General features: G+C 47.7%; 3 protein-coding genes across 8 annotated transcripts; 1 reads left to right on the forward strand and 2 right to left on the reverse strand.

Moving 5' to 3' along the window:
* Positions 1-7,161: 7,161 nt before the first annotated feature.
* Positions 7,162-14,260, reverse strand: LOC120836376 (serine/arginine-rich splicing factor 6). The gene is made up of 8 exons (XM_040205219.2): positions 13,950-14,260; positions 13,025-13,157; positions 12,788-12,858; positions 12,577-12,690; positions 11,931-12,003; positions 8,772-8,845; positions 8,395-8,514; positions 7,162-7,943 (listed from the first exon to the last, which is right to left on the reverse strand). Exons 2-8 carry the CDS (start codon positions 13,145-13,147, stop codon positions 7,712-7,714), a joined length of 807 nt encoding a protein of 268 aa, XP_040061153.1. The 5' UTR covers positions 13,148-13,157; positions 13,950-14,260; the 3' UTR covers positions 7,162-7,711.
* A 2,309-nt stretch (positions 14,261-16,569) lies between these two features.
* Positions 16,570-24,030, reverse strand: LOC8033228 (serine/arginine-rich splicing factor 5). Of its 5 annotated transcripts, none has more exons than XM_040205216.3 (8): positions 23,909-24,030; positions 23,245-23,368; positions 22,641-22,711; positions 20,295-20,381; positions 19,888-19,957; positions 17,516-17,589; positions 17,325-17,438; positions 16,570-17,250 (listed from the first exon to the last, which is right to left on the reverse strand). In XM_040205216.3, the coding sequence occupies exons 2-8, from the start codon at positions 23,365-23,367 to the stop codon at positions 16,695-16,697; spliced, it is 1,095 nt and encodes a 364-aa protein (XP_040061150.1). In that variant the 5' UTR covers position 23,368; positions 23,909-24,030; the 3' UTR covers positions 16,570-16,694. The 5 variants fall into 5 exon arrangements, 4 of the variants coding, with proteins under 4 accessions (XP_040061150.1, XP_040061149.1, XP_042149341.1 ...); XM_040205215.3 differs by having other exon boundaries at positions 19,888-19,960; positions 20,280-20,381; positions 23,909-24,010; XR_006078287.1 differs by lacking the exons at positions 16,570-17,250; positions 17,325-17,438 and adding an exon at positions 17,960-18,181 and having other exon boundaries at positions 19,888-19,960; positions 20,280-20,381; positions 23,909-24,011.
* Positions 24,031-24,508: 478 nt separating this feature from the next.
* Positions 24,509-112,936, forward strand: LOC8040803 (chromatin-remodeling ATPase INO80). Of its 2 annotated transcripts, none has more exons than XM_040205211.3 (38): positions 24,509-24,702; positions 26,967-27,135; positions 28,813-28,898; positions 33,815-33,882; positions 34,469-34,597; positions 35,429-35,555; positions 37,355-37,410; positions 38,439-38,630; positions 42,716-42,769; positions 44,193-44,396; positions 48,612-48,801; positions 51,146-51,213; positions 51,293-51,365; positions 53,517-53,617; positions 54,413-54,526; positions 55,894-55,989; positions 57,724-57,923; positions 58,960-59,044; positions 59,332-59,449; positions 60,597-60,682; positions 61,989-62,156; positions 65,638-65,737; positions 66,193-66,279; positions 66,792-66,888; positions 70,317-70,394; positions 71,311-71,641; positions 74,131-74,316; positions 76,603-76,828; positions 77,582-77,709; positions 80,113-80,207; positions 80,322-80,394; positions 81,956-82,114; positions 85,234-85,336; positions 85,901-85,992; positions 86,421-86,567; positions 86,729-86,840; positions 88,805-89,050; positions 111,047-112,936. In XM_040205211.3, the coding sequence occupies exons 2-38, from the start codon at positions 26,972-26,974 to the stop codon at positions 111,184-111,186; spliced, it is 4,779 nt and encodes a 1,592-aa protein (XP_040061145.1). In that variant the 5' UTR covers positions 24,509-24,702; positions 26,967-26,971; the 3' UTR covers positions 111,187-112,936. The 2 variants fall into 2 exon arrangements, with proteins under 2 accessions (XP_040061145.1, XP_029834593.2); XM_029978733.4 differs by having other exon boundaries at positions 24,543-24,702; positions 111,050-112,936.
* The last annotated feature ends 29,167 nt before the right edge of the window (positions 112,937-142,103 follow it).

Here is a 142,103-nt window from a genome sequence, read left to right on the forward strand (position 1 = left end):
AAGTAACCTCCGTTTTTTTTGTTTTTTTTGTGTGTGTGCATTTGCAAGGATGGAGGGCAAAGCGCATGGCGCATCGCGTTCCTCTCCGTCCCCGTTGCCCAGCAAGGGGAACGCTAGTGGCTAGAGGCGTGATAGCGGCACCGGCCACCGCGGGCGGGCCATTTCGGTTGTCTTCGTGCACCAAAAGCTTTTTGAAACAAGAAGTGGTGCGGCTCTACGGCAACGCCGGCTCGGTGACTCCATAGCTCCATGCCTTCTGTAGGGTCGCAAAATTTGGTCGCGAATGTAGGTCGAAATTCTTTGGTCACGGTTTCCAAAAAAAAAAAAAAAAAAGGTTGACTTGTATTTGAATAAACACGGTAATTTTGTATACAATGTCTTGGTCTCTTGAATTTCTTACTGTAAAACCCTTTATTTTCGCAGCCCTTATTTTTTGCGAATCGGTCACAGAGGACATAATTGCGGTCATTAAAGGAGCTGTGCATAAATAATTTAGGGAGTTGGTGTCTCAATCTTTCTGAAGTAAAGAACCAAAAAAACACTTGCCTGCATGTCCTAGTTTTTATTTTAAAAATGGACAAAGATTGAGGTTTTCGGCACCTCAACTCCTTCACTATCTTCCGAGTCACGTGCGCTGCGATGTCAATGGTGGTTGAGCAGGGATCCGGTGAAGCGCTCTAGAGCCATTAGTGAGAAGCGAGAACTCATCCGCTCACGACCGCGTGACCACATGCTGGCGGGTACAGCGCAAACAATATGGTGAAAGGAGGAAAGTCTCATCCGGGTCCGGCCATCCCTGTCCCCCTCCGGCTTCCGGCGGCTGTTCGCGGTAGCAGATAGAGCTGACGGTTTTGTGGACCTATGATAGATGGCGCCACTAAAACTCCGCATAATAAAAGTTTTGTCGATAATACCAGGTTTTTGACACATTTATGTTTATGTTGGAACGACAATACTTATGGAAAAGTTACCTTTTATCGAGCAGGTATTCGCACAACTTGCTATTTTTCTACAAGACCCCCATTGACGTCATGCCGCGTGGTTCTCATGGCCGCCGCTCGCGGCTGCAGGTCGGGGAATATTCTAATTTCTGCCTCACGATTACGCGGCGGAATTGGAACATTTCGAAGGAAGGAGGTGTGTTTTCTGTACTTTTGTGACAAGATAAACAATATCAAAAGTAGAAAATGCCAATTCTCTCAACGTTAAAATCGTTGCACAGCTCCTTTGAATTACACAAATTCTTCAATTTGTGAAATTCGCAAAAGATTGAGGGCTTGAGAACAATAAGGGTTTTACAGTATTTAGCTCCAAAGGTGTCATTTTTATACAAATTTGGGCAAATTCAGTGTACCACGTAGAGAGTCTGAGATTCACCAAAGGTAGGGTGACCACCCGTCCCGCGACTCGCGGGACTGTCCCGCATTGAGGGCTCGTGTCCCGCGTCCCGCAAAAAATTCCCAAATCTTCAAAATGTCCCGCATTTCATACTGTCGTAACATTCACTCTGCAACTCCTGGTACTCTCGAACAACGGGACACTGGGAAGCGCGGACGTCGCTGGTAGTCGGGTGAATCACAGTGGTACGCCATTTTCTATCCAAGCATTGCGGGAAGCGACCGTCGTTCTTGCAGGAGAACCAATGCGGATGCTCCGTTATGCCTCTCCACTTGGTGGCAAAATATTGTAAGAAGAACGGCTCGCAAAAGGTTTAAATATAAAATTGTGTAATTATATTCGAATCACTGTGTCATTAAATTCAAATCACTGTGTCAATGTAAAAACTAGGGTTTTTACATTGAGAGCCACAGAAGGCAACAAGCCTGCAACTCGCAACGGTTGAAAAAAAAAATCAATGTTAAAATGTATGTAGGATCTTGTTGATAAATGTAAGCGTTAACAGGAAACAATAACCAGAAAAAAAAAATTACTGTTTTTTTATTTCCCTTTGTTGCATTGAGCTCTGCTACAATCGATTTTTTATGGTTTCAACTTCGAAACATGTAATAACACATTTGGCATAAAAATTTATCACTGGGAGTGAAAATTATTTGAGCTTAATTGCTGCAATACAATTAGCAGGTGTAAAAACAGCACAGGATATTAAATGTGTTAACAGGGTCTCGGTTTATAGTGTGCGTGTTAATAAATTCACTCTACCCCCCCCCCCCCCCCCCACCGCGTGTCCCGCATTTCGGTAGGAGGAAGGTGGTCACATTAACCGAAGGAGATCGGAGAATGGCGAGCAAGACGTCACTTTGAATCCAATTGGAGACGGTCCTTTGGTAATTCATGATTCGAGAGATACGAAAGCGTGCTCACGTTGCACAAATTCACGAGTATCTATGAGTGAGCTTTCAAGCCAGAGGCTCGTGCCCATGCTCGTGGTCTCCACCGTGTTACGGGTAATTACCGTATCCTCCAGAACCAGTAATTTTTGGAAATAGAGTCAAGCTCGATAGCTGCACGCCAAGCATCACGCTTGGTGTATTGGAGACATTTTTACTCGAAGCGTCATTTAATTCGCAGCCATAGTAGAGGTGCGCGATTTGTTTTGTTTTTGGTGCTTTCATTTTGACTGAATGGTATGTATTTATGTGTGTTATTGAGTTCAGCATTCTGAATGTGTACTCGCACATCTATGTTAATTGATTTCACTTTGAGGAAGCTCGTGTCAAAATATATTGAATCTGCGTATCAACTAAGACTGTCAACACTGAGCCTTTTACAGCGACAGGTGTCATGGGTCCTCCCCACCACTGGAAATGATGCTCGTTGTTGACATTGTAGTAGGCGTTGTAGGGCATTCATTGTCGATGTTGCTAAATCCTCGAAAGAGATTGCCTGCTGCCCGTGGGAATTGAAACTAGATCTGCTCCGTGTGAAGCGGAAGCAACCGAGTTACGCCACGGCGTGAACAACTCGCTCTAGACTTTAGGTTTTTGTTGTACCCGATCATAGGCGTAAACTATACGGGGGGGGCATCGGGGCTTGTGTCCCCCCTGGTGAGATTCGAGGGGGGGCAGAGCCCCCCCCCCCCGGGCCACGATCCTTACCGAGACGCTGTTTAGGTGCCATGTAACGAGCTTCTAGAAGTGGCATGTAAACAAAATAATGCACACAGCGACGGACACATGGCGATATACATACGCTGTAAAATGTACTTTCTAAAATATACAGATAACCGCCGGTGTAAAAAAAGTCCGCAAAAAAGCACCCCGCCCCCGGGAGAACTTCTCAGCCTGCCCCACCCCCCCCCCCCCCCCCCCCCCCCGGGAAAATGGAAAATCTACGCCGCTGTATCCGATGCCCACTGCACATGCTGTCTGGAAGAAAAAAAAAGTATAACAAGATGCCGTTGTAGCACTGTCAATGCCAAGAGCTCGTGCCGGGAGAAGCACTTTCCCGTGCTCTGGAACAAAGAAAGAAAAAAAGGTGTTGGGAACAAAACTGATGTCTATAGCCGGACGCAACAGTGTGGGAGGGAAAAGGGTTGTTGCGACTACTTCTTTGCGTGATCGCGTAAAAGGACGCAGGACGACAGAATGACATTTTCCATAGTCTGCTGGCGCGGCCGTGGTCCGGCAACTCGACCAACCGCGTGGCTGGCCTGATGGCTAGCACAACGCAGCCGTTGTGCTAGAGTTCTCGTGGCCGGGCAGGAAGCCTAACTCACCGAGTTCCCTGTGGAGCTCTCGGCCTATCGCTCTCCTCGTCGGCACTCGGCCTCACCTCCATGAGTCTTGAGAAGGGACGCCCGTTTCTTCCAAGAGAGGGACTTTACCAAGTCAGAGAAGCGAGCCCCCTCTCCCGGGACACAGGAAACCCGTTCGCGGCCCCATCGCCTTCTGGTGGACCGCCAGCGAACTAATCATTTATTTTCATGTAACAGGGTGGAAACCAGGAATGCTGAAGTAGAGGGGCGACCTCCTTTCCACAATGGCTTTTCTTGTGTGTGCCCTTTTTCCCCTCGCACTGGTTGTACGCGACTATGGTTTGTTCTGAACGATTTTGTTCGCACACCCCACAGTGCATGAACACAACCAATGACTTTGCCGCGACCGTACTGAAAATGTACGCAGCACTGCTCAATTTGCTTTTTACCAGTTCAATCTCTCGTAATTCAAGGAAAGGTGGCAATCCTATATACACACAATACGCTTGCAATGCACACGAGATTTAGATACTGTATGCATACAATGCAGCCAACTTCTCATTGAAACTGTACACAATTTTTCTTCCAGAATCAATTGTAGGAGGCGGGTGGACGTCGTAATTTTGGATTTATTGAAAGCCTCCGACCGAGTTTCTCGTACTAAACTTTTTAAATTAACTAGAACCCTAAGCGACGGACAAGTTGTTAGCTCAATTAACAGTAGGCATTTGGCAAATAAAGCTGCATGATCCGGTGTCCACCAGGACACTATGCTTTCTCCCGATTGTTTTTCTCCCATATATTAATGACATAATAAGACATTAACGTAGAAATAAAACTCTTTGCCGCCGACTGCATACTTTATTAGGAAATAAGAAACCTTTTGGACCATGTAAGGCTCCAAACCGCTACAAACAAAATCTATTCTTAGCGTAAGGAGTGGCAAATATATACTATAGATAAAACAGTTGCCACGATGACAAGTAGAAAAAAAACAACTAATGTCTTATTCTGTATATGTGACAATGGTATAACAAAATCTATATTTTACTGTGGTAAACCATCCTGCATTTTTAACCACCCTATTAAAATCCTCCTATGATGATTAGTAGTATTCATAAAGAAATAATGCAGCAGCACTCTTGATGCTATGTATATATCAGTGTAGGAACCATATCTGGACATCCGAAAAAAACTTGGTCCCTCTATAGACCGTTCCACTAGAAAAAGTGGAGAGAGAATAAATGCCCTCCCCCACTCACCCCATGTGTTGTCTGCTTCACCGAATGGGCTGTACCTAACATTAGGCTGACGTTCAAACTGTTTAAAATTGCGTCATTTTGTGAAATATCAAGCACTGATGTGCGGACTTTAATATGCAAGTTACCATGTAATGCTATGCTCAATAAAAAGACTAACAGGGTCTAATTGCGCTGTTACCTCTGTGCAAATAACAAAAACAGAAATGGGAAAATTGCATCAGAGTGGTTGGTCCTCCGGCGAAAAGTAAATCCGGTTGCTGTAGCTTTTTTACTATACAAAGTTTGTACTGCTGTAGGCCTTTAGCGACAATGAGTGGAAGTCTGGAGTAATAAATAAAAACAGCAATAGACGCAGTGGTTGAGGTTAGTACTGCCGGCTGACTCCACTGCTAATGAAGTAACGGAAGAAAGATACGCTAATTGACCCTGAAATAAAACAAGAGAATGCTATAGGCTGATTTTGGAGAGGCTATAAGTAAACTAAGAACGCGAACCACTTCACAACGGCAGCCATGAGCGAGAGTTCAATTTTCGGTACAGCCCGCCGGTACAGCCCAAAGATGGAGAGCGGCAACATCCCGGTTTGTCGTCTGCAAGCGGAATCGGGCGCGTGCCCTTTCTCGTCATCCCACCGAACCTGCTGAACATCCCGGATGCGTGGAGAGTGCGCTAAATGGAATGGTTTATACTTGCAACTATATTACAGCAAAGCTGCTATGCGCTAGGATCTGGGAAAAAATGTGTCCACGGATGTTGACAGAAAACTTTCTATTGGTTGTGGCAAGTATGAATAAATAAAGAGGGAGCATTATTAGATAGTGAGGTCCTGATCCCTTGTTATCATCTCTAGGCATCGTCTTCGAGGTTGTCTTAGGCGTCGTCCTCAGGGTTGTCCAAGACGTCGTCCTCAAGGTCGTCCTAGAAGTCTTCCTCGAGGTCGTCCTCTAAGCATCATTCTAGACGTCGTAAAATAACAGCTTTGCTGGTCCTCCATCTCCACGTGAAGTAGAAGGGCTCTAATTTTTTCCGTAAGATTTTTCACATCTTGGATATAATTAGCTGATCCAAAAAGGCTCCAGGAAAAAAAGAGGCACAACAAAGACCAATGAAGTCTTCTACCGCACCTGTCAAATGGCTTGTTCACTCTTTGCCGGGACTGCACAAATTGGTTTCTCAATGTATAGTGCTAAGATTTTACCCGGAGGTGGCTGGATAAGGTGAATTTTGTGCATCCAAATAGACCTTTTTCCAGTAAGCGTCTGCGCACGCGCACACCCTTTTCCCTTGACCTTGACCGACTTTCGCCATTCTTGGGGGGCACTGTTTTCTTGCGACACTAATCTGTTCCTATGGGAGAAGGCGAGTATGGTTGCCCTCCATTTGTAGTAGGCGGCGAAACCGTCATGAGGCGCTCCTTACTGGAAAAAGGTCCATTCCAAACACTCACCAGGGTAGAAGAGCACAAAAATAGAAACCCGATTTTGTTTCTTTCCGCTGCGCTTTATGGCAGCAAAGTGCTACGACAACACCAATCATAGCAAAAACTGGCTGCTGAACGCATTTTTGAATTTTGTCAAAGCAGTAAGGCCACTGCTTAGGAGACATCCCATACCACCGCAGCATCAATAGGGAGTTTTCGTAGATCCCGTTTCCCTTTCGGCAACGAAAAAGCTGCAGCTGCGCCTGCGCACCGGTAGTATCGTAGCAGGTTGCGCAGAGCCGTTGCGGGACAGCGGAAACAATCTACGAAAACTCCCCAATGTAGCCCCAGCTGTTCATCCATACGTTGCCCGTCGTCTGCTACTCATTTTCTTCAGACTAGTACAGGTAGTTCCCAACATTCCTTTCGGTGCCACGGACAGCACAGCACAGCACAGCACATTGCGAACAGGTCTATTGCCACAAACCTTTATGCGCAGTTATTTGAAACGCTTGTGGCCCAAGAATTCTATTACTTGCCACAAAACTCCATAGAAAGTGCCACATTAGTGCAGCCGAGATCACTAGCACCTCAATAATTCCTAATTATGCCATGAACATTTCAAAATTTGAAATTACTTACCCAGTTTGCAGGTTCGAACCCCAGCATTTTGGATGTACGTCCAGAGATTCGTGCCAACGCCCATAGTCAGTTTGTCACGTACCATAAAACCGAAAACTTGCCACGTCGGGTCATTACAATGACAAGTTCACCAGCTGTCCATCCCTTTGAACATTTCCACAAAAAAAAAAAAAAGATGCCCGTGAAAGTCCTGAAAATTTTTATTTCACACAGTTCGCAAAGGTTACATACACACAATGAATTGCCTGTCACAAAACGGCACACTAATGGTTGCAGTTACATACAACCAGTTTATACGCTAAGGGAAACGTTGCAATCCCGTATGTTCTGAACAAAATTGTCATCCAAATTTAGATGGGCTATGATCGGCTCACCTAAACAAGTGGCAAAAAAAAAAAAAAAAAGGGGGGGCAACTAAAATAACGGAGTCTACGATATCCAATTCTCCAAACGCCCAAAATAAAACATGTTTATGCTGATTCAATGGTATTTGAGTAAGGTCCAATTGCACTAATCCAGGTTCGTTTTATTGGAGAAGACAAATGCAACACCAGGTTTCACAAACCAAACTTAAAAAAAAAAAGAAGAGCAACACTGCACTTCCGACGTGATCCTGCGAGTTCCGTCGTAATACGGCGCACATCCTACCGTCGGCGAAAGAAAAAAAAAACGAGATCCGACTCTGTCAGATCGGATACAAACACAGAGATCCGACAACTGCGTCTTGCGCACCTAGTCGTCGTCGGACTTGCTGCCCTTGGAAGTGGGCGACTTGTTCCGGTGGGCGGAGGGGCTCTTGCTCGTCGACTTGGAGCGCCTGTCCGGACTCTCCGAGCGGCTGTGGCGGCGCACGGGTGTCTTGGACACGGAGCGCGACCTCGAGCGGGATCGGGAGCGGCTCCGGGAGCGGTCCGTGGAGGAAGACCTCCGCGACCTTGACCTCGATCTTGACCTGGAATGGTCGCTGTGAAAAGTGGCAAAGCGCGATTAGAAACGTCGGCAACACGGGCAAGGTTCGGCGAACCAGTACAGCGCCACACCGTTTCACCTTCAAGTTCGACCGCAGCCAATCGGGAGGCGCCAAACTTGCCTCGTCGAGATGTTTGTCGCTTTCGTGCGTTTGCCAACACCGGTTGCGGTGAACATGCCACAATCCAGTTTTTCTTTTTCCACGTGCATTCGGTTTAGCTGACTGTGGCTAACCCACATATAACGTGCGCCACAGAATCGTAGTGTCGACTGCAGACACCCGTGCCTATGGTGTCCTAAACCGACTCTTGGACAACGCATCTAAACAACAAAAGCGACACATTTTCTCTAGATTGCCCCACGAGATCGCACTAGGAGACAGAAGCCTTGGAATGTTCCAGAACAGAATTCGCCACTGGCAAGCGGCGACTGCAACGAAGACGTACCTGCGCTTGGAGGACCGCTTCTTCTCCTCGTAGAGGCGAATGCGGCGTCCGCTCAGGTCAGTATTATCGAGCTTGCTGATGGCATTCTTCATGTCCGAGTAGTTGGCGAACTCCACCACTCTGCACGCACAACAGAACAGACACGAGCAAAGGAAGCTCTAGTGAAAAACGCAAAGACCTTGCTTTGAAGCTCGCACACAAAACACTAAGAAGCACATTAACACAAAAAAAAAAAAAAAAAAAGAAAGAAAGAAAAAAGCATCGCCTTGCAACGGCCCGACACGAAAGATTCCCCAATTATTGTCTCCCTACCGCCCGGCCAACAACCCCACCAAGGTGCACTGGTCAAATTGAAGCGGCGCCGAAATGTTACTCACCCTTCGTTAGGTCTGATCTTGTGGGCATCTGCATAGGTCACTTCCCCCGCCTGTCTCATGTAATCCTTCAGGTCCTACAAGGGCACACAAGAGGGGAGAGGGAGAAGGGAGGACGGCCGTGAGCAAAGCGGCCTCTTCTACCCAGAGATCTTTGGCACCCCCGCAAACGCCCCAGAAAGGCTCATTCTGTTCGGGAGAGCCCACGCGCCAACTGATAGGCAAACATCACAAAGAAATTAGGCAACTAGAGCTTCCATGTACATGAGCATATTCCAACTTATCGTTCAACCAGTACATTATTGTGATTATGCCGGCCGCCGAAGGTCCGCCGCAATAAGGCTGGCGCAACACCTTTCTTCTAGACCTGACATGTAACATGTCAAACTTTGGGGGCTTTATGTGCTGGACGGAGATATACCCTCAAAGCCATTAACTTCCTCATCAAATAGGAGCTGTCACTCACCCTTCAACATATTAAGACTCTGCAAGTTATCCATCCACATTCGGGCCGCAACATGCACAATAAAAATCCTAGACATAGCGGGCCGCATGGTTTGAAGAGTTTGGCTACTTGGGAGCGGCCAATGTTTGTGAGCAGCCGAGGGCTTGCAGTAAGGGAGCGTAACAATGAGTCCACTGAGATCGTGAAGGTACAGTCGAAGCCAGTCAAAAGAACTTGGAAAAGGTCTTATTGAGCACCAATGACACGTGAACAGTGTAGGGTGTGCTGTCAATGCCTAAAAGCACCTAGAAAAAAAAAAACTATTTTATTAAATCAGATTTATTAGATTTAATTTTAGATTTATTTAAATCACTATAGATATAAAATTGTGATCCTTTATCACCACCGGTATTTCTGAACATGGCAGATTGATTGAATAACACGTCCAATCAGTGATAACAATCTGAATTACTGTAAATTTAATGTACAGCTGGACTTTACCCAAACTTAGAATTGAAGCGCAAGTTACAAAGAAAGCTCGATGCTCTGATTTGCTCAGAAAACTTTCTGCTAGTCTTCAGCTTGATATAAATATTTCTTGCTTGACGAAACTACGATGTTAGCGCAAAACAAACAAACCGGACTGCAACAAATGATATATAAAAAGTAAATAAAAACAAGATTATTTTTGAAGGAAAGAATCCACTTGATTTCCATTCTCCTCCCTGCTAGAATCGATCACAGTGGAGAGGGGGTCAGTTACTAGGTGCCTCTAGAAGGCCATACACTGCGCCGTTCATGTTTCATTCATGCCCGATAGTGACTGCTGGTGCAAGCATGTCTCCGAGAAACTCGGGCTCAAAGATGCCAAGCGTCGTGCTGAAGCATGGACATCCACCCCAAGCTTCCAAGAAGCACTTTCTCAAGTTCTGCTGCAAAAAGCCAGCACGGGAGACATGGCCACTCACAAACAAAGGCACAAGCCCGCCCTCGCCTGGACGTCCTCGCCGATACCTCCCCGCGAGACGCGACAGAGAAGGACCATCAAGAGGAGCACTTAGCGCCGGTGCCAGCGTTGGGTGCATTTACCTGTGTCCGGGTTGTGGGGGGGTTTTTGCGACACCTTCCTCCAGAACCCAGCGAGAGAGAACCCACTCAGATTTTTGCATAGAGACCAGAGCAAGCGAGACCGCCCCACAGAGAGACCACCAGAGCGGGGCGCCGCAGACGTCGCCGAGTAGTACACCCTTTCCTCCTCCTCCTCCTCCGAGTAGTAGTAGTAGTAGTAGTAGTAGTAGGGCTACTCCTAGGGAGCGCTTTCCTTCCTTCCTTCTTTCCTTCCTGTGGGGGCGGCACACCGCTCTAGCGGTGGCCGCCGGGAGACCGACGGCGGGTGGCGCCTAGAGCCCTTTGGCCGGCCGCCAGGGGACACCCTCCTAGCTCTCGGGGGAGGGGGGAGAGACCAGCCAACTACGGAGACAACAGTCACAACAACAGAGCAACAGTGACACGTCAGAGATTGCGGGGGAACGCCGTCACCAGACTCCGGAGTGGAACCCCGTGCAATCTATCGGTCAAGCAGGGCACGGCACAGACGGGCAACCTCGTTGCAGCTTTCGATGGTTCCTTCACTGCCCTCACACGCTAGGCATCCCAACTCTTTGCCTCGAATGGCCACACCATTAATTCGCTACGCTGAGACCTTTGTTACGGAGAGGTTGTACCTTTCTGCCCTCTATTTCATTCCCCTACCTGCGAAGTTCGGAGACACCATGTGTTTAAAAGAAAAAGTGACAACAAATGTGCATGAAGACAACTTCATCACATATATACTGCACTGTCCAGGCCAGCGACATACAGCCGGGCCTCGCTATTAATGCAGCCATCTGTTGCGACGGCAAAACTCTCGTCTAAGGGAAGGGGGGGGGGGGGTAATTTTCATTTTCCGGAAGATTTTTCTGTCAATCGCATGAACTACAGAGTTAGGGAGTGTCCCGGGTAATACAGGAAACCTGGCAGACATGCATTCTTGACACTTGCACCTAGCGAGCGGACGCTTTCGAATGTACCCCAATAATAATCTCGGCACTCAATGTCTGATAAGCTGTTCTATGCGACGGAACTGCACGGCCAACGTTGCTGACGATCCCGTCTGTTCACCGACCTCCAAAAGCATCCGCTATCTGGGTTAGAAGGAAACATTGGCAACAGATGTTACGCGTAGAAACCAACGGGTAGAGAGAGGTACAGAGCTGTGCACATCCAAAGCTGCAACAAATGGCCATATTTTTTTAATAATTTTTTTGTGCTCTATTTTAGAAGCACAGTGGTATAAAGTTTAATCCAAGTGTAATCTCACAAACATGGGGCAGGGGTTCCACTCTTGAGCCTGCAAACTTGTACTTACAGGAAAAAGTATCAAGCTTTACTATACGTTACCACAATAGAGAGTTTCAGTAGATAGTGTTTTCAGGCCCCGCATCTGTGGCGGGAGCTCGCGCTGCCATTTCGGTGCATGCTTTGTAGCGCGCGCCCATACTGGTAGCGGGCCTTTGAATACAATCTACTAAAACTCCCCAATGTGGATGATACTATTGACAATCAGGCAATTCCCCCATCAATTTTTTTTTCTATTTCTTGAGAATGATTTTAGCATGATGGTTCCAACATGAAAGAAGAATGAGATAGTTTGAAAAACGTGGTCCAGCGTCGATTACCTGCCAGCTGACATGGCTGCTTAGGTTCTCGACGATCAGTTGGTATTCGGTCCTCTGAGGAGGTCCGAAACGACTGCAAGACAACAAAAGAATTCCAACACTGTTGATAAGAGTTGCCCTACGCTCGTTAAATGTTTCTATTATGTAATGTGTGTGCTTTTAAAGGGCCCTTTTCACACAGCACAACGATAAGCTGGCACTGACTTCAGTGATACATCAGAATTAGCACCCACACAACACCATATAGCAGAGATTTCTGTGTTGCCAACCCGTGTTTTGTACCGTAAACCTCGTAAAATTAAGTTTGCTGTGAAGGGCATTCCTCCCTTTTGTTTAACCTTACGACAGAGTGCAACGACGCTGCAGTTGATTGCAGGTTAAGAGACTGAGAACACGCTCCTTCCACACGAGGAGGTAACTGCCAATTATGGCGAACAGAGGGCTTTGCGAGCCCTCTGCTCGCCATGATCCCGAATTTCTCAAGCTGCAAGCGATTATAGGAGTCGTAGAAGTGAATCCAATGCTGTGGTAGCGATTCACCAGGTGCACAGGGATGGCTCGTAGCGTCTGCTGCGATGCTAACCGACCTCAAAAAGAGCCCCGGCCGTCTGCACCGGTGTGCCAATCGGATGCAGAGGGCACTCACGTGTCTCGTGGAGCGAATGGCCTTCGAGGCGGAGGCGATCTCCAGTCGGGACGCGGAGGCACGATTCTTCCCCCAGGTCCACGTCTGCTTCCGTAGGCCAACTCCACTGACACTCTGCACACATTTTGTCCGCACAGTTGTAGTCTCCTAGCTCTAACGACGAAGACATTCTCTCCAAAAAGCCGACCAAGGAAACGGTAGATTGGCTCACCGTTCTCCGAGCAGTTCTTTGCCGTTCAAGTCGGATATGGCATCGTCTGCGTCGCGATGATCGTCGAATTCCTGGACACAAGATGGCAATGCACTTCGCAATCCATCTTTTATGCTCTATGCTCTGTGCTACGTCGGTGAATACTCCCTAATATTCGTAACAAGCTCATTATTCTTAAGCATACCTCTAGCAGAAAGAATGTCTTTCTGTCCAATCATTGGCCGCACGGAAACTCACCACAAAACCAAACCCATTCTTCAGGTGAATGTCTCCGACCCGCCCATATCCTTTGAAGAATTTGTCCAGGTCCTTTTCCCGTACTTGACAGCTGAGGTGACCAATAAACACCCGAGTTGTCATGTTGCACCGTCTGCGACCAAAGAAAAACGCCACGTTTGAATTCTTTAGTTATTATTATTTTTTTTGTGTGTGTGTGCAGTTATCTTACTTTGCAAACACGATTTCATCACACTTTAATTACACTCCTGTAAAAGTAACAGCTGTGACATCTGAAAACGGTTGCGATGAAGGCGACAACCAAAATGTAAAGCGCCTTTCTTTTTTTTTTTTTTTTTTTTCTTCGAAATTATGCAGTTGCAGCGCCCAGACTGGTCTTGCGACAGCAAGCCTTTCTCCTTTTTTTTTTTTTTTCGTTCTTGCATTTTGAAGCTGATAAGCAATCGCGCATACCTGGGCACAAAATGGAAAAACAAATAAAAACCCAGAAAGGGCAGTCTTTCGGCGACTAGTTCGCCAGAAACCCGAGCCTCGTGCATTCGTCGAGAGCGTTAAAAATGGCTGCTCCGTAGCACACGACTCGAGGAAACAAAACAAACATTTCTTTCCCCGACAACGCTACATAATAAATACCTTTGTTAAGAACTGCTGTTGACAGGCCCGCCCCCTTAAACAAGCTGCCGTAAAAAAAACAAAAAAACTCGGAGAACTGCGGTTTAGAAACGTAATCCAGATATGAAAAACCGCAGCGAGCTGAATCGAACGACTAAAAATACAGATGGCCGCTTTTGATAGCGTTCGAGGAAGTCGGCAACCACGCTAAGCCTATTTTGGAATAGCACCACGGTCGTTTCCGGCATCACTGCGCGAAGCCAGCGTCCAGACTCCGTGTTCCTCTAGATGCAGGGTATGACCGTTCGCTTACCTGAATGTGTTTAGTTTGTGGATTCCAAAGTCTTCTCTCTACATAGGGGCACGTCTCACGTTCCAACTTCCCCAACCGCAGTACACAAACAGACTGATGATGCGGGATGGGGGTGGGGCGGAAAACTGCTAAGGATGCCGGTCGTTTCGATGACGTAACCAACGTGCGGACATCTGATTGGTCCGAACATCTAAACTGCAGCCATTTGTTTTTCTACTTGTTTTGGGCCGAACGTGTACGCTGTATGTACTACAGTGTAGCTGCACCACGAGCGTGGTGCAGCTACACTGTACTGCCAGTACTCCTGTACTGCCAGTACTCCTGTACTGCGTGTACAAGTTCTTTTTTCCTTGACAACCACAAAAATGCCAAACAATGAAAAAAAAAAAAAAAAAAAAAAATGGGCCCGAGGGGGGGAAGCGGGAGACCCCCACTGCTAACAATAAAATAAAACTATATATATATATATATATAATTTGTTTTTATGGTTGAATCAACGAGTTCCTCTACCTCGTTGGGTTGAATACAGATGCGTTTTGCATCGACAGGCTCAATGCAGCAGGGGAATAAAGGTGGGTGAGGAGGAGTGGCAAATCCCGTGCGCCGACACCCGGGGTCCCGAGTGAACAATCGCAAAAGAGAGCGACAGAACACGAGAGAAAGAAAGCAACGTTGCCATGGTAAACGCGAAGAGTGAAAACTCTCAGCAATATAAACAGTCATAATTTAACGTTGTAAACTAAATTCTGAGCTATTCTAACGCTTATGAAAAGCAATAAAGTCATTACGCTGCATTAACTTCCCTTCTGTCGAAATCTCGGAAATCTGGTGGTTGCGCAGTTTCGTATTCCTCAACCGCGCCCACCCGCGCCCCACCGGCGAAGCCGGGTATATGGTTTAGTTTAGAGCACTATATAGCTCCTAGTTTAGTTTAGCGTTAACGCGAGGCCGTACATCTGCGCGCTATGCAAAAAGAAAACTTCGAAAGGAACGCGAATATCTTTCCTCCGGTAAGTTCGTGGATTCTTGAAGTTCACGAAACTGCTCTGATGAGTGAGAAAATGTTTTATTTTCAGGTGGGGTACCTGTTGCCCTTGAAACTCGTCATTGGCTACAGGGGGAGGGGAAGGAGGGATTGGGTTTAAATGTAAATATCAAGTCCGGCGGACTTGATGAACTCTATCAGCGAGTCCAAAATTGCTTTTCTGTGCTCGGGGGTGCCGTCTGGAAGAACCCATTCCTTTAGGCAGGATGGTCTTTCTTGTGGCGGTAGAGCATTCAAAGCTAGTTTCCGCTTGATGTCACTTTTGGGACAATCCCAGATGATGTGTTTGATGTCTGCCAATATTTGACAGTGATCGCACATGTCAGTTTCGGAATCTTCCCCGTTGTTGCTTTTCCGGAATTTATACTTCAAAGCCGGTGTCATGGCGGTTCCTGTACGCAACCTTCGTAGGCATACACGCTCCCACCGACTGTAAGATGTCGATGGAAGGGGGTGTTCGTCTGGCCTGCGTAGATCGGCGAGTCTTTGTCTTCTTTCTAGCCGTTCTTGTGCTTTGATTTCCGACGGGTCGACGTCGTCTTCGATGTCTTCATCTACGACGGGGTGCACTGAGCCTTGGCCGGGTGGGACTGCCTGTAGCTGCTCCCGTGCGGCTGCATGTGCCTCGTCGTTTCCGTGGATGCCTTGATGTCCGGGGATCCATCGTATCTTGATGGTACGGCCTTCAGCTCGAAGCTGTCGGGCCGTAGCCTTAATGCTTTTAACCGTTTTGCTGCGGCTATCATGTTTGTTCAATTCTCGTACGGCTTCTTTAGAGTCCGTAAAGACATAAATGTTGCTTTTATGTTTTTCTTGTTCTGCACTTTCGACCGCCGTCTTGATGGCTTGAAGTTCAGCCTCCTTGACGCTGGTGGTAATGCCCAGGGAGGCGGCGACTCTCCTCTGGTCGTTTGCGCAATAATGAGCCATAGCTGTGCATTTGTCCTCCTTGGCTGCGTCCGTGTAAATAATGACGTTAGTGTCATCTTCAAGAAGTGATTGTACCTCTCTGCTCTGATGATGTAACCGTGTTTGGGACCCCGAGGGTCTGCCTGCATGCTCCGCCGCTTGCGGCAGCCAGAATGTATGGGAAAATGGCGGACCTTTTCCTCTAGAGTTAGTATGTATGATCACAAGATCTCTATGCAATGCAGGGCCTTACTAGATTACCTGGCGCTAGCAGCGCTAGTGTCTACGGACTTCCGGTTGCAAATTGAAGGAGACAGCATGCAGGCTACATTTCCAGACCCCCTGTGTATTCCTGAGAAAACGCGCTTGAATTTTCTCTGCGCTGAAAAATAACATGGAACTTTTGTCATTTCGGGTGTACCGGATAGTATGTACCTAACTGCACTCGTCTCCAATTTATTATATAGCAGCAAGACGGCGAACAATGACCCGTTTCATTGTCCCCCTTTCATTCGGCCTCAACATACACGCAAAATTTACGAATACAAATGGAACTGTTAATTTCAATTGAATTCCCTCATCACCCTTTAGAAACTCCTTCAAGGTAGCATGTAAACTGCCCCCTCTCTTATACATAAAAAAAATTGAGAAGGCACGGGACAGACATGGGCAAGCATACAGCAATATTTATTGAGGACGACAGACAATGGAAGGTTTATATACAACGATCACCGAGAGGCGAGGATGAGTGAGTGAATTGTGGGCAAGCAACAGTGCCAAGACGAACGGAACTAACTGTCGCTGGAATTGTCCTCGTTCTTCTTTGGAGGTGAGCCCGACCTAGACTTGGACCTTGAAGCCGACCGGTGCCGGTTGTTGGTCTCCGGCGACTTGCTTTGACTTCTCGACTTCGATCTGGATCTAGACCGGCTCGCAGACCGGCTGGAAGCCCTGCGCTTCGGCAGAGGGCTACGCGACCTTGACTTGCTGCGCCGCTTGGAAGGGGTGCGTGACCTGGAGGTACTCCTACGCTTCACGGGAGTTCGGGAACGAGACTTGGTCCGGCTCCTCTTCTTCGCTGGGGTGCGCGAGCGCGATCTTGAGCGTCGCTTCACCGGGGTACGAGACCTGGACCTCGAACGCCGCTTGACGGGCGTGCGAGACCGCGATCTCGAGCGTCGCTTTACGGGGGTGCGGGACCGTGATCTCGAGCGTCGCTTTACGGGGCTGCGGGAGCGAGACCTGGAGTGGGAACGACTGCGGCGACTGCGCCTCGCGGACCGTGACCTCGACCTTGAGCGGGACGACCTGGATCGAGACCTGGACCTAGATCTTGACCTCGAACGGCTGCAAGGCAGAGGAGTAACGAAATCAGTCTCAGGAGCCTGGAAGACAAACTCCCACAAGGCCGTTACGCTCACCTCCTTCGCAGTCTCTTCTCCTCAACTAGACGGATACGGCGGCCGCTCAAATCTGTGTTGTCCAACTTGTCCAGGGCATTCTTCATGTCGGAGTAGGTGGCAAACTCAACCACCCTAAAAACAAAAGCGAACAAAGTCAGAAAACCAGAAGGAAGCCCACAGTCACTGCTCGGAACAGAAAGGACACCCACCCTTCATTGCGCCTCAGCTTGTGGGCATCTGCATAAGTCACTTCTCCAGCCTGCCGCATGTAATCCTTCAGATCCTTCATGGGTACAAGACAAAGAACATAGGGAAGGGAAACGCCGTAAGACACACATGCACCTTCCAACAAAATGGCCCCAAGGCTAAACCGTCCAAGAGCAGCACCCCGTACCCCAGTTCCGGGCCCAGACTCCGCAAAAGGATACACGCCTGGATTCGGGGAAAGCTACAAAACCCCAGCCAAAGCCCACCCTCCCAGGGAATCCCCCTCGCAGACGAACACTGGCCTCCCCCCTTGGCCCAGCGGCCTCCGCCCAGACCGTGGGCCCGGCCGAGAGTCGGCGGACGGCGTCTATTTACCTGGCTCCGCCCCTGGGCCACCCCCTCAGACAACCGGGAAGAAGCCCGTAACCCAGGGCGGTCCAGCGCACCCCTACTACGGAATCCTGGTCACCAGGCCAATGCATCCATCCATCACCGGGAGGTGGTCATCGACAGGAGGGACCTCTCTAGGCAAGGCTAGACACCATCGCAAACCATCCGTGGGCTTGGGGCACAAAGCGACGCCGGGACGGCATGCCACTCGGCGGGAGGAGGAGGGCCACCCTCGGGGGGCAAGGAGGAGGGGGCTCTCGCGCCAGAGGCCCGCCCCTCTGGGCAGCAAAACAGAGACACACACACGCCCGGTTACTCCCCCGGCCACGTATCGCCCCTGCACACTCCACACGCTGCCCAAAACCCCTGCACCGCCGGCCACGAACGCCCCGCACATGGCACTCCCCTCGTAGCACCCTTTGGACGCCTAATGCGTTAAGTCCCCCCACCAACTACCAACTGACTAAAACCGGCAATCCGTTCGGGATGGAATTTGGTCTGCCTATGGCAAACCTCAGAACTGAAGATTTGTCAATCTGAACTGCGAGTAAACAAAACGATTAGGGACGCCTAATGGCGAATGCCACTGGTCGATAGAGCGTCCAGGATAAATTATTTTAGAGTGCGAACCGGAGCCGGAATGGAGAAAAGTCGCTCCACAGATTCCTGCGGATTCGACTGGAAGCCAGCCCTCAGGGCGCACACGACTTCCTTCCTCGCTCGGCATCTCGCCTTTGAAGAATTCGTAATGGCCGGTTGCAAAGTGCTGGCCATTTTACTGCTGCTTGATACATACATTGACATTGCTCAGATCGCTCCTATGGTGAGCAAGGCTACACACATAAACATGCATCTCTCAACTTCACTCGTTAATGGTCACACTCTACTCGGGATTCGGAGGTGGAGCGACTCCATTCGGATTAAGTGCTCGTCTCGGATCTGGTCTACTAATCCCGGCGTGCTCCAAAACGACCAGTGGAAATCGCCTTAAAGGCCGACCTACAAAACCATTTTCCGTGGGAGAAGAGGTTTCCTCCTTGCCACCCAGAAAGGAGGAAACCCCTTCTTTCCACGGAGACTAGCTTCCGGACCCGCCTTTTTCAGGGGAGGAGGAGGAAGGAGTGCGAGAGGGGAGGGAGCGAAGGTCGCTGGGGAGCACTTTCCTACCCTGCGGAAAATGGTTTCGTAAGTCGGCCTTTAAGGAAAGCTAACACGAAGCTTAAGACTTAAACGCCACAGCGGTGTCTTCACCGAAGCTCCTCTGCAGTTGGGCCAGCCAACAAGACCAGACGTGCTTTGCAGTCAAAGATTCAACCACCCAGAGCTGCCAATAAAGACTGCCCCCAAGGCAGAAGCCTCTAAAGAACCGCCAGTCGACGCAAGCATTACGCAGCAAGAGAACTTTAAAACGCCTTCTCAAGGAGGAACGAGTTCAAGAACCCTCCCCCCAGGCCGAAATACACTCGCCGGACCGCCAATAGACCTCCTGACAAATTACGCAAGCACCAAGGAGCTCGCCGCAAGCGTAGTCGCAGACGCCACGCATGCTGGTGTTTGCGACTGTAACCCAAGCAAAGACGTCGCACAAATAACACATTGCGTGCCATTTGTCAAAACCTCACTCTGAACATCTCCTTGAAACATTCATCGCAGTCAAGTCAAGCACGAGGAAATCGACACGCGCTGCACGATCAAAAAGCAAATAAGAACCGAAAAAGAAAAACTATGGGGTGGAAGGGACAGAGAGACTGCGTGCAGTCACACACACACACCCTCTGTAACCCTTTCGACTCCGCAGGTACGTCGGTTCCCAGTTGCCATCGCGTTGCGCAGCACGTATCAAAGGCCACAATGCACCATCAGCGTTTCATTAGGTTCCGAGAGCATGCCCGCTCTTGGCGTCGTCCTCGGTGCTCGGGTAGCTCGACAGAAGGCCCGTTCCGGCCCGTACCACAAACCCCCCGGCCCTGAACGGTCTCCTCACCTGCCAACTGACACGGCTGCTCAGGTTCTCCACTGTAAGCTGGTACTCCGTCCGGGTTGGGGGCCCATACCTACTGAGAAGAAGCCGAAGCCCCGGTCAGCAAACGCTGCCACCGCGTTTGCCCAGAGACAGGCACTACCTGCCCCCGGTACGGTGCCTGGGACATGTCTGCCAATATATCTGCAGAGTTTAAAAAAAACAACAAAAAACGGGCCCCTTCGAATGTTGCCCAACAACATCGTAGAAGTTTTACATCGCTGCCAGACGCAAATCTGGCAGACGCCGAAAGTCGCGCCGAAGGTGTGACCGCCTTCAACGAGTGGAATGGGACATGTTCCAGGCACTGCACCCCCGGCAACCAATAAGAGGCAGGCATAGCATGGGTTCAGTACGGGGCCGGAGCCGACCTGCGCCTCGGTGGAGACGGCGCAGTGCTGCGCGAGCGGTAGTAGTCGGCGCCCCGGCGGATGCCACGTGCCAGCTCCACGGACACCCTGCGAGGAAGCATCCAAAAGCCCAGTCAGGAACGCCACGGAAACGACACCGGAAAGTGGAAAGAATGGCATCTCCCAAGAGTCGGTCAGTACGTTGGCACAGGTGTCCGCAGCGAGATGTTGGACCCGAAAGATTGGTCATCACAGACTCTCGAGAGGTGCCATAGGCCTGCTAGACGCACAATATTTCCTCAGTGTCAAAGGGGCACTGCGACGGACCATTTATGGTCTTAAACAAAACGTTACTCCTGCCGTGTCTGATTCCTCTACTAAGAATTCTGAATTATCACAGACAGCAGAGGGAGTCAACAAACGAGAAGGGCCTCTCGTCCACCGATGCTGTCTGGCGAAAGTTGGAGGTAATTGACCCTCGATACATATTTTAATAAATTAATGTGTAATGTTTTTTTAGGATGTTTAGTGCAGAACCCTGCCCCAGCAATACATAATGCAGCACGAGGATCTAGGGAAAAATCGTTGTCCAAAGCAGTCTCAATTCCACGACACCTACATTTTTATTGCCTGCTTGCTACAAGAGAAACACCAGAGTCCTTCAATACGCCACTGGACACGAAACTTTACCTTACAGGGCTGAACTAAACAATTTGGTTTTCATAAGTGGCGCATTCTTTCTACGAGCCAGCGGTTGGTGTGTGCGAGCACACGCCACAAAATTGAAGTCGTAGTCTCCCATTTGTGCCTAAGATGACAGCGAGATGTACGGGCTTCGGGCCAAAGAAGAATGAAGACAAACTTCATCTCCAGAAGCAACAGCTACGTGCTTATTAAACCAATTAATCGCCTCCCTTTTACACCAGATGTGGAGATGAAAAGCTTGTCTTTATTCTCCTTTTCTTTCGAGCCCACACTTTACTGTCATCTTATGTGCCAATGAAGGACTAATAACATCTATTTATTTGTGTGCGCTACCGCACACCGGCACCTGCTGGCTTGTGGAAAGGTTGTGTGCCATTCATTGTAGACAACGAAATGTTTGGTTCAGCATCCCCTTAATGCTATGGGAGAGCTTGGTACAAGGTCATACACAACACCAGCATTGACAAGGGGGGTGGGGAGCCGACAATCTAACCTGCACCGCTGGGAGTCTGGCTAACCGAAAATGTGCGGAAACCCCAAACCCCTTTTGAATGGGTCACCTACAAATCGAGATAGCAGGTAGTGTTTGCAAGATTGTAACGTGCAGGCGTATTTAGCGCTCAAATATTCTGAAAACAACCTTACGACAGGTGTACCGCACAGATAAAAGAAACAAGGAAGGCTGAACACGAACACATACCTCGTAGAACAGATATTATGAAACGCACGCCAATACAAAAATAAATGCCGCGCATAAGTCATCGCTGTCGGAGTTCGACAATGATTCTTTGCTGTCCACAAAAGCAATCCAAGCTTTCGACTAAGGCATTTTAGGTGCCGTGTTTCTCGCGCTTGTATGAGTGAGCGACCGTTGCCTCTGGGAAGGTCGTCTTCCAAACAACTTTGCAAGCTTGTCGGGTCGCTGGGATTGCAAGACAACGCAGTGCTGCTCCGTTTTATTTTCCTGCTAGTTATGGCCTTTTGTTTAAATAATGCTAGCTAGTCGAGTTTCTTCTCTTTCCATTTTAAAACTGCTGACACGAGAGAGTATGTGTGATATGGATACCAAAAAGGCAAATGTAAACGACCGGTAACGATGGCGATGGGGCTAGCCACACTGTACAGAGTATTGAATTTGTCTTCGCGGTTCCATTTTGATTGTAACCCCATTTATTTAGGCATCGATTTTGGCGAAGCAAAGTGCGCGGTACAATCGTGAAAACACTGTGATCGGACGGAGAGCATTTCTTGTTAATGTGTCTGCAACTAGCACCAAAATTGTTTTTATTCCTAAAAGAAACCAAAACCAAGAAGCTATCAATACCTCCCTCACTGACAAAATTCAAAGCCGCAACTAGGACCATCTGGTAAAGGCACTCAACCAGTACGCAATTGCCTAGCTCTCTTTTGCCAGTGAAAGCAGACTTCTTCGAAACCAAATGGAAAGGCTAATTTGTCAGTCCTCACGTTAAAAATCAATGAAGAAAGACCAGTGCTTTCACACAACAATCAAATACAAGCGGAACAAAATTGTTCTTGACAACTGCTTTGGCACAGCCCACCAGGGGTTGGGCGGCCAAACTAAAATGACCCTCCAGGTCGTGACTAGTAAAGTATTGAAGGACTCTGGCAATACCTAGTGGCTGAAACGCACAGACATACCTGTCACCCATCAGGTCCTTTCCGTTCAACTCGTACACTGCATCATCTGCATCCCTGGGGTCGTCAAACTCCTGCAACAGTTAGAAACAAGAAAAGCGGTCAGGACCGGGCGGGCAGGATGCATGTAATTGCCGAGTCTGCAATCATTCAGTTGGATTGTTGTCCTGCAGCAAATGTTGGACCCGAAAGATAGAGCATCACTATGGTTCCCCACATCATCACCAGGGAGGAGTTCCAGCGTAAACTGCAGAAGCCATCAGAAAAATGAAACAAACTCTCTACAAGACTGATCAGAATGCTCATACTCATACTGCAATTAGGCTTTTGGGCTAGTTGGTGATACTTTTAGCGCTTTTAACCATGGTGGTTACACGTGCCTCAGTGATAGACAGTCGTCCCCCAATGCGCCTCCTAAAAGGATGACCCAACTTGGGCCTATTTGAAAGCAAGCAAACGACAGCAGGATTGATTGAGCATCTCTTCGCTAATATTGTCTACCGGCTAGACTGCGAGTGCAAGCTAGTTTCAACTGTTCCATTCCATGGCAGCAATTTTACGCTGGAACAGTTACCCCGGAAGCAACTGCAAATCCAGAATCACTCACCACGAATCCAAAGCCGTTCTTGATGGATATCTCGCGGATCCGGCCGAATCCTTTGAAGAACCTTTCCAAATCCCGTTCTCTGACGTCATAGTTCAGACGACCGACGTAGACACGTGAAGTCATCCTTGAAACGGACCAAAAGCAAAATGATCATCAAAACCGTGCGTTAAAAAAAAAAAAAAGGGGGGGGGGGGTTGTTCGAGAGAATGTTTCGTCAGTACGTTGGCACCAGTTTTCCGCATTCTTGCATTGGTCCCGAAAGATAAGTCATCAGAAAAAATTCTCTCCAGAAATTAAAAATTGCGAAATCGAACCAGGAAAAAGGTCAAACGTAGGGCATACGACCACGCCGTGCACACTGAAAATCAGAAAACTCAAATTTGCCAACTTCATAACAACGATACCTACATTTTCTAAGTAGTATGCAGAAAGTAAGAATGTATAAGAACGATCAAATTTAAAGCAATAAAATTTGAGCGTGAGCAAAAACAAATTGAACGCCAGACAGTCCTTTTGTGCTAACGCTAAGCCTACACCGGAACTTCACGTGCACCGTAGAAGTCAAATTTAACATGTTTTCGACGTAATTTGTAAAGTATAACAACCAGCACAGGTTCTGTAAGACATTGGGGGTTAATGCCCAAAATAGAAAAATCACTCTCACCCGACTTAATTCTTAGAAACCGCCAATACCGAGTCTCTACGGAATACGCAGCAACACCACATCAGGCTGACGACTCGAATGACCAAAAAGAAATGTGCTTCGTGCAAGCAAGCAAAGTGGAAAGTACGGGCAGTACGGGGTTCTCAAAGGCAGCGCAAGGGACGAAACTCGACACTACTTTCGCCTACTCTTTATGTTTGATTATTCGGCCAGCTGAGCCAAGTGAGAGTGAAAAGAGTACTAACTCTTCATATAAAGATGCTTCTAATCTTACTATAAAAATTACATTGAGCTTAAAATTTTAAGTAAACTATTATAAATTATTATTGAGTTTCCATAATTGCTTTAAATGTTTAATAAGTTTGGGAAATATTATTTGTTGGAGAGTTATGACCTCATGAAGCAAGTTTAGCGATTGGGGTAAGACAATCGAACGCGCCAAACCTGAAGCTTAGAAACTCTCAACCTCACTGACGTTTAATACAAACTTGCTTAAACTAAAATGAAATTATAATATTAATATTAGAATTAAGCTTTTTATTGCGATGAAATTCTAGGTTGGTTGTAAACTTCCGCCTAGAAAGTTTGGCGGCAGCGGCCGTTGGGGGTTCGAGGCTAGAATGGATATGGCGTGCCGCCGCGGCTCCTGCGAAATGAAGGCGAGGGGTGTCATGAGACCCTTTTTGCACCGCATCTGCGAATCAGTCCCGTTCCATCGCCATTTTGTTCTGTGTAGAAGGTCGGCGCTTCGCTTCCATGGCACACTTGCGTCGGCACTCGACGTCGCGGACCGAGTAAGTCGATTCCCATCTCCCAAAAAGCCCCCTCGACCAGGCGAATCGCCCCGTCGACTTCGGACCGCGGGCGACGCCGAAAGCACATAGCCGCTCTGGCGCTCGGCTCAGCTTGCGAGCCTGCGTTGCATTGCACGCCTAAGCCTTGCGTACGACTTGGGCGACCGAGCGTTGCGAGCTTTCTGAAGGCCCTCCGCGACCCGATCGGTGTTTATGTTCGAGGTGCCGGGTCAACCACCCCTTCCCCCCTTGGAAAACCGACCACTATTCACCACCCGAGTCTCGAAGGCTCCGAGGTACCGGCACGGTGAAAGTCCTTGCTCGATTCGAATGCAGCAAAAACTACCTGTGCGCTCTCAAACCCCACGTTCAAATTCCAGGTTCGTGCTTCGTGTAACTCGGTTCAGGTGTCGTGCGCGAGTATTTTGGTTTCGGTGGTTTGGGGAATGAATGGGGAACTGGATGTGCGGTTCTACATGTTCATGAAGTCGTGACCTCTCGGTTTGCTCGGCTCTTACTCTATCGATATTTTTTTGGGAGTTGACAGTAGTTTTCTTTGTTACTCTATCGAGACGGGTCAATAGGGGATCAATTGGTTTATGCTGGGTTTCCCTTGCCGGTAGCTCGCGGTTGGGGGGTCCGATGCTTATCGAAAAAAATGGGACGAGTTGTGCATGGTCGATTGCAAAAAAAAAAAAAAAAAAAAAAATCCGTTTCGATTACTCGATTAGCGCCGCAGGTAACCGAAGTGGGCATCGGTTCCGTCTCGTAGTATTGCTTACATTCGTTGTTGCCACTTTACTGCGTAACTAACAGTAATGTATACCTCGTTGAGAGTGTAGTGGCAGTTTTGCCAGCCTTGCTGGGGATGTGACGTGAATGAGCAACAAGCTCATTTGTATTCCACAAGGGGTCACCTGCAATCTAAAAGCCTGCCAATTTTTTATTTTTGTTTAAGTATAAGCATGAATTCTTTTTTTTTTTAGGAAGTTACATTCTGTCTGTTTGTGAGCCATCGGGGCTTGTGGTCGGTGCCAAGGTGGAGACTGTGTTTGTCTCAAAAAAGTGGACTCAAGCTGCGAAGTCTGGAAATTCCAGAACAACACACATTCTCTTGGCCAGTATGGTACTTATGCCAATAGTGTCACCATTTAGAGCTTGTTGCTGCTTGCTTAGTCCAAGTTTGCATTCCTGGTGCTGATGGGATTTGTTTAACCAGGGGTCGCTAGTTGGTTGATTTGAATTCCGTCTGAGGTGCCCACGTCCCAGGAGGTTTGTTTCTGCGTGGATTTAAAATCGAGATCCTCGTGGGTTCGATATGAATCCTCATCCACTTCTCATCACTGTCCCTCATTGAGTGACGTACGACGCTGAAATTCCATTTCAATTCCAAACTACTCGTTTAGGTCTTGACTGTCAGGAATGGTTCCATACACATCTCCGGCCAAAATTTCATTTGGTGCCACCTAGATCGTTGTCTAATACATCTCGTTTAGCAAACCACAGATATTTGTTTCCCTTGTATGGCACTTTGACCGTCCGCGAGCGTGGCTCAAAGAGTTTCCCCGCTTTCCCTTGCGCATGTGGTGGCTCCCGCGAGCAACCGTATGGCATCCAAAATACATGTCTCCGACTGGCACAATTACCGCGTCCACATTTGTGGTCCCTCAATTACCGGAAGAGGTGGCCACAGCAGACATCTGTTCTGCCATTGGCCGCCGTCCAGCACTACAAGCTACGGATCAAGCTTCGGCAGCCAGCAGCCGAGGCACTGTGACGACGGCGACACTTGTATTTGATCATCTCACAGATGCGAGACGACGCCACCAGTGGTGAAGCCAGAGGTGTGGAGTCACACACCCCCACCGACGACCAAACCCAGTCTCCCTCGGGGCCGGGGCCCTGGGGACGACCAAAACAGCTGTTGGCACCCAAGTTCGCTCTCCTTTTCGTCCAATGGCGTCACTTGGTTTTGGTCATCGTTGGGGGCGCATGACCCTCCACACTTCTGGCTTCCCCTCCGGTGGCATCATGTCGCCTCCAGAAGCTTCCTACCTCCATGAATCGTCTGTTCTGCCAGAACGCTTACGACCAACGGCCAGGGTTACGACGACCGATGGCCTGTCACTCCAGCTCCTGCAACGCATAATTTGTTGCCGCTGTGGGTCGACCTTCAATGCGGGGGCAGCGCGGGATGCCAGACACGCCAGTCGAAGAGTGGTTTGAGGCGCCGTGGTAAGTGTGCTCTCTTTCCCTTGCCACAGGAGCCATGGCCAGTAGGGGCGGAGCGGAGGGGGAGCCCTCGACCTCGATGGGGACGGAGGAGGGGAGGCCGGCTCTGGCCCAGCCCCTGCACCTGCAGCGGCTTGAGCGGGCCGTCAAGCTGGACAACTTCATCGGCTTCATCCACAACTACTTCTCCAACCCCGTCAAGTGAGCATAGATCCCTGCCACACCTCTTTCTTTTTCTCGGTCACACCGCGCTCCACTTCCAACTGTTCTGTGCAATGGTGGCGTGGTGGCTACTGTTCGGCGGCGCTGTGTCGTCGCTATTTTGACGGGAAAGGGGGCGACGCTGATAATGCTGACACGAGTCAAAGCGTAGGAAAGATGGCTCTTTGTCTTTCCTCTCTCTACATATATATTTTTTATTTTCACACTTTTCTCGAAGCTTTGCAGAATCTATGCTAGCCTAATGCCACCCAGAAACAATGGCTTGATGGATGCTAACAACTGTACCCTTTATAATGGGCGGTAGCTTGTGCCACCTAGCCTGGAAACTAAAAACCAAAAGTATGACTGCTCCCCTTGGCCTTTCTAAGCCAGTTTACTTCCCTTTGCAACTTGCAACCATCGCCAGGTGGTGTCGGATATCACCAGGATGAGTTTTGGGGGATTGGGCAAAAAACCTAAAAACCTCATCAACCCCCTGCCTCTTCCCCCCGGTGAGGGAGTCGCCAATTTTCTCATGGTCAAGCCTTGTCGGCAATACCACAACAGCGGGTCCACTGTGAGACTAAGCTAAGACTTTTGGCTGGAGCCAAATTATAACAAACTATAAAGCCACCAAATGTTGCGAGAGTGCCGCATTTCGTAGCATTCACTTGAACTGGAACATCGAGCCAGTCGAGCTGTCTGCTTGGCTGATGTCGGCCATTTAAACACGTTTAATATTTTTGTACACAGCAGCACTGGACAGCTGGCCTCTTATGACCGGCCAGAAGTGAAACACATGCTTATCTACGCAAGGGTTTTCTACATAAAGTGGCGCCTAACCTACTCTGCAAACAAAGAATGCTGGCCCACTTTGACTTGCAGCGCAAAATAGATTGGGGCTCCTGTTCCCTTATTCGAGCCAGAATGTATGGCTAAGGTCTGTACATTCTGTAACTATCTGCAAGTAAAAAAAAAATAAAGATGTATTTTATAAGCAACGTTTTGCATTATGTGCACACGAAAGTACCCACAGCCACTGTGGGGAAGTGTGCCAGTTTATAAACAATGAGTTGGTTTGTGTCCTCAATAGCTCTTGTACGGAGAATGTAGTTTCGTGCTTGCTTTGCATCCATGGGCCACTGACCGCCGCTTAGAGCACGCCGTTTTGTAGGTTAGTGCATGGACATAGCTAGGCGACAGATGACTATTTGCAATACTTTACCGTGCAGTCAAGCAGATAGGTTTGGGAGTACCTAAATCTGCTCAGTTTATTTTGTGGTGCACCAGTACAGCCATTGCAATGAGAGCTCACCGAGGGATTTTAGCTGCTAAGCAATTAAATGTTTCGGAAGTGCAAATTATCACATGGCTGGGTGTTTGTTTTGCTTCTATTTGGCCTTAGTGTGATGTTTCGGTCGTTGCCGAGAAGCTCTTCTAATGTAGTACAGTGATTTAATATAGACACCTCTTCTCCCTTTGAAAATCATCCCTAATGTCAGTTATTCATAATGATAAGAAAAAAAACACGTATTTACACAATTGGTCCTCTAAAATTGTGTTTGTATATAGGGCATCCATATTACAGGGTTCCTGTTATTGAGACACGATTCTACGTCTATTTGTACGCCGGAGTGAGAACCGTGCATGACATTGTTCTTACATTCGCTATTTCAGCGAGGGTGAGGACACGGAAGCGGAGAGCTTGTCGGACATCGACGAAGACGGAGAGACGCTCAACGGCGGCGGACAGTCCGAGCACGGTAAGTGAACATGTTGTCGTACCAGGGAAGGTAGGGAGAAGTGGGCAAGCAATGGGGAATTTTTCTCCCTTGGTTTCCTTCAAATCGGGGCTCTGGGAAAACACAGGGACTCGACGTTTTGCTTAATTGCGTGCGTTCACGCAGCAGCTCAAGGCGGTAGCTCGTAAACTTGCTGCTTTGGACGTTGTCGTCAACTGTTAAACGAGTAACTAACGTCGTGGCAAGTTCCCAGTCGACTTTACAAGTGTCTCGGTCTTCCGAGATGCAGCCGAGGTTTCTTAGCTTTTCGTGCCGCCGGGCGTGTGTCGAATCTGTGCGGTGGAACCAAAAGAGCCGCGCAAATGCACGAGAGCTGTGGTCACGTCGAAACTCCATAGATATTTGTTGCAAGAATCTATACTCGTTTTCACCTCAAGAACCGTGGTAGAAAAAGTTTGGCTCGTCGTAGAACATTATTTATTTCCCCCTTTACGTGGTGAACTAAAATATATGTACCGTAGAATACCGCACATCCGCCCAGTCCACATTAAGTGACAATTCACAAATTTATAAGATGTGAGGAAATACGCACAGTTCATTTCTAAGTAAAATCGATGACCGGGGAACCGCCCATCCCCCATTCTCTCGCGATTATCTCTAAATTTTGAGTGGGCGCTTGCCCGCTATTTTACGGTAGGTGCATTTTAGATTAGATATATATTACCTCTTCGAGACGTATACATTTCAAATTCCAAAGAAAACGCTTTTTGAGACAACCAAATATTGTAAGAACTGCTTCGCGCTGTGCACGAACAATGCGCAAAACATCTTTTTTTCTTGTGGTGAAACCGAGCATAGTTGCCGAGAAGATAAGAATGGCAGGGATGCTCAGCTTCCAGCACTTGCTCACTGCCTTAAAGGGCAACTCTTGTCGAAAACAAAACCAAAATAAATGACTGGTATCGCTTTAGTGGCACGAAATATGATCACGACCGAAATATTCCGTCAAAGTGAAGCCGCATACTCCACTAATACAGTTTTTAAAGATGCAACAAGCTGCTCTTTTGCGGACGCCAAGCGAGTTAGCTTTTGGTAAAAAACACTGGCGCTGCACCCTTGTGATGTCATGTCGTGGTGGAGCTATGGTTGATTGGTTGTACCGCGTATTGCAGCACCCTTGTGACGTCGCATCACAACTGTATGGCTGATGATCAGTGTTGCCATCCTTCTAGCAGATAGTTCCGGTTTTACTGTAGACGCCCGAAACCAAACTGTGAGTCATTGCATGTATAAAACTACATGCAATATTGAAGAAAAAAAACCTTGTAATCTAGGGGCATTGCTTTAGCTAAAAACAGTTGTAATCCCAAATTAAGAAAATACTGACCGGAGTTTCTCTTTAAAGGGGTGGTGCAACGATTTTCGGACTTGGATTGATTAGCTGCGGAAATTAATCTGTGTCACCTATACCTGCGAGCGCTAGTTTTTATTAAAAAAAAATGAAACAAACTGAAGGTCGAAGGGCCTCTCAACTTTCCACATTGCCTTTTGAGTGACATACTCTGGGGGATCACGTGGTTTCTCCTTGGGTTCTCTCTTCAGAGACCCTAGCCACTTCCTCCGCGATTATCGACTTTTAAAAGAATTAGTATCGTCGAAGGTCGTGGCAAGCATCTGACACAAAAGACGGTTTGCCACAGGGCTGACTGTGAATGTAGCAGCGGAGGGGGACAGGTTTTTGTTGACTTCCGCATATCCCCCAGTGACGCTTTCACTATAGTTCCCGCAAAAACCACATGCAAGTACAGGTCGGCATATAATTAAATTTTTTTTCTTCGCGATTACGCAGCAAAATAGTAGTTTATCGGGGCAAGGAGACACATATTTGGTAATTTGCCGCCATGAAACAGCTTTTAATCAGTTGGGAACAAAGTTTACAGTCCAAAGAGTGAACCCCTGCCTTTGCCTGATGTCACTTCTTTATTGTTGCCAGTAGAGATTGTCACTTCAAAAAATGCAGTGAGGACCAAACTTGTAAACTACCTTGGCAAAAAAAAAAATATTTTGGCCCAATATTTGGGTTACTATTTCAACTACGTTTGTTGGAGGGTGTAGAAAATTTTGAGGCAAATTCGCGACTATGAAGAAAACGTTAGGGTACCCCTTTAGCATTGTGCTTTGACTGTGCCTGTATGCTTGAGGTTCGTTAGACGACGAAGAGCCGTCGAAAGTAGGGAGCTCGCGTCAAAGGCAGGGCTACCGAAAGGCCTCTGTGCCATTCTCACCCTTGTACTTGTTACTGAGAAATAGTAAGGAATTACACTTACAATTATTCGAGGCTAAATTGTAATTAATTACAATTACCCTCCTATAAAAGTAAGTGATTGTTACCCCAAGAAGTAATCCGTTACTTTGGTGGCGTTACTTTCAACATTATCGTTCTGAAGTAGGAAACAAAGGGAAGAGGGTTATTCAAGTTCTTATTGTTCTTATTGAGTATTTCGAGTAACAGCTGGCTCTCGAAAGTCTCGTCGGACATTTTGCGTCATTTCTTACTCAATATGTCGACTGCTGCGCTGAACACCTTTTGAACTGAGGCACTGGGTGGGAATGCCATATTGTGCCTCACAAATGCTTCATGCTCTGCATTGAGCCTGTTCAGCGAAGCAATGGAAGTACTATTTACCTCAAAAATAGAGCAAAGCTTCATAGTTGCAGCCGTTGCCTGATATTCAAGAGTTTTAGTAGATGTTCCGATACCTCCGATACCCCCAATAACGATACGATGCATGCGCAAAGGCGGTGGGAAAGTATTGGTTATCCGTTATTGGAGTCATCGGAGTGATCTACTAAATTCTCTATTGTCGAAATCGCGAAGCTGTAGAAGCCGTTATACAACTAGCTTAAACTGGAATAAGAATTGATTGATGTGCATCATACTATTCTGGCATATATTGCCAGACAATAGCAAAACATAGTTGGTAACAGTAAGGTGATAAGTAAATAATAAATAGAGTTCGTATCAATATTCTTCAACCTTTGGTTCTTAACAGGTCAAGCCTCGCTTGAGTTGTTGGTGAATTAGAAAATGTTTTCAATATGTAAATATAAGTAATAAGAACAACAACAACACCATTAGGACACTCCTGAGAACAATTAATTAGAATGTCGGTTAAAACAAGAAAATATAAATGCACGTTTGTGGTGTGTACCTTTCTTGATGTCGTTCAAAAACACACGGAGCACGGACCGACTGCACTTTACTCCTGTGTTCTCCATATAGACGTGCGCTGATGCCATGGGCAGCAAAGGGCAGAGAGCTAAGCGTCACTATGGCCCCACTCACAAGTTTCACTCTTCCCTCAAGCCCAAAATCTTAAGCCTACGTCAGCCACCATTTTGTTTTATTTGTAAAAAATCTAGATGTGTCCTTCCAAGGTAAAAGCAGGAAAGAAAAAAAAGGAAGACTTACCATTTTCGAAGTGCTTGGTTAAAGCTGACTCACAAAAAGGGTGACTGAGATGCAGATAACCCGACTAGAATTCACAAATAATGTGGGTCAATGCTAGAAGTTTGACTACGAAAAGTAAGTAGTTTTTGAAACGGAGCTAAATAAGGTGAAAAGAAGCAGAAAAAATATACATCTTCTTTTCTGAGATAAGTGTGCAGCAACGAACGAGGAGACAATAACACATTGACATATTATCACATCTCTTTTAGTGGATTTTAGGGTAGACAATGCACTCTCTCCTGTTGTGACATTATGAAAATGGTCGTAGTCACAATAACCGAGAAGGACATTAATTCTTGTCCGCGCACTCTTTATGCCTCCGATCGCAAAAAAAAAAAAAAAAAAAAAAAAAAGAAGGTACTAAAAAAATATATATAACTTGTCTGCCCACTTTTTTCTTTTCTTTTTTTAAGAAATACTTATTTAGATTTTTTGACATTGCTGTAAGGGCTTGAAGAAATAGATTCAGGGGCCTGATGTTTTCAAAAAAGGCTTTGGGGAACTGAAGAGTGCCAAGCCTTCCTTTGCGCTGGTTAATGCGCATTACAGTGTGACTAAGCTCAACTTTAACAAAATTTAAAAAAAAAGGGGGGGGAATGGAAGGGATTACTACGAATTCGTTTCAAAAATATGTAGAGGAATTACTTTACAATTACTCTAGCAAATATGTGATTATCCTTGCGTTACTAAATTACTGATAAATGCTAGGGATTACAAGTATTTTCGTTACTTGTAACTAGGGCTGGGCGATTGATCGATTAGCCTACCGATTAATCGATTAATGCTTTAATTGCGATTAATGTTTTTAACAGGTTAATTGGTAAAATTTTGCGTTATAAATAAAAGTAAAAATCCAACGCTTTCAACACGCAGATCTTAACGAGTACACCTGTATGAATGGCATACTTTAGGAACAAAATTTGTAACTCCAAACAATTGCAGAAGGTTACACGTGTCTCGGCCGCTTCAATGCCGTTCGAGTGTCTGTTTAGAACAGCAGAGGCTAATATGAACAATCAAAGGAGGTCGCTCTTGCCGGAGAATATCAACAAACTTCTTTGCCTCGTGCAGCTGAAGTAATAATCTGTGAGTGTGAGTGTCTTGAAGCTGTTATAAAGTGCACATTGAGGTTGATTCGAAATCAAATTTTATATGGCGCTGTTTGTCACATGTTCAACAGAGGCACAACCACTTTTTTAAATATTATTCATGGAAATGAAAGAGACCGATTAATCGAATAATTAATCGATTAAAAGGTGGCAATTAATCGGGTTAAAGGTTTTAATCGACGTCCAGCCCTACTTGTAACGGATTTCATGCAAGTCTGCTATAGTTACCTTTTAAGACATTGATTTTATGACGGTGCAGTATGCGGGGTTCTGTACTGGACCTCACTTTTTCCGTCCTTTTGACGTCGTCCATGCAGAGAAACGTGCGGAGAAGATGAGGCTGTACAACTTCGACAACGTCAAGAAGAGTCGACGATGGCTCAAGGTGGGTAGCAATGTTGCTTTTTGAACGGCGGGACTTAGAAACCGAGTTTGGTCAAGCTGGTTGAACGTGGAACTTCGGGATAGTAAGGTGAACATACAATGATCTCTGCTGGATTGGGTACCGAGCCAGCGTTTGGTTTCGCTACCAGTGAGGCAGAACATACAGCTGCCACTGCATCACACTGGTATCAGAGGCACTGAATAAACTAGGCTCTAGAGTAACGACAGTTCAGCCATGTCGTCGTGTAGAATCGATGTTGCCACTTGTCACCAGCTTTTGTCGACATGCCGAATGGAATATGCAAGAAGTTCTTTCCGTTCTGCTTGCCGAAAGCGTTTGCAACAGTACAAGACGATACCGCAGTGATATCCTAATGCGTAATCTACTGCTCATGAGCCGCTGTCGCGTAGAAAAGTGCCACGCGACAGGCGAATCGCCGCCGCGGTGGCAATGGGCGAAGGGGTGCAAAGGGTGCTGGTACTCTTAGGGTAGCTTCCTAGTGACTCTAGCTGTTCTCGCATATTTGTGAGTGGCTGGCTTGCTGGTGACTCTAGCCGTTCTCGCATGTTTGCGTGCGGCTGTGCAGAATGTGCTGCTGAGCGACACGTCCTCCTCGGAGGAGGACAACTCTCCGACGGAGGACGACCTCCAGGACTGGCTGCGGTTCCACAAGCTGCGCCAGATGGCCAGGGCGGAGCTCAACGGGGACCCCGAGGTGAGCCACGCATCCGCCTCTGGTGCCTTTCCTTGTGCCGTCCCTAACTCCCTTTTTCGGTGGACGTCGTGGAAGGGGGCGAGTCAACGAGGGCAGAAATTGTATGATTCATGGCGTCCGGATAAAGTAGCACATTTTAATGACAGCCTTAGGCATGCTAACTTCAGTGATCTTGGCTTTGGAAGTGGGAGGATGGTTGCAATCCACAAGTGCTTTTGGGAGGAATGAATGTTAGGATGGATTGTTGGTGCATTCGGGCAGTCCTTTTCAGAAGGTGGTCTATGTGCTCTGTACAGGCCCCCCACCCCCTTAAGTTGGGGGAGGGGTGGGGGGCGGGCCTTTCTTTTTCTTTTTTTTTTTACACCCCACTGCGTTGTTCGGAGTACATATTTGTTTTCGGCGAGGGGAGGGGGGCCTTCAGGTACTGAGCCCCGCTACCCCCAAGATAAAAAAAGTTAAGTCTACAGGCCTGACTTTGTAGTATGCAAAAGAGAGTTGGCAGGGGGGGATATCAGCAGTTTTAGGCTGGTCAAGTACAAAGGATCTTGCGGTAGAGACACAAATGGGAGGCTTTGTACTGTAACGAGATTAGATTGCAATAAGTTTTTAAGACGGTGGCACTCGTTGTGCAAGCACCACTGTTTTTCTCTTCTGGCACTCTTTTTATGTTCTTTGCTCAAGATATTCTCAGGCTTCGGACAAAAGACGACGGATTGAAAGGGTGCGAGGGTAGCACCTCCTTCGATGTCACCCTTTTGTGGCTATGCCGCCTTTGCTGTCTCCTCCCGTGGATCTCCCGTGCAAAACAGCTGATGGAGCATCCTTTTCCAGCTGCGGCAGTACCAGTACTACGGGGTGGGCATGCTGTCACAGCACGACCCCTATCCGGACCAGCAGAAGGCGCTGCAGGGCAGCAAGAAGAAATCCAGGGAGCGTAAGGCCGCCGAGCGTCGGAAAGGTGAGGCTCCGGCTGTTTACTCTACTCTGCCTCTTCTTTTCGTCTTGGCCAAAGAATGGCACCTAGAGCCCTGCATACGTACGGATTACCTGTGGATCATCCGCAGATATCCGCAGCCAACTGGCGGATGCGTATAAAAATGAATCGGATGCGGATGCCAGGGGCTGCGGATGTGGATCAGACGCGGATATCTGTGGGTCCGGACTCGCATTTTTGCCGAGGCAACCCTTAAATGAGCGTGATTGCGAAGTGAATAACTGAGCGATTGTATAAACTGCATTGTCGAATGTTTTGCTGCCGCAAATTACTTTCTTAGGAAAAAGGGTGCCAATCGGGGAGAAAATCGTTCTTTACGCCAAGAAAAAGTGTGGCTACCAAAGATTGCTTTGGAGCATTTCACGTAGCCAGAAATAATGTTTCTAAAAAAATAAGTGAAAAGGGCAGGGGCATCAGTCGTCCCCGGAAACTGTGTTCTTGTGTAGCTGAGGAAGAGCGGAAAACCTTCCTTGGGCAAAGAAAACCTAAAACATACAAGCCACAAGAAAGTAGAAAAAGCCTCCCACTACAAGGGTGACGTATGAGTTCCGTATTTCACTCCTGTAGCACAGACCCCTTATCAGCAGGCTTTGTAATTCAAGAGATGCAAATTAGTCTGAATCCGTCCATCGTTGTCAATATTCTGCTCCTACAAAACGTGCACGTATGTACATTCTTTTTTTTTTCTTAACAAATGGCAATCTGCCACTGAGTATATGGTTCGGAGCACACCGTTGCTGGTTCATGTTTAAAACTGAAACCAATATATGTTGCTATTCATGAAGACTGTGATAGTTTCCTAGTGGTGTACTAGTGTCTTACCCCGTATACGGATACTTCGCTGCAATGAGTGACCACCTTTCCCCCCACACTTTTTTTATTGTTTGACCCAAATTAAATGATGCAATGTTATTAGTCTGTCCTTCGTTAATATTTGTGTTTAGAACATACGTGTCTGCATGAAATAAATATTGCAAAGTGAAAACAAAAATTGTTTCCTTTGAGTGCATCATACGGACAGAGTGTCGCGGACTCCCAGGACGATCTCGTAAGTGCGATCATCTTTCCAGCGATACGAAGTGTCCCTGGAAGGATGATCGCTCATAATATAAACTCTATAGAACAGAATACGATAAAATAACTCACCATATTCTAACTCGAAGAGCTATTTGTACAAAAACAAGCAAATGGCTTTAAGCTATTGTACAAGCTTTTTTTATTCACGCTTGATGTCATGATGTAAAATGAATGCGCGACTTGTGGGCCGTATGCGGTTCCGAATTTCGTGGATCTGTTCTGGATGTGGATACAAAGTCAAACTTCTATTTGTGCGGGGCTCTAACGGTGACTAACCAACATTGGTGGCGTGGTGTTGCGTGCGCGATAGTTGAAATTGATGCAGGCAGGAGCCTCTCGGTATACGTGGGCACTTCATGAAATATATTTAGCAAAATCGAATTGAATTCCTCAAAGTGCGTTCCACAATGCTTGGGACTTGTGAGCCTCAACTAATTGCGATAATACCTGCTGTTTGTTGGCGAGTATGAGTGACTATTGTCTCTGGCACAACGAAATAGGTCAATTTTGGACGAAAAAGGCTCGGTGGCTTTGACATTCCTTCTGCCTCTGCTTAGTGCCAGAACTTCCCAAAACTGACACTAAAGACTAGCCTAAAGAATGACGTTCTACTCTTGCAAGCGATCATGGTGGTCGAATCAAACTGCTATTTTCCTCTCACATTTATGGCGTTTTTCTCTCTGCAGCTAAATTAAAACGGGTGAAGCTGGAACCGGGTTACGACGACGACCCTTTCAATCAGGTGAGGCAGTCTGTGTGCTCGTGAGGGGCGACATTTGTTTTTGGCGCAAGGTATGCCGGGGTTGTCATGCACTTCAGCGTGTCAGAGGGCCTGCGAGGGACAGCTGTTGGTCTGAAGGTCTTTGGTGATGCTAGATTGGCTCACTCGAGAAAGGATTCGTGGGACAGCTTTGGGGCAACTGGTGACGTTCCACTCTTGGGATATGGCTCCTTTGTGCCTTGGAAGCTGGTTAGGAGTTTTATTTGGGTATCCACAGCACCTTTTCGTGTTGGAGCACAAAAAAATGGAATAGCAGGTAATTGTGATGAACCAGAGTAGAAATGTTCAGATGGTTATATTTTAGAAAAGAAAAACACAATATATACTCCTTTTGATCTTACAATGGAGTGTGGAGAATTCTACGAGCCACTAAAGCCAATCCAAAGTCGTGCAACTGTCACGTGATCTTTGGAAGGGGAGTTGCAATGCATGGGTGCAAAATTACGTGTTTTGTTCGCAGCGCTTGTTTTGCTGAGTTAACTCGTAGCATCTGCTGGGGTTCATCATAAGGTGAAATGGAGTATAAGCAACAGAGTTGCATACAGCAGTTCTTAAAAAGCCGAAAATGAACGTCAAAATTCGGAGTAAAAAGAAAAACACTTCTTAGTCAAAATTCAACGGAAAAATGAAACGAAAGCAGGATACCTTCATAAAGATAAGGTACATATGATAAAATGCATTGTACATCTTGCTCAACAGGATGAGAAATGGTAGAGGACACAATCTTGCGCAGTAACGAAAAAAATACGTAAAAGGGACGACACAGCGTCGTTTGTGTCGTCCCGTTTATGTATTTCTTTATGTATTTCATATCAACGTGCTCAACTCGCCAAGAAACAATCTTGTTACGCAAAGAAACGAAAACGGGGGCTAACAACCGCCAGACAGAGGAAACCTCGTTCCTGGACGTTTGGCGCATTTTCGGTTGCCTCCCAAGAGCCGGACCGTTTTTGCTGGATTAATATGCCGGGCACGGCCTCGCTGCGCAGGAGGGCTCCGAGGCGGAGGGAGGGGGTGGCAGCCTGGAGGACGCCCGTCACACTCCAGAGAGCGTCTACGGGGACGCCCCTTCGGGATCCCGACCCCACGGGCGCCGGAAGAGCGCAGCCGCGCACGAGGCCTCCATGAACCTCAGGAGGAGGCGGCTCTGGGTCGGGCTCTCCAAAAAGGAGGTCTCCAGGGTGGGTGCCTTTTGCTTCCCTTGCGGGGTGGATGCATCCGTTGTTTGCCTCCGTCTGTTCAAAAAGGTGCTCTGGGGCCTTACGCTACACGGCGGGACCAAGGAACCGGCACAATGTCGTCTGCAGTGATTCGCAATTGCAGCAGACAGCGTTGTCTTGGCCGCACCCTGTAGCGTAGGGCCCCTTGAGTCTCTTGAAAAAACACCAAACTTCCCCAAAAAAATATTTTTTACAGCGTGTGGGTCGCCTGCCAATTCCTGATCAGGCCGAGTTCTACTCGCTCCGAGGAAGTCACACAAGGAGCGCCATCATAGACAAACACTTTATAAATACTCATATTGTGCCGTCGATGCTGTGGAAGGCCACGGTTGCCCTGTGGTCCGGGTCTTGTCTGGGCTCGTTCAGCACCGCCTCTTTCGTTCGTCACGGCCACTCGAACTCTGTCCACGCGCACCTACCACGAGCGTCCCTTTCTCTTCTTCCTCGCCGCTCACGGGGCCGTCCATCCACGTTCAGCGTGGCTCGTTGTCTCCCACAAGCGATAGCTGTTATTTGTTCTGCCCACCACTGAGCATCTTCTCCGATGCTAAGGAGGCAGTCATTGAATGCAAAAGAGCCAACAGTCCCTGCCGATAGGTGAGGAAAGTAAAAAGTCTCGCTGCTCGACTCCTCTTAGAGGGGACAAAGACCGTCATTGACTGGGTTCCAGGGCATGCTTGTAACCAGGCACAGGAGCCCGGGGAAGAAGAACCCCGGTGAAGAAAAACTTTGCATCAGTGAACACTACGTGCATCGACTGTGGGAGTGTTTGCCCTCAAATCCGAATCTCCTTCCGGGGGGGGGGGGGGAACGGGGGGACGGGGGGACGGGACGACTTTGAAGAAGAGGACAAGTAATCCTCACTCGCATATAAGCCTATGCCAACCCCACTATGGCTCGGGTTGCTTGGTGGGTCAAAGGGCCCGGTGGGGTAAAGGGCGAGGGTCAGGCACTTTTACCAAGTGAAACGAAACTGCCAAGGCGGATACTGTCCACGTATGGGACTGTCCATACTACCAAGATATCAGAAGAAAGTACAAACCCACAGATATCACATTGCTGGAGGAGTGGCTACACCCACCTTTTCAAACGAACGTCTCGAAGAGTCTCTTAGACTGTCCTTGAAACAAACCTGGACATTCACATGTAGTGTGTAGTGAGTGATGTAGTGCCAGTGTCTAGGTCGCCGTCACCACTGACACCGCCTCCCCTTATTCCCTATCCCTCGTATTTGGCCAATAAACGTTTTTAATCGGTCAGTCATTAAAACTATTAGTGGTGAGAACCCAAGTGGAAAATCTTGATGCCCGTCAGTACGTTTCAAGGTAGAATGTGATAAAAACCCGAAGTCATGTTCACGCTAGCAGTGTCGCGCTGTATTCCAGCATGGGGCATGCGCTGTAAATGATTTAGTTTTTGTGGGCACGATATTTTGCGAAGTGGGGGCTTTGGAAATATTTTTGCAGGAACAAAATCTTGTGATATAAAGTGCTACTATGTATTCGGTGTATACCGTAAGGTGATATATATTTGTGTAATTAATTTTTCTTCGCTATACATTTTGCTTTGAAGGACATATTGAGTTAGGAATGCTTCCGGGACATCAACCTTCGGTAGAATTCTGGGGCCGTGGGTCCTCCTGCTTGTTAGTTTGTATCAATTGCAAAAGATTTTTAATCTGTTAGGTCTGTTTTGAGCAGCTCTATGACCGTTTCTACACCTGTTGTAGAGGAGGAAGCGGACTACCGTTAGAAGCAGTTGGATATTCGCGACTCCAGCAAAACGGACGCCACCAAGCGGGAAAACCGGGAGCCAGCCGGACCTGGTCGCTTTGCGCCCCTCCGCGTCTTTGCGGTGGCTTTCGCGGACACGTGTTGTCGGCGCGGTGGCGAGCAATGTAATTTAACGAAGGTCCGAGAATTTCTTAAGTTTGCCTGAGTGTTCATTAGTGTGGTGAAGCCTCAGTAGTTTGTTTCCTTCCATCACATGCTTGAAAGCCCGTTCGCTCCACAACACACGGTCGTGTGCTTTCGATTTCTTGGATGGGGAGGAATCACGGAAAAACGTTTTGATTTCTTGTCCGTCTCGAATCGCATTCAAAGTGACGACTACTTGGTAACTGATAAGGGGTTTCTTTATAAGGATGTATAGCAGTGGACTGAGGACGACAGATGAGGTGTTTCACTGGAGGGAACACCAATGTTGCAGTCAAGCGAATGGGAAGGTTCGATAGCTGCTTTTCTTGAGTTTGGTTGTGTTCGATTAGATCCAAGTTTGAGCCAGCCACGCCGGTCACTGCGTTGGCTATTCATCTTGGCTGCTTTTCGCCGAAAAGCCTCTGGACCACACTGAAGGAATTGGGCTGATTTTGCAATTACTTGATTCAGGAAAACCTGCTCGCTGCATATGATTAATGATTTCAAAAGGGGGGGGTCACGTTTAGCGAAGTAAGAAGCTGTCTTGGCGTTATGATGTATTGCGCTTCCAATATTTATATTATACCCCCGTCGAAGCCAGCAGCAATGTACAGTGCTAATCACACTTGTCTATAATGCGCGAGCGTGCGGCTTTCTCCGGGGAGCGCTAGACTGGTGGCATTCGCGGAAACTAAGCTAGTCACTTGGCGAAACATGGAGCGACCCACTTGAGGGGTGTCCTGCCCACTCTATCAGCTGGCGCCGAACGCAGTGTCATTGTCGGCGATCAGTGCGTTTGTCCTGTAGGATTCTCTTGATACTATGCGCAGTCCTGTTGAATCCGGTCAATTGATATACTTGTGTTTTTTGCAGCATAGTAACAAGCCTTATACCAGCTTGATAAGCTATAAAAATGCTTTATGATATATTTTTTTTGTTTTTTGTGATACACCTTCATGCTTTAGTTTGTTTATTGTTCGAGCAATGATGTTTTTAAAAAGCTTGAGAGCAGCCTTCCGCCTTCGCCGCCAGCTGGTAGAGTGGGCAGGACACCCCTCGAGCGGGCCGTTCTATGTTGCGCCACGTAACTAGCTTAGTTTCCTCAAATGCCACCAGTGTAGCGCTCCCCAGAGAAAGCTGCACGCTCGTGCGTTATAAACAAGTGTGATTAGCACTGTACGCCTACATTGCTCAGGTTGACCGGTCACAAAAAATACTCCTTTTCTCCGTTCACGATTTGAAGTCAAGTTCAATGCAGAGAAGTTCTGCGTGAATCTTTGATGAAGACTCTCTTCAGTTTGTCCGCAGTCGTCTACGTGCTACCGGCTAGAGCCATTTGGCTAAGTTTAAGTAGTAGCGCTCTCTCTGTCAAATATACTTTTATTCAGCAGTTCACCCAATAGCTAGTCAACTAAGCTCATATTTCAACCCGAAAAATATACTAATATCGCTTTAATGGGACATGGTACGTAATATAAAACATAACCCGCTCGTCAAAATGACTTCTCGATTGCTACTAAAACCTTAATTGAAATACGAGTATTAGCTGCTTAGTGGGGTGCTCGCGGGTTAACATGCTCCCTGGCTCAAGAAGCACTTGCTTAATTTTCGTAATTTTCCTGCAGCCTGTGTTGTTGACCGAGCAGACGACTGGAAAATGCGGATACGCACAAAAGCTCGATTTCGCGGACAGATACGTCGCATGGTCGAGGCATGCGAGTTAGCTGAAAATTACTCTCGGTGGAACAATTCTGTAGTCATCGCCGCTTTCCTTAGATGATCAAAACTGATTAGAGTCTATTACCGTCTCTCCAGAGCCCATAGTTTCAGTTTTGAACGAAATCTCAGAAACAAAAGTTTGACATGAAAAGACCAAGACACCGGGAAAACAAAACTATGTTCTTCAAGTTTATGTGCACCGGCTACACTTAACCGTCTCAATTCAAATAAATAATAAAATTGGGAAAATCTGTTAAATTGAATCTACTACCGTTCAGGCGGCCCGGCCGAGCCAACGTGACCTGGACTCGGCCGCCATGTTTGTTTGGTGGTGGCGCCCCTATAGGTCGCTGGAGTCACGAATAGTCACCCCTAGAGTCGCCCACCAATGATGCCATCTCTCTTTTGCAGGCGCAGAAGCAGAAGGTGAATGCCCACAAGGAGATGCTTACCAATGCCAAAAGGGTGAGGCTGACCTCTCATACGTCTGCAAAACGTCGGAAAGACGAGCATTAGATGCTTTGAGCCCATTTCTGACAAACGGCTTTTGTTTCTTGAATTGCACGGGTTACTTGCAAGGACAACCTCAATTACGAATAGGGCCCTACTGTTCTTGGTTAGCACGCGACAAAGGCACGTTCAGCGACATCAAGAAATCTCGATAGCGTAAACTCCACCTCTACCTTTTCTCGAACTTTACTGTTATAGGCTAGAGGAGAATGCCGAATTTCTGCTGCCCAAGTTGGCATCCCACACTGGCATGTTTCACTGTATTACTAGCTTTGACGTTGCTTCATCCGCAAATGAAAAGCTGCCATCGCGTGTTTATGCTTAAGTCGCTGTCAAGATAAGAATGACAAGGATGTCTTTCAGTTGTCTCGCCTCAAGCCTGCTTTTGTGAACGCTTTCTGCGACTTATGAGCTTCAAGCCTGCAGGTGCAGTCAGTGCACTTCGGAAAACAACAAGGTTGAAAGGCTGAGAATCCGGAAGAGACGACCTAGACTTCTCCTCTAAGTAACGATCGTAAGATGCCAGGCATGAGCGTATGTCTTCTTAAGGGCCCGTTTGCTACTTTTGAACCGTTGAAAAATAAAGGACATATAGGATACACAGACCAGGCTCCCTAGCACGCTTAGCTAACTGGGATGCTCCTTTGCATCAGCCGCTTCTCCGTGCGTTCTCAGGTGGAATGCAGCGAAGCTTGCCGTGCACAAGCCTGTGCTAAGTGGTGGAACCCACCCTACCTCTTGCATCTTCTAATTTTTTGCTCTCGGACCGAGCAGTTCATCAACCCACAATTATTTTATATTATCTCCCAACTTTTGAGTTGTTGCTTGCTTACGAAACCAACCTCAAGAGCCGCGTAAGCACAAAATGTGTAGGTCAATCAGTCTGTAATCACCAAACGATCTTGAAAGAAAGTGGCAACCGGTGCCACAGGTAAAACCCCGGTCATCGGTACAGAAGCTGAGTGCGCCGCCGACCGAGCTAGGAACCCAGCACGCAGGAATGAGAGGAATAGAAGCAGGTGGCGTGAGAAAGCGTGTGCAGTGGAGAGGGCTGGAAAGGGCAAGAAAGAGAGGAGCAGATACAAATGGTCTAGAGGGAGTGCGCAGAACGAGGGGAATGGAAAATGTAGGAAAGCATGCTTCCCCTCTCTCGGCGAACCAGAAAATTCGGCCGAACGGTAGCGCGTGCGGTGTCGCAACGAGACTGATGCGACATAATTTGTTTCCCTACACAACCCTGCTCTAGGTACCACCCAAACTAAGAGCACCACCCACAGTATGAAGTTACCGCTTTTAATTGCCGTACAACCGTGTGGTGAGAACCACTTAACACAGTGTGGTTTTCTCGTACAATGACGTTTTTCTCTCCTGCCCGCAGTTTGCGGTGGCCTGCCAGCGGGAGGTGCGTCGCAACGCCCTGGCCTCGCAGAAGGCCTCCCGGGACACCCCTGGCCGGGCCCGGCGCCTGACCCGAGAGATGCTGCTCTACTGGAAGCGCTACGAGAAGGTGGAGAAGGAGCACCGGCGCAGGGCGGAGCGGGAGGCCCAGGAACAGCTGCGCATTGACATCGAGATGAGAGAGGTAGGAGGGGCCCCCCGACCTAGTTACGTGCTCCGTCTTGCCCTACATCCGGCTGCTGCAGTTGCCGCAAGCCGTCCTAGGCAGGCAGTTCGAGAACGTAGCGCGTGACCATGCTTTCCGCACTGCCTTAGATTGGCTCCGACGGCTTGCAGCATCCGTCGCGGCGGGGCAGGAGGCGAAACGGAGTCTAAAGCGGTGCCCGGAACGAATCTCCAACTGGCGTGTTTACTGTATCCTCGTCTGTTGTCCTCAACTTTCACCCAATGATGTCGTGCTTGCGTCGTGTCGTCGACTGGTGTGATCCTCGAAACTTTCCTGATACATTCACCGACCGATTTTTCGTACTCGGCGGGGACCCCCAAATTGTCCAAATAATCAAGCGGCCTGAAAAGTCTATTTCAGCCAAAATACCAAATTGCTCGATATCAAATTTAAGTCCTCGTACAACTTCCGCTTTATATTCTTCACTTTTCACTTATTCGTTGATCTGTTTTACCACGGTGCTTGCGCTTTGTCGGCGCCTTCGTTGGCACAAACAGCGAAGTTGAAGTTGGCACCGTGGACTTCTTCCAAAACCGACGCGCCCCATCGCGGCGAAATACCACGCAGTGCTCTCTGGGAACTAGTTGGCCACTCAGTTTCGGTTTCGACTGAGCAGCTCCATCTCATGCTATCGCGCCGCGACCGAACGCGCTGCTTGCGAACGTACAATACACTCATTCTCGAGCGATACAAAACGAAGACCGGGGCACTCTCCTTGCTTCCCGAAACACCGGATATTATGAATGCGCATGCAAACGTAGTAAGACGTGGCTTAGTCACCTTACCTTTGAGTTCAATTTCAATAACCCCGTCTAGTACCAGTGAACTACAACTGAAATTTGATCATTGGGCGAAAAGCAAGCCACATCCTCACAGGAGTATCAAAGTTGAGCCCAGCGTTGACACGTGAACTTTTAAGGAAACGCAATAAATTCGACCTCACTACTGCACCAAAGTTACTATCATGTCTTCCTCGTGTCATCATATATCTCCCACTCAAATTTCATGCTGATAGAAGATTAAGTTTTCACAAACACCGAGATCGGCTAGCTACGACGGAGGCCCTAACAAGCGTCCCCTACTCCTCACTAAGCCTTTTTGGACGAGCTTTTACTGACGCCCAAGATCTGTGCCTGAACGGTGTGTCTAAAATTATCTCGGCATACTCGGGCAGGAAGAAAGCAAACACATACCAAATATTATGGCCATTAGCAACCGTCAAATGCACTTTGAATAATTTCGTTCATTTGGCGCACCGCAGAGGGGTTCATGCCCGTCCGGTGTAGTTCTGGCGAACGGTGCGATATTTTTCACACAAGTGCTCGACTTTTGCTTTCTTAAAATGGTTTGTATGTGCGAATGGTGCCTATACGATTGCAGGATAACGTTATGTGCATACGCGATGTTGAAAATTAGTAAAATGCAAGTGGGTGGGGACTTCGCTTCGTGCAGTGCTGCGGGTCAGTGCAGATATAAGAGATAAGAAGTGTGTTATAATTGAGCTTTTCAATGATGCCTCCGAGTTTTACCTCATGTACTCAGGCGTATTAAGAAAGCAGTAATTGCAAAAAGTAACATTTCGTCTATGGACGCACAAAACAAAACATACTTCCTGATCAACAACACTAAAGTGAAGGCGCGAGCTCGATGTATGCATACTTATTGGTTGCTACAGCTTGTTGATTCAAAACAAGCAAGATCCCCGAGCTTCGCAGCGTCGACATTCCCAGCACTGGCTCGTCCACATACCTCGAAATGCTAACAGAAATGCTCAAGTACAAAAATACAACAAGCATATGTTAAGACAAGCTATACGTCTCAGGCTTGTGCTAAAGCTTCGAGGTGTGGCCATTTATGTTAGTTTAGAGACCACAAATGACGCTCTCGGGACCAGAAAACGTAAGATAACGGCCGTTAATAGTTCACGCTCTGTGTGTAATCTCTTGTCGGCGTGTCGATCGAAACCGAAACCATGCCACTCTCCCTGGCCAACTAATTCCCAGACTGCAATGCGCGCCGTGTTGCATGCAGGGCTTTATGGAAGTAGTCTATTTGGCACTATTTGTAGACAACGTTTAGTCTACCAAGCTTGTTTCAATACTAAGCCTAACCGGCAAAAAACCTTCGAACTCCAAGACCACGAGAGCGGCAGACTGCCGCTCTTCTCACGGTTGCACTCGAAAAACATGGACCGCGAGAACTGCAAGAGCCATGAGAATGGGCAGACAGCGGCCATGTTGGCTATAGCAGAACCAGGAAACTTGACTATAGCCTCAACCCAGCTTGTCTATTGCTTAGGATGTGGTATCGAGGCTACAGGGCCAAATCAAAACAACCACAGTGGCGGCGACTAAGCTCGCGGCTCTATCGCGACGGCTGTTTTGTGGCTGTAAACTGAGGAAATCGTGCAAATTATGTCTGAAATGTAGAGCAATGCTAAGAGCAAGTCGTCTGCTTCTTGCACAGGAGTTGCTGTGCTGTCAGTAAAGATGCCGAGTTCTGGTTGTCTCTGATTGAAGGATTGTGGGTAGACATCAAAGCAAGCTGCCTTGAGGTCTACCCATTTTTCTTCATTCAGAACCAGTCATGGGTAAGTTACTTTTAAAAAGTAATTCGTTACAGTTACAGTTACTTTCAGAAAAAAGTAGCGAAGTTACCGTTACAGTTACCGCAACAAAAGAGTAACTCGTTACAGTTACAGTTACTTTTAAAAAGTAACGACGTTACTTTTCAGTTACTTTTCTATAACACAAAAAAAAAATTTGAAAAAACTAGAAAACGCTTCTCACAACGTTTTATTGCAAAAAATTAAAAAAAGTACGCCTTTTACTTCATATTGTAACTTAGCAGCAGTTGCTTCTCCAAGTTAGGGTTTGAAAGTTTCCACGCCAGAGTAGTGGCGCAAATCAAAATACGAAACATGCGCAGTGCGGAGTAGTGGCGCTAATCAAAATACGAGACATGCGCAGAGCCCTTCACGTGTATTATTGTTTTACGGTTGATTCACCCGATTAAAAAGCGTTTGCACAGAAAAAAGAAAAGACAGCGTAGGTAGTGCTTCAAGACACTAAGATGTAAGTGTTTAGGCACGAAGTACAAGCGCGTGCGTAAAGATAACTAGATATTTTTTCATAAAATCTACACGTGGCTATATTCGGCTCGTTACTCGCGAGAAAGAACGTATTCACAACTTTGTGCAAGGCCAACTTGACACTCGAAATTTCGGAATAGACGATTTGGACAGTGCAAGGAATGGCTTAATTGCACCTCGTTCAGTGATATATTATTCATAAAACACAGCAAAGTAACGACAAAAGTAACGTCGTTACTTTCATCGTCACCTCAGAAAAAAGTAATAGAACTACAGTTACAAGTTACATTTTTAAAAAGTAACTTGTTACAGTTACAAGTTACCAAAAAAGTAACGAAGTTACAGTAACGCGTTACTAGTAACGCGTTACTACCCAAGACTGTTCAGAACCCCAACGTTCTGACACCACCCCAACCTCTCTAGAAGAAGCAGACGAACTTGCGCTCTGCATAAGCTTTACGGTGTCCGAAATTTCGGTCTATGTTATACATTAACTTTATGGGATGAGTGACGGTTCGGCGAAAACGTCCGAATAATCGGACGTGTCCAAAAAATCGGTTGGTGACTGTACTCTATGTCACTAGTTTTGTGTGCAGTGCAGGCGAAAAGAGAAAGGGCAAGCACTAGGAAGGTGGGACGGGAGAGGAGGGCAATGGAGGGCGAGGGAAGAAGGGGAGAGCACTAGGAACATTGGAGAGGTGGTATCTCCTCCTCCTCTCCAGCCTTACCTGTGCTCGCCCTTTCTCCCCTTGCCTGGCGTTGCCTTCGCCTGTACTGCACGCAACTAGTGACACGGACTATAGAATGACCCTGAGACTGAGTAACACTAAAACTAAAAACTTTCAGCCTTTCCACTCTGGTGAAGAAGGAAGAGCAGCGGAGCTGTACTATGTGCAGCCGTCGCTCATAGATGGCGGTAGCTGTGCAGAGGGTTGTGTCGAGATTTATTTGTCCACGGACACGAAACTGGGGAAACTAGCTTATGACAGCTTCGCTGTAATAATGTTTTCGTCGTCTTTGGTTTGTGTTGGATCCTGTAACGCTCGTTGACCCGTTTCCGTCTGCCTGCCCGTCTCTTCCAGGCCAAGCGTCAGCAGCGCAAGCTGAACTTCCTGATCACCCAGACGGAGCTGTACGCCCACTTCATGAGCCGCAAGATGGCCGGCCTGGGCCCGGACCCCCGACAGGAGGAGATCCTGGGCAGCCTGGACGAGTCGGCCTCCTGCTCCCGCTCCAGCTCCCTCCTCGAGGCCGAGGCAGACGACGACTACGGTTCGTGGACACCACCTTTTCACCCTTTAAATGCAATCACATTTTTTTCGGCGGCCACCCCGGGGATATTCAGATTAGTAGCCTGAAACTAATGCGCGTGCTCGGGAAACTGATGGGTGGATAAGCTGAGAAGAGAGAACGAAGTTCCAAACGGAATCAAACCCACGATGCAGAAATCGTAAGTTCGAAGCTGGGCCACTGCGCCGGGGGGGGGGGGTACACGTGCAAAGCAACAATTAAGTGCGGTAACAGCCAACCGACACCACAGAACGTGCAAGTAGCGCGGGCGGGTCGCCATGGCTTTTACTTTTGTCGCACGAAGGCTCATGCAGCTGAGCACTCGCGCTTGTGTCCTTTGTTGTGTACGGACACAAGACACGGAGCTTCCAATAGAAGGCGCGCTTCAAAGGGGTCCTATGATTGAAGTCGTACACTCTCTGGAAGTCTTTGCAATGCTGTGCGAGAGAAATGAGCGAGACCGGAGAGGACATCGCCGGGCAGGAGTGGCAACCCACTAAGGCCAAGTCTGTTCGTTGTGCCAACGAGATGCCTGAAAAGAGAGAACAGTGTCAAGGCGGGCTCGTTCTGCTGCGGAATATGGTCTTCATAAAAAAGGTGTCGAAATGCTATCACATTTTGGTGGAGTTTGCAGTGAAGCACCGCAAAAACGCAACCCTGTTGCTTTTTTTTAGATTTTTTTTTTTGTGAATATTCTTCTTTTTTCTTATAGCAAAATTCTTCTATATGCTGATGTCTCAATCTAGAGCCTTGCAAAAGGCAGACTGTCCCTTGCCCAAAATCAAAACCTGGACCTCTCATTCCGTTGCCCGTGGGCCAGTGGAGTGGCTTATAGAGATAAAAGGTTGCGATAACCGTTTACGGCAATAGCTGTTATGGGCTCTTCCCCCCCACTGAAAATGATGTCTGTTATTTACATTGTAGCTTTAGTAATAGTAGCTCTTGATGTTGTAGTTAGCGACGTAGGGCGTCCGTCCAACCTGGGTCCACTGCATGCGAAGCGGAGACGTTGCCAGTGAGCTACGCTACAACGTTGATAACTGGCTCCAAGCTTGGGGCTTTGTAGTACTTTCTGCACGCGCTGTCTGGGGAAAAAAAAAGCCTACAACAAAACACCGTCGTAGCTTTGTCAATGTCAAGGGCTCGTGCCGAGAGACAAGCTTTCACAAGCGTTCAGAACAACTCTGAACAAAAAAAAAAAGCTTTTGGAACACAACAGATGTTTGTTTTGTCCCAAACGCTTTCCTTCGCGCACCCTACTGCCCCACGGTGCGTGAATGCGACGCCGACGCCCAACGATTTTGCTGTGACTGATCTACTCGTGAGAATAGAATTGGGGTCCTGTGACCTCCACCTCTTTCATTTATTTTCTCTCTTCAGACCCACGTGGAACATTACGAAGGGGACCATTTAGCGGAACAGAACCTAACATATTAAGAAAACGTGCAAGAGATAGTAAAACCTGAGCATGATTTATAATGATACATATTAGTAAATGAAGAATGATAGAAAAATTTAAAACTGAAAATAATTGTTTAATGGGGTGGACTTGTGCCCACAGACTAAGACAGAAGGTATTGTGCTTCAGTGACGGAAGGATGACTGACTTGAAGCAGCGTGTTGCCACTGCCTTTGTACATGCGGTACGTTTCGAATTGAAGCTCTCGGCAGGAGCCGAGAACGGGCTGGAACTCTTCGGAATAGTGCCGGTTAAAAAGGAAGATCTCGGCCGAGCGGGGTTCGAACCCGGTTCCTTTGTGCGGCAGTAACATTTGTCACCAACCGTGCCACGCTTGCGGCAATATTTCGGACGGAGACGAGTGATAGTGGCTTTGGGAGATTTCTTCGAGCCTGCTATCGTGACAGTGGGTTCGGGTGGTTTGTTCCAACCATGAATATGTAGTTAGCTGCACAGCCGAAAACGCTACGAATTGAATCTTGCAGAGAATGTGGAGGTGTACTTTTCGCTCTTTCTTTCGAAAATTGACCTTAGCCACATAGAGGTTGCGTTTAAAAGCACTTTTCAAGAAATCTGAGTTTAGAGAAAACTTCTATGGCATTTTGTTCTGTCTTCATCGGTAGAAAATAGTGAAAGAAGTGAGCAAGGAAGAAGTTGTAAACAAAAAATCATGGAGTGTGTTTTTTTTTTTAATTTTTTTTGTTCTTATTGGTTGCCATTAAAACGTCAGCAGTAAGAAAGAGCCCATGGCGAGGGACCCTGAATTCATTTGTTGGTCGGGGCTCTTGAGGGGGGGACGGGCCGAATTGCCCTTGCACACGCTCCGTTGCTCGAACTCCCGCTTGACAACCTCCCGTGTCTATGCAGATAAGGAGCTGATGAAGTCTCAAGCGCTGAGGAACGCCGAAGACGCCTACTTGGCACACCGAGCCAAGGTGGGGGTGCTTTCCCTCTTCCCGTCTCCTCTTTGCTGGGGGCATAGCGCCAAACAAGCCGCAAGTTTTTTCCATGCAGACGGATGCCTTTGACACGGAGCTGAGGCCTTCCCAGAAGAGCCCCAAGAAAGGAGGAGCGCCGCAGGGCGATCGTAAGGGCGCTTCCTCCGGTGAAGCTGGATCCACCTCGCCGTAGCATAGACGCTAATTCGTCCCGAGACTTTTAACGTAAAGCAATCTTTGGCTATTTGCTCTGGATTTCGTGAAGCCATGGCCTGTGACGTCCCGTAATGCAACGTGTGCACTGTTGCATCATGGGACGACGCAGGCCTACACACCGATTCAGTTTCTCCTCTCAATTTAGGTGCATAGGTCATCATGACTTCAGTTTCCCCGCTAAATTTAGCGGTGAAATGGACATCATGTGACCTGATGGACCTATACGGCCATTCAGTTTCTCCTCTCAATTTAGTGGGAAAAGTATTGTCGCATGTCCTGCACACCAGTTCAATTTCCCTGTTCAATTTAGCGTGGAAATTAATGTCACTTGATGCTGGAACGTTTCACGTGTGCAGCACAATTCTCCAGCAATCAGCCGTACAATTTTTTTCCGAGGCACCTTTCGCTATACCGGGCGCCTTTTTCTAGGCTTTACAGGTTTGTTTTTAAAATTCCGTCAAAGCTAAGCTAATGCAGTCTGTGCAGGTGAGTTATACGGCCGGGGGGACATAATAATGGGGCTAATTATCACGATGTCGCATAAGGAGCTTAACTTTCTACTGCAGAGCTGTTAAAGGCTAGTTTCCCGAGGATCGTGTCCCCCGCAAAGAAATGTAGACACAAAACTCTGGACAGCTACCGCCATCAATGAGCAATGGCGAAAACCGGCTTGCCGGCCTCACTGATAGATGGTGGCAACCTTTCCTACCTTTCCACTCTGGTTTTCACCAGAGTGGAAAGGCTGAATTTCTCTAGGTGTCGTCCTAGAAGTCGTCCTAGAAGTCGTCCTTGAGGTCGTCCCAGACGTCGTCCTTGAGGTTGTCCTAGAAGTCATCCTTGAAATCGTCCTCAAGGTCGTCGTAGACGTTGTCCTCGAGTCATCCTTGAGGTCGTCCTAGAGGTCGTTGTAGACATTGTCTTCGACGTCGTTCTAGAAGTCGTCCTTAAGGTTGTCCTTGAGGTCGTCCTAGACTTTGTCCCTAAGGTCGTCTTTGAGGTCGTCCTAGACATCGTCCCTGAGGTCGTCCTGGAAGTCGTCCTTGACGTCGTCCTTGAGGTCATCCAAGAAGTCGTGCTTGAGGTCGTCCCATCATAGTACAGCTTCGCTGGCCTTCCTTCTTCACCAGAGTGGAAAGGCTGAAAGATTTTAATTAGTGAGAACAAACATTTGGTTGCAACTAAAGACTGGCTGAGCGTGATCAAAATTTTGTGAAAGATTCCAAGCGTGTGGGAAGCACAACAGTGTGTGGAAGTCGCCACTCGTGCAACAGGCGCGGAGCTGGCGGCTGATGATAAGAGACGAAAGAATCACTCGGGAGCATTTTGGCATCCACAGCCTTGTGCCTGTTGCGCGAGTGGTAACTCTGGCGCACCACCGAGCTTTCCACGTGCTCCAAGTCTTCCTAAAATTTCCTGATTTAGTCGTTTTGATGACACTCAGCGGGTCTGTAATTGAAACCATTTGTTAATCTTCACTAATTAAAAAGTTACTCAACAAGTTTTATTTCATGAATCTACTTGTCATGATGATTATCCCCCTATATTATTTCCCCTTGGCTGTATAACTTGCGCAGACTGTGTTCGTGTAGCTTTGGTGGCTTTTTTAAAAAGAGTTCGAAATCCTATAAACAAGAACACCCTGTATGTTGCAATGAAAATAAAACTATGGAAGAAAGACACAGGGACAATTGAGTACCAGTATCTCTTCTACCCGTCCCTGTGTCTTTTGGCACTGTTATTTTCTCTGTGGGAAGCAGCAGCTTTGTCGGTAGGAGGGCCAGAGAGGTTTGTTGATATTTCCGTTATCTATGAGGTGGTGGTGCAGATTAGAACGTAAGGTTAACGTGAACAAACATTCTAAATGTGTAGCTGCAAAAAAAAATTTTTTTTTTTTTATGTGGGAGTATGGTTTTATAATTTGTGGCCGATGTTAGCTTCAGTGTTTGTAAGCCCGAGAAACGTAGAGTGGTCCAGCAATTAAGTGAAGTCGGAGACCTAGCGTCGTTAATATTGTCATCAGAAATTGCAGTAGTTTGACTACCACTTGTTACGAAGTAACCGACGGGCACGCCTGTGCGACGCAGTGAACGAAGATTTTCGGATCACCGCCGACCCGAGCCTGGCCACCGAAGACCTCTCCCAGCCGCTCATGTTTGTGGGCAAGCTCAAGACCTACCAGCTCAAGGTGAAGATTCACTCAATGCCATTTTTCCTCTGAGGAGTTTGCGATGCCCCTTGGTCCCTACAACCCAAGCTCGGGCAAACGTTTCTTTTGTTTTTGGCTTTGCCGCACAGTCAGATTTATTTACACAGTGAGATATTTGTCTTATGGTCAGTGGTCACTGACTGGGTGAAAGCGGCAGGGCATCTCCCCTTTACACGTCCGACCTGCAGCACGTGCTTGCAGCTTTCTGCATGCCTTAGCTGCTCATGCACGCTCTCGCAAGACGCCTAAGCATCGTCGAAGGTAGGAACCTCGTGCTGGAGGGGGGACGTCGGGTAGATCTTCGTTCCCTTCTGACCTGTCGGTGATTATAGTTATTTTCCTTTATATGTACGTAATTTTTGTAACCAGGCTGTCATACAGTACTCTCTGCAACGTTTGCTATTTTTGTGCCTTCTCTGTTTCTCGTGCGTTTCGTTCACTTTGCCCAAGAGTTCCTTCCGCGTCTCGCACGTTTTGCAGTCTGACCGAGGCTCGTCGCTCCGTGTAACTGGGATTCTGGCTGCATGGTAGCTTCTGTTACTGCCCGGGTAGTAAAAGGTTTCTAGGTGGTCGAAATTAATCCTTGGCTGGGGCACGTTGCCGGTTTGGCGCACAAAAACACGGAAATTTGACGTTGGCTCTCTGCTTTGTGTTGCCCGTTTGGTTCTTTTGCAGCGCATATCTTGGACGACTTGTATGGGCATCTTCAGGGTTACCCTTTTCGGTGCGCGTTCCCTGAACGTCTTTGGCAAGTTTCCCGTGCGTTCCTTGCAGGGCATGAACTGGCTGTACAGCCTTTACGACAAGGGCATCAACGGCATCCTGGCGGACGAGATGGGCCTCGGCAAGACGGTGCAGACCATCGCCTTTCTCGCTGCCCTGGCCGAAGTAAGTCTCCCGGCTGGTGCAGCCGTAAAACGACTTTTGTGCTGTTTCCTGGAAAACGGATTTTGCGCCGTTTCTGAGGCAACAACTTTTGCGCTGTTTTTGAAAAGGCGGTTTCTGTGCTATTTTCAACAAAAATGGTTTTCTTGTTGTTTTTAGGAAAGCAGCCTTTGCTCCGTTACATTTGAATCTAGTTTATTCAAACTCGAGGGGGACCGAAAATATGTTTGAATAAAGCAAAGTTTAATTCCTGGGAGTTTCCTCCCATAGAGACACCTGCGAATTAGTTGAAATTATCTCCAAGTTTAAATTAAGAGAGTTCAATTAACAAAGATTCCACTGTATTAGGGAGAGGGCTCATTGGCCATTCTTGTGCGAATTGTCGATTGTTTTGTAAACTTTATCGATAAAGAATTCATAGGGCATAGGATGAGGCTCAAAAGTATAGGTAGATGCAACAATCAAGTTTTTGTGTGGACTGCTGCTTCCTTTTAAATTTTCTGAAGTCTCGGGTCTCCATAGGTGATTTACGTCGTCAAAAATGGTGATACAGTGGAATCTCGTTAATTTGAACCTGAGAGGGACCAAAACTTTGTTTGAATAATGCGAAGTTTGAATTACCGGGAGTTTCCTTCCTAGAAACATGGGACGGGATTTGCATGTTAGTTTGAATTAAGAGAGTTTGAGTGAATGAGATTCCACTGCAAATAGCTTACTTTGGCGGACGTCGGAATTTCTCGAACGTTTGTGTCGTACCCGAGGACGACCTGTGCACCCGCCTTGGGACGAATTTAGTACACCTTGTGTTTTAATTTTCTGTTTTTGGGTTTGCTCGATTTTATAATGGGTGGATCTTGTTTTATTTTTTTATTTTTTTTCGGGCTGCTTCGGGTGAAGTAACAACATTAAAAAGTATCAAACTGGCACGAGCGCCCAACCCTAGATTGTTCTTCAGCTGTCTCTCGCATCAATTGTAAAATACCTAGCAAGTGGCCACCCAAACTCGGAGATAAAACTGGGGGATAGGCACTTGTCGAGTCCAACAGTATAAATGCTGAAGGTGCATGAGTTAGGTTTGATTTCAGTGCTTCACACTGACACGTGTGCACCAAGCCCATCCAATTTGCTCCGGCATGCACGTGCGAAGCTTTTCGTCAGCATACTCGGACTTGGAGAAGTGACTCGCTTGGAAGAGCATCTAGGTTGTCTAGACGAGCTCAGAAGTCTGGTGTGGGCACTTGATAGGTCTTTAGCTTATTTTTCGAGCACTTAAAGAGTAGTGGGTGGGCACTTACTATGACACGGATGCAGGCTTTGTATTTTACTGTAGCTACAACGTGTGTTCACATCTGGCTTGGTTCCGTGTACAGGTGCAGAGCATTTGGGGCCCATTCCTAGTCATAGCTCCGGCCTCGACCCTGCACAACTGGCAGCAAGAGTTCACCAAGTTTGTGCCCAAGTTCAGGGTGAGTGTCCCCTCGCCTGAGCATCAACAGCGTTCCGGGCTGGCCAAATCGCCGGGGCTGCACAACCAAGAAATGGTGCGGGCCTAACCAAACTTCGTTTGAAACTTCGAGGGCTGCCGCCGGACAAGAAACGCACTAGCTTTTTGTCATCTACAGTTGGTCAATATCAAGAATGATCGGTGCTTGTCACAGTTTTCTCAATGCACAGCATAATGCCATATCTACATAATGCCATATCTGCCGAGAAATACTATAAAATGGTTTTGTATTTTCGAAAAAAAAATGAAAGTGGCAAAACCACTTGATAGCAAAGCATTTCACGATTCGGGTTTATCCGAGAAATTCTGCATTTCGAGCTCGGCCGATTGGGACGACTCGGGCATATACAATTTTCTTCTGCAACGAGACTGGGCTGGCTTTTGTGAGACCTTACCCTTCGACTCAATGCCTTAGCCTTCTACTCGAAATATAGAAAAAAGCGGAGGATTATTTTCGGCCACTCTCTGGGGGCGTTTCCGTTCTCTGGGGTCCCACCCTCCGTGACAGCCCATTTTCCGGAAAGTTCCGAAGGTGCGTGTTGTGAAACAGCTAGACAAGTCCAAATGTCGCATCAATTCGAAAAGTCTAACTTTGCGGGGGTCCGATTGTTTGGACAAGCTCGAGTGAAAACTTGGTTCGCTTCCTTTGGCACAACGAAACCACATTTTCGCCGCGTTCTCGTGTTTTATCGACGGAAACACAGAGGCCATTTTTTAGGGTACCGTAATATCCCTAGAGATGCCCCACCCCCAAAAGGTAACCCACTTTTATTTTTGGCTTGATTTGCTATTTTTTTTCAAGGGGTTAGGACACAAAAATTAAATGAATAGATTATTTTCGAAATGGAATGCTCATAGGCACATATACCAAGTTGCGCAATTTTTAGAGCACTGGTAATTGCAATAATCAATTTATAAATTTTTACCGTCTTCATCTGGCGACCAGGAAACACTGCCCAAGTTAGTCACACCATGGTGTGACTAACTAACATACAATGGGTCCTAGCAGTATAGTTATCTCCTATTTGATTTTTGGCGTGTCATAACCCCTTTAAACGCCGAAAGATAGCCCACTCTTAGTAATCGTAGTGTTTGGATAAATGATTACCTCTGCGTAAATGCGTCTAGTTAGCTATGGCGGGGTATAAACAAACATTGCTGACTGGTAAGTACAGTCATCTTTGCTTCATTGCCTCTTGATGTGATAAGTTTGACAGCGACACATGATCTAAAAATAGCATTTTTACAGCGAAGCCATTATGCGCTAGGATCTGGGAAAAAATGTGTCCGCAGATGTTTAAAGGAAACTCTCCATTGGTCGTGGCAAGTATAAATAAATAAAAATAAAAAGAGGTGCCAACCAGCGTGAGTCAACCTTCCTCGGCATTATTCGATAGTGTGGTCCTGATTCCTTGTTATCATCTCTCGGCATTGTCCTCGAGGTCATCCTAGAAGTCCTTGAAGTCGTCCTTGAAGTCGTCCTCTAGGCGTCGTCCTAGATGTTGTAAAGATAACAGCTTCGCTGGTCCTCTATCTTCACGTGAAGTGGAAGGGCTGTTCAATTTTTTCTCGATTCCACACCCAAAGCTAGCCTCGTCATTATTTTCATCCAATTTTCTCAATTTTAGGTGGGCTATCTCTGGGGATATCAGGATAAATCATCAATGTGCGCGTACCTTCCCCTCCTCTGCCCCAGGTGGTCCCCTACTGGGGCAACACGAGCGACCGCAAGGTGCTGCGGCAGTTCTGGGGCCGGCTGGAGGGAGGCCAGGGCTCCAGCTTCCACGTGGTGGTGACCAGCTACCAGCTGGTGGTACAGGACGTCAAGTACTTCCAGCGCATACGCTGGCAGTACATGGTGCTCGACGAGGCGCAGGCCATCAAGAGCACCTCCAGGTGAGGGGGATGTACTTGCTCTTTTATCTCGCGGGAACGCTCTCGGAGGGTTCTCGCAATAGTGCGATGCTGCCGGGACGTCGCCAGGATCGCAGCCGGCGACAGCGTGACACTTCCTCGACGTCATGGAGCGGAAATCGAGGAACCACTTTTTGGGACGCGATAAACACTCAAAGTCGGAGACGCGTTTCTGGCACCACGCTATCGGGAACGCCCTTCGCATTCTCGCAGCTGTCTCTTCCATCCGTCGGGGCTTCTTTTAATTTCTGTTTTTACGGCGATAGCTGTTACGGGGACTTCCCGGCTGCGTTCGCGGCGTCAGCGTCGTGCTAGGTGGTAAACTCCAGTTCGCCCCTCGGCCGAGAGATGGCGGGTGCACCCGCGCGCCTGTAAAGAAAGCCCCGGATAAAATTTCTGCCTTGCATTTTGACAAGCATGCCAACGACTATTGTCGCGTGAATGTGCGAGGCACGTGTCATTTTCAAGCTCTTAATGACTGGCACAATGTTACAGCACTAGAGTTCAAAGAGGGCATGATGTCTGTGTTTTTTTTTCTTCAAAAAGTTAGTTTGCGCAGCTCTCCAACGAGCTGATCAATTAAGCCTTGTAATTGGGCTTATTTTAACTAATTACAAAAAAAAAAGTTTTCTTGAAAAAGAAAAAGGATAATTACCAAATGTGTAGTGCATACAAAGGTTCGGCATTCTTTTAAAAGAAAAGTTTTACAAAATCGAGGAATAATTCGTCCCTGAACATTTCGATTTTGCTCTTCTCTTTTCAAAGAAGGACAGTTGAATGGAACCACGGAACCACATATTTTGTTTGGATGTTGCACGACTCAAAAGTGTCCCATAGAGAATACCTTGGAAGTCGACCGCTTAATGCACTGTAAAGCATCTCTCTGTTAGAGTCAGTTTAATAGAGTCAGTTTACAACAAAAGATAAACCTCTGTATCTGATCGTTATGTTTTACTAAACATTAGGACACAGAGTGTATGAACATGCATCCCAAGCAACTTTGTCTGTTGTCTCGCAGCGTGCGCTGGAAGATCCTGCTGGCATTCCACTGCAGGAATAGACTTCTCCTAACCGGCACACCTATTCAGAACACCATGGCCGAGGTGAGTGTGCTTGGCACATGACAGCGCTATGCAAGAATCATTTTCGTGTTGCTTTTAAGCGCCGTTCACACTCTTGCGACCGAGTAAGACCGAGAGAGACCAGACCGGTTTTTAGGCCTTTTGCGACTTCTTAGGACCGGATGCGCTGCAGCACGGAGCTGGTCCTAAGAGATCGCAAGAGGCTTAAAAACTGGTCTGGTCTTTCTCACTCTTACTCAGCTGCACGAGTGTGAACGGGCCTTTAGAATGCACGTTTTAAAATATGCCGATCTCTGTTACGTGTCCAGCTGTGGGCCCTGCTTCACTTCATCATGCCGACGCTGTTCGATTCACACGACGAGTTCAACGAGTGGTTTTCCAAAGACATCGAAAGCCACGCTGAGAACAAGTCCACCATCGACGAGAGTGAGTGTCTTGTCTTAAAGGGCAACTCCGCTTCATTTTTGCTTTTGAAGAAATGATGCAGTCCTCTCCACTAGTTCCTAGGAAGGCCTCACATCAAATATTATGACTTGCTGTGTTTGCACGATTACAGCGCACACTTTTTGCAGCGGAGCTGTTAAGGGCTAGTTTCCCCAGTATCATGTCTGTGGGCAAACAAATGTCGCCATAAAACTCGGACAGCTACCGCCATCTATGAACGACGGCAGCAACCAGACAACCGGCTTGCCGGTTGTCTGGTTGGTGCCGTCGCTCATGAATGGCGTACCCTCCCCTCCGTTCCTCCTCCTCCTCCTCAAGAGCTGCGCTCTAATTGGGAATTACAGAGAATTGCAAAACGTCTTTAATTTTTTTTCACGAAGCAAATAACGTTGTGCTTTTTATTAGTGCTTTTTAATGTGACGACACTCATTATCCCAAGATTTTTGGAATTGAGCGGAGTTGCCCTTTAATGTTTTTGTCTCATTTCCTTATTTTTGAGAAAAGGCAATTTATCTGCAGCACCCCCTGATCGTAACAACTCAATTTATGGCACCCACGCTCGGAAAAAAAGTTGACGTAAAGAAGTTGTCAGATCTGTCTTTCTGGTATGTCGTCTGCCAATGGCGGTCTGCGGACAGCAGATGTGAGATGTGTCTTAGAGCTTTTGAATTGGTAACAGAAGCCCTCCGTCTGACGAAGGAAAACTGATTTTTTTTTTCATACCTCTTTCAGTTTGTTGCGTTGTCAAGTCCAGTGTAGTTTCCATGGTGTTATAGCCCTGCATTTCTTTGAATGTCTCGTTTGCACGCGTTCTAATACAAGGGACATGCTAAACAAAGTTACGTCCTCTCTCAGGTAGCTTTGATATCCTTGGAGCACTGTAGCCTTGACAATGTAGCGCAAAATAGTTGCCACTGAGTATAGTAGCATGCATGTATGATGCTCTTTAGTGCCCTTTGTGATGTCTTGCCTGTATGTTTAATGTTTGTAGAGTTCTGTGTCCTAGCGTTATTGTAATTTTCTTGTCTGTCTTGGTATCCAAACATCCTTAGGTTCGAGCAGCTCTTGCCAAATCGTCTTTGTGCAGCTGCCAAAATGTTTTTGTCACAGTATGATTTCTTTTTTACAGAGCACCTGTCTCGCTTGCACATGATCCTGAAACCCTTCATGCTGCGGCGTATCAAAAAGGATGTTGAGAACGAACTATCAGACAAGGTAGGTTGTGGATTGGGGAGTTATCTTACCGACAAGGAAAATGACCAGGGAATCGTGCAGGATATTGAAAAATTTGTCGCCACACAATTCACGGAATGAACTTGTAAATGCGTACTCATGTGAGAATTCCCGAATATTTTGTAGTGCTTTGCCGTGTTTAGGCTTGAGTCGGCCACAGAAATCTATGTAGCTAAACATTGCACGAGTTCTATGCTCTGTCCACCCCTAAGCTGACAGTGCAGCGGAAGCTATTCACTCACCAGACCAATAAACTGCCTCCCTCTCATCTCCCGACCCTGTCGGGTGATGAAAGAGGATATGAGTGGGAGTGTGACCCCATGGCGAAAGCAAGACCTATGGCTGACCCAACGAGCACATAGCTTCCACCCCCCTGTCAGCTTGGGAGTGAATGGAGTATACTAGAAGTGACGTCATTGGCTGTGTATTGCATTGCAGCCATCTTGCACTGTAGGAGGGAAGTCACTTTGGTGACTAGACCATGTGTCAGGGAGCTTTGATTTATTGTCACGGATGGAAACAGATTGACAAGCGTAAAACTGGAAATAAAGGTTTAGTCGGCGAACTTGTGGCAGAAACAAAAGAAAGAATGAGCGTCGAGAAAGGAGCGGCAAGCTTCGAGGTGTCGGCATGACGGCTGGCTAGCGTGAGAGTCTGACTCGGCAAGGCCACGTTAGGTTCCTCGTCTACTAAACCCGGTATGTTCAACATTCGGCCTAGAATGTATGAGCGTCGAACTAGGGTGAGTCTGGCTCGGCAAGGCCATGCTGGCCTCCTTATCTTCTACACGGTATCTCAAACATTCCTCCTGGAATCTTCGAGCCTCGAACATTCGGAGTAAGTGAAAACGCAAATCTCCTAGAAATATAAAATAACATTCTCTCGGCCTTGCACCTGGCAGTATGCTGCCTCTGAAATGCCTTTAACGTTACCTTGCTTTTTGCCGTGTCCCCAGGCGGGAATCGAACCACTCGCGGTGGCGCAAAAGCTTTGTCACCCCACTGGTGGAAAAAGCTCAAAACATGCCGCACATTCTATTTCTCTTGACTTCTATCGGTAGGGTTAAGGTGCGTCTAAATTTATTTCGCCTTGTCGTTTGCCGCATATTATCACGGTTGAGGTGTGTTTTTCTCTTCTTTGCCCTCTGTGTGGTAGTTTTTATTTGCACGGTTTCTGCGCAGCTCTGCCTTTTCATTGCCACGGGCACGGTTCCAAGCAACTGCTGCCTTGCGGCTACTCTGCAGCCTGCCTTCACGTCTCTGCGTGCTCTCTCTCTCCTCGTGTCCAGATTGAGGTGCAGGTGACGTGCTGGCTGGCCCAGCGCCAGAAGCTCCTGTACCAGGGGCTAAAGAACAAAATCTCCATCGAGGACCTCATGCAGTCCGCGGGGGCAGCCTCCTCCCAGGCACAGTCTGCTACCTCCAGCCTCATGAACCTTGTCATGCAGTTCAGGAAGGTGCGCATTGGCCCGTGGGAAGGGCCCACGTTTTGTGCAGGGGTCGAGAGTTCAGAACAGGTGTCTTGGCGGCCAAGTTGATTTATTCACCTTCGATTCGCTGGCATTGATTCATTGTGACACAATGCCGATTGTGATTCACAATCAATGATTGTGAACTGCAAGTTTGTGGTGATGGATTGCATGACTGCCTCGCTGATATTTGTTTTGCGTGTGCTTGATGATTTATTTATTATGGGGACTAGTAAATTGGTGTATTTTTAACGGACTAGTGGTGCTGAGATATGGGCTGACCTACCATGCTGTTTATTGGTCAACATCTGCAGAGAAGACACACTAACGCCCCAAACTTTTATTTGTTGGCATATCCTCAGCTGTCCAGTGTGGCTGGCTCATTGATAGGCTCATTTAATGACTAAGTGACTGACATTATGGCGTATCGATCAGCGACTTATGTATGAATCACACAAACTTGTTAACTAAATAGAAAATTAACCAATTGCAGGGGTGGAACGGCTGCGCCATTTGCGCCATTTTGCGCCAGACGCATTTGTCTGCGCCATCCTGCGCCATTTTGCGGAAACTGCGCCACAGCCAATACCTCGCGCCATTATGCTCCAAATCGCTGAACGTGCGCCCAATTTTTTTTTTTTTTTATTTTGTCTTGGTTTCGGTTTTTATCGACTCGATTGGCAACAATGAGCGCGTTTAGCTTGGTCGGCCTTGCAATCCTTTGTTCTGTTTATTCTTCCTTTTCCCGTGTCGGAAGCGCGCGAAAAAATTCGGGGTTCCAATTCCAAGTGCTACACCACCTGCGACTGGATTGTTGTTCTTCAACCATAAGCGGCTAAGCAGGTTGGCCGAGAAGAGGTAGAGCCGTTAAGCGTCAGATTACCTGAGGCTCTGCGGCCCGGGTTCCGGAAGTCAGCCAGTTGAAAACACATTAGCAAACGATTCCTTTTAGTACTTCTTCGTTAGAAGTTGGAACCGCATTCCTGCAAGATAAATCGTGATTTAATAGAACTGAAACGCAGTCCGATCCGAAACCTTGCCGGCCAGCAGCTCTCACGCGAGCGATAGATCTTGCTTGATAAACCTTGCTCCTGCCTATCGCTAAGAACACGATAACTCCGTTAATCGTAGTCTGCTGCTTCAATATTGAGTTAAACAATAGTATAAACTCGGAATTTGTTGCCCTGTCCCTCCGCGCAACTGCACGTCCGTTTATCACGCACGTCACGTGGTTCGCACATATAATTACCATCTCGAACAGGTGTGAGTTGTGCCATAAGCAGTGCTGGTTTGCATTTTGAGCAGTTGAAAGCCACTCAGAAAATATCAAGGACACTATCTGCAGAAACATATGGTACTTGCTTTTTGGTTCTCATTAAGGCTCACAAAGTTTCAAGTTTTCGCATATGTTACACTGTTATCCCACCTACATAGGTCCCTAACCACCATCTGTGTTGTTCTTTTGTGCTGCTAAGCACAACTGAAATTGCTCCCGTGCTTGTCTAAAACACAAGCTGAAGTGCAATCAAAACTGATCTGAGCTGCTCCTAGCCTGCTCCAGAACATCGTTTTAGCTGCTCCCAACCTGCTCCAAAACAGCTGTTTCAGCTGCTCCCGTGGCTGCTCCCAAGTACATTTCATGAGTTCCACCCCTGAATTGGTCTCTTCTCCCCAATAGTATGGTCGCATTGGTTAATCGAGGAGTCAGTTGGTCAATTGATTGATTTGTCTGCTCCCTGGTGTAGTTGGATGGATTGAAGGATAGTGAATGATTGATTCATCTGCTCTCCACGATAGTAAAGTTGAGCTGATTAACCGAGGAGCTTATTGGTCCTTAATGGTGTAGTTACATTGATTGGCTTTGTGATTGGATACTACTTAAGGATTGTGTGGTCCACTCTTCTCAGTAATGCATTTGAATTTATTAGTCTGTTTTTGATGGTGTAGGTGAATTGATTGACCAAGCGATTAAATATTATTAAAGGGCAACTCCGGCCAAAACTCAAAATGAAATAAATTTACTGTTATCGCTGTAGTGACACAAAATACGACCTTAGCCAAAATATTACGTCCGTGGGACGCCGCATTCTCAACTAATACCGATAATAAAAATGCGACCCGCCGCGAGCCGCTGCTCGTTAGCGGGCGGCCAGCGGGTTGCCCATCGCTAAAGCGACATTGGCTCGTGACGTCTGTATCGTTCTCTTTTGCGTTGCGTTGCGCAGAGTGCGCTTCTTTGAGCCGCTACCACCGCTAATTCGGCTTGTGATCGGCGTGTTTAGCTGTTGCTTTTATCTGTAGCCCGTGTAGCTTCGGTAGCCTTTTGTTTATTTGCCTTGTGATGACTCCAAGACTCGTTTTAGCGAGCAACTCGGTGCGCCCAAAACTGCCCAGCTGTTTCTCGGAAGATGCCGAGTGCAACTTGTAGCGCTGTGGGCTGCTCAAACAACCCGCTGCGCAACACGGAGGGGCTTTTTCATAAGTTTCCAACGGACCGGAAATTGGAGAAGGTGTGGGTGAACGCTCTTCGACGAGTGAACTTTGGACTTCGGCTTTGACGCGCCCGAGAAAAAAAGAGCAAAAAAACGGACGTGTACAGGCCAGTACACGTGTGTTTGGGTGGGCCCACGCCGGAGAGCCTCAAAGCTTTGTGTCTTTGACTGACCCGCAGCGCGAAAGTGAGAGGGCCCCCAGTACAGTACGTCACCGGCAGCGCGGCGTAAAGCAACGCCACTCCATCCACGGAGCCCCGATGACAATTTAGGCCTAGCGACGAGTGCAGAAGACAGCGCACACGGCGACAGCCGCCAAGTACGGCACCGAACGAGTTCACTCGTTTTTCAGTCGCTAGCTTTTAGGTATACAAGCGACGAGTACGGCATAGCGCATGCACGGCGGCGGCCGCCGAGTACAGCGCCGTACGAGTTCACAGGTGTTCCAGTCGCTAGCTTTTGGGTATACGCACTAACTCTTGCTACATATGCTGGATAACTACCACCACGTATACAGAATTAAAACAAAATCGGCTTACCTCCTATCTTTAGTCGGCTAGTGCAACAGAGGTAGGTGCCGCTCGGCTTGCCTACTCGTTGAACGAGAACGATCCTGACGTCACGTTCACATAGCGGCTGATTTCCAGTGTTGCCGCGGCCTCGAGCGGCTAGCTCCGGTTTTGTTAGCTGCACCCCAAACAAAACTTTGAGGCGTCAATATCTTTAAAACTACCCACAATAACGAGAAAAAAATTGCACCTTGCAATTCAGGGACGCTGACTGCACTAAAAACAGTCATAATCCCAAAATCAAAAGTATGGACCGGAGTTGCCCTTTAAGTGATGGATTGGTCCACTCTCCTCCATGGTGCACTTAGATTGATTCATTGACAAGTGATGGATTAGTTGATAAGCAGGTTACCTACTGCCACTTCATTCTTGATGGATTGGCTGATTGGCACATTTTCCATTGCGCAGGTGTGCAATCACCCGGACCTGTTTGAGAGGCGCGAGGTTCGGTCGCCTTTCCACATGCGGGCCGGGCCCTTCCAGCTGCCGAGGCTACTCTTTGCTCAAGGTGTGGATTATGCAGCTTATGTGGATGTAAACGAATCTCCGAGCATCTATCGATTGCAGCACGGGTTCTCAAACAGCACTCCTAGGAACCCAGGGCTCCCAAATTTCCTCGACTGTCCCTGCCTGGAAGTAAAGTCCATTTTAAGTTTAAGCACCACTGTAGCAGATCTTGGTCGCCCATTGGTGCATTACTGCGGGCCAAACACTCTATAATCCTGCATTATTGTTTACAATGTCCGTAAGGTTCTGTATTGCTCCACCGCATTAATGCCGAGACAAGGAGGGGGGGTGGGGAAAAATTTTTCGGCTGTCAGTTGAGGCAGGAGAGGTACAAGACATTTAAAAGTTTGAGAATCCCTGTTAATCAGAGGCTCTGTTAACAAGCGCGTGAGTTTAACGAACCGCGTCGTGTTTCTGCCCTTCGACAAACATAGTGAAGCTGTGTTGATGTGGCAGGCATCCTCCAGTCTTGGAACCGGAGGCAGAGCCGGTGGCCGAGCATCTTCCACCCGAGCCACGTGCACCACTCCCTCTTCAAGTCACGTGAGTCTGGCCGCTGTGCTCCGTGTAGATGCGTGCGCTCGGTGGATGGTGCCTTGTACGGCGTATACGTTTGGTTCTCTGTCCAACATTTGTCGCGTGGTTTGAAAGTATGGTACTCAAGCTCAGTGTGGGATTCGATTTCACTTTTTAATGCATAATGCATTTTAGAGTCGACTTCAAAGTCTAGATTGTCACGAAAAGTTGTAAGGAAAAACGTAACACGACTCGTCTCTTGGCAGAAATCGAACAAACAATCTCTCGGTCAGTTGTCCGTTCCCTGCGCCATTGAAGCGGCTGGGGAAGGCATTATTTCGGCTGCTATAAACCCCGAAAACACTGAACCCTAAATATAATGGTACCAAGGAAGCGCTTTTGTTTTGTAATGAACAGAGACATTTGGGTGTGCCCAACTTCCGACCCCGACACACATCTCTGCACCTTCTGGGATGCGTGGTGACGGCCGAAGGTGCGGGCGACGGCGTGAGGTGGACGGACAATTTTCTCGTTTTCAGTTGACGGTCGTCCGACGGGCGGCTTCTCGTTCTCGCGCTTCGTGGGGCTGTCGTCCTCGGAGCTGGCCAAAGTGATGCTGTGCGGGCTGCTTGAGAGGTGAGCTCTCTCTTCATTCGCTCGCTTGTGGCCCGTAGGGTGAGGCGCAGGCTGTGAGCGGAACAAGAGGCGGTGTAGACAACCAAAGTGGGAGAAGACGGTTGTAGGTGCTGTGCTGAATGTCGACAATTCTTTTTGGGGAGCATAGTATTTATAGAGCCAGTTCTTGGAGCTTTTGCATTCGCGCTGGGACGTAGCCTTTATAGTGTCACGTCCTAAAGATTGTCACGCAACACTGTCATCATGGTGTCACATGACGGATATGACCTGACGTTGGGTTACATCAGGACGTGACATTGTGTTATAGGAGGAGTGTGGAGAGGAAACAAATGTCACATCTTATGAGGAGTGTGAAGAGGCCCTATAAGCATTGAGTTTTTCGAATGCCTTTGCCAACCTCAGGAGCCCCATCAGCATGAAATGTGTAGGTCAGTCAATCTGTAGCCACTAATTTATCTTTAAAAGATATGGCAACTGGTGTCGGGATTGAACCCCGGTCACCGTTGTGAAAGCAGAGTTCGCCGCTGACTGAGCTATGAGCCCAGCAGAGAGGAACGGGAGGAGCAGGAGCAGGTAGTGTGGGAAAGCGTGCAGAGCGGAGAGGGGCAGGAAGGGCTAGGAAGAAAGCAGCAGTAACAGGTGGAGTAGAAAGAGCGCGCGGAACGAGGAGGACTGGAAAGGGCAGGGTAGTGCGCTTCCCCCTTTCCGGCAACCCAGAAAATTCAGCGCAAAGGCTTTGTATTCAGAGGGTGCTGAAGGGAAGCACATGCAGCATCACAATGAGACAATGGTGTGACCTAACCTGTTTCCGTACAAAACCCCGCCTTATCATTACCTGAACTATTTTACTTCAGAATATTCCGAAAAAGGGAGAGGCCCAAGGAAAGGTTAAGGCAGGACAGGGACCCTCGCTGAGTCAGCGGTCGTTTATTCTGTTTAACACATACCGTATTTACTGGCAATTAACTCACTTTTTTACCCGAAAAATTGACCCATATTTGGGGAGGCGGAGGGCGTTTGTTACACGGGTAAACTTCTTGCACTTCCTGCAAATGTCCAGTGATGTGATTGCTGCGCCAATTGCGCCAAACTGCGCCCTGGGGCTAACCCTGCTACATCCTGCTACATTTTTCCGAAATATGGGAAATCTGCGCCAAACCTGCGCCAAAAAAACAATTTCGGTCGCCTTTCGAAACCGAAACTAAACTGTGTACCGTAATTGAGCATGCGTGGGTTATGTGGCGCAAGCGGCCGCTTGACACTAAGTATGCTGCATCAATTGTTCATCCGGTCTTGCGTGGATTTTCCGCCGTCTCTCGTTTCGCGCTCTCGTTGCTTCGAGTCATTAAAAAAAAAAGAAAAAAATTCAACAATAGACGCAGGCGTGAGCAAACACTAAGACTCTAGCGTGCTGGGTACCAGCCATGTCGGCATGCTTTGAAACGAAACTCCGTTTTTGCGCGGCGGGAGTTTGTGACGTGAAGCACTCGCTCCTGAAAGGAACGGCCGCGGGAAAATTATATTCGGTCCCCGCCTGCCAGTCACCGTAGACGCGGGCCATCGGGTGTTGCCGTCCCCACGTCGCTGCAGATATGGCGCTTCCTAAACTAAAACGTAACGAGCGCCGCATGTTCATCAGCATTCCTGCTCTTGTTTAATACTCCACTACAAAAATCCCTCTAGCTCCAAGACTGCAGTGTCCAAGTATTCATTACCTAGGTTTCTTTCTTTCGAGAGGGACCCCGGTTCGTGAAAAATCTGCCGCGAAAGAAAGTTGAACAGAAGTGAGCTAAAGCAAAGAAGGCAATATGTCTGCACGCTGAACCCGCACAGCGCGCTTTTTTGTCTCGAGTTCAGTTATTGCACAAAGCGCTCCAAGAACTTTGTGACCCTGGCTCGCAATGTCTTGCATCGATCTGCTGAAATTTGTATTCTTTTTTTTTTGTGTTTAGCTTTTTTTTTTTCTTGCTGGCCTGGCAAGCAGGTGCCGCTGGACTGTTTTTTGTTGTATGCTGGACAGTTATATTTTGCATACAATTTCGGTAAACAGTCGGCGATGGAGTTAAGTGGCATGGTTTAGATCGAACAGCCATCTCCGCTCGCGCGACAATTTCGCAGTGCACTGCAGTAGTTACGTGTCTCATCAGTTGGAGACTGCTTCCATCTATTATAGAACTAATCAACCTAATGCTGTCCTATTTACAACTAAGGTCGTCCTTTTCAAATAAGCCTTAATATGTGCAGTTTGATTTTTATTTACCTTCAGCGGGTACATACATATGTTTTGATTACGATGCAATTAGATGCAAAGGTGCAAGCGAGCTGGACAAGAATGACGAAAGTAATCCCTGGAGAAGGGGAACAAGAGGGACGAAGGACAAACATAAATCTCAAAAAACAGCTAGGTGACTGGTGACGACCGAAAAAATCCGCCTGGTCCGGGTATCGAACCCGGGACCTCTCCATTACAAGTAGAGCGCTCTACCAACTGACGTCTAACCCCTGGGTAGCTCAGTTGGTAGAGCGCTCCACTTGTAATGGAGAGGTCCCAGGTTCGATACCCGGACCAGGCGGATTTTTTTGGTCGCTCACCAGTCACCCAGCTGTGTTTGGAGATTTAGGTTTGTCCTTCGTCCCTCTTGTTCCCCTTCTCCAGGGATTACTTTCGACATATATATGTATCATTTAACTGAATAATTGCAAAATGTGTCATGTCATAGCGTTTAAGTTACATGTTGAAAGGCTCCCAGGTTGCCTAACTTGATTATAATTTGTTTATTGCGGCGAGCAAAGTGTGCTTCGTTTGTCCAGCATTTGAAACGAATGTGTTTATTTTTCTAAAAATATCTTCTCCAAAAGCCACTTTTCCTGCTCTGAAACACTGTTTTAGCTGCTCCAAACGCCACTTTTGTTGCTCCAAAGCACTGTTTTGGCTGCTCCAAAGGTCACTTTTGCTGCTCCAAATCATTGTTTTGGCTGCTCCAAAAGGTGCTCCAAAACGGTTTCTGCCAATCACATCACTGAATGTCATTTGTCATCTTCTAAAAAAGTGGGACAGAGTTCGGAAATTGTGTAACAAACATCTTCCCAGTTTTTTTTTTTTTTTTTTTTTGGGGGGGGGGAGTGTTTTATGAATATGGGTTTTCTTGACTGATTCAATAATTTCAAGAGAATTCATTCTCTGCTTGCCATTTGAGGCGTATTAGGTTCCTAAACTTCAAAAAATTACATTTCTTTTTCAGTTTTTAAATTTGAAATAAGGGGTTGCAATTTTTTCAAGCATGCCATGGTACTTGTTCATTGCATTATTGAGGAATTTTGTATAGCATCAAGGAGAGAGGAAGAAAAGCCTTAGTTGACTATGTACCTACACAATACACTGCCAATCTAAATTAAAGGCCTCGATTTACTTGTTTGTTTTTGTTTAGGTTTTTGGCAATCTTGGCAGAACTGAAGGAAGCGCAGAGGACCCACCATACTCACGTCTGGAGGGAAAACCAGGACAGGTAAGACAGACGTGTTGACGTCAAAATGTTTTCATCAGTGCCATACGAATATCTCTCAACATTTTGACTGCAAAAAGTTTATTAGTGTGTTTAGAACTCCGTAAAATTGAATACAAATAGCTTTAGAGAATATTGTTGACTAGATAGAGATGTGATCTTTGAGTATTCATTCCAAATGTAAATTTAGTTACTTGCTCCATACTAACTAAATGATAGGTTTGATCTCTGCTACTTTGTGTTTTCGCTGCCCTCTGTTTGAGTTTGTCATTGTACTGAGGGTTTGGTGATGTTACTGGAGGAACGGCTTGCAATTAGGAGAGCGCAAACATTTGAAATATTTGAATATTTTTCTCTCCTTTTCTTTAATAAATGGGACCATGCCGCATCCTCAAATTTCGGCTGTGGTTAGTTAGGTTGAAAGCGAGGGCAAGTGCAAGAAGGAAATGCTTTTGTCGCACCAAGTTTTTGCAATCGGCACGGCAGTCACTATTTTTTGCGTTTTGCATTTTGGCAGTTGGTTCAGACGTTGGTGTTTGAGCATGATTGACTGGTTCACACATTGGTGTTCGAGTGCGACGTTCAGAACGACTGAAACGACGGCAGCGACACTCACCGGGACAAGCGTTCCCCGACCGCGACGCTAGAAGCGGCCTTAGGAAGCAGTCGTCGTTGTGTCGGTGTCCCAGTCGTTGCGGTCGTTCTTGTCGCCGCGGGCTCGACGGACGCAAATGTGGGACTCGTGACCAGTTCGGACAAGACGGTTGCCACGGCAACCGAGGTCCGTGCGGCGCAGCACAGCGGAGCGTGAAGAGTCGCGATGCATTAGGTCGCGCTCGAAGCGCTAGCGCCCGAACCGGCTTCGCGGCTTCCTTTCGTGCCCTTCTAACCGCCGCCCGCGTTGGCGCCTTCTCCGCAGCGGACGCCACCTGTCGCACCGCTCCCTCCTGGTGACGTCGCATGCACCGACGGGCGCAGCGTCGCTGTCGCAGAGCGCCACGCTGCGCGGCCTGGTGTTTGGCGCCGAGCCCCGGTGCTACGCGCTCGAGACGCAGAGGCTTCACGCCACGAGGGAGACGGCGGCACACCGAGAGCTGCGTCAGCGCAAGGTGAAGACGAGGCACCACCACCATCACCACCACCACCACCACGGTGGCGGCGGCGGCGGCACTTCCGCCGCACCTGGGGCGCCGGCGGGGGCGGTGACGAGCCACCACGGCGCCACCGCGCCAACGACGCCGTCGGCCAAGGTGGGGCTTCCGGAGAACTCGAGGCGATTCCGCATCCTTACGTGCAGTCGTAAGAAATGCAGTGCGATCCATTCGTAACGATCGTGAGAAAACTCGCAAATTTGATCGTTATAACCAATTATCGTTGTATCTGGACTAGAAAGTGAGCGTTTCTAGTCTAGAGGCTCTAGAAACTGATTGTTAGAAGCAGTACATCGTCATATGTGGTGTCGTTGTGAGCTGGTTGCACTGTACGAGCGGGAACAGCCCATTTGCCTTTTTCTATAACTGCAGTCTTGACAACTGCCATAATCTCTCAACTTTCCAGAGTTTAGAGGCTCGAACCTAAACTTCCGAGTTCTAGTCTTAGTTTAGATCGGAACGTCCTTAATGTCGGGCAGGGGCTTCTACGAGCATGGCGAGCCGTTGCCTCTCATACTTCTTACGACTGTATGCGTTTCCGAATTAATTGGCGTATTGATTGGCTCGTTAGTTACTGTCTGGTTATTTTCTCGCTCGTTGCTTGTAGTTAATTTATGTGTAAAATTCTGCATGTCTGGGGCTCATTTTTTTTTTTTTTTTTCGAATTGGGGGCGTTTTTTTGGGTAGTTTATTTCCTTCTCGCATATTCCGTGTCTTTCGGCATCTATTTTCGTCGTTTGCCAAAAGACCGGGGCTTACCGGGGATTCTGCCAAAGAAAATGGGATACGGACATGGGACTGCCCAGCCTTGAGAGACCGTACACGTAACATGAATACTTGCAAAACGTCTCTGTACCGATAAGAGAAGCAAACGGACGAAGGGGTGCGATTCTCGAAAAACGAGGCATCTTCGCACACGATTCGAAGGGGGCTGTGCCTGAGTCGACGCGCAGTAAAGCTGTGATAAAAAGTTTCCTTCCCGTGAAGCTCGTTATATTCTTTTTTAACTCGAGGACAGCTCAAATTTAGTAATGTTTTCCTGTTTTTGTCAATTTTGAACACTAAAACTGCTCGAGTGTTTGTCCTCGAGGGTTCATAAGTATTGGCTGGAAAACCGGAACTCTATTTATATTCTATACACTTTTGGTTGTGGAATGCAGTTGGTTGAAAGGTCACTGTGTTGATAGTCTATTTCTTGAGGAATTATTTGTTGCTTTGTTTGATGGGCTACAAACTTCTGGCTGTGTATGTAATTTATCAGTTTCATTTACTTCTTTGCGAATACCTCGATTTAATGGTCTTTCAAGGTGCAAAGCACCGTTTTTGAGGAGGCTGGCAGAGAGACGAATAGTGTGAAGCAAACATTGCCTTCTTTTTTTGCTCGAAGAAGAGAAGTGCACTTAAGCGTTCGTAACGAGGTACGTTCATCGACTAGCATTTGGAGTAAAAGACCGGCACTTTTCAACCTAACCATTTCTCTTGGGGACGCACACATTTTAACCTTTTTCGAGTGAATATGTCCAAGTTGCATTGAAGTCTTACGAGCAAAATTTCTAATCTTCCTCATTGATGAGGAGAAAGGGTTATTTAAAAATAGAATATTTTTCTCTACCAATGTTTTTTATTTGAGCATTTTACACATTGTTTTGTTCGTACAGGGATTTGTAGTCGCCGGTGCATTCCGGAATAAAGTCGAAAAACTCTGTTCCGTTTTGCGGCGTCGGCTGTAGCGGGTTTGTGCTGGGTGAGTGTAATGTGGCCAAAAATGAAAGGAGCATGCCTGCGTTTGTTGCAGGTGGCTTTGGTATCTGGAGAGGGCGAGTACAGCAGTGATACCCCAAGTCTCTTGCCGATAATAGTCGTGGCTGTGGCACAGCGCGTTCGACCGATCGTGATTGCGCCAGGGGTCGTGTGGTCGCGCTCCTTGCCACCTGTTCTTTCTCGCCTTCGATCGCCCGTTCCCTCGCCGCTCTAAGCCTTTGCGCACAAGAATGGGGCAGCCAAAGCATACGCCGGAGCAAGTGGCGGCCGCTCGACGGTGTGAACGCAGCCCGTGAAAGAGAATGTCGTCGATGTGTAGGCGCCATTGCTCTCACCCTGGGTGTTACTAGGATGTGCGTGCTTATGTTACGTCACGGTACCGGCGCGTGCTCGTATATCACTACTATGGCACGTCAAGGGCCCCAGACTTGCAGTGGTACCTTGCCGGCGAAAGCTCTTGTTTCTGCTGCGGAGACGCCGCTGCTGACACTTATCGAAGTGAACTAACTTCCCGTCATTGAGTTGCGCGTATGTTTAGACACCCAAAAGGTCAGTCGGGCCCCAATGGGTGGCTGGTGTCTCCGCCGCAGATGAGCAATTGAGCCCGTGCAGTACCAACGCTAGCCCGGGGTCTTAACGTGCATCACGCAGTTGCGATACCCGACCGCACGCCGATACGATGCTCGTCCAAATCGAAACGGGTAGGGGTGGAGATTGAAATCGGGATCCCTGGATTCTGCAGCTCGAGCTTTTGCTCCATGCGCTCGCGTTAACTTACTCGGCCATTGATCAAACGCACAGCACGATTACTTTTTGGTGGCACGCAGAAGGCACACCATCATCAGCCCCAGCCCCCGCAGCAGCAACAGCAGCAACCGCCCCCGCAACATCAGCATGGCCCGGCGAGCCCTCCCGCGTTGCCGGAATTCCCCCACCGCCCGCTGCCGGTCCAGGTCCTGGAGTGTGTTCCTACGGAGGTGCCGCGCTTCCTCGTCTCGTGCACAAGCCCCAGGGTGAGTGGGCACTTCTATGGCCGCGGCCGTTACGCTTTGTCTCGACCTACGTCCAAACTCCAAACGCGTCCGACGGGACCGATCGGGCGTCTTCGAAAACGCACCAATGTGCTGTTTGTCGTGTCTCTGTAAGCGTTCGATCGTTGCTGAACCAGTCGTGTACAGGGAGGCCTGGGGACTTGCACTTTTGGCACTGTTCGATTGGTCTTTCGAGCTCGTGGCGTCGGCTGCGTCCAGATGGGAGCTGAAGCAAAGCCCTGTTCCGGCAAAATCTGGTGGCATCCGCATCCAAAAACCGACGCGATTGCGGGGCGCACGCTGCCCCATTGTCGCGCGTTGTTGCTTTCCCCCCTCGCCACCGCTTTGGGATTCTGGAAGGTTCTCCCACGCATCTGAAAGAAACCGATGAACCGAAACTGCATTTCACGAGAGCATTCCAACCAAAACACCTCTCGGTGTCATTTTCTCACCTCATAAAAATGTTCCACGAGAGCACACATCTCCTACAACGGTTCTGTTAAAAATAATGCCCTTGGAGCAAATGTATACTAAAGCACATGGTCTAAAAGCAAAGCTCCCGAAGCACATTGTTTCATGAAAACACAACGGCTGCCGCTTTCAGTCGCAGCCAAGGAGGTTATAGTGGGCAGGAGGTGGTGTTTGTATTCTCCATACGTGGAGCAAAGTGTAACAAAAATAGGCGTGGTCATGAAATGTCCCCTCAGTCTCGGTTATTGAGACAATCCTTTCCCCGTGTCTTTCTTCTTTCACTAAGTTCTCTATATTTTACCACAGTCTCAAGTAATTTCCATCACGATTAGGGAACTCGTATAATGAACCCATCAAGTGCCCTTCTTACCGAGCTTTTGCGTACTGCGGAAAAGCAATGACTGCGAGCTTCGTGGGTATTGCTTTGCCACAGTACACGGGGGCTCGGCGAGAAGCGCACTCAACGGGGCTAACCCGCCGCGATGAACAAATAGTATGAATTAAGCGAAAATGCCGTTTGGATTAAGCAGCTTATAAATAAGCGGAACAACCAAAAATAATTTAATTTGTTTGAATTAACCGGAAGCACGAAATATCCGAGTTCGAATTATTGCGAGTCCACTGTATTTACATGGCGCCGTCCTCTGAATCGGTGTCGAGCAGGTGTCGAGCAGGTGAGATATAGAGCCCAACACTTGCCTTTCCAGTAGGAAGTCAGCATATGGCGGACGCTCTCGACACTGCACCCAGGGCACCTTCTAGAGCCAGTCGTCATAGCACGGCTTTGGAAAGCGATTGTATCCGGTGTCGTGCGCACGAACGCCGAGGGTGGCTCCCGGTTGAGAAAGACTTTACAAGCCTTGCTTCCAGCAAACATTCGTTTCCCTCCGTCGCGATGAGAATGCGCGTGCTCATCGAAGCCTCTTTTGGTGCGCCGATAGTATACAAAGCCAGCCACAACAGCGGGCGGAGGAAGCAGATCGCAGGCACGGAGGTGACGTAACCTAAGCCTAACATAGCCGACCCAGCGGTGAGCAGACGACGGGAGCGTGTCGGTGCGCGAAGTAGTCCGGGATCCAGTTCTTTTTCTGGCGTCGCCGGACATGAAATTGTGCCGGGTCTCAAGGTATTCGAACGTCTTCGACTGCACCATAATTTGTGCGGTCATCGTCGTTTTTTTTTCCTGCGGACTGCCAAACGGGCCGATGCGTCCATAGATGCAAATAGACGCAGACGGCAGTCGACACAGGCGGTGTGGTGCAGGGATAGCACCGAGTCATTGCCGCATCGGCACTAAGGTCGGTGGTCGGTTAGCGCTGCATCGTGTGTATGAACTCGTATTCTGCGAAGGCGCTGCTGCGTCGATAGTGCTGTACTGTATCTGTAAACAGGTGCCGCACGCGTTAACACACCCCAAAAGCAAGGAGGAGCTTCGGTCGTCCCGCCTTCAGCATAAGCCTCCTCCTCTCGACGGCGCTTTGGCCTTTTGTGCACCTCGAACTCGCATGCGCAGCCAAAGCTTGGCGGAGTGCACATTGAAAGCCGGCTGTTCGAAAGACTCGCCCCACTGTTCTCGCCCTGCCAACAACTGTTTGCAGCGATATGGTGTGCTGGCTTCCTCTTGCCGTTCTTATTTGTGACGTCACGACCGGGATTTTCGATTGCCGTCGACAATTTCGACTTGGGCGTAAAAAGCACAATGGAGGCTCGGAGCTGTCGCATCCTGAAACCGACGCCGTCAAAGTCGACCGTCCGACATTTCTCTGGTCTCCATTAAACTCGAGACCCCATGCGCAGGTGACGGCCGAGCCTCCCGAGCTGTGGTGCCACTCCAGCAGCGCCCTCTGGTGGTGGCGGGGCGTCCAGGCGTGCGGCAGCCCCCAGGCCCACCGGTGGTGGCGTACGGGCCAGCTGCCCGGTACCCCCGCCGCGCAGGGAGCGGTCTTCGGCCCGCCTCCAACGCCCGAGGGAGGCCTGGCGTCGGCCAGGCCGCTCAGGGGGTGGTCCCACATCTGCATCCCAGGTGAGCGCGTTTTCGGGGGGAACGTTGTGTTTGTCTCGTCGACGTTTGCCATCAAACGGGGTTGCGCCAATCTTCGAAACTTTAGTGTCGAAGCGAATATTGCCATACTTTGCAACTTCGAACATTTTCTGAATGTATTTTAAAGTTTGAAATGCTGCAAAAATACTGTAGAACCTTGTTGATACATTCCAGGTTTTTATGTTTTCCCGCCTCTTACGTTCAAGACCATCGGTCCCACCGAGCTCCCAGCCCCCTAAGGGCTTCTCGTTTTTTCCGTTTTCTCTGATTATACTCCTTCTTTCTGCATTCTCTTGGGAAACATCAACAAGATTCTACTGTAACCTAATTTAGACTGAAAAACACAGAATGAACGGAAACAGCGTGCGGTACATACTTGAAATGAGTTCACCAACCAAGGCTGAAATGCAAGTAGCAGTTAAAAAAGGAGCAATGAGTCAACTCCGTTGAATCTATTGTGGATTGCGTTTTTAATAGCGAGAATCATAATTGACCTATAAAATTCCAGATATGTACGGTGCCCAAATTTCCCTCAAACTAGCAAGATTTTCCTTATTCCCACATAGACCTAAATATTACCCTAGTCTGGGAAATTTCTCTCGGGTTGGCAGCCCTGATAGGGACATCTGTTGGAGGTGCTAAAATTGCAGCGAGAATACTCCAAAATTCTATTTATTAAGCTTTGATTCTCCTATTGATTGGGGGATTTGGTCTTCCTCTTCTTTTTGCCTGCAGACAAAGAGACCCTGGTGACGGACTCTGGCAAGCTCCAGGTCCTAGACTCTCTGCTGTGTAGGCTCAAGTCCGAAGGGCACAGGGTTCTCATCTACTCGCAGATGACGCGCATGATCGACCTCTTGGAGGCAAGTCCTACTTGCATTTGGACATTTCTTAGCGCACAATGTGCTACGGGGTCGGGTTTCACGAGAGGGCGACGTACTACGCTCAACCGACACTCGGACTATATTGCTCGCCGGACTTGGATGTTTTTTTACCCTTTCGAGCGTAATCTTGACAATGCGCCGTGCCATGGTTGGGACATGTGTCTCTCAGTGAGATACTGTTGATTCCCTCTTTTTTTAGCATATCCTGTATGTTTGTGCCACCACACTGAAACCTCACGGCTGCTCTGGGCCGCTGAAGGAAGAAACGATTAGCATTATTCTTGTTATTACGGCCTTGTCGTCAGAGTGCCCTGCAAGAGACTGATGTCACGTTGCATCCTGACGTCACATTGCGTCATGATGTCATGTGATGTCGCACACCACACATGCCCAGCTCAATCGCGACAGATTTTCTGCATCTTGGAGTTTATCAGATAAGGTGAAGAAATGCTTAAATTTTTTACAGCGGAGCTGTTAAGGGCTAGTTTCCCCAGGATTGTGTCCGGTGCCAAACAATTGTCGACACCCGTTGGCGACACAGCACTCTGGTTGCCACCGTCTCTCATAGACAGCAGTAGCTGTCCAGAGTGTTGTGTTTGCCGATTGTCTGCTTGTTGCCGTCGCTCATAGATGGCGGCAACTTTTTTTCGGAAGAAGAGCGGGAACAGAATGAGTGGCGATGTGTGCAGCAGCGCAAATGGTTGCGCAACCGCCACGAGGCAGCTATCGCCTATAGTTCCACTGCGTCGAGCACTTCAGATTCTCTTGCAAAAAAAGAGCAGATCGCTCGCCTGGAAAGCCACTGCCGAGAACAGAAGCTACAGTTCCACTCTCTGCCTTCTTCACCAGAGGGGAAGGCTGAAAGTTTTTAAGGGCGAAGCTTCTTAGGGTCTAGCCTTGTCCGGCGTCTGTGCTCACATCAATTGCACTGCCTCTGGGACCGGCCCACTTCTAACAAAAAAAACGTACGCCCGCACGGGGGTTCGAACTCGAGACCGCTTGCTTACGTGGCAGTCGTCCCACTACGCTACACTCCAGTGTTGCATGTATCCGCTCAACGTCTATACAGGAGAGGGCGCTGCAGTCAAATGCGTATATAATTGCGTTAAACTTTGCTTGCATTGGCTCAACGTTTATAGACGAGAGGGCGCTGCGGTCAGATGCTCAACTGCGTATATAACCACGATCCATATCACACATTTTCTTTCTGACATGGACCGTTGACTTAAGCGGTCAAGATGCGTTCCCACGGCTTCTAGCGGATCCAAGCCGATCCGCTAGAAGAACCACTGGCTCTGCATTTCACCGACTATAAAGCAGTAATGATGAAGTCGAAACGCAACCCGGAACTCAGCACTACCTATGAGCAATAAAAAAAAATGGCACCATCAGCACTACCGATGAACAAAATCAGTATCATCAGCAGCACCAGAGCTTCGCCCCAATCAACATCATTCACCACGTGGAGATGCGTCCATTTTTTTAATGGAGTTTGACCGGCGCTGTTTGCAAACGGTTCACATACAACTATGGAAAGAGTTTCTTTGCAGAATAGGTCAAGAGGAAAGGGAATATTTTCTGGACTCTAGTTGTAGACACTCCATTGATGGAGAAAGTTGTCGTATCCACTTTCACGCGGAGCTCGCTATAACCGCCCATTGCAATCGACAGAAGGAGCCAAGCGACTTGCGGGACACAGATGAGATCCTCACGAGAAGATGCTATTTGTACAGATCGCACTTTTGCATACAATCGGTTTCTTGAACCCATTATTCGCTGTTTCTTATGTGGATCGCAGTGATTGGCCGCATTTGTGATCTGCAGGAGGAGTAGACACATGTTTGATGTTCGTAAATGGTGCGTAGATTACTATAGCAATGTCTCACTAATAGAAACCCCATTGTTACAAATACCCCACTATAGACGAATTTCTCCGGGACGATCTGAATAAAAAAAGTTTTTTGTTATTTGGACGAGTCACATTATATTTTGACACGGAGTATGTTTTATCAGCAGATTTTCGTGGAGATCTTGAATATTTTGGGCGTAATATTTGGCTGTAAGGAAAAGCCAACACCGAAAGCATTGCTTTTTTTTTTTATTTGCCATTGTGGTTGTGAGGTTTTGGGTTTTTCGGATAAATTAGAACTGACACATATTTTACCAGCGAGTGTTTCTCGAAGTATTTTGGATTTATCTGAAAGCTTGCCAGTCTTTGTCGGCACAACCAAGCTTTTATAATTTTTGGGGAGAAACAGAGGCATCCGTTTCAGAGAGGGAGGTTAAATATGCTACAAAGTATGCATATGTTAGGCGTACACAACAGCTGTTGCTACCTATATGCTGCTGTATCTTTGTTTGGAAATCATTCCCCGATTTCAGGAGTACATGTGGCATCGGAAGCACACTTACATGCGGCTAGACGGCTCCTCGAAGATCTCGGACCGCAGAGACATGGTGGCGGACTTCCAGACTAGGTTTGTTGTCCACTCTCTTCTTTCTGCTCTGCCTCCTTCACTCTTGGAGGACGTCCGTTCGAGCACTGCGCGTCTGAGGGCTTCGGGTTAAAGACGGTTTTCTGTACGTTTCAGGTCAGACATTTTTGTGTTCTTGCTGAGCACGCGGGCAGGAGGCCTGGGCATCAACCTCACTGCCGCAGACACGGTAAGCGTCTTGGCATGTGGGGTGAGTCGAGAAGATCTTGTTTCGACAAGTCGGGGGAAAATCACTCTCTCCACAAATCACACTGCGGTTTAGGTTGGAGCTGGATTTTATTGGTCTTCATGACTCGGTCAAATTTGAAAATGTGGCAAGAAGTTCTCGAAGGAATTAAGTAGAATCTCGTGTTTTCGTGCGTGGAACTTTCTCCGGTGCTGTTGGGTAGTCCCACTTTGGTTGCCGGCCGTCATGTCGATTGCATTGTCTGCACCATTCTTGCCTGTATTGGCGCTCGGTCTGAAATTTCGTCTGGAAATTACTATTTTTTTCTGCTCGCGTATCGACCTTTAAAATGATGGGGAGGGAATGCGGAGATGTCGTTCGATGTCAACGCGCTTGTCTGCTTGCCGAAAGTGAGGCACTAAGGGTAACATTACATATTGTGAACGACTTAATTTTTGCGAAGACCTAATTTTCACGAATCGCCTACAATTCGCGGAAAATAGCTCCCATGAACAATATTGGTAAAATGTAAACACATTGAGATCTATATTGAGATACCACTGTGTTGCGAAAATTAGAACCCGCGAATTATTCCAAAACTTCAGCTTTGACCTAAATTGCGAAATGTTGAGTCCGCGAAAAATAAGTCGTTTACAATATTTGAGAGTGTAGGGGGGTGGTAAGCACAGAAATAATTACTTCGTCAAAATCCTCTCTAGTGCTCTTTTCTTTTTACAGAGGAGCTGTTAAGGGCTAGTTCCCCCTGTATCGTGTTCGCAAACAACGGTGTGTCGACACATAGCTCCAGACAGCTTTTGCCATCTATAAGCAACGGTAGCTACCAGACAACTGGGTTGCCAGTTGTCTGGTTGCTTCCGTCGCTCATAGGTGGTGGCAACCTTTCCAGCCTTTCCACTCTGATTTGCACCAGAGTGGAAAGGCCGAATTTCTCTAGGCGTGTCGTCCTAGAAGTCATCCTTGAGGTCATCTTTGAAATCATCCTAGACGTCGTCCTTGAGGTTGTCCTCAAGGTCGTCCTAGAAGTTATTCTTGAAGTCGTCCTAGGCGTCGTCCTCGAGGTAGTCCGAGACGCCGTCCTTGAGGTCGTCCTAGACGTCGTCCCCGAGGTCATCCTAGAAGTTGTCCTTGAGGTCGTTCGAGTTGTCGCCCTAAAAGTCGTCCTTGAGGTCATCCTAGACATTTTCCTCGAGGTCGTCCTCTAGGTGTCATCCTTGAGGTCGTCCTAGACGTCCTCTAGGCATCGTCCTGAATGTTGTAAAGATAACAGCTTGGCTGGCCCTCCATATTCACTCAAATTGGAAGGGCTCTAAATGTTTTGCATTTGGTGCAACATTATCTTTTATACAAAAATGTTTATGCCAAATAGGCTGCAAAGGTATGCCAAAAGAGTTTGACAGCTCTTGAGACGCAAGCAGGCAGGCAACTTCGGGTGACTGGCACCTTCTCCGGGAGTTTCTTTGGGCTAGATCCCGTTTTTTTAAGCCACGATTGCTTCATCCGAACGGTAAGCTGCCACAGTCCCACCCAATCCCCGTGTGCCCAGGTGGTGTTCTACGACAGCGACTGGAACCCTACAGTAGACCAGCAGGCCATGGATCGGGCCCACCGGCTGGGGCAGACCAAGCAGGTCACCGTCTACCGGCTCGTCTGCAAGGGCACCATTGAAGAGCGGATTCTGCAGAGGGCAAGGGAGAAGAGCGAGGTAGGCTTCACTCTGCTGTATGGCATGTCTTTCGCGGTGACTCTTAAAAAGCCTCCAACACACCAAAAAAAAAAAAAAAAACATTTTTTTTATGCTGGGCGTTGAAATGACATGTCAGGACATTACAAAAAAATTTTTTCACTATAGAGTTGCGTAGTTTTTTTTTTGTTTTTTTTTTATAAAAAATAGAAATAGGAGGCCCAGTTCAAAGTTCCCGCCAGTGCACTGTGACGTAACAGTGTACCGCAAGGTGTCGGGACGGTCAGAAGGGAGGCATCGGCCTACGTCATTGAAGGTGGGTTCGCAGGAAGTCACGTGAGTTTCACTCCGTGCTTTCCGTGACCGTGCCTAAGACTTTTTTTTTTTTCTGCTCTTTGTACGAGTGATTGTAGAAAACAAAGTTTCATTTCCCCTAGCTCTTTATTGCTGCACCGTTGATTAGTTTGCATGCTGTAAAAGTTGAGGACGAAGAGTCGGTAGATCGACGTGATGGAGGTCAATGATGAAAGCGTTGCGAGTACAACCCAGTGTACGAGTGCATGCCGTCAGTCCGATGATACAGAGCTATACTGGGCACAAAAGGAGCTATCAAGTTTTGAAAAAACAAATTTTAGAACGCTCGCAGAAATTAGGATTGCTTGCGTACGACACGCCCAATTACATCGCTGTAGGTTCGGACACCGAGGTCGTCGAATCATTGTATACTCTCCAGGCTGAAGATGCCTACCGTCTCTCGGAAATGCATGCAGTGTGATCTCCTCTTCAGTTGCTGAAATACCGGGACAGTCCCTTACACAGCACCTTCTAGGCATTGTAGTTGATCACGTCAATTCGCTGACTCCTCTTCTTCTACCTTTACAGCAACATTAAGCGATGAAAAGCAAATAAAAGAAACCTTGCCTGCTTGGATCGCTCGTGGAGGTGCGGAGAATAACCAAAATATTTAACAAATGTTACACGCGCTGGCGGTAAGCACGAGGAGGGATACAACTCACGTGACTTCCGGCTAGGCCTCCCTTCTGACCGCCCCGACACCTTGCGGTACACAGTTACGTCACAGTGTACTGGCAGGAACTTTGCATCGGACCTCGTATTTCTATTTTTTATAAAAAAAACTATGCACCTCTATAGTGAAACAATTTTTTTGTAATGTCCTGACATGCCATTTCAACGCCTAGCATGAAAAAAAAAAAATTTTTTTGGGCGTGTCAGAGGTCCTTTAACTCCCGGGACCCCACATTGCAGAGCCCACGTAATCCTATTGCATGCATGTTTTCTCTAACTCTCATTGCACATGAAGTGTCACGTCAGTAAAACATAATCTCTCATTACTCCCTCCTTTCTAAGCGGCATATGATCTCTTGTCTATGTCTATTTCGTAAAATCTATTACCAAAATTCAAGTCTAAAAGCTCACCTTCCCGCCTCGACCATAACTGCATACCTGAGTGTAGCACTACCTCTTTTTGCAGTTCTTTCATCCCCAAAACCTTTTGGGATTTGAACCGCCTTCCCCCTTCTGTAGCGACTGTAGGTGGTTTTAACGTGTTTAATATCCCTGTCAGACGGGCTAATTTAGTTCACTTTGCTTTTAGTGTCATTTCTTTAGTGTGCCACATGGCTTCCCCCTGAAGAACACACTTGGCTTCAAGCAAGTTTGACAAACCCACATTACTCAATTGAGTGCATGGCCTTGATGGCAGTTTTCAAGAGTGAAACATAACACAAAAACCAAAAATGTGGCGTAAATTTTTTTCTCGGAAGAATGAGAAATTTGGGAAAAAGTAAAGAAAGGTGTGTCAGTACAAAAAAAAATAGTAGGCTGGATTTAGCCTTACATTTTAGGCTGATCTGTACCGATATTAGCGTTGCGGTGAATCGTTAAAAAACAACGACAAAGTCAGTCATTACAATGCTAACTTGGTTACCAGAGAAGGCGGGAGCCTACATTTGTTTCAGCATGTACCTGTACGAGAATACGCAATAATCATGACCGGATAAGGCAGAGTCAGGGCCTCCTTGCAGACCTCCGTCAGACGAAGCGAAGGTTGGATCTTCTTCTTAACCTTGGCTTGCAATGATTGATGAGAATCAATCCAATTGGCGTAAAGATTGCTCATTAGTGCAATGTTGTTTCGTAACATGTCTTTATTAAATAGACAAAATATTGCCGAGACATGCCTTTTTGTTAACATTTTACGTGTCTAATAGTACTTTACCCATCGTTACCGCCATCATTTGCGAGCGACACTGATTTTTCTCGTGCGGCACTGAAACACCTGAAGTGACGTTTACTAAGCTGAAGTGCACTCGGTTAAAGTGCACTAAATTAGCCCGTCTGGCAGGGGTATAAACCTGTGGTAGCTAGTTATTATTCTTGTTCCGGGCTTGCGTAACAACTTCTAATCTTGTTTGTATTGCCATATCCCCGCCCCCTTCGTAATGCTTTGTCCTTGAGGGCATAATAAATAAATAAATGGGCTGCAGGAAATTCATCAGCCTGAATGGGCTGATGAAGTTTAGCCAGTGCTGTACCTCTGCTAGCCCGAGGTCCTTAACCTTCACCGCAGCGAAATGATATTAAACGAACACATGCCGGTGTAATGCTCGTTCGGGTCGAAACGGGCATGGGCGAGGATTGTTTCCAAGAGGGCTCTGCAGCACGAGGTTTTTCTTCAAAGGCTCAAAGCTCCCCCTGTTAACGCACTTGACCCCAAGAGTGCAAATCCCAAGACAGTGGGTTACGCGGGGATTCTGCCAACGGAAATTTTGCAACGAGCTTGCCCTTGGGGCGGTCTTGACCTCTGTCCCCACACTCATGTTCAAGGTCAGAAGGAACCCTTGTCGAATCCGTCGTCTTGTAACCAGATCGTTCCCGGCTTTCAGCAATGCTTACCGCTGCATCCGACGTCGTTTGAAGATGCGTAATGGTCGCATTTAGCAGTAAGGGAGCTGGACCGTTCCTTTAGGAGGCCTCGTTCTCGGTGCTTGAGCCCTAGGAATGTGCGATGAAGTTCGGACTAGATTTTGCAGCTGTACGAAACGACTCCTCGGGTGGACGTCGAAGTTCCTAACGGAGGATGTTGGACTAAGTTGGTTCTTGTGTGCTCTGTCGTGCAGATTCAGCGGATGGTGATCAGCGGTGGCAACTTCAAGCCGGACACGCTGAAGCCGAAGGAAGTGGTCTCGCTGCTCCTGGATGACGCCGAGTTGGAACGCAAGTGTGAGTGAGACCGAGAGGCCGTGTTCTGCCATCAATCGTTGCTGTTTGCCGTGCTCTTGCACGTGCATTGGGGCTGTTCGTTTCTCTGGATGTCTCTCGTAAGCATAGGCGACAAAACTATCCGGAAGATTGGGGGTCGAGGGAGGTGAGAGCGACTTTCTGCCCCCTTTCCCGCATTGTTTGCAGGAAATTTTTTTATACTGGGGGCAATCACCCCCCCCCCCCCCCCCTCCCCCCTTTCCCCCTTGTTCTGACACCAGTGCTTGTCAGTGGTGATTACCCAAATTCCCAATATGTCTTCGAAGAGTGCCTGTGTACTATACGCTCATAAAAGAAGGATTGAGAGGTAACATACTAGAGATAAATTGATAGCGGAAACACCAATACGAATTCTTTTATGATGTAGCGATGGAATGAAGATGCTTTATACGAAAATTTGATTTGCCACTTTACTGACCCTCTCGGTAAACGATGGCAGCAAAACATTAAAGGTTTGAATATTGTGACACATTTTGAAGATGATTCGAACGTTGTCGTCTCTTTTTTTCCAATGGACCACGGCAGTCCGTCAGCGTCAAGAGGAGCGGAAGCAGTTGGAGGACGGGCCGGAGAAGCAGCCCAAGGAGCGGAAGAGGCGCAGCGACAAAGGGGAGAAGGTGGGTGCCGCTCGAACAGCTTTCCGTGGGCGTTGGACGTGCGTTTGTGTCTGTGTCCTCGATGCACTTGCGTTCTTTTTGCAGGTGGCGGCACGCCGTAAATGATCTCACTTTCGCACGCTCAATACTTTGTGAATTTTGCAAAGTGTAATTTCGGAAATGTGTCGCGGGCACAAAAGTTTGCGATCGAGGCAATGTGCTATCTGTTTGTTAGCGTAGGCGTAGGGTGATATATCCTCGTGACCTCTTTCTCGCAATATTCTGCGCTTCTCGTCGCAACAGTGGTTGTCAGTACTCGTAATAAACGCAAAGAGCGAATTTTATCGGGTGTAGTAAACAATCGGATGTAGCTGCAGATTAGCCGGACACGGCCGCTCGCCTGAAAGTAACCGGAGCCGTTGCATTCTCTCTCACTTTCGCGCATGCAGCGTGGCCCCCGCAAGAAGCGTGCGCCAGTGGAGCACAACACGACGATCCCCTCTGTGTCTTCTGCGCCGCCTCCCTCCCTGGCGCTGCACCAGGACACCGAGTCCGTGGTCAGCCTCGACTCGGTGCCCCCCAGCCCCTACAGCGAGGTAGGCCCCGAGTTTGGCTCCGGCCCCTCGAGAACCTCATTTCGGAAAGATGACGGAGCGCACTCGATGAGTCGTCGAGTGTGCCTCGTCGATTTCTTTGTTGACGAGAAGATTTGTTTGGCAATGGCTGACCGGGACGTTCTTCCTTGTGACCCCTGCAGCAGTCCCTGAGCAGCGTGGCTGTGGCCCAGGATGAGTCGAGCAGCGAGGGGCCCCTCATCGTCGACGACGGGAGTCCCTCGGCCACCCCCGTACCCACCCCGGCCACCCCGGGTGAGTGCTTGCAGCCCGCAGGCGGGAGAGGGCGCCACAATTTTTGTTCGTAGCCAACTCAGTTGTCCGTAAGCATGTGCACCGTTGACTTTGGCAAGTTCGTTGGTCTCGTTCTTTACAGCAGAAGTTATGGGCTAGGAACCAGTTTCGTGTCCATGGACAAATAAATCTCGACACAAAACTAGTGATGTGATTGCTGCGCCAATTGCGCCAAACTGCGCCAAGGGGCGAACTCTGCTACATCCTGCTACATTTCGCCAAAATATGGCTAATCTGCGCCAAGCCTGCGCCAAAGGACCAATCTTGGTCGCCTTTCAAAAACCAAACTAAACTGAGAACCGGAATTGAGCATGCGTTGGCTAGGTGGCACAAGACGCCGCCCGACACAAAGTAGACTGCATCAATCGTTTATGCGGTCTTGCATGATTTTTCCCACCGTCTCGCGTTTCGCGCTCTCGTCGTCTCGGAAATCACGTCTCGCGTCTTTTTTTCTTTTTCTTTTTTTTTTTTTTCTTTTTTAATTTTTTAGCGATAGACGCGGGCGTGTGTGGACGCTCCGACGTTAGTGTGCCGGGTTCCAGACAGGCTGTCATGCTGTGAAACAAAGCCACGCTTTTGCGCGGCGAGAGTTATTTTGTGAGCTGAAGCGCTCGCACGACCACAGTGCCGTGGTCGCGCGACGTCGTGTGTTGCCGTCGCCACGTCGCTGCAGATATGGCGCTTTCTAAACTGAAACGCATCGACATTTCTGCTCATGTTTAAATCATACGCTGCTATAAAAATCCCTCTTTAACTCAATGACTGCTGTGTCGAAGTATTGATTACCTAGGTTTCTCACGGTGGGCTCTCTTCCGAGAGGGACCCCGGTACGTAAAGAATCTGCCGCGAAAGAAAGTTGATGAAGAGAAGTGAGCTAAAGCAAAGTAGGCAATGTCTGCACACTGAACCCGCACAGCGCTCTTGTTTGTCTCGAGTTCAGTCGTTGCACAAAGCGCTCCAAGAACTTTTTGACCCTGCAGCTCGCAATGTCTTGCATCGATACGCTCAGGTTCTTTTTTTCTGTGTGTTTAGCTTGTACCTCGCCCGCCGGCCTGGCCAGCACGCGCCGCTGGACTGTTTATTGTCGTATGCTGGACAGTTACATTTTGTACATGTATATTATTTTGGGAACCAGTTGGCGACGGAGCGGAGTGGCATGGTTTCGGTTTCGGTCGAACAGCCCTTGTCTCCGCTCGCGCGACGAAGCACGTCTAACTGCAAGCCTGCCAAAGTTGCCCTCACGTGCATGTGAACATGATTGCACGAGAGGCACCAGCAGGGACGCTTGCAATCCATTGTTTTACGTTTGCTTACTTTTTATAAAAATCTGCCACGTTCGGAACCAGTAAAACGAAAGCAAGTGTTTTTTTTTGTTTTTTTTTTTCGGAATTGTTTGGCAACGCTTACAGCACTGTATACTTGTGGGATGTCTCAGCAGCAAAAACACAAGCAGTAAATTCCGCCCCAACACGTCACATCACAACACAAAGTGTCCTTCGCCTGTCCAGCACTTAAAACAAATATATATATATATGTTTTTTTAAAAATATATGTTCCAAATGTCACTTTTTCTGCTCCGAAACACTGTTTTGGCTGCTCCAAAAGCCACTTTTGCTGCTCCAAAACGCTGTCTTGGCTGCTCCAAAAGCCACATTTGCTGCTCCAAAACACTGTTTTGGCTGCTCCAAAAGGTGCTCCAAAATGGCTTAGGCCAATCACATCACTGCAAAACACTGGACAGCTACTGCAATCTACGAGTTTTGTTTTGCAGGTCGCAAAATCCAAAACCAGCGTTGTTTTTTTTTTCTACATTTCTTATGTCGCACCGTTTTGCTTTCAACTTTAAGTGAGCCATTTCAGGATGTTACGGTAGTTTGTCGGTCCGCCGCTTTCAATGTCCGACCTTTCTCCGGCACGCGTTGCAGAAGGCGGCGGGACGGTGTCTCCCGGCGGGAGCGGCAAGGGCCGGAGCGGGCGAGGGACGGGGCGGGCCAGGGGCCGGCCCCGGGGGTCGACCAGGCGGGCCCCCGCCGCCCTCAGGGGCTCCATGCTGGCGGCCGCCGAGCGGGCGGGGGCCCAGGCCGGGGCCCAGGCCGGCTTCGCGGCCTACGGCTACTCCGTGCCCTGGAACGGGCCCCCCTCTGGCACAGCGGGCGGCGGACCCAGCGCCGGTGAGTGCCTCGTCTCGTCTTGCAGTTTCTCCCCTTGCAGAGTAGAGTGTAACTGGGCTTCTCTGTTTTCGAGGGTTCTTTTTCTTGGAATCCGGGGGTGTTAGTTTGGAGTTTAGTTTTTAACGCAGAACGTGTTTTACATGGCGTTTTGAATGGAAAAATTATCACGAACGAGCTTCTTAACATACGTCACGGTGAGTGTCATGAACGAGTGACATGCTGGAAGTGTTCCAGAAGTTAAAGGGCAACTCTGTTCAGTTCAGAAAATTGCGGGATTATGAGTGATTCTACATTAAAAAGCACCAATAAAAGTCTCTATGTCAATTGCTTCGCGAAAAATAGGATATACAGTGTAGACCGCATATAACGTATGTCGCGGGAGTCGCAAAAATCCGCGCTATAAGCGGTACCGTGCTATAACCAAAACATCCATTTTTCTGGCCAAAATTCATGCCATGAGACAACTAACCTTTGTAAAACAATTTATTTTATATTAGATGAAAAATGAAGCTTAGTTTAAGGAAAGTCTCTGTTTCACCAGACTAGCACACTTCTCTATCAAGTGTGTCACGTTTTGAAAGAAATGAGTGACTTTTGCCTGGTGCAGCCTTTTAACGGCGTCGCAGGTTGCGGAAGGACGTTGCGAGCGTTCATGGATTGCTAACCCTAATCACTTTTCTCCGGTGATGAAAACTAAGCACCACTGTAGTCGGAAGTAAACAAACACGACACGGGCATTTCTGCCGTCTTAAGAGTGCCGCCACGACATTGCCACACGAATAGGTGGATCATCCCTTCTAGTACTTGCTGGGTTATCATAGCGACACAGAATGAAAATTCACAGTCAAGGATAGCGCTTTTCCGCGGAACGATGAGCTTCCACCACGCCGTCTACATCGACGATTACAACCGACGCCATGTTTGCGGATAGAAGCAGCCGTCCTGTGACCGGCATGCAACGCGCGCGAACACTTCTCCTCGACCTGTGATTGGTCTGTCGTTGCGGTTTTTTCCATTTTCCAATGCAGCGGAGGGACGCATCCATATGAACGACACATGCGTGCGTCCCTCCGTCGCTATGGCAACTGAAGCCTCTCTCTTCGCTTCTCCCCGCTTCTTCGGGAAAACTCTTTGCCCCAGTGAGTGCCGCTTGCGGGTAGCGCCATCGGCCAACGTCGTCGCCGTTGTCTAGTGTCGCACAGGGAAGCGTGCTCGCTGTTCCAGTCGTCGGCGCGTTGTTCCAGAAACTGCACTATAACCGGTATTTCCCTTTGCGCGCCTGCATTTTAAGCGGTATTTAATTACATGGAGTTCTATGGGATGCGAACCGGTGGTTTAAAAAAGCCGCGTTATACCCGGTCCTGCACTATAAGCGGTTACATTGTAAGTGGTCTATACTATAGTATTTTGGGAAATCTTGCGTTAAAGATGAGCAGAAACCGAAACTTCGGCTCCGTCGGCCAGATTATTCTTGGGCCTCCAAAAACGTGGCTACCACGTGGTACGAGCGGTCACGTGATCCTCTATGCTACGACGGACGATATTGGAGCAGGCCACCATCGGGGCGGGCGCGTGCAAGGCGGAAGTGTCGTCTGCACCGCACCCGTAAAGAGTGCGGTGCAGACGACACTTCCGACACTTTGACACTTTTTGGTGTCAACGATGTCCGACAAGATCAGCACAAGTGCGACGTCAATCTGCGCACGTAGTGTGAACGAAACTGTGAGAGACAAGAATCGAACATCGAGACGACGACGGCAGTTGCGACGTTGGAAACGGCGGTACAGTGAGACTGCTGGGTGGCTCCCAAGGCTGAGAAGCCTTGGAGGCCAATCGTGGGGATACCGCTGAGCGCCGAGAGGAGACGCTGCTGACATTGCCTGTTACCTGGAGAAGTAAAAACAAACGAAAAGATCAATGTTGACGTTCAGCTCGATGTTGGCTGAGCCAGGACCGTAGTCTCGACTATGCTGTTGACTGCGCCTTAGTTCACCCACTCGAGTATGCCGATTTTGGCAACTTGGCGCCTTCCAAAGTTTGCCGAACTATTTAAGAAACATCTAGACAGAATGAGGTTGTCATATTTGATCTGTGGTCTTCCTAGGCGGTACTAAATAAACCAAAATTGTTCTTTCAAAAAAAAAAAAAAAAAAAGAAGCATAGTTATTTTTTAAGGTTGCATATAAAGCTTGAGCCCAGGCGGGCTCAAGCTTTATTCGTAGTAAATAACCAAAATAAAGCGTTGACGAATGCGCGTGTAAGATGCCATTTGTTTTAGACTTTTGCCTTAGAACAGTTACTCCTGCAGATGCCGGCACGTGCGGCACGTGGAACACCATTCCCTGCATTCTCCTCGATGCTTGGGTAATTTAGCGATAGGTCTGTTCAGTAGATTAGTTATCAATAGGCACCATTTTCAACATCAGTAGACTCTCAGGTAGATAATGAAGGTTTCTCAAAGATATGCCGCTGTGCGACCCGCGTCGGCCATGTCTACGCTTGCACCACCCTCTCTTTGTCGTCTTTCCAAGCCTCTTGAGTGCCTAGTTTCCTTTCTTCCGCTCTCCCGGGGTGGCGGTCCCGTCGCGCGTGTCTAGTTTCCTCCGGCTCCTCGGGGCGGGTATGTGTCGTGTGCTAAACAGATTCGCTGGTCATCCACCTCGACAGAGGGGAATGCCTCATGATTTTTCTTATTCGCTGACTTCTCCAATTCTGAGTTTTTTGGTTTTCCCCGACTTTGATAAAACCAGCTCATGGATGATAAATTTTCTGGGTTTATCGGTATTTACCGATGGCGCGGAGCCCCCAGTGTAACAACCACGTTTCAACAGATCCAGTTGCAGCGGGATGTTTGTTCATGACTATGGTTGGGGACCGGTCAACAGTGAAGGGGAAGCTCCTCTCTTCCCTTTCTACTTTAGCAGAGTGAACGCCGGAGAGGAGGTCGTCTCCTCTCCAGCATTTGCTCTGCTGAAGTGTAAAGGGCTGGAAATAGTTTCCTCTGAAATTACAAAGGGGTACTCTGGCGATTTTTAAGCTACCCCAAACTAGCTATATTTTCTGCATCCCCGGCCTTCATCCTTTTCGGTATGATATTTAGTATCGCGAAATTAAAAATAGTTGCAGTTCTACCTCGACTTAACGAAGTCATCTTTTGAACCAAAAATTTTGTTAAATCGCAAATTTCGTTTGACCGAGGTTGTTTTTTTTTGGGGGGGGGGGGGGGGGGGGGGGGGGGGGGGGGGGCATTGCAATTAGTTTTTTAGGCTCCCAACACCCTCCAATTGCCTCACATCTTGTAAGTGAGCGTTTACAAGTAAGATTCCACTACAAAATGTGGCAGTAATAGAAGAATGCAGTTCATCGACCCTCATTTTGTACGGTTATGGGAGCAGTGCCTAGCACCGCAAAAGAGCATGCGTTGGGAAAAGCAACCACTGGCACTTACGGTACAGTTGCCATTATGCTGTCTTTCAACTTCGAAATCGTCTTTATTTTTATCGTCATTCGTCAGCTCAGCCATTATTTTCGCCTTGATGTCGAGCGACAGAACTTCCCTTTTGCACGGCGTGCAACTTGCTGTTTCAAGAAGAACACAACCACTTCCAGCACAACACTCGAGGCACGAGACGATTTTTGTTGTTGCAGACGAGTAAGAGCTCTAGTTCGTTGGGCATACCTGGGTAAATGTAATGGTGGACATTTTTTTTTTTCCACGAGAGGCAGGGGCTACAAGGCTATTCATCATCACCACCAGCGGTGTGTACTTTTTTTATTTTGGGGATAAGGTTATGACTGCATATTTCTATGCTTAGTTTTCAACAATAATATTTGTTCCTGTTAATTTTTTTTTTTTTTCCTCACGGAGGTTGTTGATATGTGCATGTGGGATTTTCAAAGACTTCGTTAAATCGAAACTGCGGCGCAAAAGTGCTTGTTACATCGAGAGATAAAATGCATTGTCTTCAATGGAACCAAGACAGGGAGACGAAAAAAATATTGTTAAATAGTGAATTTCGTTAGATTGGGGTTCGTTAGACCGAGGTTCAACTGTATTGTGACAATCTGCAAATGAAAATGATGCAAAAACCAACGTCCAAATATACCTCACTTTGGAGTGCCGTGATGTGAGGTCAGGCTTGCCGGTGGAGCAAGCAGTCAAAAAATAGACTATGCCAATAATTTCTCTCATGCTGGTGCGTGGGTACTGTAGTGAGCTTCTAAAGCATTTATTTGACACCATGAAACTGCTTTGAATCAGTTGGGAACGAATTCTAGAGTCCAAAGAGTGAACCACTGCCTTCCGCAGGCGTCTCATTTTCGTTATGGCCAGTAGAGGCTTCCAGTTTGCAAAACACGATGAGGACCAAAATTTTAAATTCAATAACTTTGCGGAAAAAAAATGTACATTGACCTAATATTTGTGATACTATTTCAGCTATGTTTGTTGGTGCTTTTAGGAAATTTTGAGGCAAATCGGGGACCACGAAGAAATCGCTAGAGTGCCCTTTTAACCTGCCACCGACCATGGCGTTACGTGTTTTCAGAGTTTATTTTCTTTCAAGTTCAGAAGGTATTTTTCAGAGTTCATATTTTGCTGAAAATCCCAAGCTTATCGGAGTTTATTTTTGTTAGAAAACCTCTTAATTTTCTCCGAAAATTAAGATGTTTAGTTTTGTGGCGTTTTCTATTTTTGAAGAATAAAAATAAATAATATCCAGGTATAAATGTGTCGTAAATGTAGAATGACGCACTTGTATCAAATGACATTTCTTTGCCCGGATTCGGTGTTGCACCGTCGCCATTGTCAATACTAATTAATGTGTCCCGCAACAAAACTCACAAATCAGTGGTTCTTCAATAAACGTTGATACCTTAAAATCCCAACTCCCGGAGGTAATCGCTGGGAATTTCGTCTTCATCCCATCCTATGCGGAGGGCAAGTTCGTCTGCTCCTTGCGCAGGGGCTAGCGGTGACGTCAGAACGCCGAGCCCTGATTGGCTGATCGCGACCCCCTATCTGAGCGTCGGCTGCTCCTTTGCAACGTCGTCTGCTCGCAACGTTGTCTGCGTCTGTCTTACCTTTCCTGCGACTTTCGGAAGTGCAGAGGCCAAATTCACGAAACGACCTTACGCCAAAAATGTGCGTAAGACAAAACTTAAGAACGAATTCGTTTTCACGAAACGAAATTTTCGTAAGTTTTGCGCAGGTGACGACGAAATCCTACGAGAGCTCCGAAGCTGTCTTACGCACTTCTTACGATCAAATCAGCATGGCCGACAGCGTCGCGGTCGCGACGACCCACGGACGTTTATTTTTCTACGTGCGCTTCTCACGCGTCCCGACTTCAAGCAGCAAGAAAAAAGTAAAAAAAAAAAGTACTTGAAACAGACCACGACGAACAAGAATGCTGGATCCACAAACACCCGGGAAAAGCTCCAACTGCCACGATTCCACCGAACGCGACCAAGCGAGCTCCGCAGTTAGGCCTAGCAGGCACTCCGCGACTCGGCAACCGTCTGCTCACGACCGGCTGGCGTGCTGAATGTAATATGCCCGCGTGACCCTTCCCGTATTATACTTTGATCGCTGACCTCAATTTTAGATTAAGAGGTCAATTTCTTCCTCTTTTCATCTCCTTGTTTCCCGAGGCAACGGTGACTCGCGCCGGTGAAAAAGCGGTGAATCTCCGACAGACGCAGGAAAGGTAAAGCAGCCTTCGCTTTGACTAGCAGACGTAAAGCAGACGACGTTAACTGCGCCAACCCGCCGACGCCTTCAAAGAATGAGGGGTCTCACCGCACACGAAAGGAGGGAAAAAGTATTTAGGAGGGAACTTGTGGACAGTAACACGCTCACTCTCGGTTCTTAGCAAACAAACCTCGGCGCCTCCGGACACCTCGCCAGTAAGTCCTTTGACTTCCCTCCTTGATGCGCGTCTGCTAGTTGTTGGACAAAAACAACATACCGCTCGAGTTATTTCGTCTGCCCTCTCTGAAAGGCGAAGTCGAGCTCGCTCGTAGAGACCTGCACTTCCGAAAGTCGCAGGAAAGGTAAGACAGGCGCAGACGATGTTGCGAGCAGACGACGTTGAAAAGGAGCAGACGACGCTCAGATAGGGGGTCGCGATCAGCCAATCGGGGCTCGGCATTCTGACGTCACCGCTACTTCCTTTCTCATGCGCAGAAGACGAAAATGAGCCCACTTGCGAGGCGTATTCCATCACCCTATTAAATGATGTACAGGGTGAAACAAGGAGACGCCAGGCTCTTTAAATCGACCGGAAAATCCGGTTTCTTAACCTATCGTGCTACGACTTCGTGCAGCGTTGCCCACAGATGGTGCATTTTTTTTTTGTAAAATTTGCGAAGAGCGAATTTACCTGAGGAACAAGTAAAGAAAGAAAAAGGCTTAGCTCCTATGGAAACGCAGCGACGCTACCGGTCTGCAAACAACACGGCGTCGTTTCGCACGGGAGACAAAAGATGGCGCAAGCGGTCGTGACGCCAACTGCCGCCAACGAACAAGCGGACGACGTTAAGAGCCGGCACTTTTGCAGACAAGGAACTGCAGTTCCTTGCTGTTACCGTGCCTGTCTTTTTTGTTTCTGCGGCTGTCGCCGCCTGCGGAACTCCGCGCGCCGCTTTTGCGTCGAAAAGATTGTCTGCTAAAAAGGCCTGCTCTCGGCGCCGTATGCTCGTTCGTTGGCGGCGTTTGTTGCGCCATCCCTTGTCTCCCGTGCGAAACGGCGCAGTGTTGTTTGCAGACCGGTGGCGTCGCTGCGTTTCCATAGGAGCTAAGCATTTTTCTTTCTTTACTTTTTCCTCAGGTAAGTTCGCTGTTCGCAAATTTTGCAAACAAAATGCACCATCTGTGGGCGACGCCGCACGAAGTCGTAGCGCGATAGGTTAAGAAACCGAATTTTCCGGTCGATTTAAAGAGCCTGCCATCTCCTTGTTTCACCCTGTAATATGGAAGCTCCAAATGCCCCCCCCCACCCCCCCCCCCAATTCTCTCTCTATGAAATCTCTATGGTTCATTGCTTTCACTTTTACGAAAGCACAACCCCTCCTTCCCCCTGCCCTAAAGAAGCAGAAATAGCATATGGTCCAAACCAAAAACCGCAACAGTGACTTTTGTCGTGACCTGGAAGTACAGTGACCTATTGTCATGAAAGAACCTAGACGAGATAGACGGTAAGACCCTTTTTGTCAATGATGCAAAATTTGAAAGGAAACTGGGGTGGCACCTCAGAACCAATTGACCCTGTGCACTCACCAAACTTAAGGATAAAATACCCACAGTGCAATCCACTTATAACGGTACCACATATAACGATGTGTTGCTTATAACGATGAGTTTCTAGAATTTATGGGCTACAAACGCTCAGTTTCTAGTCCAGACACAACAATGATTGTGTTTTAGAGCGCAGCTCTTAGGCGCCTGTTTCCGGCTTGAGCGGCGTCGCCGTAGCCGTCGCCATCGGCGTAACCGCGCGGTGCATTATGGGTAAATTTCCCCGCTAAACCTAGCGGAAAAATTTTCCCGCTAAATCTAGCGGAAAATATTTTCCCGCTAAATCTAGCGGAAAAATTTCCCCGCTAAATCTAGCGGGAAAATTTCCCCGCTAAATCTAGTGGAAAAAATTTCCCCGCTAAATCTAGCGGAAAAATTTCCCCGCTAAATCTAGCGGAAAAAATTTCCCCGCTAAATCTAGCGGAAAAAATTTCCCCGCTAAATCTAGCGGAAAAAATTTCCCCGCTAAATCTAGCGGAAAAAATTTCCCCGCTAAATCTAGCGGAAACTTTTGGTCACGTGACCCGGGGAGTCACGTGACACCCCGAGGTCACGTGACCTCTGAGGGGGGCGCGTGTTTGCCCCCACGTGACCCCACCAAGGTCACGTGCCCTCGGGGGGGTCACGTGGCCCTCAGTACCCTCCCCTCCTCCTCCTCAAGAGCTGCGCTCCAATTCAGCGTTACAGGGAGTGGTAAACGGCTTCCACTTTTTTTTTCATTATCATTATAAGTGGATTGCACTGTACTGGCTTTTTCTTTTTTGTTTTTTCTTTGCATAGGTACATTATCATTTTTAATTTATCGAATAAATTGGCGAAAATTTTACCGGCAAGTACTTTTTGGGTTTATCCGAAAATATGGAACCCTTGCTATAACATACCGATTGGTGAAGTTTGGTTGGTCTGCCTATCTATGCCAGTGAACCAATTTCGCTTATTACAGGTTTTATTATAATATACATTTGAATATAATGGACGACATTAAGTGAGTTTGTAACTACAGTTTATTATTCCATTATAGCAGACTCTTCGACAGCGGTCATCATTTGGACATTGTGCGGCTTTATTTCAATAGCATCATGTATTCTTCGACACATGCTACACCACACGCTCCGCCATTCACGTTTCATTCATTCCCGATGGCACCTTTGTGCAACATTGTGTTAAAGCTGAGTGGCACGCTAATTGGCGCATCGATCGGCACAAACGGAGGACACCTAAGTTGTGTCCAATAAAGCCTTTTCTAAGGATGGTGCCCGGTGCAGGGTCTGACCTCATGAAGTGGCCCTCTGCCATCTGCACATTAGGCTCACATGTCTTGCACATAGATACCTCCTGCACGGAAAAAATCTCCGGAGACTTTGCCAGGAACCCTTGGGTGATCTACATATTCTTCTCAAAGGTCCTGCACGTGACTATCAACGCCGTCGCCACTTATCCCAACTGTACAAAGAGCACATATCTTCACATCTGGGAGTGTTACTTGGAAATGATACACTTGTACTACACACGCAAGTTTTTAAGTTGCTGTTCATATTTAAACGTTCGATTCATTTAAAGGGGCGATGATGACGACTGATGAATAATTTTTTGAGTGCAGGTTGCCGGTGCACACAAGAGCTATAATTCGTTACCGGTGCACACAAGAGCTATAAATCAAGCAAATGGCAGTGTTTTCTCGGGAAAGGGAGGGGCAAAACTTTGAAGGTGTGCGGGATGAGTGCAAGAATCCATAACCGGGGCGCGTGGAGAAAAATAAAATCAGTAATCTATTTTGAAGTTTTGCGAAGGAACCCGTGAGTCGAAATAGGTAACACAAGTGTGTTGTACAGAGCGCGACACTGTTAGCGCGAATAAGCGACCACCGGTTTTTCCAGTTTTTCTCTTTGAAACCAAGGGATGTCATCCAAGTTAGTATTGCTACGGAAAGAGCTCATTCAGTTCTGTAATGCTCGATAATACTATTTAGAAGTAAAATGCAAAAAATGCCGATGTCGTGTAAATAAGAGAATGTAACGAGTACGTAACCAAAAACGCTAGCACGTTGCCGGTAAGGCGGTTAAGCGCGAAACACATGTACGACGAAACCGTCCGATCCGACGTCCGACCGCGCAATACGACGGTCGGAGGCGAGGGTTTTCAACGCTCTCCGATGCTACGAAAACCCTCTCCCCCCCAAGGTCATTCCGGCAGTCCGCACGTCGGATCGGAAGGTTTCGTCGTACATGTGTCACCCGTAGCGCGTTGTCTCGAACACAGCATGCGTGGCACCCACTTCCGAACGGGTGAAGCATCGAGAAAGGGGGCGCATCGGGCGCGGGAGGCTGATGGACGCGGTGTGAGCACCGCCACTAAAAGGAGGGGGGGGAGAAAGGAATGCGATGCGTAACTCTGTGACCTTGGGGATTCGTCTTCCTGTTGCCTCCTAACGTTGCGTAGCAGGCGCTCGCGTCCCGCAGTTTTGGTCTTCGCTTCGCCAGACTGCGTTCGCTCGCGTTCGGCATCCCTGAGGCGTTGGCTGGCCGGTGCCAATCTTCGAGTCTCGCGACTTCTATCAGCCAGGAAGGCATACCCTGAATATACCCGTACTTTTCCCCGCATGCTATATTTATTATCTCTATTGAGGAAACGGAAACGTTGTGCCAGAACAAACGTTAAAATTTTCCCGCGCTCTTCAGTAGGGTAAGTCAAGCTGGTACCCAAAAGAATAAACCAACTTAGCGACCGTGACAAGTTGCTTTCCTGTGCACCTCTTTACTATATTTTTTCCGCTTCCAAATCAGCTCAGAATACGGTTGTCATTGTTAAGTAGATAACGCGATACTTTGCGCATCTCTTTTTTTTTTTTTTTTTAGTGTTATTGGCGTAAGTTGTTTGGGCGTTCTTTTCACACGTTGGTCGTGTTCACACCATCAAACATCTTGTAACCCGTCGAAGACAATATAATTTGACGTCACATTTTCAGTGTTGCCGGTAAGCCTCTCGGACCAAATATAAAAATTTACCTTGTAAACTTTCACTTTCAAAAAAAAAAAAATTCATTATTGCGAGTTGTACGAGCTGTGATCAGAAAGTTACGGGACTGATTTTCTAGCGTAAAAAGAGAGGGCAGCAGAGCGATGCGCGCGCTGGCCGTAATGGAGATTTCACCATAGACTGCAAACCAGAGTGAGAGTGAACGTCAATTCTGCGTCAAACTCGACATATATAAAACGGAGACCTTTGCAATAATTCGTCAGGCTTGTGTCAAGAAGCAGCGAATTCTGCGAAGGGTTTTAAGTGGCACTCGCGGTTCAGAAAGGGCAGAAAATTTTTAGCTTTAGGGCGACTTTATCCGACCTCTCATTGACTTCAGCGACGTTCTGCCATTCTTGAGCTACGAGTGCCACTCAAAACACCTCGCACACCTCACTGCTTTTTGACACAAGCCTTCTAAAATATTTCAGAGGGCTCTATTTTAGTTTTACCTCGTTTGACGTAAAATTGATGTTCGCTCTCGGTTTGGTTCGCAGTCTATGAAGACGTTGTCATTATGCTCGTGCACGTGAAGAAACAAACTCGTGTAGCGCAGCTTCAAATGTTGACAGAGCGACGCCCTTGGATATAAGGAGGCATGAAGGTCCCTGCCTTCGACTGTTCCGCGCGTATCACTGTGCTGCCCTCTCTTTTCACGCTACAAAATCAGTCCCGGAACTGTTTAATCACATCTCGTAATTTAGAATACTAGTTCAGATGTGTCATATTTCGTTGAAGCAGTTTTGAGGCGAATCGGTGGCTGTCGAAAATGTCGCCAGAGTTTCGCCAGTAAGTCTCTCGCTGAAGCCTTTTTTTTTTTTTTTTTTAAGAAAAAAAAGTATCAAACAACATTTTTGCCATTTCCCCTCGGCGAGGGAGTCGCCAATTTTCGCCTGGTCAAACGTTGTCGGCGTGACCCCAACACCGGAACCACTGGGGAACCGGGTTTAGACCTTGGGTCAGAGCCACGCGGGAGTCCCAATTTTCCTTTGTCCCGACTGTTCCCCAGCTGTGTTCTAGTTAGTTGCACTTTGTTCAATTTTCCTAAGACGATTTCCACCAGCACTCTATCCTCCTCTTCGTTGTCTCTTCCACCTTCTCCTTGGAAACCCGGGACTCCGGGTTGTACTTCGGGTACATATGTCGCTCTTTCAATGAGTGAATGGATGGATGCTAACGGCTGTACCCTCTATAAAGGTCGATAACTTGCGCCACCTTGCATGGAAAAAAAAAATTGCGGTGGCTTAGCTCGGCTATGCCAGGATATACGTAGCGTGAGCTTATGCGCACAAAATGAGAGGCGCTATCAAGTGGCTCCGGTGCAGCGTCAGACTTGGCTACTGCGCAACGGAGGCGCACAGCTGGGCACGCGGCGACGCTAGTGCGTCTGCCGCGGCTATGATGTCACTCGTCTGGAATGCGCAGACCGGCGAGGCGGGCGCGGCGGCGGCGAAACGCGCGGCGGCGGAGCTCCGTGTGACGTCACTGCTCCTCGCGCATGCGCAGCACGGAGCACGGCTCATTATGCGAGCCACGCGAAACTGCTCAACCTCGGCCAGTGTAGCTCACGCTACGAAAAAAAAAAAAAAAATAAAAAATAAAGCCGGCCCTCGATGTTGTTTGTGGGGCTTCGATTGGCATCAAGCAAATAACTTTTGCTAACGCCTTCAAAGCGCGCTGACGTGCGCCGTTGCTGAGCACCGGCTGGCGGCTGGACAGACGGAGGACAGGTTTCGGACATTTCGTTCCGTTAGGAAACGCATCTCGTGCACTAAAATTAAAAAAAAGGGCCGTTCGATGCCTTTGCGGTGACCGTGCCGCGCAGTGCAGGAGACTGCGCGAACGAGCGAAAGCTGTGGCGGCGGGAGGGCACGGCGTCTCCCGGGGGGGATCTTGGCAGCCTGCGTCCCACGGGCGTGAGAAAAGCGGAAACGCGCGGAAAAGGTTTCTGCCCGCTCACGGACTGCACCGGAAGCGTCGGGGATTTCTGCTCTCGCCGACGACCGAAGGAACGCCGCGTCCCCCTCCCTCCCGCGACAAGATGGCAGACGCAGACACCGTTCGCTCCTTGGCTGGCGGTAGACGGTGGAAGCCAGGGGCTCGGTGGACCAGTCGCGCGGCTACCTTTCCTCACGTGATCGCGCTCCTGCCCCCGTAGCTACGCGCGGGGGGCGGAGTCGGATGATGAAAAGGAGGCCGTTGATTGGTCCCCGAGTACCGCGTCGCATTTCCCGCACTGTTAGCTTAGGGGTGAGGGGAGCAGACAACCGACTCGACTCTCCTCCTTTTCTTTTTGCAGACGACGGATGTCGTCTGCTACCGGAGGAACTGTTATCGCTTCCGTTTCACGATTCACTGGCCCTTTAAACTGTGGTCTTATTATTGTGCTGGTTGTTCTTCGGTTTCGACCTTATAAGTAATTTCGTTTTTGTTTGTTTTTTCGCTGTTTTTTTTTTTTTTTTTTTTTTTTTGCGATTTAAAGGTTTTAAAAAATTTAGACCTGTGTGTGCCTTTTTTTTTTTTTTTTTGTCGAGATGGATGAACATGTGTGTGTCGCGTCCTCCCCACGCAATGTAGACAGGCAGGGAGATTTTAACCCTTGCTGCTGCCAAAAATGTATACCCTCCCATTTTCCCTGCGTAACACTCTCTCCACACGAAAAAGAAATGCCTTGGTGTTGACAGGTGGAATGAAATTATGCTTTCATTTATATGTAATGTTACCGCCACCGAGTAGGGGTTAAAGTGAGCTTGTTGCACTGCTCTGTGTCGAGTTCTGCGACGTCATCGATCGAAGGCCTCTGTGCTAGCAGCGCCACCGTCGTGTTGTAGGTTGCACATTTGAACCAAACGTCTCGGCCAACTATACTCGTACTCACCTCGAGAACCGCAGTAAAAAGGGTCCGTCTCCTCCGCGAACGTTACTGATTCCCCCTTCATCTGTTGAAATCATGTTTATGTTGGATTGGCTTTGTTATTTTAACGAAACATAGTACACGTTTAAAACGCTAAAGCCATCGCCTTTTCCTTCGACAACCAAATGTTGGAAGAACTACTGCGGGTAACGTATGAATAATGCCCAAAACGTTCTTGTTTACTCGATGTGACGGGAATATGCAATTAAATCCTTTATGTTATTTTTTTTTTTCGCTGATACACACATTTATTGGACCCATAGCCTTGAGGTTAGTGCGGGGTCCAAATAAAAATAAATTTCCCAGTGCGACAGGCAAGCAGCTAAAACAACAAACAAAAATATTATTAACCTAATAAAGTGTTGAAGTAGTTAGCACAATTGAAATTCAAGCATCCATTTCTTTTTATGCACGGCAAGAAGTTGGATTTTTGTTTCACATTGGTGCGTATTGAATTCCAAACCAATGCGCCTCTATATTCTAATAGTCTTTGACCATATCTATTTCGACATTGAAGGCAAATTGAAGTTAAGATTGGTAGCAGCCCTCGTTTGCCATAAAATGGATTTTACTAATCGCATATCGTTTAGTGCGCCAGAATAAAACTAGTACACGAGCGTAGAAAGCCTAGAGCCTGATTTTCGGTACGAAAATTCGAAAATGTAGCGGACTATTTCGTACCTCTTTTCCTTCAAAAGCTTGCCTTTTCACTGTAGCCGCGTTTACACGAATGCGACTTAGTCGCATCGAATCCAGTTGTCACATTTAATCCGGTCATGTAGGCGGCATAATGCGCTAAGGAAGCGCATCGCACTCAAGTCGCTAGGCAGAGGTGGATCGAGACGGCGAATGCGCATTCATTCGGCCCGTGTAAACGGAGGTCGCATCGCATCTTGGAACGTGGAGGATTATGGGAAGGCGCTCTCCGCGGGAGCGAGTGAACAGCTGAGAACATGGCGGCGGCCAACCTCGTCGGCGGCGCGGAGAGCGGTCCCGTATGGTCGCTCGCAATTTGTTCCCGAGAAGAAACGCGAGCTTTTATTGCCATCGTATGCCTAACTACTAACTCTTACTAAAAAAAAAAAAAAAAGTTTTTTTTTTTTTTTGTTTTGTTGAAAGGCGGCGGAAAAGTCATTAGAGGGTACCAACAACTTTTCATCTGACTTTCTCTAGCTTTTCTGTTCACTTTCTTTCGAATATTGGCTTCTTTTTAATTAAAAAAAGTCAATAGACTTTCTGTCGCCTCCGAGATGCTTTTTGTGTAGCTAAAAAGCTTCAGGGAGAGGGGAACGGAGGGAATGGTTGAATTAAAAAAAAAAAAATAAGAATGTAACGCGCCGTAGTGTATCGCGAGAGAGGCTTTTCTGAGAATGGAGTTGTAAAGAGAGTTCCCAAGCCCGAAAGGTCGAGAGATTTGGAGAGTAATTAAACGGGTGCGTCGGATTAACGGGGGATTAAGATTCAAGGCGTGGCGCCAGCTGGGTCCGGGGGTTCCTGCTCCGTGTGCCTCCAAGAGAGAAAAAAAAAAGAAATAAGATGCGGTCGGTATTGTGCAAAGCGATCCAAGGCGAAAGAAAAGAAAACGACAGCATGAACAAAATGACAACGCTTCGATTAATTCTCGCCGTTCGGGATTACGGAAGAGAAAAGAAAAAGGACGAGAAAATTGCGGAGCACCTGAAATGTTCGTTCATGGGAACGTTTCATTCAGTCCTACCAGAATCGAGAGAAACTTCACGATTACCCGTTAGAAGAAGTGTTTATTAATTCCTTAAATTTTTTTTTTCTACGGTGGTTTTGTTTCTTTGGTGTATCGACCTTGACCGTTTTATGTACCGGGTGTAGAGGGAGAACGAGAATCGTGGCCGACGACTCTACGCACTGATGGCGTCAATCAGACAGCCGTCCAAAGCGCATTTTCATGGTGTGCTCGTCGTGTTTCTGTACGTGTTCTATCATCGCTGAACCAAACAGAAAAGCGCTGGATTGGTCGCATTACCGCTCATTCACACTGGAAGCGGATCCGCGTTTGCAAAGCGGTTGCGAACGCGGTTGCGAATGCGGTTGTATAAAGATCCAGTGCAATTGCACGCGCACTCGATGACATCAGGTGCACGTGCGATTGTACTGGATCTTTATACAACCGCGTTCGCAACCGCTTTGCGAACGCGGATCCGCTTCCAGTGAGAATGAGCGGTTAGGGAGTAGCGTCGGCTGCGTCTGGAATGAAGCTGAAACCAAGTACTACGGGGCTTTGCTGTCCAGCGGATGCTGGAACCACAGAGCTCGCGAATACTTCGGAAGCGAGAAACCGTCTTAGGAGGAAAAATAATGAGGGGTAGGCGAATGCCGGCTTGGATCGACGAGCTACGCGTCGTTCGAAGACTTTACAGCAACATAAAAAGAAACAAGTTTTTTTTGAAGTGTTAAAGCTAGGGTTGACACTTTAGTATCCGATTTGAACCGGTGCTCACACACCTCTTCACGTAATAGAACTTAGAAGACGTAATATTTGAAATTACGAAAGGGAGGAAGGGGAAGAAGAGAGAGAGAGAAATATAATAAGCATTCTCCATTATGCCGAGTCCTGCACTCCCTTACCACCTCTCTCAAAGCCCGTCTTACGTTCGTCTAAAGCAGGGGTCTCCAAACCCAGGCCCGCGGACAAAATCTGGCCCGCAGAGGCGCTCCGCTCGGCCCGCTCTGCTACAAACGCAAAAATAAACTAAAAAGAAAAAAAGAAAAAGCGGCGTTGCGATTTTTTTAAAATGTGCGAGCGAAGATGTCGAAACGCGGGTTCTCTCGTCATATTATTCGTTGTCCATCGGCATCACCAGCATTACTGTTCGTAGTTCCCAGTTTCGTGTCTGCATGACTATGATATGTGTCATAATCACTCTCGCATGTTATCATCATCAGCTGTATCATTCTCATTAGTCTTCTTTTCTGCGGTAATAAGTTTTGTACGCGCTTTGATTTATGCCTGCTGAATTCTTTGGGTCACGATTATTTTGCTTTGTCATAAGTACCAACATTTTGCATTTAAACAGAAATATACACGTATTCATCCACCTTACCTTTTTTTTTTTTGCTCTAGTTTATATCGTTTTGTATCTAAATGCTTGTTTAAGCTTTTTTTTTTCTTGTTTATGTTCTCTCCTACACGGCGACACGTCCCCAAACCGGCCAATTATCCAAAACGTCTGGAGAACCGCCGATCTAAAGAAAGCTTGGAGCGCGTAGTGGCGGGGAGTGAAGCGAGCGACGTGACCTCAGGATTTTGACATCGTGTTCCTCCGGTTTCTGGTCGACTTCCTTTGTTTGTTTGTTTTCTCGGCAAATGCACGACTCCCTAGCAAAGAATGACTCGACACCCCTTTCTAGCGTTTCCCACAAAAGAAGGAAAAAAAGAAAAATGACAGCGACTCTTCTCTTTAATACAACACGCGGAATTCAGTATGTAAATTTGTTTGGAAGACATTAAAGGTCACGTGACGGTGTGAAGTCGTGATGTCACGTGACACATGCCGCTCGCATTGTACGGCGCAGCCCCCTGTTCGCTTTTCCGCGTGGCCTCCTGGTTGAATGGATAGATGCTCATGGCTATACCCTTTGTAACGGGCGGTAGATTGCGCCACCTAGCCGAAGTCTAAAAAGACAAACAGATGGTTCCTCCCGCCCTTTTCGGGTCCCTTAACACCCCCCCCCCCCTCCTCCTCCTCTTCCTTTCCCGGGCATCTAGTTCTACGACGTTAATCGTTAATCCCGTTCAGGTGTGCGTCCCCCTTTCCAGACCCTGTTCCCACTGTGGAGGTCGGTTACCAATCGGGTTTCACCCCATCTCCGGGTGCACGGCTTTCGTGCCGTCCTCCTCCGAGGCTGAGTCTGTTTAATGGTTTACTGTCTCTGTTCTATTAGCCCCGAGAAGTTCGCCTGGCGCCCCCTTTCGGCGAACCGGGGTGACGTCACGGCGAGGAGAGAATTTTTCCCCGACTCGCCCCGCTCGCCCTGTGGAGGCTGTGACGACGCTAGCTGTCGGCGCGCTCCTTTCTATTTACTTTTTTTTTTTTTTGCGTGCTTTTCGTAGGAAGTGTAAATTTTTATATACGCCTTTATTGAGGTATGGCCTGTAGCTACAGGCGAAACTTCAACGAACATTTTAAGCATGGCTGACAGGCCAGGCAACGCATGAACCACAGCTGGTATGTGAAAATAAAGAAATATGGCCACAATTGTAGGGGCATCACTACAGATTTACATCTCGCACAATAAACGCTGCTGATGGTCCGAATGAATTGGCAGGTTATGTATACTATATTTTTTTTTTTTTTTTGTATCTCTGTCTTTAAACAAGATCGCCGAAGCAGAAAAGCTGCATGCTGCTCGAGCAACGTGCTGAATACAGTCTCGGCCATGGGGAGAGAATCACAAGTAAGACAGCCCAAGTGCAGGGGCAAAGTAAAAAAAACAAACAAGGAACATTTATTATATACATTGCTCGCACTTGACCTTTGCTGGATTCGGATAGTATTTCAATGAACTACACGGGTGGTATCTGTGGACTTGTTTATATCAATCCTCAAGTAATATATAACAAACGTAAGTTAAGGTGTCTAGCTCGTTATTAGTCCATTAAGCCCTAAAATTTAGATTTTACTTAAATCGAATTGTCCTGAAGCTAAAGTACCAGAAGCTTTTCTCACGCAGACTGTCGCCCTTCACAGGTTCCAAATTTTCTGCTACCAGTGCTGCATCTACCACTGGACAGACGTTCGAATGCTTGCTTTTACTCCTGTTTTCCTCTGTTGTCAGAGAGTCCAGTTGCAGGGAGTTTGGAGGCTGAGGAAGCTTTTGGGGACCTGCGGCAGTGACTCTTAAATGGAAATGACAATTCAGACTTAACGGTGTATTTTCCGAATACCAAAGGCTGGAATAAAGAATGTCAGGAAAAAGCATAAACATTCCAAATTACGGCACTATTGCTGTGCATATTTTGGGCAGTTTACTGCATATCATAGAGGCAACTGGGGAAATTCGACCGTTTTTGCTGCTGGCATACAAACTAATTTCCAGTAATTGTGAATCCTCTAAGAAATATGCCTGCATACGCGTATAAACTATATAATTAATTCAGGAAGAAGCTACATTTATGTAAAACAACCCTGTTTCATGAGCACTTCAAAGATCATCAGACGCAGGGCCTTTAAAACATCTGCAAACCAGCGCATGCAGAGTGGCAGCGCAGAGTCGGGGTCGCGAGCTAATTTGCCGACCACCGAAAGGCCCATGATATAAAGGCCGCTTCAGATGCCTTGAAAGCGGGATGTAATATCGTCCTAAATCATGAACATACAAGGAACATAATTCCAGTGTCTGTAACACTTGCGTCACCGCTTCACCGACCCCTCTCAAGATTGCCGTGTGCCTAGTGGACGGACGAGGAGGTTCATCGGCGTAATTGCCTCCGCCGATAGTTTTCGGGATTTGTAACCGAATTTTAAAGGTAAAAGGGACAAGCAGGCTTATAATATGTACGGAAGCACGTTAATATCGGCCTAACTCAACGTCTTGTACACCGGGTGAACGAAGTCCGGCTCCTCGAAGAGCTTGCGGCACACAACGCCAAACCAGGAAACTGGTGCTGGGAAGCGACCCGATGCGAGATCGCGGAGCGGGGTACTCGGCCTGACGTCACGGCACACCTCACCCAATCAGGGCGCGGCGACCGCAGCGACGCTTGTGTTCGCTCTCGGGGCTAATAGGTTTAATTAAGGTTGGAACACTGGCTTTGCGGAAGCGATTAATGGAAAGTTCATCTCACCTCCACCTCCCTTTTTTAACTTTTTTTTTTCGCGTTGGCAATTGTGTACATTTATTCTGTGACGGCTTCTGAGCTTCATTCATTAGAGAGTTTTAGTAAATCGTTCCAGTACCCCCAACAACGACACGATGCCTGCGCAAAGGCGGCGGCGGCGGCGGAGTAGTGGGTAGCGTTATTGGAGGCATCGGAACGATCTGCTAAAACTCTCTTTACTCGACGCTTTTGGTCTCGGGCGTGCACGGTTCGGGACGGATGTGTTTCGATGTACTACATCGGACATGAAGGAAACGCGAACGGCGAAACGCGTAACAGCAGAGGCGGCCGTCTCAGCTCTCACCTCGACCAGTGTTTACGACGATAGATGGCGGTGGTGGTCACCTTTCCTAAGGGGAAAACACGGAGGTTGCGCGAGTCCAGCCGTTCAGACTCAACAAAAGCTGCCGGCGCTAAGTCGGCACTAGAGCCACTAAATAAGCGTAGCTTATTTAGTGGCACTAGTCGGCACCTTAGTGTTATAACGATAAACGCTAGAGGCTCAGGTGGCGCTAGTGTGCTGTTGCATTTTGAAGCAGACAGCGACCAGTCTACATTTGACTCCCGGTAATGCATTCCTATGGGAAAAACGGAAATCTCTCTTCGCGCTCGATTATAAGAGCAAATATTGCTGAGTGGGGTGACAGAATAAAAAGTTAGGAACCTTTTACAACCGGATGTACAGAAATATGTGTGGGAGCGTTTTTCTTTAGAATTGATGGCGTCGAACACTGCGCTACAATAGCCCAATACACGTGTATAATACGTGTTGATGTTGCAGACTTCTGCTATAGGGCACGTATTTACGCGTATAGTCAATGGTACGAAGCACACAGAGTGAATCAGTTCACAAAACTCCAAAGGGGGATGCCAAGGGGGGAATCGGTGGCCGAGTGGTCTGGCGCACACCAGCTCGGAGCACGTGGAGCGAAAGCTCGCGCTGCAGAACCCAGGGATTCTGGGTTCGAGCCCCACCCCTGCCCGTTTCGATCTGGATGAGCATCGTACCGGCGTGCGGTCGTGTATCACTACTGCGTGGTGCACGTTAAAGACCCCAGGCTAGCGGTTGTACCGCACTGGCTAAATTGCTCATCTACAGCTGGGAGACTCGTCGCCCCTGTGAGGCAGACCAAGTTCTAGGCTGTATAAACACACACACAACCCAATTTTTTTAATATACGCCAAATCAAACAATCAAAACAGATGACAAGAACGAAGCATGAGGTTACGGAACGAAGAACACGTACTGGATTAGTAAGAAACTTGCATGGATGATCAAAATAAAGCAGTAACCGAGTGATCTTTTTTTTTTTTTTTTGCTTTTTAATTGTCTTTTTACTTAAATTGATAGTTTGTATTAACATATGTTGCACAACATAAACCTGGACCTTAATTTCCGCTAACTTAAACATCGCTCATAAATAAATAAAAAAATTAATTAAATAACATACACTTTTATAACGTGAATAAAGCTATATAGTACCCGTTACGAGTGATAAAACTACGCTGATTTCTTTTTTATACGCTGAGGAAGAGAAAAATATCACGTACGTTTGTTTCCCCGTAAGAATCCACAGGACGACTGGAAGAGTAGGCTGGTTGCTGTCTGCTTCAATTTGCAACCGGAAGTCCCGTAGGCACTATGCCCCGTTTCACCTTATGATGTACCGCAGAAAAGGCTACAAGCGCGAGCTCCTTGCTCTGGGGCACATCTCGGTGGCCGCGGTGTCGGTGGCACAAGCTCTCGTGCGTTAAGAGCGGCTCCCAACGCTATGAGCTCGCGTTTCTAGCCTTCTCTGCGGTACTACAGAAGGTAAGTATAGCGCCAGCTGAGTGTCTAGCGTTTATTGTAATAGCTCAAGGTGGCTTGTCTTAGTTGCCATGACAATCGCCACTTCGGATCTTTAGACGGCGTTCTAAAGATCCTTTTCACTAAGCTCCTTTATAAAATCGGCCAATCAGCTCGCGATGTGGAGTGCGTACGCGCACTACAGCGTGCGCACATGCTCTATGGCGTGCGCTGGTTCGCCGATTTTATAAAGGAGCTTAGTGAAAAGGATCTTTAGAACGCCGTCTGACACGGCTCATTCCATGATCCAAAATGGCGTCCATACGGGGAGCTTGGCGCCATCTTCCCAGGCTCCAGTGACATGAGTCGGCGCTAAGACCATTGGAATTTTGTCGCAGTCGCAGTGAGATGAGCACCCCTAGGACAGTATTTAAAGGGGCGAACTCCGCAAGTAATATAACCGTTCCGGCTGTTCATCACACTCGCTATAGTCCTTTTTTTTTTTTTCTTCTTTTTGCGCTGATTGCCTACATGCGTGGTCGTTTTTGCACGTAGCCTTTTTCTTTTTGCAGTGTTCGGTATTTTAAGAGGCTGTTTTCATCTCGTTTTTTGTGCCCTTTGTTTTCCTTTCGAAGGAAAATGTGACGTCAGAGATAATTGAGTTTTCTTTCTCTGACGTCTCGGTAATCGTGGAGATAACTGACTTTGATGATAATTAAGTATTTTCTAGCGGAAGCTAACTCAAATTCCGCGTTTTTCCATGACGTACATGTGGCACGTCACGCGACTCGCCGTGCGAAGTCGTGGTGTGGAACCTGACGTGACGCCAGCGATATCAGGTGACGTGACCAATCGGAGTGTGCGAGGTACGAAATCGTGATGAAAATCCACCGCTTTTCATACGTAGCAGTTCTGCCTATGACGGTTTGACCGATCAATCGAAATATACGTACGGATGGCTGGATGCTAATAGCTGTACCTTTTATAACGGGCGGCAGCTTGCGCTAGCAAGCATTGAAACCAGAAGTGTGATCCATCAACTCGCTGTTCTAAGCCTTTTCCTTCTGTTTTTGTTTTTTTTTCTTTTCAGTTGTTCAATATACGGTTTTTGTGCGTTCTTGTTCTAGCAGGTGGCTCGGCCGCAGCGCCAGCAGTACGCGGCGGCGGCAACGCGAACTCCTTCAGGGGTGCGCTTCAGCAGCAAGGCACCAACAGATCGCCCAGGCAGGGAAACGTCACTTCCGGTTCGTCCAATGCGGCGACGTAGCTTCCGGGCAAACATTGTGTCATCTGTTCATCGCCTGTCCCTGTCTTCACCATTCATTTTTCTGTTTCATTTTGGTGTGTGTATATGTGCGCGGGTGCTCACGTGGTACGAACTTGACGGCACTGGTTCGCAAGTTTGTGACGTCATTTAGAAAAAGCTCTGACGTAGCTTCCACCTAGCACTTAGTGACTTTTTTTTGTATGTGTGTTTTGGCGAACGCTTATGTCGCGCCGTTGGGTGAAGAACAAGACGATGTCACCGAGCGGCTCACGCGCGTGGATTAACGTTTGGCGCATTTTTTGACCGCTCGTGTTCTGTGACGCCAGATTTCTGTGACGTCATAGACATGCGGAAGCGGAAAACGGTGACATGAGCGTTCTGTGCGGTCGGTGGTTTTGCCTGTTGCGCCCCTTGTATTGTTGGTACATGGAGAGGATAACGCTAAGGATCACGTGATCGGAACGCGAAGATTTGTGATGGCGCGGAAAAATACATTAGTGACGTCAGGTAGCAGTGGCGTCTTGTTAGCAACGTTGGTTCAACTATTGTGCGACTTGGTTCACGATCACGGAGAAGCGTTTGCATTTAGTGGCATTACTGCAAAAAATCTATATTGTCCTCTTGTTTAGTTTGTATAAAGATTACGATGTGTGCATGGTTGCATGCCTCACGATTGATCCTGCCTTGTGTAATGTAAAATAAAGAAGTGTGTTAAATTTATGTGTTTGAAATATTAGTCGTTGGGAATATTTTTTTTTTATTCTGGTTATTGTGATTTGAGTTTAATTGATAATGGTATGTGCTGATTGTCGCCATTTTGTTTTGTGGCCGCTTCTGTGGCACGATTGTTCGGTGACAAGGCGTGATCGGCATCGGAACTGCGTCATTGTCATCAGTTTCCTGGATGGATGAATGGCTGAGGCCCTTCGTATCGGGCGATAGCTTGCGACACCTGGCCTTAAAAAAAAAAAAATTAAAAAAACCTTTTCCAGACTTTTCTTTTTAATTCTGTATTGGTAAATTGTTTAATCCAGCGGCACAATTGCGTTTTCTATCAGAAATCTCTCTTTTGAAATCTGCCTCCACCGATATATCTTCGGACAGAATTTGTTCGGCTGAAAATTGTAAATTAATTTAAACTATTCGTACGTCTGGAAGTGATGTCTGCGCGTCGGCAGTTTTTGCAGGTCTTGCGAAGCGATGTAGTTCTGGCAAAGCTCTAGAGATGGCGCCAGGGGTCAGGTATGTTAAATGTCTTCTGTGTGTAGTGACGTCAACGGAGTAACCTTTTCTTTCTGCGCTTTTAAGTGCAAGTTGCGTGCACAGGCGTTGGCTCAGTGGCAAGCGCGGCAAGCCATCTAGTTTCAGTGAGCCGCATGAGATGGCGCTGCGGGTCGTGTGATTCAGATTGGGTGCTGCATCGTCTCGGCGACTGTCGCGTGATATGGGAAGTGCGTTTCCCTAGCGGGGGCGAGGAAAGCGTTTGTGATTGGTCCTCAGTTTGCGAGGCGATGTTCGAAGCAGGGCGAATGTGTGCTAACAAAAAAAAAATATCTTTTTTTTCTTCTCCGGAATGATATTTGTTGGTCTGTTGGGGCTTGCTTCTGATCGTGATTTTAAGACACGCGATTTCTTTTGAAACTCGTTACTTTGTTTTGGGGGGGGGAAGGGCAAAGAGGTCGGCCCTTTCGGAATCTTTTTTTTTTATTTCCCCGTTTGTAGATAATAAAATTAGAGTTATAATTTTTCCCGTCTGGCTCTGTCTGATTGCTACGCTCTATACGTAATGCGAAAAGTCTGTGCCATGTCGCTATACGCCAGCACGGTGCTTACAAAAGAAGCCCGCTTTGCCCGCAACAGGCGTGGGCACTGCGCCTGCACAGAAACCAAATTCGGGAGGAGGGAAGCGTTTGCGCATGCGCACACCGACAACCGCAGTGGCGTGACGTCAGGGTTGAGTTGGTGTAACGGCCATTTTAGAGCGCAGCTCTTAGGCGCCCGTTTCCGGCTTGAGCGGCGTCGGCGTAACCGCGAGGTCACGTGCTCCCCCTCCCCCCGAAGTCACGTGACACCCCCCTGAGCATATTCAAGAATGAGGGGAGGAGGAGGAAGGGTCTACCCTTCCCTCCTCAAGAGCTGCGCTCCAATTCGGCATTACAGGGAGTTGTAAACGGCTTTCACTTTTTAGAGCGCAGCTCTTAGGCGCCCGTTTCCGGCTTGAGCGGCGTCGCCGTCGGAACCGCGCGGTGCATTATGGGTAAATTCCCCGCTAAATCTAGGGTAAAAATTTCACCGCTAAATCTAGCAGAAAAATTACCCGCTAAATGTAGCGGAAAATTTCTCTGGGGGTCACGGGACCACATCCCCATGTCACGTGCCCCCCCCCCCCCCCCCCCCCCCCCGAGAACCGGTAACCCTCAGTACCTTTCCCTCGTCCTCAAGAGCTGCGCTCTAATTCGGCGTTACAGGGAGTTGTAATCGGATTTAATTTTTTTCGTGGCGCCCACCATGTTGAACTACGACGTGGCTGAGTTGAGCCGAATAGTGTCACTGAATACTGTCGAAGTACCGCATTCCCATTCTTTAATGCATTGCCGACAACAGTCCCACTCTAGCCATGTACAGTGCCCCTCAAACTTAACGCCGCCACTAGATCGTCCGGTTTATTCACTTGTTGAGCTATTCCTGAAGCTAGTGGTCGAACTACTTGGTGAACATTCGCGTCCCCGACGAGAACCTAACCAGGGGAAGGTATTCGAGCAGCTGCAGCGACCAATATATCTTTGGGTAGCATGCAATAGATCAATATTTGCGTAACCGAGTGTAACCGAGTGGCGGCGTTAAGTTTGAGGGGCACTACGATTCGGTTTCCTGCTTCATCAGTGGACGGAAACAGTCGGGTGAGACGTGTGCCGTCACTATCACGATCACTTTTTCGAATCTCTGCCATGAGCCACCATGTTGGGTGCTCATGGCGGCGCACAAATTTTCATGGAATTGCATTTTTAAGGAACGGGGCGGAGGAGGGGGGGGAAGGAGTGAAGGGCATTGAGGACAGAGGAGTCGTTGCGAATTGAGGGGTGCCCAAAGACAATTCCAAGTCCACTGCAGGAAGCATGCTTCGTGAGGTGAGTGCATGTCGCTGGTCCCCTTCCGCGTATTGCTCGTCGCCTCGCAGCCGATCGGGCTACTTCGGCTTATGGCGAATTCGCGTGGTTCTTTCTGCGCGCTCTCGGGCGCTCTTTCCAGAGCGCGCGAGATCGGGTCGTGGAAAGAGAGCGCGGTGGCCTGATCGGCTGGTTCTTTCCAGTGTTGGACAAAATACTCAATAAAAGTATTTAAGCTACTGAATGCCTGCTTCATAAAGTATTTAAAATACTAAAGTTACTTTCACTGTAAAGTATCGTGAGTAGAGAGTACAAATACTTAAAAATGTTATTCAATTACTTCTGAAGATACTTCCGCATTGCGTTATTTCTATCGGCGTCAGTGACAATTGTACAGTTGCCCAAATCTAGTTTACCAGAATGGTTTATTAGCACAGAACAGCATAAAATGGCGAAGAAAACAACGAAATACATTGTGGGGTTATTTTATGCAGACCAACTATAAGTAGCAGGATATCATTGATACGTGTTACGCATCATTTCTAAGACAAAAAAAAAAAAGATCGCTTAAGTTATATTGACATCGCTGAATATCACGTCCTGCGGCGCATCTTAGACGCATCGTTTAACTGCCAGTCATATTCGCTATATGGGGAGTTCACTATAAACAAACTTGGAATACGGAAATGAGTGAATGGATATCAAAGAGAGCCCACATAATAGTCACGGCACTGGTCGCACCTTCAAGTAGGTTGCGTCCAGGAAGGCACACAACGTTGGGAGACGCTTTGTTGGCATTTTGAGAGGCCATCTTGCTCGTAGTTCCGTTTCTGCCCTGTTCTCTGCATATCAGTGTTCGCTTACAGACAGTTCGCGAGAGCAATAAGTGCTGGACTGGCGACAAAAAGAAAAGAAACTAAAGAAACCTCGGCGCTTTGCCGTAGCAAAATCAAATATACAAGCCAAAAAAAAAAAAGTATTTTGTGTGTGTGTGTTTACTTCTCATTTTCTTCTATTTGTTCTTTTCTTGACACTGAAGTCTGCATTGTAGTCGTGGGTCGTTTCCCGTTCTGTGTTGCGCCTCAGTGTGGCAATCTTCCGTAAAGCCACCCCTTTTGTTTAAGGATCTTTTGGGGGAAACTCTAGGAAACAAAAGGCGCGTTTGAGAAGGCGAGGGGCAAATGTTGATTGTACAAACTTTAATTGAAGTATGAGTCAAAATCGGCACAAAAGCAATGTTTTCACGAGCTCAGTCTAAGTCACCGTAGCATATAGGAGCTAGCAACAGGATTTGGTTGCTCGAAAGAATGTTTACGTTTGCTCGATCGTGCCACGCTCACACCATTTCATACCGAAAAACTCAGAAAATGCCGGAATGTCAAAAAAGTATTTGAGATAATGAGCACAAGATACTCAGAAATGTAATTAAAATACAGTATCAAATATTCTCGATCAAAAGTATTTGCAAGATACCAAGATACTTCAAAAAGTAGTTGAAATACAGTATCTTGAGTAGACTATTTTTGAGATAGGCACAAGTCCAAAACTTTTTTCCAAAGGCGCCCTTCCCTCTCAGAGCGCTCCCTAGCACTCCGTCTCTAGCCGTCGGAGTGCGGAGCGGCGCAGGCGTCACGTGGTACTTGGACGGGGATCACGTGGTTTTGGTGACGATGGCCTGCAGTGGTCTGTGGTGGTGTGCGGGGTCCGGCATGACGGCGATTGATATCTGGTTCTACAAAGTGCTTGTGTATTCGACGGTGCGAGGATTACAACGGACGGGACGACATTTGTTGGTGACCGTAACAGGAAAAGTCGACGTGTGAAATATTCCCAGTGCTTTCACGAGATCGTTCATTTCACGGCTATGAATCCGCTAAACCTAACGGACGAAAAAACGGCTCGCAGAGCTCGCTGCTGTTTTACCTAAAGCCCTTTCATGTTTGAAAAGTAGCGCAAGGTGCGTTGATTCACGAGGCACGTGCAACGTGCAGCCTTTGGGAAGGTCATGGCGGCACAGCCCAGCACTGAGCCACATTTGATTTTTCAGCTACGTGCTAAAGAAATCAATTCGCATTCTGCTGGTTTTTTTTTTTTAGATGTTAACGCGTAGAACAGTTTACGTCACAACCTTTATTTCATCACGTTGCGAGCGTAAAGTTTGCTCAGTCGTCTACCGTACGCTGTAAAATCTTTTTTATGCATTATTAATGTCAATAAGTACTTCCTTAACTGGTCTGAGAATGTCAGAGCGCTTTGAACTCAGCAGTTGTGATCGGCTGAAAAGGATCCCGAAGGGGGCACCACGAGTTTGTATTTTGTTCCAAGCCATCAATGTGATTTCTTTTTTTCTTTTTTGGAAGGGTACCCATACAGTGCATGCATAATTTAGAATCCGTTGTACATAGGCAAGATATGCTAGTTCTTTTATTTTTTGCGTAGCGTTTTTCAGTTTTTTTTAGACAAAGCCAAGTGCGCGACCCGCCCTCATAATGGCATCATCAATCTGCGAATCCCACGTGCAGCCGGATGACAATATGACTCCGAGGTATTTTACTGTATTCTTATTCCTTACTAGCTCATTATTTAAATAATACTGTGTCTCAATTTTATTTTTCTTACGTGTGAAGCTAACGTGAACACATTACTTTAAGTTGCATCCCCCATTCACCGCACCAATGTTCTATTCTATCTAGGTCAGCCTGCAGTTGTCTGGAACCCTCCCCGTTCTTTATACTACACGTGTACACAACGCAATCATCTGGATATAATCTCAATTGGGAAGTTACATTGACATGAATATCGCCGATAAATATTAAGAACAACAATGGCCCCAGAACCGACCCCTGTGGTACACCAGACGTAACTTCAACAAGATGAGACGCCTCGAAGTTTAAAATTACATATTGCTGACGCGAACTCAAGTATGACTGAATCCAATATGACAAGGCCATGATAGAGCTAGGTTAGTTGCGTGATAGAAGAATAATCCCTCCGAAACCCATGTTGAGAATCCATGAAAAAAAAAAAATGGTAACTAAACCATTCTGATGTTAGCCTGAGACTGAGGCAGGAAAAGAGGAAGTTTCAAAGTAGAAGAAAAAGGAACAGCTGTGTTAGAGACGTATCCTCGACTGTTCCTTTTTCTTCTACTTTGAAACTTCCTCTTTTCCTGCCTCAGTCTCAGGCTAACATCAGAATGGTTAATTTCCACCAGCTCGCCTGCGCACTCACTACAATATCATTTATTATGGTAACTAAGTTGCTGCATTATCTGGTTAGACAAAATATGCTCAAGTTGTTTGTAACAAATTGATGTTAAATAAATTGGCCTGTAATTTGTAACATCCTTTTTGGGTCCCTTCTTGTGTATTGGTATTACATGAGCTACTTTCCAATCGTTAGGTAATAACCCCTCAAGCTAGGGTGACCATATTCCTCAAAGTAGAAAACGGGACATCCCAGCGGAAAGAAAGGGGGGGGGGTGCGGGCGTACTAAAGTTTGAGATTGAGAGGAAAATTTAATTAAATTCTACATGCGTCCTATATCTACATGATTCTACATCCGTGCTATATCCAGTAACTAAACAAAAATATTTCTACACACGCGTCTTCGCGAAAGAAAAAACGTTTGTGAGTAAGAACAGTTCTATATTTTACTCTCTGGGTAAATATTTTAAAGTGCCTACGGTTATTTTTGTAAATTATACTTGCAACGAATAGGCATAGTCTCAGTTTGCTTCTACTCGCTTGGTGCCTATTTCGAAACTATGTACTCCTGCTAAAACGGGGCATGATTCTATATTGTGATAAAAAGACGAGACTTCAGAAGTGGACCTCAAAAACGGGACTGCTCCGGCCAAAACGGGACGTCTGGTCACCCTACCCCAAGCAGACTGGTTGAAGATTATGAAAAGATATGGGGCAATGGGACGTCAGCACAGCGCTTCAGAACCCTAGGCGAAATTTGATCAGGGCCAGTCGGTTTAGTTTCGTCTAAATTGTTTAGTAGCTTTAGGACTCCCTCGACACCAACCTCAACTGGAGGCATATCATCGTATCTGTTTGTAAGCGTACAGTTACCCAACTAAAATGATTTTTCATTTAGTTTTAAAGTGCGTAAGGTGGTGCTATGGTCTCGAAAGAAAAGCAGCAAGCTCTTGTATATATGATAGAGGGCGGAAACTGGAAATAAGGAAGAGACATTGGTATGAGAATTCACGGGGAAGCTCGTTGTTGTTTCAGGCTAGAGCAGGAGTATTGAGGACTAGGACACAGGCACGTAGCCAGGATTTTATTTGGGAGGGGGGGGGGGGGGCGTCCATGACAAAATTCTGTATGAGGGGGAGGGGGGAGAGGAGGTCCCAGCAAAGTGGAAGATTTCGGGGGGGGGGGGGGGGGGGCGGGCCCCATGGCACCCCCCCCCCCCCCCCCTGATTACGTGCCTGCTAGGACATATAAGACGAAGTATGAGGAAATGGATACGCGGTGTGCCGTACGCCAAGGGGAAGACGATACAGTAGAACGTGTGGTGTTGAGGTGCACAGGGCTTGCTCCCGCCCTTCGGAAGGGGGCGACAGATTTAGCCGGAGCGCTGGGGTTTGCAGACGAGAATGGAAGACTGGATGATAAGTGCATTTTAATAACGAAGAGGAGGTAGGAAGACTGGTGGAAATTATCTAGGGGGAATCGAATGACGCATAACTAACTGACACAGCTGGGGACTATAGCAGGACATAGGAAAATTGGGACTCCCTCCCGCATGGCTCCGGCCCAAAGTCTGCATCCTGTCTCCCAGTGGGCCCTGTGCCGGGGCAACTCCGGCTACTCCGTTCACCCTTAAAGGGATACTGAACCGATATTACGATTTCACAAAGTAAGGCTGCAGAAGTGTTGAACGGGACACTACAAACCCCGAAACATCACTGGTACATCGATATTTCAAACGGATGACCGTACTTTTGGAAAAGAAGGGCGCGACCAAGCGAGTTCTTTGACGTAACTGTCCTCCGGGAGAATTTGAGAATGAGGAGAAGTGGCCTCGCTTCTCTCCTCCTCGCTTCGGTTCACCAGCTTGACGGGACGTAGCGAGGAGAGAGAATGGGAATCGTGACGTGCCTTATCTCGTCGGCCTCGTCGGCCGGGTTCAATCGCGCACTTCGTTTCCAAAAAATACGGCGATCCGTTAGATGTATCGCCGTATGAGTGATATTTTTTGGTTTTGCAGCTTCCCGCCTATCCGCCCGGCCTTGTTTAGTGTCGAAATGCGAAAACACGTCGTCGTGACATTCTTTGACACCGGTGCGATGACTCCTAGCTTTCCACCGTGCTTTGTATGCACAGCATGGAACTTGTCATTCGCCAGTGACGATAAGTTCCGTCAGGGCACTCCTTTGTCACGAACGCGAATCCAAATATTCGTCGACGGATTGATTGTTGACGAGCGCATACGTCCGAGTGACGCAGTTCTCGTGTCAAATGCGTGAGCTGGGCTCGGCTGACGTCAGGTTGGCACCGCGGATGTACCGAAAAGGCAGAGAGCTTTCGAAGGAAAGAGGATACAAAATAGTCCGCTATATTTTCAAATGCTCGTACCGAAAAGCTGGCTATTTACTTTCTAGCTTCTTTCTTTTAGCCAACTAAACGATATGCGATTAGGAAAGTCCCAATTTAAAATCATTCATCCCAACCCAAAATTCGTTTCATGGTTCCTTTAAGGGTGAACCACTGATCTCTACTATAGGGGGCTGGATGGCGCTTAGCTGCTCTCCGAGCCTGGCGCAAGTGAAGCCACCGGAAGTTCGATGCTTGTCCCGGAAGTTGGGCATGCGCTGGGCTTCCTAGCGCATTCAGTCGATATTTTGGACCGTGCTTTTTTGTGTCTTTGATTGGGTTTTAATACTCCCGTTCTAGATTAAATCCCGAGAGTGAGTCATTTGAACATTAGACATATTCACACTTGATCAACTAAAATCTCAAAATGTTTACATTGAATGGCTTCCCATGATACTTCTCGGGTCTGCATGCGCTCTTACTGCGCAACAAGCAGGCTCTCTTGAGGGAACAAGCGAAAATCTAGCGCCCTCGACGCTTTTTGAACCAGCACTCGGAAGGGTTACAAAGCCTGCCAAGCGCTCACTTCCCGGTCAAGCCACTCACTTCCGTGGCTTCATACCTCTTTGCTCCATGCGCCGTCCAGCCCCCTCTAGTGGAGATCAGTTGGGTGAACGAATTATAGGTTGGATCAGAGGAAAATTGGCGACTCCCTCACCAGGACGAAAAGGCGAGGGTGTTGTTGTTAGTTTTTTTTTTTTTTGCCCGATCCCCCAAAGGTCATTTTAGTGATATCCCACACCACCTGGTGATAGTCACGAAATTACATGGGGCGGGGGGGAGAGAAAATTGGCGAAAGGAGGATATCATACTTCTGATTGTTAATCCTTAGGCTAGGTGGCGCAAGCTAGCACCCGTTATAAAGGATGCAGCCGTTAGCATTCATCCATCCATCCACCGAACGTACACCGAAACTGACGTCGTCGTTCCCATTGACCCCATAAGTGATGACATCACAACAAGCCGCTCCGCTCCAAAGAAACCGTTGCTAGGGGTGTTGTAATGGACAAGTGCATAGAGGCTCGACGTGAAGTTAGAAATTGTGCGATGAAAAAGTGAATAATTTTTGTAAGCATTTTGTCTCCCCATTATCAAATCATGAAGACTTTTTTTCTATCGTCTCAGTACCAGGAAGGATTGACAAAAGCCACGAATAAAGTTTCCCAACCGGCTTTGCCTCGCTAACACACGACATAATGACTTCGTGGGTTCAGTGTTTTTTTTTTTTTTTTTTTTTTTTAATTGAGGGAGTACTTGACCGCGTTGAATGAGGCTGGTGACGATCGATGCAACTTCTATTCTCGGAGTCAACTTTCTGCGAGATTCTTGGAAGCAAAGAGTGCCCGTACATAGCTTTGATCGACGCTCGAAGTGCGTGAACACCTTCCTGTGAAGCTCGCTTTCGCAATATTTGAGTAGGTAAAAACACTGTGAAGCCGAATCAAGTCGACGTCGACGTGAAGTGTATCAAGGTCGAAGTGCAGGCCAGCACACGTTTCAAGGATTTCTAGCAGCACAATCACTTCAGTGCACATCTGTGTGATCAAACGAGCTGTCCGTAAAAGATACAACGTGTCGCAGATGGAAACGGATCCACGAGCGTAAAACAGAAAATAAAGATTTAATCGGGGAGCTTCTGCCTAGAAACAAAGGAAAGGATGAGCGTCGACGGCGGCAGCAGCAAGCGACGATGCGTCGGCGTAACAGCTGGCTCTGAGTCGACAAAATCGCGCTCGACTCCTTACCGACTGCACTCGGCATCTAAAACATTCGACCTACCTGGTGTCTCAAATAGCAAGCAAAGCTCATTAAATCGACCGCAAAAATCGGTTTCTTAATATATCGCGTTACGATTTCGTGCAGCGTTGCCCACAGGTGGTGCATTTTTTATATAAAATTTGCAAAGAGCGAACTTACCCGAGGAAAAAGTAAGAAAAGTAAAAAGGCTTAACCCCTATGGAAACGAAGCGAAGCCACCGGTCTTCAAACAGTTGGGTGCCCTATGGTTTGAAGACGGGTAGCTTCAAACCATAGATTTCTTCTAGGAGCCATTTTTGTGGATGTTGTTTTAGCGACTGCGCCGAATTATTATTAGTTGTAACACTGCTTTTTAGTAAGGGATATCGCTCACGAACTTGAAAACACTGTTTTCCCTTTGGCAGACTCCCGAGAAGATGATCGAATACTTGTAACCTTTATACGTGCTGAGGTGGTCACCGGCCAAATGATTAGCCTTCAGTCTTTGGAGCAGTCAATGGGACTGTGATTCAGATGTTCAGTGCTTCATGGTGTTTGTGTTTGTTTCTAGTATGTAGCTGTGGGATAAGTGCAGTGCTTTCAAATAAAATACCACAGGGACACTATTTACTAACTCAAAAATAACCCTCCCCCCAAAAAAAAAGTGTTTTTTTGTTTTGTTTTTTGCGTTATTCTGGTGCATTTAATTTAGAGCAGAGTGGAAAGCCGTAGTAAGTTTCCAAAACTTTGTTGAATGAATAGCTGAGCTGTCAAGAAGTTTTTCTCCTTTTTAAACGGCTGTAGTTTTTCAATTGAAAAGCTGCAGAAAAAGCATTTTGGAGGCGACGTTGACTTTTTTTACTGAAAAGTGGGTCAATGTTCAAAAGAAAGTCAACAGAAAAGCTAGAGAAAGTCGAATGAAAAGCTATTGACATTTTATATCCTCTGATGACGTTTTTCAACAGCCTTTCAACAGAAAAGCAGCACAGTTTTTTTCGTTTTTTTTTTTTTGTAAGGGTAGCTATAGGGAGTATTCACTGGCAACCATATCTGTGTGCGCGAATGCTGAGCGCGTGCTGACGGCGAGCTTCCACAGTTCTTTTGCGGCGTGCCTTCCGCACCATCAAGAGTGCCGGTCTTAGCAGCCTATTGATATATGAGCTCGTTCTGAGCATGCGCTCTAAACAGCACCCACAAATATGGCGTCCAGTGAATACTCCCTATAAGGGTCTCACCTCGCGCGCCCTCCGCTGTGTTGAAAGAAGTGAGACAGAGTGAAGTTCCGCTCTCCACCGCACTTCGCGTGGCAGTCGAATGTCGCACCAAATAACGAGCCTGCGAGGCAGCGAACCAGCGTCCCACGCATGCAGAGACTAAACGACGAATGAAAAATAATGGCCTTCGACAAAACTAGTTCCGCAGCATGTTCGCAACAATGCAAGTGCCCCTCCGACATTGTATCGCCGGCCAATTATCGACACAGTCGAATCTCTTCCTATTATTTTTTTCTTCCGGTAGGCCATTCGCGAGCGAAAAGCGGACCCGATTCGAGAAGGTCATTAAGAGTCCGGCTCGAGTCGTTAGGCCTAATAGGTGTCGCCGTTCCCAGCCCGGTGCTGCAAAGCACGTATACCATCAGCACATCCGGGCCAGTTTCTGACCCCGATCATGAGGGTTAGGCCAAGGTCTCGGTCACCTTCGCTCGGCTAATTGCCTCGACTTTCGGCCAGGCGGACACGTCCGTCCGCCTCATTAGCGGCGCTGCAATCGAAGGCCACCACCGATTCCTTCCCTGGGATCCCACGACTCGAGGGCTGCAGGGGAGCGGCCGTGTAAAGCGTTCCGCTGTTTAAAGAACAGTAAAGGCTGGTTCAGAGTCTCAGACTAGTGCCACTAAGTAAGCTATATACGCTTCAGATTAACGACACTGGCCCATCTTGTGGCTTAAACCTATGGTTGCCAGTTATCTGAAGCTTGATCTCAAATTACGAGAAACACTTTTCCACACTCCAGAAATGTTTAAACAGCTCGCTACAGAGCAAAGCAATATTACATGAGCTTTCTAACACCGAATGTAATGCTGAGGAAGTCGCACTTTTGATTCATGACGATCGGCAGCTGTGTCTGCTCTGCATACGAAACAAAATGGCGGCGCCCACAACACTGTCGGAGACGATATTCTAAGCGCAGTTCATTTAGTGGTTCTAGTTCAGACTAGTTCCACTAAATAAGCTACGCTTCAGAGTAACGACACTGGCCCATCTTGTGGCTTAAGATCATGGTTGCCATTTATCTGAAGCTTTATCTGAAATCACAAAAAACGCTCTTCTGTCCTCCAGAAATGTTTAAACAGTTCGCTACAGAGCAAAGCTTCATTGCATGAGCTTCTAACACCGAATATAATGCTGAGGAAGTCGCACTTTTGAACAATGGCGATCGGCATTTGCCTCTGCTCGGCACAAGCACCAAGGATGGCGGCGCTCACAACAATATCAGGGAACAGAGTGCCGATACTCAAGCGTAGCTCATTTAGTGGCTCTACTCCGAGCTATTTATGCTTCTATATATGTGCGAAGGGAGGGGTTAAAGATGGCCAACATCTAAACAGTGGCGTCGCCGCGTTTTCTGGGAAGCAAGGAGGTTTCCTGTTTCGGCTAAAATATGCCGTTTTATTTTTGTTTTGTTTTTTTCCTTTTGCGTGGGAATGTTGGCGTCACCTTCGAGAAACTTGCTCCCGCTGACAAGGAAAGAACTCTCGGCACAATGTCAAATGCGGCGCGTTTTGTCAACATAACACCACACCAGTCCTCAAAAAGTAAAAAAAAAAAAAAAAAAAAAAAGAAGAAGAGAGAAAGTTGTGTGCACCGCACAACCGCAAGCACATCCATCTTCGACAAAATTAGTGGTATAGGACTGCTCGCGCTGCTCCCTTGGAACTCTCAGCATGTCTGCTATACACCGCCGACACAACTCCTCAAAACCAGAAAGCGTGCCGACACGGTGTGCGAAAAGGGAGAAAAAAGAAAAGGTCATCGGAATGCGAAGCCTAAAGGAGAAGACAGCGCCTTTGGATGCTCGAGTAACAATGCCAGGTACGTACGTGCAAAGGGTAGGGGAAAGACTCCGAAGACTGCGTTGCTGTTGACAGCGGGGCAGCGGTGCACGCCCCTGTCGGCTGTGTTTGGCTGAGAACGACCTTGAAGCCTGGCAACAGTGTGCAGCGGCGCTTTTTGGCAGACGACAGGGCTCCCCCGCCATTTGTCGCTGTTTTTCAATGGCTTTGCGGCTCCTTGACGGGGTGTGCCTGGGCGGCGGGGGAGCGCTGGGTCATTTTGGTCGGCTTACGTGGGGCGTCCCTTTGAGCGCTAAGAAAAGAACCCATTATGGGAATTAGTGGCCAAGCCGCGAAACCAATAAATCACGCGAAGAACTCCTTTTCTGCGGAGGAGTCCAACGGGACGGATTGATGGATGTGGCGCTGCTCCGGTGGTCATGTCCAACTGTCGTCTGCCAAGATGGAAGGCCCTTTTGCTCAAGTTTTGAAAAGACAGGTATCCCGATTTCTACTAGTTCTCAGCTGTCTCCTCCCGTGGTTCGGAGTGGCGGGTGATTATCGGCGAGTCTGCTTCAGTCTGATTAATGAAAGCGACTATACGCGTTTTCACCTCAAAAACAGTCATAAAAAGAAATGTTCGGCTTTTTGCTGCTAATTGTTACTAATTTTAACCTTTCAGACGCCGAAAACTTAGCTTTTTCCTCCAATGACCAACTCTTGTAAGTACTACGGGGATGGATGGATACCAAATGGATGCTAACGACTTCGAGAGCTAGTCTGGCCACCGTGGATGAAAAACGCTTTGTTTGCGCGCCATCGTGGGTACGCCTCAGCAATGCTCGACTATCAGACGATCTACCCACACCAGAAGCAAAATGGCGGCGCCCAGAGGACGTACTTGAAAACGTCTTTTTCGCCACCTAGCGTACAAACCAAAAGTGTGACTCTTCCTCCCCACTGAATTCCTCCCCCTTAGCCTTTTTGTAACTATCACCAGGCGGAGTGGAATAGCGCCAAAATAACCTTTTAAAGAATCGACCAAGACAAAAATTCGCTTTTTGCCTTTTCTTTTTAGCGAGGGAGTCGCCGATTTTTCTCTGGCCAAACCTTGTCGGCGCTGCCCATTCTTGTTGGGCTCGCTTGCACCTTTCCATTACATTGCATTATATTCAAAGCTAGTTTGAATCGGTTTATGTGACGGAAGTTTTGCCACTTCGATCACTAACGTCCTAGCTCTTTGTGTATGTGCGTCCTGTTTCAAATTGTTCTGTCACGTAAGGAAGCGGGCTGCTTTATCTAAATGCTGTAGGTACGGGCCTGCGGTGACTCCATTATTAGTTGCCGACAACAAAGACTATCGTTGACGGGCTTTTGCTTTTGCCTCCGGCGTGCACAGCCGCCATCTTGGAAAGACCCTTGTGTCGCCACCAGGGCTGCGCACCGATTAAGATTTGTTGAAGTATATCGAAATTAGGACGTCGTACATTTGGGCACGCAACTTCTGGAATTTGCAAAGCCATCGCGATGCGAAAACGGTACATATTTTTAAGGAAACTAATTCGTTTTATTTATTGCCTTCTTGCATGCATTCTAATGCCATGGGTTGATGACAGAAGTAGAGTAGATTGCAGAACGAAATGCGTGCACCTTTTTACTGGCGCCAAGTTGCCAGTTACTATTAAATACCTTTAACTTGTGATTGAAACGTGTTGGATATATGATATATGTCGTTTATAGCTAGATATATTGATTTGACCGACATGTGAAACAGTAGGCTAAAAACAAACAAAAAAACAGCGCGATATTTTTTCTGTTTTCTTATTCTCCCTCATAGCAAGAATGGAAAACGGAACACCACGCAAGTAAGCAAGAGAATTTTCCAGCAGCAGGGTCGAGCAATAACTGTACAGGGTGTACCAAAAGTTGTTGGTTCATTTTCCCTTAGACACACCGTCACAGGTGGAAGGTGCTTAAATATGTTGGATTCTGAAGCACTGCCCAGCCTGCTATGGTGACTAGAACGCGTCTTCGTGTTTACCGCGTCCAACAAGTGGTCTCTCGATTTTTGCCCGATGACGTCATAAAAGTGCTGCGCTGTCGCCGGTCGCGATCCTGGCGGTGTCCCACCAGCTGTGGTCTATCTGGCAGACGCTTGTTCTGCTGTAGGTCTTCATCCTTCTTGGCAGTCCACGGAAGCTTCGGCATCCACAAGTTGGGACGCCGTGACGACAGCGATACTGGCGTTCGCTGGTGCTTTTCGATAGCATTTTTGCGACCAACCGCCTGGACTGCGACCTTCGACAGAATGACACTCCTGATTTTTTGACGTCATTTGTTGCCACTTGGGGATCCCTTTCGATGCATGGGCAGACGACGTCATGACGACGACGACGTAGAAGACAGACCTGAGAACCTCCTGGGTTTGATCCCCACCCCCTGCCCGTTTCGATCTGGATGAGTTTCGTACCGGCACGCGTTCGTGTAATCACTAATGCGTGATGCAGGTTAAAAAAATAAAAATAAAGTTAGCGGCTGTAATGCAATGGCTCAATTTCTCATCTTTAGCTAAACGACTGGTCACCCGTTCGAGGCGTATATCAACATCAAGGCTTTATAAACATACGAAGCAAGCCAATTTTTAGATGGCAGACCTAGCACTGCAGTCTTCATCTACGGTGGACTGTCAATGCATGCTGCAAAGCGTGCGAGCGTACAAATGCTGCTTTTTCTTTAGTTCCTTACGACCACGCGGTGCGTCAGACATGTGTGTCTCTGGTGTCGGTTGCTTATAGTTCACGAACTTTTGCCTTGCTTTTCATTTTGCCAGCGTGGGTGTGTTGGTTAACTTGTGCCACCATTCGATGGGCGGTTTTGCTTCTTCCGTGGAGCCGATCACTGTCACAAACAAAACTAAACATTACAACACGTACAGCTAGCAGACTTCTTCATTACGCGCAAGTTTAACATTGGCAGGGTTTTTGAAACGTCCATTTGGTGGCACGCGTTGCTTTCGGAAAAGTGAACAAGTTTGAATGGTAAGCTGAAACTTCCTACTCCAGTTTGATAGGGTGTTTCGACGAGTGAGAAAGATAGCGGTTGCCACAATTTGCCCCTTGAGTAACCCAACTCGCCGTTGCCGACAACGCGTCTGCCGGCGTGCGATTGCGTCATTTTGTGAGTGCGTTGAGTATGCATGCGCTATGCTCGGCCACCCATGGCATCGCGAGCTGATAGCACGCCGACGGGTGATGATACTTTTCGTTTCATTATTCATTCAGTCGCGCGAAACCGAGCGTGTCGCTGTTTTCTGTTACATGGTATCGTGTTACACTTGAGGCGTAATCGCTTACAAACCAAGTTCGCGCCGCCTCGCTGTCATAAATGTATATAAATATGGTGCTTTTTTTTCTTTCTTTTTTTTTTTTTCCCGTGAACACGCATTTTTACATTCCACCTTATAAGTTGCACGCAACAATATGAAAGACGTGAGAGCGTGAACATGGTTCCGAGATGCTTTTTAAGGCCGCTTCACACATTTGCATTTGAGTCAGACCGAGCGTTGCAACGGCTTGTGTCTGCTTGTGACGAGATTATAGTCCCTACGGGAGCCGGAGTTGCGTGTTTCTTTTAGGGGCGAAGCTCCTTAGGGGCTAGCCATGTCCGTATGTCTATCCGATGTCCGGCGTCGGCGGCTCGTGCTCCTGCTCGTGAGCTCACGCGCTCACGTGCTCGTGTAGGGGAAAAAAAACCGCATCGCCACGTGGTGAGTGATGTTGATTGGGGCGAAGCTCTGGTGGTGCTTGTCTGCGTAGACGGTGAGCCGCAGCATGCCGAGCCTTTCATTCGTTTTCATCCATGTCAGGAAGAGAATGTGTGGTATGGAACCTGGTTATATACGCATTTGAGCATTTGACCGCACCGTGACATGGATGAAAACGAACGAAAGACTCGGCATGCTGCGGCTCAGCGTCTACGCAGGCAAGCACCACCAGAGCTTCGCCCCAATCAGCATCATTCACCTCGTGGAGATGCGGTTTTTTTACGTGCGCCGCGCCGCTATTGGCCGAGATCGATCACGTGAGGAGCAAAGAATCCTATGCCGTGCGGGAAAGCCACCGTTACGGTCGCTTCGCGCCGACTTTGCACGCGCCCCGGCGCATGTTCCCAACTTCCCTTGCTTTTGCCTACTCCTCCTTTCCTGCTTTCCACGTGCGGCGGCGCGCGCGGCGCCGCTATTCGCCGAATTCAGTCACGTGACGAGCAAAGACTCCCTGGCCGCGTAGGAAAGCCGGCGCTACGGCCACCCGCCGAGGATGAACGCGCAACTCTCGCTCCGGTTAGGGTGCCTTCATGTGCGCTTTGCTTAGGGTGGAGACATCTGGCCATTTTGTTCCCACTTTTACATTTATTTTTTGTTCAGAAGCGCATGAAAGAGCGTGTCCCTGCACGCGTCTGTGGCGCTGACTGTGCTATGGCGACATTTTGTTTTCGTCGATTTCTTTGTACTTTCCCCGTTAGCGCGTGCTGTCGGCATCGGGTACTACAAAGGGTGGCATCACTCTAAACAGAAGGTCATTGAGGCACCCTAGCTCCGGTAGGGGGCACGAAGCCAGGATATTGTTTCGGAGGGGGGGGGGGGGGGGGGGGGGCGCCCAAGACAAAGTGCTGTCTGGGGGGGGAGGGGGGAGTGAGGTCCCAGCAAAATGAAAAATTGCGGGGGGGGGGGGGGAGCAAGGCCGAACCCCATGACCCCCCCACCCCCCTCCCTGGCTACGTGCCTGACACGTTGGCGTCCTCTGTCGTGTATTCCGAGAACCCCACTGTTCTGCGCATATTTCCTCATAGTCTAGGCATCATTCTTTCATCGTTGGCTTGGAATTACTCTGCCAGTGTTATAAGCGACCCTTTCTCTCAGCGTAAATTTGATCTCGCAATTACTGCAAAACCTCCAGATTCACACACGCGCTCGCTCAAGGAAGCCGCTTCTAGAGTCTCGCCCCCGCACTGTCGGCCCACCTGAATTGTACCTGCCCTCTCGTGTTCGTCTTAATATTTTTGGTCTGAATTGTTCGAGGGACCCGTTGCTGGCTCTAAATACAACTATACTCGTTTTCACCTCAAGAACAGTAGTAAAAAAAAAGTCCGGCTCCTGGTAGGGCATGACTAATTCCCCCCCTTTATTAAGAGAATTAAGATGGTGCATTTTAGATTAGATATGGGCTATCTTATGAAGACGTACACGTTCCAAACGTCAAAAGCATCGCTTCTTCCTCCGATAACCAAATATTGTAGAACTACTTCGCGCCGCGTATAAACAATGATGCGCGAAACTTTTTTTTTTTTTTCTTGAGGTGAAAACGAGTATATTCGAACACGTAGACGTCTACTAAGGCATTTATGAAGCACTTGGTCAGATTTACAAGAACATATTGGCAAGACATAATTTTGCTCTATGCTCTGCGCAATACTTCCAAAAAACGTCTTCTCTAGACTAAATTAATGTAAACGCGAGTTTTGCTCAGTTTATGCGCTGCGCCAAGTAGTTACAAGATTTGGTTGTCGGAGGGAAAAAACGATGCTTTTTGCGTTTCAAACGTGCGTCTTGATAAAATAACCTGTAGCTAATCTAAGATGTATTTACACGTGTCTTAAGTCACCCCACGAAGCGGTAAATTAGTGAAGCTTTGCGGCGAGCCGGACTTTTTTTTTTAATTCTGTTCATGAGGTGAATGCGAGTATAGAATACATATTTTCTAGACGCCTAGGAGACACCTGTACGTAAATATGTCTACGAGGTGTATGAACGGTGCCTTGGCAACATGTTTTCTTGTTTTTCGTTTTTGATTTTTCTAATTTTTGGGTGCGGAGGAGGGGAGGAACAGAAAAAAAGGGGAATTCGTACTTCTGAACCAATCCAGACTGACGTATATGCGAAACAAAGGAAGGAGTAGCGAAGTTACTTATTTTGGGATGAAAGAAGTAACAGGGACCAAGATGTGCGTCCTCCAACTTTAGTTCCCTCTCCGTCCATCAGGTGGCGCTAGGTGTTCGTCCTCGATCGTTGTCCAAGGTGAGAATCAGGGCGGTTCATCTTTTTACGTTCACCCGTAAGCTGGGGCTAAAGCTCCGCCTTCAGCGCTAGCTTTCTGCCCTTGCTAACACAAGTGTGAACGCGCGGGCACGCCCAACCATGGGCACTGCGGAAACTAGCGAGCTTGCGCTGACGGCGCAACTTCTAGTCTAATACCCAAATCACACGGCAGTGTAAAGTTACCTTTAGCCCAGGTACCTGTCGTAAAGAGAGCTGGAGGTCGTGATCACACGGCGCATAAAGGTCCCTTTCTCTAACCGCTCATTCACACTGGAAACGGAACCGCGTTCGCAAAGCTGTTGCGAACGCGGTTGTATAAAGATTCAGTACGATTGCACGCGCACTCGGTGAAATCAAGTGCGCGTGCAATTGTACTGGATCTTTATACAACCGCGTTCGCAACCGCTTTGCGAACGCGGATCCGCTTCCAGTGGAATGAGCGCGGTAAGGGGAGGCCCTGTGTTAAACGGAGCTCGCCGAGCTCGCTACAGGGAGTAGCCTCGGACCCACGAACTCAAAATAATATCACAGATATATAAATATATCTTGTTTAATGCATTATAACAAATTGAATACATCTAAGTATCAAATTATGAAATGATTGTGAACACAAATGTGATGGAATAATACAATCATGATGAACGCATACTCCAGTTAGCAGGTAGCAGCGGCGGCACGTGGAAAACAACGTCTGCTACGAACCCGAACGCGATGGACCACTGCAAGCTCTTTTTCGAGGTTGTAGACGAATCGTCCGACTCTCCCGCCCAGGACTTTTGATCTTCGTCGTCGTCCATCCCTTTCGATGGTCTGACTGGCGTAACCGTGAGACTCCGACGGGGTTTGTTTCTGCCGGGCACTATTTAGGTACTTTAGTGAGAACTGCGGAACAATTTAGCTGCTAAAAAGAAGAAGGTCGCTCACCTCGCAGTGGAAACTCGTAAGTGGAGGTGATTTAGGGCCAGCGTGGCAAGACAGGTCGGACGTTTTAAAGGAAGATTCATTTAGGTGCGTCCTTAGACGGAGAGAAAACAAAATTGCCGCAAAGCACAAATAATATTTAGGGTTTGAATGTGATATTTCTCACAGAATAATCAAAAACTGCACGTCAAACCGATTTCGAGGCGTAATTGTTTGTCACGTGCTCCTCTCGCAGTTTAGTATGAATGCAGTCGACATCAACTTAAAGTGCCCCGTTTATTTATCGTGTGATCAAGAACGCCGTTTACTACAGGTACCTTCAGCTAAGGGACCTTAAGCTAAAGGTACCTTTACGCTGCCGTGTGAATCGGGTATAAAAGGGAGACTGAAGCGGTTCTTTATTTTAGGAAAAACACCTAAATCGTGACGCACGAGGACACAGCGCACCCGTAACAAACACTCAACGTTCACAGTCACACCAAAAGAAAGGGACACTTACACAGCGCTGACTTCAACTCTTTGTATATTCCCGCCTTTTCTCTTCTTTCACGTCTAATGCATAACCTAGGCCTCATCTTTTTCTTTCTTTGCTAAAGGTTAACTGTAAAAGTTTTAAGCCAGAAATTGAAAATTAAAAATTAAATGGAAAAATTAAATGAAAAATTAAAATTGAAATTACTGTAGATCAATGATGCAAAGCTAAGTAATCCAGCTCTTTTTGTGACAGTGCTATAGATGGATTACTAATACACCTGCCGTTTTGTCTGGCAATGTTCTCCGCTTCTATTATTTCCCTTGTGAGCTGGTCTCGACTCCTTGCCAACACCACACACTTGTCAAGTTCCGCTGTGCACCCACAGTCCCGAATGTGTATGCCAACATGTCCAGAGTTCTTGTTGATGGTGGACAGGTTGTGTTCTCTAAGGTGGTGGTTTAAACACCTACCCGTCTGTCCGATATATGTTCTTCCACAGGACAGGGGGAAGGAGTAGACCACATTTTCAGTGCATCGAACGAACTTATTTCTGTGATTCGTTGTGCAGGACGTCGGTGTTCTTGAAGGAGTGTTTACCCTCTTGCACAGGCTGTAGAGCTTGTTCGGAGCGGAGAAAATAACGTCCGTGCCTACTTTGTTTGCTATTTTCTTGAGGCCATGAGAAAAATGATGGAGATATGGCACAATCACTGGTCTTTTTGCCCTGTCCCGATTACTTTTCTTAATTCGCTCATCATGCTTAAAATCTCTGAAAAGTCCTTCCGCCACTGATATTAACAAGGATGGTGGATATCCAGCGCGTTTTAATCTCGACACTTGCCCATCAAAGCTCCTTTGGATGGAATGGAAGCATGACTTCGTAAGAGAGTTCTTAAGGCACAACCGCGCTATGCCTCCCTTTACGAGTTTTGAATGCGCTGAGTTGAATGGCAGAAGTGGCTTCTTTCCCCTTGGCTCGTAAGTCCAGCACGTATGGTACGGTGACGTACAAAGACGAAGATCTAAGAATCTCAAACTTCTTTCACTTGGAAGTTCGTGGGTAATCTCCAATGGGTTCATGCACCTTTTGAAACTGTTGAGAATGTCTGGTACCAGTGTCCCTTTCTTTTGGTGTGACTGTGAACGTTGAGTGTTTGTTACGGGTGCGCTGTGTCCTCGTGCGTCATGAACTACCAACTCGCCCGAACTTCTGTTTTAACACCTAAATCGTCTTTATTTAGCCTCCAGTATCACGAATATCGAGATTATTTTTGGATTTGGTGCGCGGAGGCTGCAAAAATTAATTTTTTAATGTACCGCCCAAGCCCCTCCTTCCCGGGCGTGACGTCAAATTAGAAGTTTTCGGAATCTCCGCTCTTGCGCATCTTCAGCGCCTTTCAAAGCTATGCACGCGCAACCTTGCTATTTTCTAAAAGGTCAGAAAGAGACGTCACGACTGGTGTCAGTGCGGAAAGATATACCTGGCAAGCTTGCAATTGCACGCGCTGCCCACACGAATGGCAGGCGCTTGGCGACCCAAAGATGCCAGTACACGTCTGGTATAGCTGAGACTGCAGAGAGCACTGACAAAGCCAGTGCGCTAGCTGAACGAGACTCAAACCGCGTCTCCATCAAGACGCTCGCACGCACCCGGCCTTCGCAGTGCTTTCTTTCACTCAGTCTCAGCTGAGACACCGTTCTAGCAAGCCGGCTGACGAGGCCTGACGAGCTAATCAAACTGAGCAGTGATGGCAATATTTGTTTTCTGTGAGCGTTCTTGATGCTTGATGTGTAGCAATTGAAGGCCTTGCTTCTGGTGGTGATTCTGCGATAGCCTCTCTGTGCCCTGGCAGTTCCGGACCAAATCTTTACATCTTGTTGGCCACACTTTTTGCAGCATGGGTCAGGCAGGAGCGACATCATCAGGCGACGTTGGTTTATGAAATTTTGCTTGCCACACCGGGGTGACGACCGTTTTTGTTTGAAGCCTTTGAACGCACACCCTATCCCACCTCGAGGGACTAGATGAGGTGGGAAAATTGTCCCCTCGTCTCTCCCTGTCTCGCCAGATGGTCGTAACCAAAGGGCAAGGACATCATCACAATTTGTTTTTCAATAAACGTATCTACTACTACTGCGTCCAAAGGTGGCGCTCATCGCGCAACAAAGTTCGCCGACACACGCCAAGGACTCCAAGGGCCGGCGCGTTTCTTAGCGGCGGAGGATTAGCTATCATCGGCGAGTGTCGAACGCAACTTGGTCAAGGTCGCGCAGTCGTGGGAAGCGGCCGGGCTGTTGCTCCGTTGCCTGCCTGGTGCGCTGCTGCGCCGGCACCTCGAGATAACGGCATCGTGAATCGTCCTTAAAAACAGAGAAGAAAAACAAAATAGAAAGGCAAACTCTTTCGAGCCTTGTTTTCGAGTTTGCTTTCTAGCTTCATCGAAGGTTCTCTCTCATTTTCTGTATTACGCTGTTTTGGTTTCCTGTACAATAGTCCGCTCACCCCCGAGCTAGTGTGGTGGAACCTATAAGTGCTCCTTGGTCGTGCTCTGGCCCCCATACCACGCGCAGGGAGCGGGGTCAGGTGATCAAGGGGAGGCGTCTGATTGGTCTGGAAAGCGCGTAGCTTCCACCGCACTGTCAGCCTAAGGGATGGCCGAAGTCTACTTCGTTGGCCGGTGATTGTACCCGCTCCCGCCGAACGCTTTGGAAGTCGAGGTTACAGACGGCGGGGCGTTCTTCCCCAGCTGACCGCTGCGCTGCCCGTTGAATATTTAACGCGCTCTCAATTGACCGATCGTGGCAGCGGCGCTTCCCTTTAACGAGCTATCCGTCGATTAATGGACTTGTTCGGCGGGCCGACGAGTGGTTAGGTATAGGCGATGGTTGCTGGGACACTTGAATTGCGCAGGCTGATTTGCATTCCCTTTATTCATTTTGTTTGTGTGTTTATTTTAAACGTTTTCGCTTTTCTTGTTTTACGCAGTAAGGCGAAAATCGAGGGCCGATTTACACTTTTTTTTTAATTCTTTTATTGCTTTTTTTCAGTATATTCCGCGTGTTCGTCATGCGCACATTGCTAGGGAAGTTCTGCCAGATATTTCCACATAAAATATACAAAATGCCCCCCCCCCCCAAAAAAAAAAAAAGAAACAAAAAAAAGAAAAAAAACAGTTTTTTTGTGTATGTATGTATGTATGTATTTCTGGCGGCAATTGCCCTTTTTAACGAGCGTCTATAAAATAGACATGCCACGTGTGTGTGTGTGTGTGTGTTTTTTTTACCACAAGAATAGACTACACATGGGCGAACGTTCATTCTCCGCCCAAATGTAACGCTATGGTGGTCCGAACTAAATGTCAGAGTTCCAGAACTAACCGTTATCCATTCGAAAGTTACGTGATTTTCTGAAACGTTCAATGGGAAAATGGCGGCCGACAGAGCCCTCGAATACATGAACCGGAATGGCGCCAGTTACTGAAAACAGGCGAAAACGGGCCTCATTTTACCATTGAAATTTTCAGAAAATCACTTAGAACTTTCGACTGAGATAACGGTTAGTTCTGAAATTTTGGCATGTGGTTCGGACCTCTAGCGATACATTTGGGCGGAGAACGAGATGCTCAGCAATGCGTAGTTTATTTGCACAATTAACAAAAAAAAAACTTTTTTTTTTTGTGCGTGTTGTATCAGGAACATTGTTTTCTATCGTGCACTTCAGTTTAGTGGCCTCTATCAGCGCCACCTATAGTGACTGACAGCAGAAGACACAGATGGCGTGGCGAGTATACTGTGCATATCATTATCGCTCCTCAGCCAATCAGATTGCGGCCTTGGCCGTTAAGAAAGTCGAAGAACCAATCACGGTGCAAGAAGCGTCAAGCCGCCATGCCCTGGCTCTAAGCTGTGTCAGGGACTCTAGATACAACGCCCCTGCACTCTTCCCTCTCTTCAGCACTAAGCGTGTACCACCATGGCCGTGTTCCAAAATTTACTCGATCTTACTCCAGAGTGAGGGTTTTGTACTCTGACGTTTCAAAACCTACCCGCGTCCAGCACTTTTCAATCTGTGATGTCACGTGACACGACCCGCAGGAGTAACTCGGATCGGTAAGATTTGGAACACAGCCCGTGTGTCCGGACGCCACGCCAACAAAGCCACGCGAATATGGCAGCGATATATAAGAGCGGAAGCTAATGAACAGTCGTGCCGCCCGTTATCGGACCCTTAGCTTGATGTCATGGGGGAAAGTAAGCAGACCTACGCAGCCGACGCTACGAGCTAATAGGGAGTTTTCGTAGATCGTTTTCGCCGTCCCGCAAGGCCCTCCGCAACCCGTTACGATAGCGGGAACTCCACAGTCAAGGCTATCGGCGCGCAGGCGCAGTAGCAACTTCTTCGTTGCGGAGCGCTTAGCGGTGGGGGGGGGGGGGGGGGGGGGGGGGGCAACGCGGTCTGCGAAAACTCCCTAATAGGGAGTTTTCGTAGACCGCGTTTCCCCCTTCGCTAAGCTCTCCGCAACAAAGAAGCCGCTACTGCGCCTGCGCGCCGATAGCTTTGACTAGAGTTGCGGGTTTCGTAGCGAGTTGCGGAGGGCGTTGCGGGACAGCGAATCAGTTTTACGAAAACTCCCTAATAGGGAGTTTTCGTAGATGGTTTGCGCCGTCCCGCAAAGCTCTCCGCAACCCGCTACCATACCCGCAACTCTACATGTCAAGGCCAGCGGCGCGCAGGCGCAGTAGCGGCTTCGTTGCGGAGGGCTAATCGTCTCGAAACCTCGGGACCAAGCGTAAAAGTCGCTTTGTTTTGTTCAGCGATGATAGAAGACGCACAGAAACATGACGAATATGAGCTTTTGACGAAGTCTGATTGGTCTCATCAGATCGCCGCGTCGGCTAGAGGTTTTACGTTCGACTAAAGACACTTAGATCCATAGGCGTGCGCAAAATTTTTCATTAGGGGGGGGGGGGGGGGGGGGCGAGGTTTCCCCAAAGCGCCCCCACCGCCCCCCCCCCCCCCCCCCCCCCCCTTTTCTGTCAACGCACTCCCACTGATGTCCTTACGCTCATATTGTAATGCTGAGACGAGATATGGTTATGAAACGTTTATTTCAACAATATTGAATTGTAACGTATACAAAATATTATTAAGCAGTGGGTTTCACTTTCTTGTGAAAAGTCCGCAAAAGAAAGGCAGTCCCTGCGCAGCTGAAGCGTCAGTGACACAACGCGCAGAAAAATTTTTTTTTATTCTTTCTAAACCAGAGAAAGAGACGACATATATGCCATCTTTAACAGCACAGAGTATTTAAAAATATTGCCTCAACGTGACTTTGCTAGTATGGAAAATATAGTATACATACAGGGCAAACGCATGGGTGCACCTACACTTGGCGAAAGCTGTCACATGGCGTCTGCAACGTTCATGCAGAGGACAAAAAACGCCACCCAATACACAACGTAATGGCAACGCTTAAAAGCACGAGAGTATACCGCAGATTAAAAATACGCGAAACAGCAAGTTACAATATTTAGTAATTATTGAAGATAAACGCTATGACATGCCACTTTTTTTTCTTCTGAGCATCCAAATGTACAGTTGATAATCTTACTTTCTGGCGCATGATAGAAACATGTAATAGAAACAAGATAACACGCGCGCATTATGTCATGCTCAACAAACATTATACAAACTAATGGATATGTTATGTGGAGGTAAAAATATTTTATGACTAGATTAGTGAAAATGTGTAGCACGTGGTAGATATAGTACTTTTCACCAATCGTGAAAAGTCTAAAGCAAAATTCTACGCGATTTTGTCGCGAACTCTTCAATGACTGACTGCGTCGCGGTGTGTTTTTATGGTTGTTTTTTTCGTTGCGCGCACTTGCCTCCTGCGCTGCACAGAGGGTGCTGCGAATAAGACTTGTTAGGATTTGTTTTGGGTAGTACAAATTTTAGCGTCTCAAACTGTCACGCATGCAGAAGCGTGCCTGCTCTGGTGCGAAACGCGAGATCACGATAGAAATACAAAGACAAAACAAAAATTCGAACGCCGTCAAAGCTAAGACGCTGAGAGCGTGAGCCAAGAGACGCCGTTTCACGCGTTCCAAAGTAGACATCATAAAGAAAAAAAAAATTAAAGCGACGCGACACAGGTGTTGTGACGTCACCACCCAGCGATAAGAGACGCGTGCCCTAGCGGTGGTGTCATGAATTTGGCACTTTCGATTCTCTGGCAACGTTGTGTTTGGCCGATTTCTGGCGTCCAAAGGTGTTTTATCGCTCTTTAGCACCAGAATTGAAAAAGCTCGACCAACGTGCCATAAGTAGGGCTATGCTCAATCAGGTGAGCTTGTACTACTCAAAATGAGGGCGCTACAGTTTGTTCAAAGCTTCAGCGCAGGAGGCCTGTACCGCCGGCGCTGTCGCGCCTCGAGTCGGGCCAACTTTGCGCCCCCCCCCCCCCCCCCCCTTAGATGATTAGAGGGGGCGGCCGCCCCCCCTGCCTCCCCTGTGCGCACGCCTATGCTTAGATCGCCCTCCTTTGGCCTCCAGGATCACGGATATCGGTACTAATGTTTTCAGTTTTGGTGCACGGAGGATGCAGCAGATCATTTTCGAAGCTCCGCTGAAACCCCTTCTTCCCGGAGCGTGACGTGGTAAAAGGGGTTTTGGGAATCTCCGCTCTCGCGCATCTGCAGCGCCTAAGCTATGCACGTGTACTCTCGATATATTTCCAAAGAGGTCAGAGAAAGACGTCAAGACTGGTGTCAGTGCGGGGGAATATTACCTGGCAAGCTCGCAATTGCGCGCGATGCCCAAACGATTGACGCGCTCTTGGCGGCAGAGAGACATGTACAAATTACTCAAAAAGTTACTGAGTAGTGACGCCAAAAGTAATTGGAGTAGAGTAGAAATTACGCATTTGGAATAGTAATTGAGTAAACTACTAACTACTGTAAAAAAGTAGCGAATTCCTTTGAAGTTACTTTCGAAGTTACTTTTTGTATTTTTGTGGTAGCCTGACACGCCTGACAAGAAAATCGTTTTCAACAAAGAGGAGGTTTTCCCCAGCGTAAAAGGTCGGAAGGACGCGAAGGATTAAGTGAACAAGCGTCGTCGCTCGTACAGTTGTAGCTTGAAGCGGGAAGGTGCTCCCATGAACGGATTATCCGGGTCTGCGTTTGTGGGCGGGGGAGTCTGGCTTTGCAAGGGAGTATGCGCTGACGACGAGGCGACCATGGTAACAGGCGCCAAGCTGCGAGGTCATTCTAGTGGCGCCTACCCGTGGAACCCCAAACCGCTTGAGTCAGAACTCACTAAACGAAGTCAACATGAAAACAACAACAACCCTCGGAGTGTCCCCGACTTTCACGGTTGCAGTTGGAGGCGCGGCGCTTACGTGCATTACCGGATTAGGTCAATACCCGACCAAGGCTTGTTAAGCATCTGAGGCCAGATTCACGAAGAGCTTCTTAGTTTACGACAACTTAGCTAAGAAGTTCGTAAGTTAAGAACATCGTAAGAAGAGGAGAAATCGGTATTCACGAACGCGTTCTTAAGTGAGAGGAGGAAAGCGACGTTGTCGTACGGAGAAACTAAAACTTACCGGTGCTGTTGCTATGGCGACGGCGTCTTCGGCAGCAGGAACAACCAATCGGAGAGCTCGGCATTTGTTCGGAGCCGTTCGGAGCCGTTCGGAGCACGTGGACTTTTCATAACACAGGCGGCCTTTCTGCCACCGTTTGTCTTCGGTTCGTATCCGTGCAGTGATATGTCGACGCTAACACCATTTAAACTCGCCCGAATGCCGAGGCCGGGATGCGTAACCACCCCTATTGACTGCTACGAACTCGATCGCTACCAAGTCAACACAACTGTCATCGTCTGTAAAAGACGGCCCGCAGTCGTTTGCAGAGCGACGTAGATGGGAACAAATTGCCGCGGCGTTTTTTGCGGCCTCGGAGATGCAGGAGCGAGCCGACGTTAAAAAAAGATACGTTTGAACTATGACAGTGTAAGCAAGAGCCACGTAAATGCCTGTTCAGACTACGGAACGAACGCGCGCGTTTGATCGAAGTGCTGGATTTTATTGCGCTGTTGGACCGCGAATTGATAAGCGCTTCGGGACCGATCCTTTACAATTGCAACTCGATGCTGACGTGACACCCCGCGAAGAAAGGTTGGACCGGCATTGCAACCCACGAACTGTTACAGCGATCGACTGTGAGGTGCAGTCGTGTCAGAATAAAATGGAATACTAATAACAAAGTGTACATACCATGTTGCGAAGGTAATCCATACGGCGTTTATTTGAGCTTGATATCACACAAAACAGAGATAGAATGGATGAGAGCCCCTTTTCGACGACAGCGTTCGTCACCGTTGCCTCGGAAAACAAGGAAATGACAAGAGGAAGAGATTGACCTCTTAATCTAGAATTGAGGTCAGCGGTCAAACTATAATACGGGAAGGGTTCACAAGGGTCGCGCGGGCATATTCCATTCAGCACGCCAGCCGGTCGTCGGCAGACGGTCTTCGCCAAGGACCGTCAGATCATCGCTGCGCCGAGTCGGAGTGCCTGCTAGGCCTATCTGCCGATCGGTCGGAGTCCGTGCTCGTGGCCCTTGGAGTTTTTCCCGGGTGCCTGTGGATCCAGCGTTCTTGTTCATTCGTCGTGGTCTGTTTCAAGTACTTTTTACTTGTTTCTTGCTGCTTGAAGTCGGGACGCGTGAGAAGCGCACGTAGAAAAATAAACATCCGTTGGTTGTCGCGACCAACTGAGCGACGCTGTCGGCCATGCTGATTTGATCGTAAGAAGTGCGTAAGACAGCTTCGGAGCTGTCGTAGGATTTCGTCGTAACCTGCGCAAAACTTACGAAAACTTCGTTTCGTGAATACGGATTTGTTCTTAAGTTTTGTCTTACGCACATTTTTGGCGTAAGATCGTTTCGTGAATCTGGCCTCTGTTCCTGCGTTCGTGCGCGCCAGTGTTATGTTTTGGCTGCTTGTCGCCACCTTGACCCAAGAATGCCTGTGGGAACGGAATGTGAGGGGGCCCTTTGCTCGTCACTTCATCTGCCGGCGTCTTATTTATTTCTGCGCTCAAACTTTTTGTGGTGAGCAAAACTAGCACTAGATTTTGAAAGTAATTAGTAATTTGAGTAGAAGTTACCTAAAAAAAAATGTAGTTAAGTTAAACTACTAATTACCCAAATAAAGTTGTAATCGAAAGTTACCAAGTTACTCGGAAAAGTAGTTAAACTACAGTAGTTTGAGTAGAGTAGTTGAACTATGTCCAAGTCTGGCAGAAAGATCCTTTTATGACGTAACGACTGGTCGGAGGTCTTCTGTGTTTTCTCACGTTTAGTTACATCTTCGGGGAAAACAACCATGATATTCAGATTTATAAGGTAAAAACACTCTAAAACTCACCCCTGTCTCACTTCTTTTTTTTTTTTTTTTTGTCGTGTTTTTGCTCAGGCGGTTGTGTTATTTTGTCCAGAGTTTTAAAGGCGTGGCTCTGGTTTTAATGAGTTTTCGTATTGCGTATACGAGTAAACGCAAGCGCTGTGCGTTTGCGTTAGCGTTGCGTTCTCCACGCTGCGCATGCGCGAAGTCGCCATACGACAAATCCAAGGCCTCAGTTTGGGCTCCGCGCACGTGCCGTGTGGAACACGCAATGCTAACGCAAACGCACAGCGCTTGCGTTCGCTCGTATGTAACGCAGCACTAAAACTCACTTTTGCCGCTAGCTGTCGCGAGCGGTTACGTTGCGTCGGTCGAAACGCAAACATCTGAACAGCCTTTATCCGGTACGTTAATGCGTATGCGTCGTTTCACCAAAATGGCGGAAAGGGCATTCGATTCCTTTGTTGGCAGGCTTCGCAGCTGTGGATGTTTAGAGCCTCATCGTC

Source organism: Ixodes scapularis, unplaced genomic scaffold (assembly GCF_016920785.2).
Source record: "Ixodes scapularis isolate PalLabHiFi unplaced genomic scaffold, ASM1692078v2 PGA_scaffold4__175_contigs__length_147842914, whole genome shotgun sequence".
NCBI classification, from domain to species: Eukaryota; Metazoa; Arthropoda; class Arachnida; order Ixodida; family Ixodidae; genus Ixodes; species Ixodes scapularis.

Excerpts from the sequence above, each read along its gene's own strand:
- LOC8040803 (XM_040205211.3), top strand. The coding sequence starts at position 26,972 with ATGGCCAGTAGGGGCGGAGCGGAGGGGGAGCCCTCGACCTCGATGGGG. Across the intron at positions 60,683-61,988 it reads AGAACGAACTATCAGACAAG|ATTGAGGTGCAGGTGACGTG; the intron begins GTAGGTTGTGGA and ends CCTCGTGTCCAG. Across the intron at positions 76,829-77,581 it reads GTCCCACATCTGCATCCCAG|ACAAAGAGACCCTGGTGACG; the intron begins GTGAGCGCGTTT and ends TTTTGCCTGCAG.
- LOC120836376 (XM_040205219.2), bottom strand. The coding sequence starts at position 13,147 with ATGACAACTCGGGTGTTTATTGGTCACCTCAGCTGTCAAGTACGGGAA. Across the intron at positions 12,004-12,576 it reads CCATTCGCTCCACGAGACAC|TCGTTTCGGACCTCCTCAGA; the intron begins GTGAGTGCCCTC and ends GTTGTCTTGCAG. Across the intron at positions 7,944-8,394 it reads AAGCGGTCCTCCAAGCGCAG|CGACCATTCCAGGTCAAGAT; the intron begins GTACGTCTTCGT and ends CACTTTTCACAG.
- LOC8033228 (XM_040205215.3), bottom strand. The coding sequence starts at position 23,367 with ATGACTTCACGTGTCTACGTCGGTCGTCTGAACTATGACGTCAGAGAA. Across the intron at positions 17,590-19,887 it reads GCAGCCGTGTCAGTTGGCAG|GATCTGAAGGATTACATGCG; the intron begins GTGAGGAGACCG and ends GTACCCATGAAG. Across the intron at positions 17,439-17,515 it reads AAGCTGAGGCGCAATGAAGG|GGTGGTTGAGTTTGCCACCT; the intron begins GTGGGTGTCCTT and ends TTTTGTTTTTAG.